We start from the raw sequence: 118,298 nt of genomic DNA, 5'->3' as shown, positions 1-118,298 counted from the left end.
GGTTATGAAACAAATTGCATAACAGTTGCACATGTATAAAAAATACAATGGTAAATGGGACCAGAAAAAAAGCACAAATGCTAATCTAGCTTGGCCAAACAAATATTACAAAATGCCTATTTAAGAAGAAAAAAAATAAATTGCAATATATTCCTTGTAAAGTGTTATCAACATTTTTTTAGTATCTTAGTTGTATTAATTATCTACTGGAGACTTACATGTTGGTGCTTTAAATTCATAAAAACAAATAACTTTTTAGAGAATTCCTAAAACTTTTTTCTTGATTTCTTCAATATTATTTCAACTAGTAAGTTACTCCAGAAATTACTACCTAGGAAATTATTATCCAATTGAGCAAATTCAATTCATTACCCAATTATTAGTTTTTATTACCCAATTTGGACATATTTTAAGCAATAGTGGATAGTTTGTGTGGACAGTATGTTGCCCAGGGTTGGTTAAAAGTTGGGCTTTTTTGTCCGACTAGTTTAAGAGAGTTGACTCTCTTTCTACATGTAGGTTAAAGGATATTCACGTGAATTATCTCAAGTGGCCATTATTTAAGGAAAATGTATTTCATAAAGACCCACAATTACCCCAAAGTTACTCGTTTTGAGTTGTGAGTACAGAAAAAAAAGCCTCACTTTAGTAGCCTATGTTTACCATCCCGCCCATCAATATTGCCAGCCACATCGTATAAAACTTGGCGCAAAGTCGCCTGGCCTCGGTGTTCTTCAGTATGGAGATAATGGGCGTTATTTAGGTGCTACTAATCATCAAGAATTAATCAAGAATTAGAAGATACATGTGATGGACGTCGAAGGAGTAGTAGATGACATGGAAAGTCCAGAGGAGACAAAAAGAAGCAGAGAGCACTATAAAAGTGAGGTATCCTTTCATCCGCCATGAAGACTGCTTTTTAATCAGGTGACCTTTCAGAGCTTGGTGGGTACGCACACGCCTTGCCTTTTCGTGTCTTTGTCCCGCATCAAAGTGAGCTGTGTTGTCTGCAAGGATGAAGGCGCAAAGTTGGACTAGACCAAAAGCTTCAGTCTCTGTATTTTGGTTGTTCCGCTGAACTACGTTGGCTCCACTCACCATGTCAGAAATTGTTGAATAAATCCCCAGAAACGACGGTTATTCCTGTCTACCTTGGACCGTCTAGAAGTTGGTAACGGCTTTGGTCTTTTGCCGCATGATGACCAGTAACCTGATGTTGATTGCTTACGTTAAGGCCTGGTCACACCGCCCGAGCGTTGTTGGAGCGGTAGGGAGAGAGGGTCGAATTTCGCTAACAAAATTTGGGAAAAAATCGGAAACAAAAATAGAAGAAAAAAAACAAACGAAATCGAAAATGGTAAACGGTAGCGAGCGGTGATGAATTTTTTCTCTCCAACAACGCTCGGGCGGTGTGACCATGCCTTTAAGGCGAATGTTACACAAATGGGAAAATCTGAAAGATTGTGTGCACCGTTGATGTCCAGTGTGGTTTCGCATTCATTTCCTTCATGATGCAACGCTGTATCAGAAGCTTCATGAATATGCTGTCAGGAATAGGCAAATATACACAACAGGGGCCTGTTGCATAAAACTTTTTGCCTGAGAAAACTCTGGTAAAAACTGAAAACTAAGGTTAGTCTGATTTCTGCCATTGACTTTAACACAGGGCAAAAACTCCGGTAAAAACAACCAGAGTTTTCTCAGGTAAAAAGTTATATGCAACGGGCCCCAGACTAATAGTTATGATTTTGTCTATTATTACGGTAAGGCGAAACCGTTTTCTGGTTACCAGTGTGTAATATCGTAACGGCCTCGTGACGAGAATGGAGACGTTTAATCTAATGCCACAGACCGATGCCATTGCAATGAGAAACGAGACTTAATAGACAAATGAAAAACCATGCTATAATCTTGCAGGAGTCTTTGCTATCTACTGAGAACCACAAAGTGCCACGCACTCAAGCTTGCGCCAATTCCGATGCGGCCATGATGTTGTATATGACCGGCATGTGCTCTTGAAGCTGTTTTGGCGCCACAGTACTACGAGGGCGACAGTATTCAAAATCAAGCAGAAAGTTAATGTAACAGTGTGCGCAATATTTGAATATCTGAAATGCATAATCCTAGCAATATCAAGACACTTGGGTAAATACTTGACTGTTAGAGGTAGTTTGAAGATCGTGGCGACAATTACGATTAATGATGCCCTTTGCCACGAGGCTCTCCAGGGATGATGTGATCTTCATTTCGAGGAAACGTTTGCAAAAAGAAACATTTTATTCCACAAATATGGATGTAAACTTACACGTATGAGGTGCAAATTAAACACTTAGGAGCAGGTTGCACGCATATTCTCCTGGTATAATGAGAAATTGATGGATGAGGTTATTTACTTTTAATATTGACAGTGGCAGTAAATTGATTTTTTCCACATGCCATTGTCGTCGTCAGTCATGGCCCTATGAAGAGGATGCTGTCATCGGTCATCAGAATTCATGTTAATATTTTGCAACGTATCTTTATCAAGCCGTAAGAAGTGTCTCGTTCCTACTCATCATGAATGTCGAAAGACTATGTCGAAATGTCAGATAAAATCTGCCTTTAGGCCTATCGACGAAGAAATTTAAAAATCATCCATGACAAACAATCTCAAAGGTTTCCCGAAGATTGAAAAAGAGGGGAGAAATTTATTTTTTATATTTTTGTTTGGCAGACTTCTCCAAATTGAATCGTAAGGTGTCTCGATATCATTTTGTTGATTCCCATGTTTATTTGGGAATTCAACCTTCCTCGATTTCAATGTTTTCTTGAACAGATGTAACTTATTAATTTTGTAAGAACGCGTGTTTTTCCCTTTAATTCAGTGCGATAAGCAGTGTCTTACACAGTAAAAAGATAAATTATACAACGCTGTTTACTATATGAACCTTACAGTAATTATTTAAACAATTTAAACAACTGTTTAAATCTCAAGCAACAAAGTTTAATTTTCAATATCTAATCGTCAATCAATTAAACATGATTGTTTAAAAGGTTAAACAAATACTGTAAGGTTCATATAGTAAACAGCGTTGTATAAAATCTTAAACAGCGTTTTTACTGTGTATGTTGCTCTCTTCAATCTAATGTGCAAATAGTTCCAAACAATTCTCTTATGTACGTACATCTCAGAAAAGCATTATAATAATGATAATAATAATTCGATTTTATACATGTATATCTATAAAAGAGTATAGAGCAGGCAGAAATGAAAAAGAAGATTATCAAAAAGACATAATTATCAGAGTTGTGTAATACAACTATTATTAAATTGGTAAAACCGTGTCACCTTTTGGTCATCTCACACCCCTCACCCACCCCTAGCGCCACCCCTGACGCAACGTGGTCTTTATCCCCACCATCTCTCCCCCCCCCCCTCTCTCTCTTTAAGTTGAAACATTAATTTTTTCAAAGTAATGAACGCCATTTGTATTTCGACAACACATGGTAATGACTTTTTTATTTTGCATTAGAGAAATAAAAATGTATGCCAAATCAAACTCTCTACATTAGGAAAATGTGTGTCGTACACTCAATTGATTCTGTTGGTGAGTGACACCTGTCGTTGGCCGGAATTGTGTGTTTGAGTTTGAGTATAATTCAAATAAGAACGTTTTTAGTGCAGTCAGACCGCAGGTCCCTAAAAATGAGCAAAAAGGCCAGATTCATCCAAATCATCTCGTGGCTGAATCCTCTTCCTTGCAAAATATCGTGATTCGTGAGATTTTCTTTCTCTAAGAATTTACCTGTTTTAACCTTAAGTTAAATGAAATATTATTGCACCATCAGATAGAGTAACAGTTACTCTATCATACTGGTTATTTATTTTGTATATAATATTTTGTTAAATAAGTAAAATTTCTGGCCTGAAAATGTGCCTCAAAACTAAATTTTCTTCTGTTTTCTTTTGCAAATTGTGCAAAACTTATTATTTTGAGCCTCAATGATATCTATATCACCATAAAGCTGAACTTCTATACTTTCTCACAATGCCAATCTTGGCATACGGCACCTTTTAATCGGGTCAAGATCACACTCTTCCAACCAAGGTACAAGACGAGATTTCTGACATTTTTTACTTGCATGAAATCAGGAGTTCTGATTGGCTGGATACGGTTCACAGACCAACAGGCGCGGGGTATTTGAGGAGATTACCACATGGGAAGTGTGACCTTCCCACGAACCCAGGCACTGGAACCGTTGGAATTTGCCATTGTGTGTTCTCTTTGACCAATCAGAGTGCAGTATTCCTGTTTTTAAACTGCTTTATGTACTTGGCAAATGAAGTGTGATCTTGACCCGATTAAACCAATTCTTATTTTGAAACCTATATCATTTCAAAGCATACATATTCAGCTTTATCATGATATAAAAATCATTTTTAATGGGCTCAAACAAAAGTAAGTTGTGAAAATGGCAGCTTTTGTCAGGTGAAAATATTTATTTTGTAGCATATTTTAGATCAAAATTTTACATTATCTTTGAATAAATCCAAACACATGACCTGAAAGAATGATTCTTCTTTATAATGGTACCAAATTCATGAAATTCGATGCACAATTAGAGCAGCAATGACTGAATGAAAAGAGGTGTTTTGGTCCGCATCAAGCTCATTAAATATGCAAAACATCTCAAGTCATGAATATCACTTGGATGAAAGAATTAAGCCACTTTCTTGGGACCTGCAGTCTGACTGAGTGATCCACAGCAAATTCCTAGATAATTTTAAACATTTTGAACCTCTAGTGTTCGAAACTGGTGTCACAATTTGTTATCCATAGTTTGAACACAACTTCAGACCATAGTTTAACTTAAACCAGAGTTTAGAATACAGGCAAATATGCAAATATCACCTAGATGTACATAAAAACATCTCGTCATGTCAACATCATGTAGAAATGACCAGGCAACCTTTGTAGAAAGAGTTGCGATCAAACGCAGCTCAAAAAATCTTGCGCAACTTGATTTTCAGCCAAAGAAGCACCCGTATTCGGGACTTTCGCTTGATATTTTGATTTGCGTTTAAACGCAACTCTTTCTGCAACCAGCCCCTCGATGACCCGATCACAGATCTTATGTTAACATCCTGTATAAGAGATGTGACGCAGAACGAATCCTAACACGCAGCAAATACATTGACAATACAAGTCAAATCACAACGAAGTCCTTGTCGAGGGTTGGGGAATCGGAACAGCAGATTCACCCGACGTTCCAGAGCTGACGAAAATCACAAATATGTCGTTTTTCTAGAGTCACGGACGAAAGTACTGTTTTGATTCACCAACCCTCGACAAAGACGTCATTGTCATGAAGGACATTTGACAATAGAATCTCTACGTTTCAGAAAGCGTTTGCGAAGGCTCCCTGGCCCGTATTCTGAAGTCGGGTTTAACTTAAACTCAGGTTTAAAGTTGTGGTTTAAGTATGGACAGCCAATTGCTACATAAATCACTAACAGTATAGAGACATCATACTTCAACTCAATCAGCTCTCAAATCATGTATAATTGTGTAGAAAGTATATATAAATGATTGTCTTCAATCGATGAATCAGGAAAGAGCAAAGTAAACATTAAGAAACATACAACTTAATTAAAATTTTGATACTTTGGGCTTTCCATACTTAAACCACAACTTTAAACCTGAGTTTAAGTTCAACCCGACCTCAGAATACGGGCCCCTATGTCTGTCTCAGTTTTTTTTTGATATATTAGTGTTTGGTGTCGCAAACTATTGAAAAGCTCTCGAAACTCAAATGATTTAGTTGTTTACACCGAATCTTACAGGCAGTCAAGACGGAAGTCACAGAAACAATATAGCACATCTTTTCTCTCATTTTAGTACTTTACTCAGGGGCGGATCCAGGATTTAAAAAAAGGGGGGGGGGCAAATTTTTCAGAGGAAAATTTTGACAAGCCCCCCCCCCAAAAAAAAAGGATTTCAACCACAAATCGTACCCGAAAAATTGACAAACCAAAAAAAAGTTGTTTTTCAACCACAAATTAAAGATATTTCGTAACTGAAAAAAAATTTCACAAGCAAAAAAGAAAGGTCCTCAGTCTCTACAATCTCTAAAGAGGGGACACACTCTATTTTAATGCCATTTTACAATACAATTTTTTTGTTTTTTTACTTACATTTTAAATAAAAACGTTGATACCATGCAGCCTATAGCAGAGGTTCTGCTTGATACTTCAAATAAATTGACAAACGGACTGTTTAAGGTGAGCTTTAAGCGTACAAAGTGAAAACATTGATTGCATTAAAAACTTAAGACTTTGGAAATTAAACACAGCTAATTGCCTCAGTGGTGAATGGGGGGGGGGGGCAAAATGATTTGCGAATTGAATTACTAAAGCAGAAAAGACGTTGCCCCTCCAGGGCTCCGTAACACAAATGATCTGACCAATCAACGTCAATGTTTGACGCGCATTTGGTTTAAAATACTGACCAGAAACTAATTAGTGCGGTTCCACATATTTGCAATCCATCGCAAACCTTTGTGTTACGGAGCCCTGATATCGATATAACCGACATTTTTTAACGCCTCTTCCAGCATGTTCAAGTTGATAAACTTTGTTTAACATGTCAGTTTTGGGCGATGTTGTATAATATCTTCCCAACAATTTGTCATTTTGTTTTAAAAATTGGAGCAATTTGCTGCTCTCCCGCATTGATAAAACCATATGGATTCACCACTTGTGCGAGACGCTGCATGCATGCATGCAGGAGTTTCCAAGAAACTTACAAAACGTACTCATTACAGGTGTAAACATGATTTCAACGTATTTATTCGTCGGGGAGAGAAATTTTGACTCTAAACAATGTCAACATAAAATGAAATACCTCAGTATTAAGAGCGTATACTCTTCCTTTTGGGGGGACTTGTTGATAAGACCAAAAGATGATCTCGAGAACTGACCATTCGTTATAGAGAACTTCTGTTTGGGAACAATCTGAAAAAGTAATTGGGGAAATCTGAAGAAAAAAATATCTCTATACAATCGCAGCATTTTGTTCTTCCAAATTCATTTGTCAGCTGCAATGAACCTCTTGAGCAGAATGAACAGAACCAAAGTGGGAAGGATGCTAAGGTTATGGTCAGTAAAATAAATGAGGTAGATAGTAACGTGATTGAAGAGCACAGGGTCGAAGAAGGATCCCTGGGGTAATCCACATTTGCTTAACAAGAAACACAGACAGTTCAGAACCTGGATGGCAACCTCCTCCACTGCGAGTCAGCAGGTCTTTCTCGAAAATGATGATATCGTTGGAAGGAACATTTTCCCTTGAAACAAATTATTCATATCATTCTCAATTTTTACAACAACGGGTGTGTTTTAAAAACCTCCAGCTCAATCGTCTAGCCTCCGAGTTTATTAGCAAATAAAGGACAGGCTGTACCCATGTATTGCTTGCGGAAAATTTGTCCAGAACTACAACGTAATAGTCATCAATATCCATGGCATAGTAGATAACATGAGGCGTCCATAAGACGCAAAAGGTTGCGGACATGATTATGACCGTGAGGTAACCTTTGAAACGTCTTCTAGAAATCCTTTTATCGATGACTGCTTTGAGTGTCCGAACGGGCTTATTCTTTGTCTTTACGGGTGGATCTTCAGAGAAATTAGAATTATTGTTAACTTCCGTGTCCTTGGGTAGGTTTAGTGTTGCCTCTACCGCTTTTGTTTTTTGACGAACAATGAGCAGTAATCTGATATTGATGATTGAGGTGAGTATCAGCGTCGCACAAGCTGGAAATATCTGGTAAAATGTATGTATCGCCGATGGCCAGTTGGATTTCGCGCTGAGATCTTTGTTGAAGCAACGATCTTCTAGAAGAGTCATGAACGGACTGCCGGGGATTGGAAAATAGATGCCGCACGAAAAGAAGATGGTGAAAACAGTCAGCGTCACCGCTAAGGAAAATCGTTTCCTGGTGACAATATTGTAATACCGCAATGGTTTTGTGACGAGTACATAGAGATTTAAACTGATCCCGCACCGTGACGCCATTGCCATCGAGTTTGAGACTTGGTAGGCGAAAGAGAACGTCAGACTTATGACCTCGCAGGCTTCTTTGCTCTCGACTGTAAACCAGAGAAGATGCCAAATACTCCAACTGATCCCAAAACTCATGTCTGAAGCAGCCATTATGTTGTGAAGAACCCTCATGTGGTCTTGGAGTTCGGTTTGGTGCCGAATTACAGTCAGAACCACTGTGTTCAAAATCACGCAAAGGACAATAGTAATGATGTATACAACACTTTCTGGTGCCAGTTGTCCCGTCGTTGTTGTAACGTTCCCTGTCGCTTCGGAGCCATCCATCTCCTTCCCCCTCGATATTTAAAATTACAGAGATGCAATCGGGCTCAGGAGTGAGCAAGTTACCACGAGTGGGGCGGGAGCGCTAATGAACCAAAGACCACAAGGGGACACTGTTTAATGAAACTGTTCCGCCTGCTCTCGCCAATTAGCGCGCTTTTAGGAAGATTGGTATGCTTTTAGCGAGCGATTGCATAAGGTTGGGGGTAAAATGTTTGGTTTGCTTCAATTGAGGCGAGCGTTATAGGTTGAATGTATTTCCGAAGTGTACATGGCAACTATTCATTCGTGCCGCTAATTAAGCGAAGTATTGATAGTAGGTTGGACTAATGGATACGCCAAAGCGACCGATGAGGTATTTGGTCGCTCGTATAGGATGTTAGTTCGGGTCTGATGATTAAATTGGGGGATGCGGGAGGGGTGCGTTTCCCCTATTATTGTCGGGGGGGGGGGGGTGATGCTGCGAAAAGGTATCGTCTTACATTTAATCCTGGTGCTCCTGTCAGATACCGCTAACTGCGCCTCTCTTACAATTTCCGTCAGAACTTGAAACTAACGGCCGCAAATTCAATTTTGATATGCCCAAGATTTTAAACAACTAGCGCCGTATTTTCGTCTAAATATACCTTAACACCAGCTGAAGAACGAATGGTAAATAAATGAAATAGTTATACACATTCATTCCTCGGAAAGGTATATATTTTACAGACGGTATAAGGGGGCAGGGCCGTGAATAAATCCATTCTTTGTTCTGTCTGTGCACATCGTTCCTGCATGTTTATTTACCAGTTATTGCGGAAACTCGTACCCTTTTAATGCCGATTCTAAAAAAAAATGTACCCGTTTTATTCTTGAAATCGATATACTAGATTTGAAATATATATTTGGTTTCCCATGGCACTAGCCCGAACAAGTCTGCTACCCGGTTTGACATTCTCATTTAATTAAACATTCTTGTCTGAACCTCTCTCAACTTTCTCTTCACGTCTATGTCTCTCTGGCTCTACCCCTCTCCTCTCGACTGTCCCGACCCCCCACCCCCATTCTCTCCCCTATCTCTTTTAATCTTAATCTGTCCTAATTTCAGCTCCATCCCCTTTACCCATTCTCCTCTCTATGCACCCCTTACCATAGGCGGCGGGGGGGGGGACGTGCCCCCCTCCCCAAATTTGAGGGTGGGGACAATCCCCCCTAAATTTTTTGTTGTTAACTTTTTTTTTTTGGGGGGGTCAATTTTGTTTCCTGCGTCCCCCTTAATTTTTATCAGTTAATTTTGGTGGTTCCCCCTAAAATGTTGACTTCCGCCGCCAATGCCCCTTACCCTTCTTCATCTTATCACATACCTTCCACTCCTTTCATACGTGCCACCTGAAACAAGTGTCGTGGCGATATAGTAATTGATATTATTCTTGTTATTGTCCGATTAATACGTTTTTCATCTCATTGGATCTAAATTTCATGAACAGCCATGCCTCGTGATTGTCCTCCCCAAAGTGCAATTAATTGATAGCAATTGATCATTATTTTCATTACACATGCGAACAAAACGAGCATGCAATTAATGACATGCAATACAATTTCATGTGCAAACTCTTCGCATTGTATACCGTATCAATCATTCGCACAAGACAATAACATTTACAACAATCACAAAAAAGTGTACAAATTGCGACAAGTGAAGATACAGAGATAAAAAAAATATTACATTTGATTGATCTGGTGCTTGACAACGGTTCTTATCAATATTGCACTGCATGTTATTGATTTTAGAATTATTGGATTGGCGCAAGGTAAAAAAAATGACACCTCACAAATCCCCGATAAATGTCTAATACATCTAAAACAAGCGCATGCATGTTTATCGATATACAAAGCTTGTTCTTTATTTAAAACGTGCTTAAAATTATGAAGTTTCAGATCAGAATCTAAACAAATTTCTGATTTTATTCATTCATTAAAGGATTTACAAAACATAAATAGAGCGCCCCGTTTATTGGTCTGAATCTTATTTGTTTATATACATGTCTATCCCGTTCATGATTACAAAAAGTGCTTAAAGAATGTCTACTTTGTAGGTCGGAATTTCAAAAATTATTTGATGATTGAAATATGTATCTTTTTTCATGGTTACCTGCCAACAGTCAATACATGTCCCTTTACGATCAGACCAGAACGTATATTACAAATTTCTGCTCACGCTTCGAACTCGCAGTAATAATTTAGGGTTATTTAGTTACATACGCATCTTGTTCACGATCACAAACATTGCCAAGAATGTTCAATTTTCGGGACAAAATACATGCACTGTAAAAACTGCGGTGTTAAAACTGACACCAATTGGTGTTAATAGAGGACCACGCCCTGAGGTGTTAATATTACACCCTAGAGATTAAACATAATACCAAAGAGTGTAATTGTAACAACAAAAGGTGTTGTATTAACACCTACATGTGTGAAATTAATACCACCAAGTTAACACCGGTGTAAAATAACTGGTGTGGTCCTCTATGTACACCGGTTAACACCACAGTTATTGTTGTTTTATAAGAATAAAGCTAAGAAATGACTGTTAGGACTACCCCTTCAAAGAAAAGAACAAAAATCAACTTTAAGCGGCCGATCGGGCATAATAAAGGTGAAGTTGGTATTTGAATATTCAGAGTAAAGTTAAATGATAGTGGTGCGGAGAGTAATATTCATCATGTAATGTTGCTGTTTGATAAACCTGTTCGTAAGTTATACAATGTTTTACACACGACTTAACGACCGACCTCAGCGTGGTCTTAGGTGCGAACATATAGGGTTATATAATTTATCCGAAGTTCAAAGAATAGGAGAGCGTTTCACGAAACAAAAGCTTTTTTCACAGTATTTGATATAAGACAATCTTTGCATCTGATTGATTCAGAACAAATATTTATCTAGAAATAATTGACAAGGTGCATCATAAACATAATAAAACGCCCCATTTTACTAGTCACAAGTTACGAAACACTTTTTCAAAACGGCTCCCTTGATTGAAAAAAAATATTATGGAATGTCAAAACTTTGAAAACATCTTCATTAGATAAGGTGTGTCTTAATCAATAAAAAATATGATTTTGATAATGATTATGATGACGAACTGCATTTGTAAAGTGCCATTTATCTGTAAAAAAAATATTCATATACGCCGGCTCCCCAATATGTCACATATTATTTACACTGATCTCCATTTATTCATATATTTACAAACACACCCACCTACACACATACTCCCCCTCACTCACAAACGCACACAATCACACACACACACACACACACATATATATATATATATATATATATATACATACATATTGATTAATAAAGACTATCTAATGAAGATATGAACATCTAATGAAGATATGAACATAGTTTTGACATTCCAATCCCATAATATTGTTTCCATCAAGAGAATCGTTTTGTCAAGCTGTACGTATATCTAAGCATTACATGATTTGCATATGCATACACACACACACTCACACCCTCGCCCTCACACACACAGCTTCTCTCACACTGCAATCTAATCTTGCAGTTTCATTTTCCGTTTAAGACCCTCTCGAAACAAAGCTGAGCCAAAGCCCTTTTTGTGGGGGGATACCCTTTTAAAAAAATGTCGACAAAAACGGTCTTCCATTAGGGTAAAATGGCTCGATAATTGTCTCCTCTGGAGGTTGACAAGCGAATCAAATTTTTCAAAGAATCTCAAGTCCAGACGCGGTTGACTTCTTGCTATTTCTTGGTTGCTACTTTTGCAGGAGGGCGAGCACATACTTTATTACGGCCCCGCACAAATTGATGTTTTTAAACGTTTATTTTTTTTAAATTATACCAATTTGTTGAAACCTCCTTTTAGAATGATTGTAATTGATTATGGTCGAGGAGGCGAAACCGAAATCACTTCTCCCAAGGTTGGTGTAATAGCTCAGTTGGCAATTAGCTGCTATGTGAACTGGAATTTTTCTCGGTGAAACGCATTTCCAAAGAGAGCATGGAAGGAAAATTTCAGCGTGTCCCACAAAAATGCCAGTGGTGTACAGATGTAGGGGCTTGTAGGGGCTCTTGCCCCCCCATAAAAACCACGACCAAGAGGAAAGAGAGAAGGGTGAAATGTATTATTTTCTGAACATATGTCAAAATCTATCACGCTTTTTGTGAATATATATATATATATACATGTATATATATATATATATATACATACATATATATATATGTATATATACCTATATATATATATATATATATATATACATGGCGAAGAGTGTGACATTACCTTTCGTGTTTCAAAGCTATGCTCCTTATAAAATCTATGATTTTATTTGTATGGCATTTTCTAAACTATTTGTGAGATATATATATATATATAATTTGCACCTATTGAGTAGACCTTAATAACAAATTGTGTTAGCTGAACCTGACTATACATTACGATTTAATACAAAACTTGGATTTAAAGGTCTTCAAATGAATACTGAAAGAAGGCTTGTATCTCTATGTTCAATGAACCATATCGCATGAAATGTAAGTCAGTTGTATAAAATATATAGGCTATATAATTTGATTTGTAATTTTCGAATTAATAGTGCATTTAGCATTTTATTGGACACGCTGTATTGATGGGTAACCATGAGAGCTCCCAGTAACACCTGCGATACCGACTCCAGACCGATTACAAAGCTATTTGTTTCAATGGCATACCATCAGTTGGAAGGGAGTATGTTTCTTTGATGCGACTGCCCTATTGTACTTGGGCGTATTTATTTTCAAGGAAAACTTTAATCCATTTCAATAACCTTGAGGAGTTTTATATTGTGCACTGCGTAAGGGCGTTTCTGCACTGATCATGGTCCCGTAACACAAAGGTTAGCAATAAATCGTACACTTGATTTTCACGATTGATTGTACATCGTAGTCAATGCAATCAGTCGTAGAAAAATGTTCTACGATCATTGCTAAGCTTTGTGTTACGGACCCCTGGTGTGTGAAAATGTTTTTCTATCATTCACAATTGCTCTTCGGCGGCCATACGGCGAGTCGAAAACAGCCGCTTTATTCATTTTATTCAAACCACCTGTATAAATATTATTATGTAGCTGGTACAAAAAATGGTATAAACGGCTGTTTTCGACTCGCCGTACGGTCGCCGTAGAGCAAATGTGACAGAGGTATTAGGCAGGGCCCTTGGAACGATTTTTTTTATTACGGGGATGGGGGTGCTGATGTAAATTTGAAAAGCAAAAAAAAAATCACTACAAAATGGAGAGAGGTCATTTTTGTTTCATTCTTCCATTTTTATACATCTTCCAGCAGAATACTTGGGGGTGCTGCCTTTGGAGAATAATACACGCAGCACCCCAATTATTTTTTTTTCTGGGGGGGGGGGTGCTTCAGCACATGGTATTAGGGCGCCGACACGACGATCTGTAATATTCAACATATTCAATGACTGCATGTGCTCTATCTCTTGAACCTGTGCAAGGAACACATTGACGAAGCTTGATCTCCCGATAACATAAATTGGCAATATCAGATGTTATTGAGTGGATAATTAGGAGTCAGCTACCGAAACCCTATTAATTTGGTCGCTATAATGCATCAAGTGTCAGTTAAAGAAAAAAAAGAATCAAGAGAATACTGTAACCCAAATTAAAATGGAGAGACTTGGTGTTGATAGTATCACAGATTTTTATCAAACTGATGAGCGGGGGAAGACACTTTGTAGACGTTTCTATCGGAAGTATTATTAAATTTGATTAGAGGCGACGTCAGATTTTTTGTGGGCGATCAAGACGGTTTATGTTGGCAGTCTGTATGTTGGTCAGAAAGCAGTTGCTCTGTCAACCTTCCTATCGGATAGTCTAATATCACATGGACTAAAACTTATTCTTGTCTACCATGTCTGCTAGCTAAGCTACTATCAAATTTGGTATACAATATACTAGTCTTGGTCTAGCTCTTATTTATGCTGATGCCTATTTTTTTTCTCCGCCTTTCTTTTTCTTTACTTTGTTAAACCAAAAATTGCTTTATTAATAGTTCATCTAACCACATTTGTATTAGACCAAGTGCATATTAGACGAAATAGGTAATGAAAGTTAGACAAAAATCAATGGGCTAAATGGCTATTAGACCAAATGCTAAGTAGACCAACTGATTGTAGACGAACTAGGAGTAGACCAAGTGGGAGAAGACGAAACGGAATGTAGACGAAGTGGGTGTAGACCAAACGGCATTTTTAAATTTTCATTTCATTTGTTTCTGCAACTTTTCATATACAAACTTAAGTAACAAAGAAAATACATAATACATAACAAACTAGTTTACAATATAAATGTGAACAAGGTTGTATTTTCTATAACATAAATATTTGAAAAGGTCCCCATTTTCATCAAGACGCCCTATTATGCGACGTCACATTATATTAACAAATACTCGCAGGCTATAGATTAAAAAACTAATAAACCTACTTTTTCATAATCTCCTTTATTTTCCGTTTTTTCCTGATTTACTAAAAAAAAACATGGGGACGGTTGCCCCCTCCCCATACCCCGTAATACGGCCCATGGGGTTTGACATCGACAAAGTTAATGATGAGGTGTGATGTACATATTTACCGCTCCCCTCCCCTCTCTTCCCCCTCTCTTTTTCTCTCTCCCTCAATTTATTTCAATTCCCTCTCCCTCTCCTACTCTGTCTTTCATACAAGTTGTATAGAACCATCATGCTTGGAGTACATGGACAAACCAATATAGGCTATAGGTTAGACGCCCCAACACTCCTCTTTCCAATCTCAAGTGCTTGCCAATAAAATGCTCCCATTCAATCCACAATTTTATTATCATCTACGCGAAAGTGTATTCTGTGAGCAATCACGGCATGGAATTATCATTTGCATCAGAGCTTTAATAGGCAGTAGCGTAATGAGCCAACATTTTGAGGGGATCGAAGCGACGAGCAAAATAAATTGATATTTTTTGTAACAAAAATCTAACTTTGTGAGAGATTTTGACGAAATATTTAGAAAATATCATATTTGACCATTCTCTCTTTTCTTTCCTTTTCTCCCCGGATCTGGTGCTGTGTGATTGTTCCAATCCTTCAAAAGTTTGTTGTTAACTGCCTGTAACTTCTTTGTGATTGAACCAGTCACTCACACGGCACTGATATCTCTTACGCAATATATATAACTTCGTTTATCATTTCTGCCTGTTCTTACTGTTTTTTCTTTTTTCTCTTCTCATTGTTTACAACTTTTGGTGCATCTTAAGAGTTGCATGTACATAAGGGAATCTTTTTGAACTATTTGCACTTAAGTAGGAAGCTTAAAAGTGCCACCGAGATGTTGAGATAATTATCTTGGGAAGTCGACATCTTGATAGAAAAGATCAGATGACGAGATCCCGGATCTCATCATGTCGAAATCTTTTAGAAGAGATGATCAGATGACAAGATCCTGGATCTCATCATGTCGACATCTTTTAGAAGAGATGATCAGATCACAAGGCCTGGATCTCGTCATGTCGACATCTTTTAGAATAGATGACCAGATGACAAGATCCTGGATCTTGTCATGTCGATATCTTTTAGAATAGATGACCAGATGACAAGATCCTGGATCTCGTCATGTCGACATCTTTTAGAATAGATAACCAGATGACAAGATCCTGGATCTCGTCATGTCGACGTCTTTTAGAAAAGATGATCAGATGACAAGATCCTGGATCTCGTCATGTCGACATCTTTTAGAATAGATGACCAGATGACAAGATCCTGGATCTCGTCATGTCGACATCTTTTAGAATAGATGACAAGATGGCAAGATCCTGGATCGCGTCATGTTGATATCAGATGACAAGATCTTCGATCCATGATCATGTCATCTGATTATCTCTTCTAAAAGATGTAGAAATGACGAGTTACGAGTTCATGACATCTGATCATCTCTTCTAAAAGATGTCGACATAATGAGATCCGGGATCTTGCCATCTGGTCATCTCTTCTGAAAGATGTGGACATGATGAGATCCTGGATCTCGTCATCTGGTCTTTCGCTTGCAAGATGTCGACTTCCCAAGATAATTATCTCAACATGTGGGTGGCACTTTTAAGCTTCCATACTTAAGTCTTCAGAGTGAAGAGAATGAATTTTTGTCACTCAGCTTGTTCCACTGAATTTAATGTTCCATTTGTATAGCGCAGCAACTATAATTGCATATTCTCTACTGCGCTTGATATTTGGCATCATGATATATTATTACCCCGGCTGTAGCTGATCCGCCGTATAGGCGCTTAAGTATTCAATGAATAAATCCTACCATTCACCTAACCAGGGTCGAGTGCAGCAGAATGTGGCTAAATTTCTTGCTGAAGGAAAACACGCCATGGCTCGAATTCGAATCCACGTCCCTCTCATTGAAAGACGAGAGTCGTAACTATACGAGACCACGACGCCCCCACATTTATGGAAATAAAAAATAAGTTGCATCGTTTCAAGAAAATATTCAAATAAAATCGAGGAAGATTGAAGTCACAAAAAAACATGGGCATCGTCAAACGGCTAGAGACACCTTTCCATTTGGAGAAGTCAGCCGAACGAAAATGTAAAAATCAATTTATTCCTAGCTCCTTTTAAGTCTTCAGGGCCCCGTCTTATACAAAGAGTTACGATTGATGCAATCAATCATAACTCTATGGAAATCCGTCAGTGTCATAATTTTTCTACAGGAAATTTGCAAAAGGTCCATTGTAAACAAAGGAGATCACACCAAAATGTCAAGAAATCAATAAATGTATTGATATACCTTGATTTGATTTTATTGTTTACTTCTGCAATTACATCATTCGTATATAATACATTTTCCATAACAAACATAGTATATTGAGAACTTTCATATCTAAAATTAAAACCTTCATATCTAGAATTAAAGAATTAGAATCTAATTATCTAGAGAACCTTCATATCTAGAATTAAAAAAAAAAACACACGCATACTAGATGTTGAGGTTGCTGGCTTTCCATAGTTGAGATTGATCAGATCAATTGCAACTCTTTGTAAGACGGGCCCCAGGTAACCTTTCAAGATATTTTTCTTTTGTCGTGAAATTTTCAGATTTTCCCCATCGATAAAGGCGGATAGCGGGCGATGAGCGGGAATGTTTGACACTTCTAACGGCTTGATAAACATAGGTTGTACAATGGTAACTTGAATTGTGATTACTGACTGCCTGACGCCAATGGATTGATCAGAATTCAATTTACAGTCTCTGTCAATATCATAATGTAAATACTATCATCCATCAATTTCTCATTAAAATTCGATTGGAGGATAGTCATGCTACCTACTCGTAATTTGTACCCCTTAGGCGTGATCTTGCATCCATATAAAGAATAAAGTGTTTCTTTTTGTAAATGTTTGCTCGAAATGAAGCAAGATTGCATCACCCGTGGAGAGCCTAGTGGCACAGGGCATCATCAATCGGGATCGTCACCACGATCTTTGAAACACCTCTGACGGGGGCAAGTCTTAATCCAAGCGTCTTGATGTTGCTAGGATTATTAGTTTAGTTTTAGTTTACTCCAACGATGTTGTAGGACTAAGTCTGTTCATCGATCAAAGGGGAAATGTCTATTGCTGCTCTCCTTCAGACAAAATCAGATGCGCTACTTATGTTGGCATGGAGGGGTGGCAGGGGTATCGTAGACAGTGAAAAACTCCATGGAAACACACAAGAAACGAAAATTACTCAAAGTCATAGGCAATCTTCTCCCAATCCTTATCCAGTCTATTCTTAAAAGCAATCATTGAACAAGTAGTAACTACATATTCTGGAGGACCGTTCCACACATCTATCACTCGGCTAGCAAAGAAAAACTTACGCACATCAAGACGCGAATATCTTTTTTCTAGTTTTAAGGAACGACCACGTGTTTTACCACCACGTCTAAGATGCATTTAAGCATGGACCCTTCAAATATTGCATACGTTGTTACAATGATCCTCTGCTTGATTTTAAATACTGTCATCCTCGCGGTCCTATGGCGCCAAAAACAACTTCAAGATCACATGCGGGTTCTGTACATCATCATGGCCACATCCGAAATGGCTCTCTGCGCAAGCTGGAGTACGTGGCACTTTCTGTGGTTTTCAGTACAAAGCATTGACTCCTGCAAAATTATAAGTATGGTATTTCCGTTTGTCTATCAAGTTTCGTTTCACATTGCAATGGCATCGGTCTGTGGCATAAGCTTGAACCTCTACATTCTCGTCACGAGGCCTTTACGGTATTACACACTGGTAACCAGAAAACGGTTTCGCCTAACCGTAATAGGCACGATCATAACGATTAGTCTAATCTGTTGCGTCTATTTGCCTATTCCCGACAGCATATTCATGAAGCTTCTCATACACCGGTGCACCATAAAAGAAATGAATGCGAAACCAAACTGGACATCAACGGTGCACACAATCTTTCAGATTTTCCCTGTTTGTGTTACATTCGCCTTAACGTCAGCAATCAATATCAGGTTACTGGTCATCGTGCGGCAAAAAACCAAAGCCGTTGCCAACTTCGAGACGGTCCAAGGCGCCTTCATCCTCGCAGACAACACAGCCAACTTTGACGCGGGACAAAGACACGAAAAGGCAAGGCATACGCGTACCCATCAAGCTCTGAAATGTCACCTGGTTAAAAAGCAGTCTTCATGGCGGATGAAAGGATACCTCACTTTTATAGTTCTCTCTGCTTCTTTCTGTCTCCTCTGGACTCCCCATGTCATCTACTACTCCTTCGACATCCATCACACGTATCTTCTAGTTCTTGATAAATTCGCGATTAGTAGTACTTGGATAGTGCCTATTCTGTATATATCAACGAACTCCGAAGCCAGACGACTTTGCGCCAAATTTTTACGATGCAGTTAGCATTAATGGGCGGGATAGTTAACATAGGCTACCAAAATTGACTGTTTTTTATTCGTTGATTGTACTCAAGACTCCGAACGAGTAACTTTGAGAATACGTAGAATACCTAGAATACGTAGAGGTGTTGTGGCTCAGTGGATAAGAGTAGTCTCCGGACTTTGAACCAAACGGTCTGAGGTTCAAATCCCATAGCAGCACTCACGTCCTTTAGCAAGGCGTCAATCTGTATTTGCCATGCACTCTCCACCCAGGTGTAGTAAATGGTACCTGGTTGGAAGGAATTCCTTGAATGCTCGTGCATTTGATCAGGGTACACACTCAAAAACTGTGGTGTTAACCAGTTATTTTACATCGGTGTTAAATTGGTGGTGTTAGTTTTACACCTATAGGTGTTATTACAACACCTTTTGTTGTTACATTTCCACTCTTTGGTGTTATGTTCAATCTCTAGGGTGTAATTTTAACACCTCAGGGTGTGGTCCTCTATTAACACCAATTGGTGTCAGTTTTAACACCGCAGTTTTTACAGTGTAGCCATGCTAAGCTGGTGTAATATTTTATGTAACACTAAGAAACATTGTATTTTGTGCTATATAAATGTTGCATATTATAATTATTATTAATAATAATATATTTTTTCTTTTAGATGATGGCCACTTGAATTGATTGACGTGAATCTCTTTTTTTCTCTTTCTTCTGACTAATGATTTTCATTACAGATCGAGCATGCGATCTTAAACACATAGGAATAATGCCGAAAATTTGTTTACAAACGTGAATCTCATTTATCTTAAGAAAGTATGATATTTGCACTTTATCGATAAAATTATGCCAATTACTTCACTCTGATCTTGACGCATATCGGATGAATGAAAAATAACTACTATTAATTATGTGATTATATATCTTTCTCCTTATGCAAGCATTCTGATTTAATTTTTTCATTATGTTTCATTTATTTTGAAAATTTATTTTTGAATATAGCCCTCTTGATTTATTTCCTGTACCTCTATATGTGTCTCCTTGAAATACGATATCACCATCACATCAAAATGAATATTTTGATGGAAATATGACCAATAACTAAACTTATGATTCCGAACGAATGAATTTAGGGTCAATTAAAATACATTTAAATACTTTTAAATTTAGCACTATAGACTTAATTCCTGTGTAAATGTGTCTCCATAACTTGGAAACATAATATGTATTGTCCATACATCGATGTGATTATTTCAATGAAAGTATAAGCAAAAGGCACCCATTTCTCCGAACGTCTTTAGGGTCAAGGAAAAGGCTCATTTAAAGGGTATTGTCTTTAAATTATACATATTGCTCTTTTGAATATTCATTTTATTATCTTGATCTTGATTTTGTTGAGTCCCCTTCAACCTTAACAAGTTTACGAAGTTGCACTTATATTGGCAAAATTATATCAATAAAAAAAATTGTACTAGAGACTTCAAACGACTTACTTTTTAGGGTATTAAAATTAAAAGATGTATGTCGCTAAAAGGGGAGGGGTTAGACACCCTCCCCCATTACTTTGGATATCGTCGGTATATCTGGCCATCCGTCAGGAAAAAATGAAGAAAGAGGGCGAGAGGGAAGAAGGAAGGGAACAAGGAAGAAAGAAACAAGGGAGAGGAGAGAAAAGGAAGAGAAAATGGGAAAGAGAGAAAGAAAAATGAAAAAGGCGAAGAAAGGAGAGCAAATAATATAGGATAAAAGGAAAGGAGAAGGAAAACAAAAGGAAGGATTAAGAACTCCAACAGAAAAAACTGCATTATTTCCAGAAATATGATTTCAAATTAATCACGTGACGCATGTGGTCGTAGCTGTGACAAATAAAAAAAAATGTATTCCAAGAACTTTTGTAGGTTGGCTGTTTGTGAAAATTCGTAAAATGCTGATTTCACAGATCCGATTTTGATGAAATTTTCGTCGTTTTGCTAATTAGATTTTTCGCTATCTATTCAAATTAACATTTTCTGGGATGAACTTGACCTTTAATGTAGGAAGATACCCACTTTCCCATCCTGATTTACAAAACATGAATAGAGTGTCCTGTTTTAGGTCTAAATCTCAATTTAATTTCCACTCGCGCTTCGAGCTCGCATCAATTGTTTACTTATTATATCCCTATCCTGTTCATGATTACAAAGAGTGTTAAGAATGTCCACTTCTTAGGTTAGAATGTCAAAGATTTTCAGATCGCGTTTCGCGCTCACACTATTTAATTTGGGTTTGTAAGATTATTATGTATTTATGTTGTTTTATAAGAATGAAGCTAAGAAGAGACTGTTCGGACTACCCCTTCAAAGAAATAAACAAACAAATATCAACTTTGAGCGGCCGATCGGGGAAAATATGTGTGAATATTTTTTTCAGTCCCCCACCCCCGTACTGACGAAAGCTATATAAATATATACACACACACACACACACATATATATATATATTGTGACGGAACCGCTGGGCGGCGGCGTGGGTTCGGTCCGCCGGCAGCTCGCTCTTGTCAGGATGCCTGCCGCCGGCGGGTGTGTCGCCACGTCGATTTCCAAACTCTTAGTCGTGGATCCGTTTGGCAGAGATATACTGCCGCAGTTGACACTTGCACACGCCTCGATCCTGTCAGTACCACCACCAGGCAACCTCCAGACGGCTACACTCTTTGTTGTCAGCTCCAACAGCTCACCCGACCATATGCATCTGATTCCTGTAGTTAAGCTCCTACGACCATATGGATCTGATTCCTGTAGTTAAGCTCTCTCGACCATAGGTATGGGTTTCTCTGTAGTTATACTCCTACGACCATACCCATGGACTCTGTTAATTTCACCCGTCGTCTGCTTACGACCAGCTACTACGTCTGTTCAGTACAGCAACCACGTCTGCTCCGTACTGCAACCACGTCTGAATTTCCGTACTGCAACCACGTCTGTTCAGTACACGACCACGTCTGATACCGTACTGCAACAACGTCTGTTCAGCACTGCAACCACGTCTGTTCAGTACCACGACCACGTCTGAGTCCGTACTGCAACCACTGACATCTGTTCAGTACTGCAACCACGTCTGTTCAGTACCACGACCACGTCTGAGTCCGTACTGCAACCACCGACATCTGTTCAGTACTGCAACCAAGCACGTCTGATTCCGTACTGCAACCACGTCTGTTCAGTACCGCAACCTCGTCTGTTACCGTACTGCAACCAGGGACATCTGTTCAGTACTGCAACCAAGCACGTCTGATTCCGTACTGCAACCACGTCTGTTCAGTACCGCAACCACGTCTGTTACCGTACTGCAACCAGGAACCTCTGTTCAGTACCGGAACGACGTCTGGTTCTTCGACCATATGTATGGGTCCTTCTGCAGTCAGGCTCCCACGACCATACCCATTGGCTCTGCTCTACTTGTAGTTTTCCCCGTTGTCTGCTCCGGACCTCCGACCGTCTGCTTCCAGACCAGCAACCATCCGCTTCAGACCAACCCGTCTGCTCCGGACCACCAGCCGTCTGCTCCGGACCACCAGCCGTCTGCTCCAGACTCCGAACCGTCCGCCTCCAGACCAACCAGACTACCAAAAGAGCAAGCCCTGGTATAGTCTCTTGCTGGCGTGCAAAAGACCCAACATACAAGGAAATCTAACCACAGTCGTCGCCTAGAATTCTAGGTTTCCCCGTGGAAAGACATACGAACGATCATATAAATCATTTCGATCGCATCCACCAACTTTACTTATTGGATAGCGAATCCAAATCGATCTGCATACTTTACGTGCAATGCACCCCGTGGGCGCCGTATTTCAACAGATCATCGGCAAAGCCTCACGATTACACCAACTTACTGTACTTATGCATTAATTATACAATATCTGTTATAGTTAACCTCTGTTACAATCTTAAAACAGCTATAACTTTGGTCTCCAAAACCGGATATGCATGAATGACATATCAAATTAAAGCTTTCATTTAGATCAAGCTAGTGATAACCATAATAATCAGTTAAACATCTCCAGGAAATTGTTATTCCACAAAAACGGTTCAAAACATGCATAACTTTCAATGTCTTGTCTACGTCATTATTAGTGTAGAAACATGCATGTAATCTCGCCAGCTACGACAAAATCATTATAAATCAACCAAAAATAATTTCCTAACACGAAATAAAACCCATTTCGTGACACAACTCCCTTATTTTTCAAAGCTCGGCCCCCGAGCGTCATTTAACAACATCAGACACTGTAGCACGTAAAGAAAACTCTTAAACAATGTGGCATGAAAAATAATGTCCAAGGTACATGGTGGCATGCCTTCTTATAATGTCCTTGTATTAACAACATAACTCCAAAGAACACAAGAGATACTGTTCAAGACGACGCCTTTTTGAGTTCCACTATCACTACTTTTAACAGTTCTCCTTCCATAGTGATGTAACGCTCCGAACAAAGCTAGGTGACGTCTGGTGGAATCTGGAATGTGTCAGTTGACTTGTTCAGGGTCACCTTGTCTTCTGATCCGCCGGTTCTCATTGCCTGGATTCTCTGGCGGGGGTTGTCAGTCTTCGTCTCAGCATTCCTACTGGTGCAATCTATCCAGTCACTGGTAGGCGGAATCTCCAACACTAGTTTCCTAAAAGCGTATCTCTCATCATAGTCCAGGTCCTCTGGTTTAGGGGTAGAATTCCGACCATGCCGTGGAGATACTTCTGATCTGTCAGGTTCAGGAGACTTTGGACAATCTGGAATGGATGGTTTAGGCATGTCCTTTTGTGGTGTCCTGGACCTCTGTCTTGGTGATCGGGAACGGGAGTGTCGAGCCGAACTACCACGTTCTGACCGACGGGGTGAGCGAGAGTCAGTGCGACATAGTGACCTATTAAGAGATCGACTCAGTCGCGGTTCCTTATCTTCCCGGTCCGGTGGCACAGGGTCTATTCGAACAAGACGGCATGTAGAATCTTCGTTCAGTTCTAAGGCATCCCAATGTTCTAGTAGATGTCTAGAAGCCATGGAACATGTGCATGCTTCATCTTGATTAGGCCTGTTGCCAAGTGTCTTGGCCGTGTAGATAGGACGTATGTCCTTGTCTTCTTCTTGCCAGTCAGCTTTCTCCCGTGAGCTCCGGTCAGTGATGGTTTCAACCATTTGAACAACCTGTTCCTGAAGGTCGTCCATCCTAGGCAGCTGGTAGGCATCTTTAATCGTCTCTGCATTGAGTTGACGGTAGTCAAAACACAATCTTTGTCTGCCATCTTTCTTTTTGACCGGTACAATGTTGGATGCCCATGGAATGGTCACTGGCTCTATCAGGCCTTGAGCTAGTAGATTCTTTACTTGCTCGTCTATTTCTTTCCTCTGCGTCAGGGGATGTCTCCTCTGGGCTTGACGTATTGGCTTCGCAGTACCAGTATCTATGCCATGTTGGACAAAACTGGTCTGTCCAAGATCCGAAGGTCCTGTAGAGAAAACATCTGCATTCTCAACCAGCAGTTCTTTTATCAAATCATGGCATTGGGCTGGCACTTCGTCAGTACTGCGAACAAAGAGGTCCTTCAAATGTTCTGGTATTTCTTTGTTGGCATTGGTCTCAGTTGGCTCGGCAAGGTTACACATTTCCATGCTCACTTCTTCCAGCCCTGACAATGAAGCAATGGCAGTGCCTGCCTTAATGATCCTTTGTTCCTTGGTTGGGTTGAAAACCCGAACAGGTAGTACATCTTCGTCTGCCTTCACAACAGATCTGGCGACGATGAGTCCTTTCTTGATTAGTTCTGTTGGATTTGCAGGTGGTTCTACTAATCCATCACCTAGTGACACTTTTCTGCCTGTAACTCTACCTGCTAATACCATCTCGTGTCCTGGAGGAATTGAATAATCTTCTCCAGCTACTATCCTCCTGCAGAATGATTCTCCGTTACTATCTAGGCATGGAATTATGCCATAGTTGGTCCTCAATTCCATCTTTTGGCAGTCTAACACAGCATTGATTTTGACTAGGAAATCTAGCCCTAGAATGCCCTCATTCTTTAGACTAGCCACTGTAGCCATTGTAGTGACGACTATATCTCCAATCTGCACTTCCAACATTGACTTTCCTCTGATTCTCAATTGAGATCCATCTGCTTGTAGTACAACACTTGTCACTGGTAGTAATTCTGGTCTTCTGATTTCCTCTATCTGGTCAAACACTTTCTCTCCAATGAGAGTGTTGGTAGCTCCAGTGTCGACCAGTAATTTTAATTCTTGTCCATTTACTTTGCCTTGAAGGTAAAGCCCTTTTCTCTTGGTATCTAGAGTCGCTCCGACTCTGGTTTGTTCCTCTTTCTTTTGTCCTCTTTTATTTTGTTCATCTAGAGTCACTCCGACTCTTGTTTGCTCCTCTTTTTCTTGTCCTTTTGTTCCTCTTTTCTCTTGTCCATCTAGAGTCGCTTCGACTCTGATTTGTTCATCTGTTTCTTGTTCTCTGGTTCCTTTCTTGTCTTGTCCGATTTGTTCCTCTTTTCCTTTTATTTTGTTCATCATTTCCCTTTCGGGTACTTGAAAAGCTGCTGTTCTTCCTTTTATTTTCTTTGGATATGGGCAGTTGTTCCTCCAATGCCCCAATCCATTGCAGTTGAAACATCTTTGTTCCTCTTGTTCATCAATCCTTGATTTATTTGGTTCCTCTCTTTTTCTTTGTGGCTCAAAGCCATCTTTTCTTGATTCCTGATATTTGGTCCTGATTTTTGTTTCCTTTTTCTTGTCTCTTTCATCCAAGGCGTCTATGACAGCCTTTACTATCTTGTCGATAGTTGGATTTCTTGGTTGCTTTTCCTCCACTGCTGCAACCTCACACTCCTGCTCTTCCAGAGCTCGGCTGTACCTTATGGCCCGCTTCACTTCATTCCTCTGACCCTCCATTCTCAGAAAGGCCTCTGTGTTTAAAGCAGCTTCCACAGCATCATCCAATGTGCGAGGTTGAGCACGGAACAATCCCTCTCTTATTTCTGGTGTTACTATGGCATCTAGGAAATGCCCTCGGGCAAGCCGATCTTGCCCCTTTTCGTCGAATTCGGGATACGCCAATCCACACAGTTCTCGTATTCTTTGTCCTAACTCCTGGAGACTTTCCTTTGGTTGGCGACGACGTTGCCTCAACTCCGCCAGGTATACCTCAGCTTTGCCTCCTAGGCCAAACCTGTTTCTGAGCCTGTATACCAACTCGTCGTATGTCAACACCACTCCAGGTTGTTGGGTCAACAACTTCACAGCAGGGCCCCTTAGACTTGCAGCAAGAAACTGAACTGCTTCCCTTTTTGTCCATCCGTTTACTCCAGCACAGGCCTCAAAGTGATGCAAATAATCTTCGACAGGTGTGCGTCCATCAAATCTGTCCGGTACCAGATGTGGTCGTCTGCCAATCATAGCATCAAAATTTGCCATCCCCGCATCCTGAATATGTGGGGAAAACTGTGGGGGTGTAAATTGAACACCGGGTCTTGCAGTAGATGATCGTCTCATCTGCTCTCTGGGCGTTGAGCTGAATCCAGCCTGCTGTGCCCCTTCCATCTGTGAGTCATTCCTTGGTCCTCTATCCGCTTGTCCACTCACAGTTGGGGGAATATCCTGTCCACTTGATTCTGCACCGGGTGCTTGTCTTATGGACAATCTTAACTGCTCCATCATTTGGTCAATCTCTGTCATACTTCTCTCTAAGTGCGCCATCATCTCTCCTGGCGTCGGTCGATACTGCATATTTCCTTGTTGTGCCATTGTCACTGGATCCCACTTCTGACACCACTTGTGACGGAATCCGCTGGGCGGCGGCGTGGGTTCGGTCCGCCGGCAGCTCGCTCTTGTCAGGATGCCTGCCGCCGGCGGGTGTGTCGCCACGTCGATTTCCAAACTCTTAGTCGTGGATCCGTTTGGCAGAGATATACTGCCGCAGTTGACACTTGCACACGCCTCGATCCTGTCAGTACCACCACCAGGCAACCTCCAGACGGCTACACTCTTTGTTGTCAGCTCCAACAGCTCACCCGACCATATGCATCTGATTCCTGTAGTTAAGCTCCTACGACCATATGGATCTGATTCCTGTAGTTAAGCTCTCTCGACCATAGGTATGGGTTTCTCTGTAGTTATACTCCTACGACCATACCCATGGACTCTGTTAATTTCACCCGTCGTCTGCTTACGACCAGCTACTACGTCTGTTCAGTACAGCAACCACGTCTGCTCCGTACTGCAACCACGTCTGAATTTCCGTACTGCAACCACGTCTGTTCAGTACACGACCACGTCTGATACCGTACTGCAACAACGTCTGTTCAGCACTGCAACCACGTCTGTTCAGTACCACGACCACGTCTGAGTCCGTACTGCAACCACTGACATCTGTTCAGTACTGCAACCACGTCTGTTCAGTACCACGACCACGTCTGAGTCCGTACTGCAACCACCGACATCTGTTCAGTACTGCAACCACGTCTGTTCAGTACCACGACCACGTCTGAGTCCGTACTGCAACCACCGACATCTGTTCAGTACTGCAACCAAGCACGTCTGATTCCGTACTGCAACCACGTCTGTTCAGTACCGCAACCTCGTCTGTTACCGTACTGCAACCAGGGACCTCTGTTCAGTACTGCAACCAAGCACGTCTGATTCCGTACTGCAACCACGTCTGTTCAGTACCGCAACCACGTCTGTTACCGTACTGCAACCAGTAACCTCTGTTCAGTACCGGAACGACGTCTGGTTCTTCGACCATATGTATGGGTCCTTCTGCAGTCAGGCTCCCACGACCGCACCCATTGGCTCTGCTCTACTTGTAGTTTTCCCCGTTGTCTGCTCCGGACCTCCGACCGTCTGCTTCCAGACCAGCAACCATCCGCTTCAGACCAACCCGTCTGCTCCGGACCACCAGCCGTCTGCTCCAGACTCCGAACCGTCCGCCTCCAGACCAACCAGACTACCAAAAGAGCAAGCCCTGGTATAGTCTCTTGCTGGCGTGCAAAAGACCCAACATACAAGGAAATCTAACCACAGTCGTCGCCTAGAATTCTAGGTTTCCCCGGGAAAGACATGCGAACGATCATATAAATCATTTCGATCGCATCCACCAACTTTATTTATTGGATAGCGAATCCAAATCGATCTGCATACTTTACGTGCAATGCACCCCGTGGGCGCCGTATTTCAACAGATCATCGGCAAAGCCTCACGAGTACACCAACTTACTGTACTTATGCATTAATTATACAATATCTGTTATAGTTAACCTCTGTTACAATCTTAAAACAGCTATAACTTTGGTCTCCAAAACCGGATATGCATGAATGACATATCAAATTAAAGCTTTCATTTAGATCAAGCTAGTGATAACCATAATAATCAGTTAAACATCTCCAGGAAATTGTTATTCCACAAAAACGGTTCAAAACATGCATAACTTTCAATGTCTTGTCTACGTCATTATTAGTGTAGAAACATGCATGTAATCTCGCCAGCTACGACAGAATCATTATAAATCAACCAAAAATAATTTCCTAACACGAAATAAAACCCATTTCGTGACAATATATATATATAAGTTGAAGCAAAAAGTTTACATACACCCATGGAGTTCAGTGAAATTTGTTCGCTTGCCAAAACATCGTAAAATCAACTATCTTCAAAAATATTAATACTAACAGGACGAATCTAGTATCAAATGAATGAGAATATTAAGTTTTTTCACATGACTGGAATGCCAATGGGATAAACGTATATTTCAGGTGCAGAATTTTCTTTGAAAAAGAAAAAATATTCATTCCAAATGTATTTGTTTGTTGTTATATTTTCAAACATCGTTTCATAGAAAATATATAAATGTAAAAACCTTTGTCATCACTTATAAAAAAAATGTAATCTGAAATGTTTGTATCGAGAAACAACTAGCACAAATATGAAATCTTTTTGTCTAGTTTTTCTTCTTAATTTGTTTAAAATATTAAGATTTTTGGGGGAAATGACACCTGAATATTCTTCAGGTCCCGATAAAAAAAACATTGTGATATTTAAAGAATATTCCAATTCCTGCTCTAAACACACAAAACGCAAAACATCCAAACAAACACAAAACGAAACAAAAATGAGCTTGCGTTTCGCATTCGCGTTATTAGACTTCATGAGACACTTTATCTTGTTTGTAAGAATGAAGAGAAGGGGCCCGTTTCATAAAGGACTTACAACTGTTGTAACATTGCCATTATGGCAACTACCATGGTAACAGGGCTCAGCAGCCAATCAGCATCAAGGTTTCCATGGTAGTTGCCATTATGGCAAAGTTACAACAGTTGCAAGTCCTTTATGAAACGGGCCCAAGATGTACTTAGGACTTCAGTATTTAGTTAGGGCTAACCCTTCAAAAAATAGAAAGAAAGAAAGAAAAGAAGAAAAAAAAAACGAAAGTAAGAATTTGGCGGCGGATCGGGAATTTGTGAATAAAATTATGTTTCCGTCCCTCCTATTGATGAAAGTTGGGTCTGTTCCATTATTATCATGATGATAGTGAGTAATACTGGTTATAGTGTTTACGCATAATGACCAATGATACATTTTTCCTCATATCTTTATAAATAAATATGTCTTTGATATTGAATGAAATAATTCCTTTCGGAAGTTGTTACAAACAGATTAAGAAAGACTTAAAACATCCAGGATATAATAACATATTCATGATTACTATTGATTAGATATATATATATACATGGGCAATTCCATAAAATGTGTACGTCCGACCGATATATTTGGGACCTGCATGAACTTTCCTGTCTCCGATTTCTTGTTCTTTTTACAGTCTGTAATGTCCTCAAAGGACCATTTCTTGGTCAGTTTATGAAGTGAAGTAAAACTTGAGAAAAAAGGGGGTCGGACGTACAAAAAGGTTGATTATTATATGGAACTGCCCATATATATATCCAAGGGTGTGCCCCGTTTATTTTACCTCTTCAATTTTGTGAGTATTCTTTATCCAAGTTTATTGATGTAAAATAAGTGGAGAACATACACAATGAGAATTGAAATTCAAAAGAACGTGTAGAAGGAAAATTATATGAAAACCAATTATTTATAGTTCTCATTATCATGATTATGGTAGATTTCTTTTTCTAAACTACAGCTAGCGCTTCGCATTATTTACATAGTCCTTACGAAATACCTAGTCTTGTAGTAATAACAACTAACATTATAATCAAAACTTGCGTACAGACGTGGGCTTGGGGCCATGGGCCCCCGAAAAAGTTTCAAACAACCAAGACAAAAGGAGAAAAGAAAGAATGGAAAATAATATGGTTAAATGTTATATAATTATATTTCTAAAATATCATGTCAAAATCCATCACAAAATTAGATTTTGTATTAAAAAGGTCGCTTGCTTCGCTCTCTCAAAGCTAGTTAATGAATTTCGCCCTACACGCCATGCCTGTCCCTGAAAATTTTAGACTCGTAAAGCGACTCAGCCCCTTCTTAAAATAGAAGACTAAAATCCTTCACAGAGAACAATTGCGTCAGTCACACCCCCCCCCCCCCCATGAACCCTGATCATCACCCATGCCTGGTTAGCCTATGGAGGACAATGATGGCGGCTGTGAATGATTAAAAAAAAAAAATAGGGTCCATCCATATGACTAATTAATTAGTTTGAGTGTCACGTCAGCAGCCTAGTAATCAATACGTCTACGGCAGAATAAACATATCTTCATTCTTTTCATCTTCCCGGTCATACTCATTTAAAGAATATCATTAAAAGAATCGGTAATTTCCTCCGACCCTTATTCATTGTCTGTATTATGTCTCATTATGTATAGCAAGATCTTGAGAGTATATATCACTAATCCTTAGCCAAGGCAAAAGGTAATTATAGAATATTGCCATTGTGATAATGAATTGACGCCTAACTCCAATGTAGTCATTTATGCAAACATTCAAAGCTAAGATAGAGGAAGTAATTTGTTGGATGGGTAGGAGTGGGGGTACTCCAACTGCAGCTGTCAGGGTCGATGCCATGATATTTTGTTGGCTGTGGGGGGGGGTGATTTAATGGACAAGTTCACCCCAATAAAAGGTTGATTTGAATAAAAAGAGAAAAATCCAACAAGCATAACACTTAAATTTACATCATAATTGGATGTAAAATAAAAAAAGTTATGTGTGTGTGCATCTGAGTTTTGTCAGACGTGTATCAATCAGATATGATTATTTACGTCTGGGACCGACCTTTAACGTCACCATCCGAAAGACGTGACTACGGTTCGAACCTCAGCATCCATTTGTAACTTCCCCACATAGCTTGGATTACAGGTGCACGCCACAACGCCCAGTAATGACAATTTAAATTGTCACTTACTTTCACACAAAAAAATATGGCACATCCTGGTCGATATGCAAATGAGGAGACTGATGACGTCATCCATTCATTATTTGTTTTGTATTTTATCACATGAAATACGAAATATTCTAATTTTCTCCTCATTGTCAGGTGAAACATTGATTAATTCCTCCCTGAACATGTGGAATTAGCATTGTTTAATTATGGTTCAGTCAAGTTGGTCCTAATTGCCAAATTTGTAAGAAAATGAGATAATGTATAATTCAAACAATAAAAACAAAAGAAAAAGTGAATGAGGAACATCATCCACTGTCTCATTTGCATATCACTGAGTTGTACATATAAATGTTTTGTGAATACAAGCGAAACTTTTAAGTGTCATAACTTTATTATTTTACATCCGCTTTGATGAAATGTTCAGCGTTATGCTAGTTTGACGTCACATTTTGTGGATGGTATTATAACATGGCGTTTTATGGTTTTCTTCTTTTTTTCCACCCTATCGCCCCCATTTTACTACTCGAACAATCATATAGGCGGTCACCCCGCCCCCCCCCCTCCGTGGCACTGCTCCTGGCAAATGTCATTTACACATTTTATTTATTTTGTTTCAAAGACACAGATTGCACGCTGGGTAAACGTGGTCAGTGTTGGCTTAACCCTAAAAGGGCTGGGCTATTTGAGATGTATAGAGGACGGGGGAGGGGGGCATGATGGCCCCCCTTCTGATCTCTGCCGCCGTTAGCGTGATCGCGCCGAAATTTGGCACGCACATTCTTTACCATATAAACTACAAGCTAGTATAAAAAAATCTTAAAATAATTATTTTTATTATGAATAAAATATGCAAATTTATTCATAATGAAAACATTTGCATATCTAACACCCAATATCACTTCAAATTTTCTCCTTTTTTGCAGATGTAACTTTGTACTCTAATTTAAAGGTTTCCACAAAGAAAAATTGCGAAGGCCAATTTTTTTCATTATGTATAACTTTGTTTTTAGAAATTCTTATGTATTTCCTTGATTTTTCATCTTTTGTTTTCTGTTTTTTTTTTCAATGGAAATAATTAGACCATTTAACAATTAAATTAAATCCTAAAATAATTAAGCAGACCAATTAGAACGAAAAATAATCACCCTTATTTCATCTAACATAGACTTTGTACACAAAGTATAAAATGAGCCATTTTTGGCATGACATTGCCTCGTAAAAAGTCACGAGACGTCCGATGCTATACCAGTATTGTTACGCATTCGGTCTCAAAAGTTGCGCGAGACTTTGTAAAAAAAAAAGTCATGAAATTTTATAGCCATATATTTTTTGGAAATATCGTGCAAAGTGCCCCCAGTCCTTTTAGGGTTAAGCATTAATGAATACACCTTAACCGATCTTAGCGATGGAGACAAATTTGTATAGGCCTACATAATGAAACTTGATAATGAAAACAATTGATAATTTCTGAAATTCGTCAAAGCAATTATGAATATGAGGGGGGGGGGGGGTTATAAATCAATCATGTTTTTTTTCTTTCTGTTATTTAGGCTATTTAAAATCGATACATACCAAAGATAAATATTTACCATGAATTATTGATGTTATGTTATGTTAATTCCTGATGTGTGTTCGATATCTAGATAAACATATTTAAATTGCATTGTGTTATAGTTTCGTCATGTTAACTTTCAATACGTTATTTTTCTTTATATATAGATGTATATAAATATTTTTCCTTCAATTAATTGGAATCTATCGAAATTGTAATATGCAATAAAATCAACTGCTGTATTATTACTGCTGTGTAAGATATACTATTACAATTACTTTTATGTTAGTGTATGTGTTGTAAAACAAAATGATTGAATAATAAAAATAATAATCCCTTACCAGTCTAGTTTATGATCCTTCCTTAAAAAGAATATTTGATAAAAGATTTAACGTCTATTACCTCTCGACTAATATCTTTCTTCTACTTCTCCCTACTTCTTCAAAATTCGACCCACCCCTAATCAAATGAGCAACTCTTCACGGGTGCACGGAATGTCCCTATTTATCCTCCGATAATTTCGCCTTTACATCGTGCATCTTTTCTTATGTGATTGATTTAGAGTGCAATTATAGCTTCTAGCAAGCTTTCCCGTTTCCCTTTTTTCCATAAAAGTAGTAAAGTGCAATTTCGAATGAATTCTTCTCAAAATTGATGAAAACGTGTGATTTATTAGATTTATTGTCGGTCTGTCATCGCGACGGTACGTGGCACCCACGTGTTTTTCACGTGCTTTATCAGAAAGCGATTTTATTGAAGTCTTTACGAAGAGACATTTTGCAGGTCTATAAGGAATACATTCAAAATAATGAAAAATACTTTTGCTGCATCATGTCGTATTATACGAGAAGACATTTTGCTTATACCTTCCTGGGCAAAGCAAATACAAAAACTACAACAAAAAACTGCATTATTTCCTGAAATATGATTTCAAATTACTCACGTGCCGCATGCGGTCGTAGCTGTGACACATTATAACATGAATAAATATATATTCCAAGAACTTTTGCAGTTTGGCAATTGGTGAAAATTTTTAAAATGATTTAATATTTGTCGAATTCTTAGGGTTTTAAGACCTTGAAACTTTGATAAAAAAATATCGCTCAATTTCAGGACACAATACGGCTTTGATATTCGTCACGTATTCATTAATGATACTTCGTGATTGCAAATGAAATAAGAAATATTCCCAATCATCTATTTTCAACACAAATTACTCTTCAGTTTTTCCCATGAAACTGGTGGCACTATACAGGGGGCCGTTTCATAAAGCTATTCGTAAGTGAAGAGCGGTTTTAGGAACGACATGGTGTACGCGCTAAATCATCGCCAATTCATTATACCATTTACCACAAGAATTAAGGGATCTCCAGTCGTTCTTTAAGTCGCTCTTAACTTACGAACAGCTTTATGAAAAACCCACCAGGTCGACACCAAAGCTATGGTGCACACGTGTCTTCATTTTTACTTCTTGATCAGGGGCCCGTTTCATAAAGGACTTGCAACTGTTGTAACTTTACCATTATGGCAACTACCATGGTAACAGGGCTCAGCAGCCAATCAGAATCAAGTTTGCCATGATAGTTGCCATAATGGCAAAGTTACAACAGTTGCAAGTCCTATGAAACGGGCCCCTGAAATGGGAACTGCATGAAGTAATTTACCGTGGGTTTTTTTGGGGTGACTCCATTCTTGAAAAATTCTTGGTCTATAGGGGACATGTTTCAACTACCCTATATATGCAAATAGTATCATCATATATACAAAAGTTTAATTCTTTTCTTTACAATGATCTGCTATGAATCTGCTAAAGTAATCAAGCAAACACCAAATATTTGTAGCAAATTAAAAGATAACCTTACCTTAAACCTTAGCTCGTTCCATCCACACGTGGAAATTGATCCGCAAGGTGCCGCCACTGGCGTCGACCCTGGGCGATGACGACTGCATGCATGCTTCGTTCCAAGATAACACATCACATTGAATAAAGTGGAGACTTTGGTCAGAAAACAAAGCATTTTTGAAAAATTCCATTCTGACTTTGCCCTCTATTTATATAGGGTAATTGCTCACGATCAGACAATCACAGCAAAGCCCCCTTTCGTAAAAATAAGATGGAAACTTCTTCTTGAATGTTAACTTTTATTAATAGATCGGACCCGTTGCAGAAAGAGTTGCGTTTAAACGCCAGCCAAAAAATCAATCGCAAGTCCCAAATGCGCACTGTTGATTGGTTGAAATCCAAGTTGCGCATGAATTTTAGAGTTGCGATTGATTGCAACTCTTTCTGCAACGGGCCCCAGTTCGTGGTTACTTATGGACAATTGTGGTCAAATAACCTTTCATTCTTTCATTACGATAGGCAGATTTAAAAGCAAGATATTACGTATGCACGCCTGACATAGCAGGATGAAGTAATTGGATAGACCAGGTGACTAGAATAGCACACCAATGAACAGTGAATGGACCAATGAATGACCAGTAGTTGGAGTTACTTCATGGACAATTGTGGTCGTCAAATAACCTTTCATTTCTTTCATTACGATAGGCAGATTTTAAAGGAAGATAACATGGGGAATGCCTTACAAAGCAGGATGGATTAATTGAATAGACCAGGTGACTAGAATAGCACACCAATGAACGGACTAATGAATAGATCAGTCGTAGTTCATGGACAATAATGGTCAAATGAATAACCTTTCATTTCTTTCATTACGGTAGGCAGATTTCAAAGCAAGATTATATGTAGAATGCCTTACATAGCAGGATGAAGTGTTTGAATAGACAAGGTGACAATTGAATAGCACACCAATGAACACTTCATGTAGGAATTTGAAATGTGAAATACCAGTCGTTCGTGGAGGCAATTGTTGAATTTTGCGGATTTAAATGAAAAACACAATTCAAAAGAATATATGAATACTTAATAAATCAAAGTTGGCGCTTATCTCATTAAATTTTAAACCACCATTTTACTTCATTATCAATGACCTTCTTCTGATCATGCGCAGAATGGAACTACGAATTGAATTATTGGAAGAGGCGATTTCACTATTTTCATGGTAGTTGACATTCCAGCAAGACTTGTTATTATACCATTGTTTTTTGTGAAATGGGGTCTATATGGATGTTGAACAAAGCTGTTCGTAAGTTAAGAGCGACTTTAATAACAACTGATCATCCTTCCTTTCATGCCAAAAAAATTCACCAATGAACATTTAATGGTGAATATCGTTTACCGCAAGAAAGTCGTTCCTTAAAGTCACTCTTAACCGCTCTTAGCTTACGAACAGGAAACGGCCCCAAGATGGCGCAACATAGTAAAGAAAAATCATGGACACAAACCTTTCCAAAAACAACATCCTTTTTATATTGTCGAAGTTCAAAAACAACTAATACATCCTCACTCAAACTTGAGTTGCAGACCCTTTTTGAGGGGTTTACTGGGGGGGGGGGGGGGAGGCAGTGAAATATATTGCATGACCCCCCCCAAAAAAAAAAAAAAAAAAACCCGCATAAAAAGGGGTGTTTTTCAGTTTTGGAAGCGGGTCGCGTGTGCACTCGTTAAGGGTGTAAAAAAACAACGATTAATAAAGGTGGTTTGAAAGACTTGCCTATGGTCAATCGTGGGGTCAAACGTATTTAGGGTATATTTTCCACAGCTTTTTTTTGTAAAGACTAGCCAAACGTGTTCAGGATATATTTTTCCCTAAGCCATTCATTCTGGCGACAACTTGTTTAGGGGCCAAAATGTGTAAACATGGTCAATAAAGCCAGCGAAAAACTTGTTTAGGGGGTTATATTTTTGCACAAAGAGAAAACTCGTTTGGAGGGTGTTTGGAAATAACTTGGTCACGTATGTGTACAGCAATTCATTCGACATGTAACCCCCCCCCCCCCCCGATGACATGCATATCTCATCTACATGTATCCACCCCCCGGGGGTGGATACATGTAGATGAGATATGTATGTCCGGGGGTGGATACATGTAGATGAGATATGCATGTCATCTTTAAAGGGTTCCACGACATTTGTTCCGGTGACAATTGCTTCTGCGACAACTGCTTCTATGAAAAAATCTGCGCGTTAAACCAAACATAACACCTACCCTTCAAAACTAAATAAATCCTAATCTTTATCCTTACATTTTTATTTATTCTCAACAACAAAAAAATCGTAATAATCCTAACCAGGATTGGGCTCAATCACTTTCTTCAGTTACAATTATGTAATTGAAGAAAGGTTCAATTACAATTACTTTTCAATTAAATTACTTTTTTTTTCAATTATAATTTCCAATTGATTACAATCACTTTATGGAAAAGTACATGAAACAAATTCTTATTCTGTACATAGTAACACCTATTTCAACATATTAATTTTAAGTTACAGAGAAACGGACAAGATGAAGGTTTAGGTTAAAGAGCACAGATTCTGCCTGTTACTTTCTTTGATGCTGAAGCAGTTGACATGAAAAAGTTATGACATTTTAAAGTTTTGCTTAATTTCACAAAACAGTTATACGCACATCCTGGTGGGTATGCAAATGGGGAGACTGATGACATCATCCACTCACTATTTTTGAATATGATTTTATGAAATAGAAAATATTCTATTTTTTCCTCATTGTAAAGTGAAACGATTAATTTCTCCCTGAATATGTGAAATTAGCATTGTTTTATACGATATGATTCAGTCAAATTGGTCCTTATTGTCAAATATGTAAACAAATGGAATGCCTCTCTCTGGCGTTCTCACCTGCATCACGTGATTCAATATAGCAGCCGACTTTGAAAACTACTATAACTCGTAAAAGATGTTCAGTGATACTTGATTACTCTTATTTTCACGTTTTATGAACTAGACCAATATACTTACATCACAGAGATATGATGGTAATTCAACAAATACCCCCCAACGTGGCCAAAGTTCATTGACCTCACATGACCTTTGACCTTGATAATGTGACCTGAAACTCGCACAGGATGTTTAGTGATACTTGATTAACCTTATGTCCAAGTTTCATCAACTAGGTCCATATACTTTCTAAGTTGTGCTGTCATTTCAAAAACTTAACCTTTGGTTAAGATTTGGTGTTGACGCCGCCGCCGTCGGAAAAGCGGCGCCTATAGTCTCGCTCTGCAATGCAGGTGAGACAAAATGAAATATTGTATAATTTAAACAATAAAAAACAAAAGAAATAGTGAGTGAAGGGCATCATCGACTGTCTCATTTGTATTTTGCATATCACTGTTTTGTGAAAAGTAAGCAATACTTTAAAATGTCATAACTTTCTTATTTTACATCTGATTCTAAGGAAATTTTCAGCGTTTTGTTAGTTTGACTTTTCTCTATTTATTCAAATCAACATTTTCTGGGGTGGACTTGACCTTTAATTCATTGAATGTAATTAAAAGTAATTGACGGTAATTGAAGTCAATTACATTTTGAAATTACAGTTACAATTACTTTCCCTTTGAAATTTTCAGTGTTTTGCTCGTTTGATATTTATTTATTCAAATCAACGTTTTTCTGGGGTGGACTTGACCTTTAAGTCATTGAACGTAAATAAAGTAATTGACAGAAATTGGAGTCAATTACATTTTTTTAATTACAGTTACAATTACTTTCCCTTTAAAATTTCAGTTACAAGTTCAATTACTCCAAATAATTACTGACATAATTGATCAATTACCTTGTAATTGAGCCCAACCCTCATCCACACCCTATAACCCTATGCCCTCTGAGATATTAAGACCTGAGCACATGTCGCAGGAGGATATGTCACAGGAGCAAATGTCACAAGAGCAAATGTTGCAGGAGCATATGTCATGTCACCATCTAAAGCCCCCATCACACTTAATCGGGATCAGTGGGAATCGAGCAGAAGCTGGAACAGAAAAAATATTTTAAAAATCTAGAAATTTTTGGGAGGAACTTATGAATTCACCAAAATGGAGTTGAAATTCAGTAAATTGACCAGGTGAATCATCATATACTAGTCAAAATGAACCGCAATGGAGTCAGATTGATGGTTTGTGCTACATTCTTGGACATTCTAAATATTCTGGCTGCATTCAAAATATTTTTGTCATTTCTTTTGGCCCTCCCGAAGGTTTTGATCATGTTCAAAACATTCGAGGGGTATTTTCGAACGGTGGTCGAAGTAGATTTAAATGACCAACTGGTGGTTGAACAATAGGCCTCTCATTCTGGCCAATTCTGCTTGATTCAGAATAAGTGTGACGGAGATTGATTCCCAACTCAGAATGCTACAAATAACAACACAAGCAATCTAAATTCCCATTACAATTTACAGTTGTAAGCATTTATTTGTCTTACATAGGCCTACATAAATATAAATAATAAGGGATAAATCAACATCCTGTCATGTTATTACACAAAACATAAAATAACCTGTTATTGTTAATATAACAAAAACAAAATACACCATTGTACATACATAATGTATATACATGTATGTATGTAAAGTATATATAATATGCATACAATATATGAATACATTACAGAAATAAAAATGGAAACATTATATCAAGGATTATTTGTAAAAGGTTGGCAACAAAATAAGTAACATTTGAGTGCAGATTTATGATGAATTTAATTCATATCATAATACATATTTTTCCGCAATAAAAAAAAGTTATAAAGGGCTTGAAATTACTTATACAGGTAGGTACACAGCAATACTATCAATCCCCATTATGCATTGGAAAAAAATCTTTAAAGACAGTGCTTTATGTTTGAAATATAAAACTGGTACAACATGAAAGAGTCTCTTTAGGAACTTTGATTTCAATTCAATCAAATAAAAACTTTCAGGTTTTTTTTTCCTACTGCATGATGACAAATTGATAATCATCCAGACATTTTACACTACTCTATAGTATATTGAAATTAAAATTTGGTTTTTATTCATAATTTCTTTGTATAATTGATACCTGAAGATATATATATATATCATATATGCAAACAGAGTAGGCTTTTGTATTATAATGTATACTGGAAAATAAAAAGGTTTTTCAAATGCAGCAAGTAAAAATTATGATATAAACATATATAATGAAACAAAGTGGAGAACAGGAAAAAAGGAAATAAGAGAGGATAAGATGAGTAAAAAAATGACATGTCTAGCCATTTTACCTATGATACTCCCATATGGTAAGATTTGCTTTCTAAATATAACTGATATTATCTATGAATTGAATTACAGTAAATTTTCATTAAATACAGAGTAGCTGGAAATTAAGGTCGAGAATCCAAACACGCAGTTACATGTAAAGGCACCGGAAAGCTGTTACAACTGATAAATATTGAGACTTGTAAATCTTACATTCGTATTCTGGGAACAAGTAGTGAAAGCCTAAAGTAAGGATCAGATTGAATTACCCATGATGCAAATCGTGGCAAAATGATATCATTCACTCTGAAAATGGTTGTATTTCGTCAATTTACATGAAACATGGAGTAGCTGGAAATCAAGTTCGAGATCTAAACATGCAGTTAAAGGCACCAGGAAGCTGTTAGAACGGATAAAAATGGAGACTTGTAAATCTTACAACTCATATTCTGAAAACAAGGAGTCAAGCAAAAGTTGGGATCTTATTAATTTACCCAAGATGCAAATTGAGGCAAAATGACGACATTTACTATGAAAATGGTTGTATCTGTCCATTTTGGATGAAGTCAGGCATTGTAAATGTGCATTCAATAATGTAATACTGGTAAATTAGATGCATTCTATGGATTCCCATTATCAGGGTATGTACCATTTAAAGTTGTGACTATGGTAACATTGTTACAATGGTAACCTACCACGGTAACAGGCAGGGGCGGATCCAGGATTTTCCAAGGGGGGGGGCACATTTTCCCCAAGGAAATATATGACAACAAAAAAAGGGTTTTTAACCAAAAACTAAGGATATTTTGTCCACGAAAAAGTTTGACAAGCAAAAAAAAAAGGCTCTTCGCTTTCACAAGGAGGGGGGGGCACACTTCTGTTTTAAGGGCATTTTTACAATGTTAAAGGGCTCAGCAGACAATAAAAATCTACAGGTAGGTTTCCACGGTAGCTAACATAATGGCAAAGTTACAACAGTTGTACGTCTTCATGAAGCGGGCCGCAAGGTCCCGTTTCATTGAGACTTGTTATAATAACAAATGCATAATATCTACAAGAAGTTCTCTATCAGCCAATCAAATCAAACGATTTCAGTAGCTTAAAACTATTCATGCAAACTTCTTATTATGAAATGTTTTATGAAATGGGTCCTAGATCTCTACAAAATGTTATGTTAATACTGTTATACATTATGAAAACATGCAGTATCTGTATACAAAACTGAAGTATATTTCATATTTTTTCTCCTTCAAGATGATTTTTTTTCTTCAAATCTTTTTTTAACATATTGTTCACATTTCATTATAAAATACAAAAAAGGGGGTTCTAAATGTTTACAAAAATTACAGTACATCTTGTGTTTCTCTATTTTTCACTCCTGCAAAAATTCAGATATTTATTTCCGCAATTTGCGATTTTTGAATGAAAGACAGATGTATAGCAGCAAAAGATGGAATTTCATTTTTTTTTAATAGGAAAGCTAGAACAAAGCACACTTAAACTGGTGATAAAGAAATGTATATGCCTCTTAACATAACTGCATGCAATTGCAGGGGAACTTGTTTATTCTTATGAAAATTATGGCCCGTATTCTGAAGTCGGGTTTAACTTAAACTCAGGTTTAAAGTTGTGGTTTAAGTATGGAGAGCCAATTGTTACATAATTCACTTACAGTAGAGATATCATACTTCAGCTCATTTGGCTATCAAATCATTCATATTTGTCTAGGAAGTATGAATAGATGATTGTCTTCACCATTGATGAATCAGGAAAGAGCATAGTAAACTTAAGAAACATGCAACTTAATAAAAATTTTGATACTTTTGGCTTCCCATACTTAGACCACAACTTTAAACCTGAGTTTAAGTTAAACCTGACTTCAGAATACGGGCCTATGAGCTTGGAATCTCTTGCTGGAATGCTCCCAAGGGAGTGGAGAAAGTGCTTTTATTATAAACTGGCAAGTTAGAATTTGATGACAGTAATAAGAATAACTGTGAAAAGAAACATCTAATGGATAAATAAAAAAAGGAGAATAACATATTATCATCATTACACATGGACGTCTGGAAATACATGTATACAAAAACAGAAACACATTAATAATATAAGTACATACACATCTAGGCCTATATTCAGTACCCTTGAAATAAATTTCATATTCAAAATATTGATTTTAATCAAGGATTGTAGAATGTGATATACACTATACTCCATTTTTCAAATTCGAAATAAATCTAGGGTTCGTAACATGGAAGTTAGTGATTAATTGTTCGCTTGATTTTCACGATTGATTGTACATTGTAGTCAATGCAATCAGTCGCTATTTTTTTTCTATGATCATTGCTAAGCTTTGTGTTACAGTAACAGACCTCAGATCAGCTAAGAGTGGTGACAAGCCAAACCTTAGACACATTATTTTATTCGACAAATAACTATTTTTTTAGTTTTGGATTTAGTTTAAATCCTTGATCTGAAAGAGATTAGACCAGTCCTGAATACTTTGAAAAATCAAGCAACGTCTACTGGACTATGATTTGGTCGTGTGGAAAGGAAAACAATTCAAATCAAATATGAAACATGACTTAAAATTACATCCTTCCCCAATAGGTACTTAATAATAATAATATAAAGCCAAATAACATATAATATTTAGCCATGCACATTCATCATAAAATATAGATTCTATAGGAAAATTCCCTCTGATTTTGATCCCCGCTTATATCCAATGCCACCTTTAATACCTTTCACCTCATTTTCTTACACATTTTATCGAGCCCCTGTGAGGAACAATGTATCGTGACAATTAGTTGGGATTAATATGGATCGTTGCGGCGCAGCAGATAAGTCTCCGAACTTTGAAACTGATCCAAATTGTGCTGCACTCAACCCAGGGGAGGTGAATGGATACCCGGTATAAGTTATTCCTTGAACGCTTTTAAAAGTGCCTATATGGTAGCTCAGCTACAGCCAGGTAAATAATGTGATACCAAGTATCAAGCGCAGTTGAGTATATAGTAATAGCGCTATATAAAGGACATATCATTATTATATCATTTTAAGTAATATATCTTAATAAAATCAAAAAGCACATTGTATCTCTGAGCTTTAAAGACCAATTCCTCTCCAAAATCAAGCTGACATGCAGAAAATACTGAAAACATGAAAGCTGAACTGAGAATAATACGAATCGCATGCATCATATTGATAATAACTATATTCTGCAACTTTATCAAACTTCTATTAGACTTCTTTCAGAGTTTTATTTTCTCTTATTCATTAAATGAATAAATTCTGTGCTGGATTTGGCCTTCAATGTGTTTTGGTAAGGCTTCAGGCATACTGAGCAATGCTAGTACATTATATCCAATGACATACCAATGATCAGATTGGAATCATTTTCACAAGTGTGACTGGTGCTTTATGGATGTCTGAAGAAAGCTTAGCATCTTGCCTGACATGTCATCCGAGTATGAACATATAGTATGTTGTAACATCATAAAAAGTTATTGGCATACACTTTGTCTTGTCTTGGAATCTCACATGGCAGATTGATAAGTGAAACTCAACGGCCCAAAGTCACCAAAGTGGTTTGAAAATCATTGTTTTTGAACAAGAGTTCACACATGCAGATTTGGTGAATTAAATTGCGGTCTTACATGTAAGGAACAGTCATCTAAGAAGTGTGTATTTCGGTAAGACTGCTAAAACTCGTGACTTTTGCCATGGTGTATGTCTACACGGACTATCAAGTCTTTCAACAGGTACCAAAGTAGTAGCAGAGGTAGACGAGGAATAAGGAGGAGAAAAGGAGGAGAAGAAAAAGAAGAAGTTAAGATGAAAAAGAATTGTCCGTTATGCTGCAGTCACATTTCCCTTGCAGTGTTCGCAGTGTGAAAAAGAAGTTTAACAGTCTTCATTTTTACCCAAACCACCTACAGGAAGCTGGTACAGAAATGATAAAAAATGGCTGTTTTCGACTCGCCATACGGCCATTGTAAGCGAAATGTGACAGCGCCATTAAACATTGTAATTAATTTGAATTAACTTCTCAATAGAAGCACCAGGTATGTATTCCAACGACTTTGAAGGAAAGCTGCACTCAGAGGAGCATGTCACTGATAATGGTTATAAGCTACTGAAATCCTTGCATCTGATTGGCTAAGAGAAAAACTAACGGTGAAAATCACTGACAACTGTTTCATGTAAAACTCCCCAGTTCTATCACAAAGAAATAAATTTTGATCAAGTGCATTCAACAATAAAATCTGCATGTGTATCAATATATTGAAACCATCTTTGTCACTTTGGGCCAATCATTTCCATTTTATAAATGTGCATAATACCAATATCGTCAGCCTTAACCTACATACATACATGTATAAATAGTCTTCATAGTTCATGCCTTTTCATTGTTGACAGGAAAAAAAAACACATTAAATTTCTCTTTCAAAGAGATTTGCACAAGAAATAAGCTATTATCAAGGACGATTCCCCTGTGACTCACAAGGAACTCCCGACCAAAAAGTTATTGCTCGGTCTTCTCCACACTTCGGAGATATTATGCCACTGGAGAGCCCTCCTCCACAAGCCCGACCAGGGCCCTGTGACAAAAAGGTGAGTGATCAATTGCTAAAATTTCAAACAAGTTCTGTCCATGACAAACACATCACACTCTGTGGTGTGGTATGATAACTTTTAATTCAATGTCAATGTGGAGGTGTCACGGTGTAGTAGTCATGATGCTCGTCACCTAATCGGAGAGTCGTGGGATCAAATCCTACCCAAAACTAGTACATCAATTTCCTTCAGCAAGAAATTCATCCATATTGTGCTGCACTCAACCCCGGTGCGATAATCGGGGACCTCACAGGAACATACGTGTTAACAGTAGCTCTGCTAAAGCCAGGGTAAAAAGGCTGCACTCTTGAAGAGCACTTCGTCAGCCCCGTAAAATAAAGGTAAAGGCCAGGTCCCACTGCACCTCCAGATGCAGAGAGGATGTAAAATGGAAATGAATCTTTCCATCCCTTGGAAAACATTATGTATCCGTTGTGTACTCTTTGCATACGTGTTTCATACGCTCTATATCCATCAAGTATCCGTCCACTCCGATTTCTTGATTTGCCCATTCTGTCCATTGTCTGGGGCGGATGCAAACGGACAGAACCACCCCGAAATATTGCTTGTCGCTGTATCCGTTATGAGTATGTTTTGTGTCCGTCGGCCAGTGGGGACCAGGCATAATTAACTGCTAAATGAAATGGCCTATCAAAATCATTGTTGCATGGGCATTTTGCTCAATAGACCGACTAGGAACCAATCAGAATTGTTCTCTCAAATTAGCGATTAATGCTAACCTTTCTGTTAAGGGGGCCTGATGAAGTACATTAAATTGCAATTATGATTTCTTTATCATTACTAAATGTATGTGGGAGACATTTCTGGAAGAGCTTTCCTTTACGAAAAGTTGTCCTGTTTCTATTAATTAATCAACTGTGATGGTGTATTAATATAATAACAAAGGTCATTCACAATGATTCTTGTATTATGTTTAAAAAATATTAAGTAGGGACATTTATTATGACCATCTACATGTCAGTTTCCGTGCACCACATAATATCCAAATAAAAGTTTTGAATTTATTTTTATTTTCATACAAATAAATAGGATTAGTTAAAGGAGAATCCAACAGTATAAGAATAATGTGTGAGAGAGAAACAAAAATAATGGTGAAAGTTTGAAATTGCGCAGGGAACAAGAATTTTGTGGTAGATTTGGGCAATAAGATATCTAAATATAGGTACCGGGGTAAATCTAAAGTTGGCAGTTTATAGAATAGATTCTGAATGTAGAGTCCCACACATGGTAGGCACAACTGTGTTTTTTCCATTTTTTTTAATACCGGGTACTAAAACGTAATTAATAAATACAAAATTTTCTGAAGGGCATTTCGTTTGTAGTAGTAATAGAAAGTGTGTTGTTGTGGGTTTGTAAAAAAATACATATTCTGAGTAGAATTTTATTTCAGGTGACATTTACCCATTTTTTTTTAGAGTAAACAATGAGTAAATGCAATTTTTTTTATTTAATTCATAAGATTCTCATTGTTTGACAAATTTTATTCAAACTTTCACCAATCTGCTTTGCTGGTTAAGTTTCTCTCCTTTCCTCTTCATAGACATTGCTCTTCATGTTGGATTTCCCTTTAACACACACAAGAAAAATAAAATAAATTAACATGCATTTTTAGTGAGCTATATGATACTCAACAGCAACTTTAGTGACCCTTCATATATATATTTATATTTCATTCTATTCAATAATACATCTAAGCACATACTTGCACAAACACCGTCCATTCACTTTTGAGTTCTGTGAAAAACTTTCATGAAATACAAAAAACTTTACATTCTAATGATAATAATCTATCGTATAAATGTTCATTTCATTATTAAAATCTTGTGTAGAATGGAATTCAGACCTCTCTGCCGGGTCCGAGAATACGCTACGCAAGCCGGGATCAAAGGTTACCGATCAGAAGATTATCTTGCGAATTGGGAAGGAAGAAAGAATCCTTGGACTCGGATTTCAGTAACGTATCTCGGTCCTTGTTCGTTCCGGAGAAGTGCACGATCACGTCTGCATCAAACGGCGATCGCTTGACGTTGATGTCCAGAAGACCAGGGTTCGATCGACTTTCAGCCAATCTGTTTTAAATAGTGAAAACACAAAAAAACATAGAATTCATTGTTTAACCCAATTTGTGACGAATGTCTTTTCACGTTCTGTCAAGCATGATGAAATATGAACCTAAAAAGTGGATGCATATGCCACATCCTTACTTTTGCTTCACATAAGGTTGGGAATTCGTTTTCAATCAATGGCTACAATGGATAATGATAATAATTACCTATACGGTGCTTTTCCCATAAGGCTCAAAGCGCTTACAATTATGTTAAAACTATAAAACTACAACCTACGAATGAGTAGGGTTTTTAATGCTTTTCCAAAAATTGCTTTTGATGGAGACTGGAAACTATTAGCGACAAATCATTCCAGTATGTTGAAGCTGACAAAGTTCTATCACCAGCTAATACATGTTTATGAGTTAATGAATATGTGAGATAAAGAGGGGCACCGGCCGACCTAAGTGCTCGGTTGGTGTATACCACATCCTTACTTTTGCTTCTCATAAGGTTGGGAATTCGTTTTCAATCAATGGCTACAATGGATAATGATAATAATTACCTATACGGTGCTTTTCCCATAAGGCTCAAAGCGCTTACAATTATGTTAAAACTATAAAACTACAACCTACGAATGAGTAGGGTTTTTAATGCTTTTCCAAAAATTGCTTTTGATGGAGACTGGAAACTATTAGCGACAAATCAATTCAGTATGTTGAAGCTGACAAAGTTCTATCACCAGCTAATATATGAGTTAATGAATATGTGAGATAAAGAGGGTCACCGGCCGACCTAAGTGCTCGGTTGGTGTATACAGCATTAAAGGGATAATCAAACAATCTGCAGCATGTTTATTCAGTGTTTTGTAGACAATCAAGAGTCATTTGAAGTGAACATAATATTAGCACTCTGTTTAAAAAGAAGCCAGTGAAGTGAATTAAAAGAGTGGGTGGGAAAGATGATCTCGAGAAACCTGTAAAATTGGCTAACAAATATAATTAGCAATGTAAAGACTTTTCTGGTTTACAATCAGTATAAAAGTTTTCATTACAGTAATTCATATGAAAATAAGCAATAAAAAAAGTCTAGCTCATCAGGACTGTGCTATACTCACTTTGAAAAACAGTCATCCAAATCTCCATCATCGTCTTCTAGGCCCTAATTGGGGATAACAAATAGTAAAAAAAATAATTATGTCTATTATTCATCACACATATTTCAAATCTTTGAGTTGCAGTAGTAGAAGTAGTAGTAGTGGTAGTAGTAGTAGTAGTCGTAGTAGTTGTAGTAGAAATAGTAGTCGTAGTAGTAGAAGTAGTAGAAGTAGTAGAAGTAGTAGTAGTAGTCGTAGTAGTAGAAGTAGTAGTAGTAGTAGTAGTAGCAGTAGTAGTAAGTAGTAGTAGTAGTAGCAGCAGCAGCAGTATTAGCAGTAGCAACAGCATTAGTAGTAGTAGAAGTGGTGTATACTTACTAAATTTGATAATGAGTTTGTAACTTGGTGCATTTGTTTGTTGCTATCATCAAGGTGAACATGGCCGTTGAAAACTAAAGGTGGCGGCCGATGCTTTTCAAAGTTGAGCGTCGTGGGTGGGGCGGAGGATGAGATGACAGGCGTATCACATTGAACAGATAATACTACAAGGAGAATAAGAAAAACAGTCAAATATAAAAACCATTATTTACACATTTCTTTGAATTTAGGAATAACTGATTGAAAAATAAAAATGAGACTTAAAGGGATGGTCCAAGCTAAAATTATATCTAAATAAAAAGAGTAAAATTCACAAAGGAAAGTGCTGAAAATTTCATGAAAATCTGACAACAAATAACAAACATATTGAATTTTAAACCTCATCAATATTTTGTGAAAACAGGTATATGCACATCATCATGAATATTCATTAGGTGGGCTGATGATGTCTTATCCCCACTTTCCTCACATGAAAGCATAATTGTTTCATTTTTTCATACATGTGTAAATTATGTGTCTCCATTATGATGTTATTATTATTTGAAATAAAACTTATTCCAAGCATGGATTGGGTTGAAAATGTAAGGAATTTATCTTTGTATCTTCTCAATATCGAATTCCTAAATTTGTGAGATAAAATGCTCAAAAAAGCCTTTTTAAACTAAAATAAAATTGTTGCCTAGAGAGGGCGCTAGATATGTTTGATTTGAATCTGTAAATGTCCACAGAAAATTGGCGCTTGAAAAGAGATCGAATAGCTACTACAAGTTTTTAAGATCGAAATGTTACATGGAGATTAATTCACATCATTGATCCTCAATACCAAAGCTTAAAGGTATGATCCAGGCTGGAGATATAGTTATCTCAATAAAAAGAATAAAATTCACAGAGCAAAATGCTGAAAATTTCATTAAGAAAAAGAAAGAAAAAAAATAACATTATTGAATTTTAAAGATTTGCATTATTCTGGTGAAACAGTTCCAGACATGTTTTCATGAATATTCATTAGACGGGCTGATGTCATATCCCAACTTTCTCTTGTATTTTTATTACATGAAATTAGGTTTATTCAACATTTTTCTATCAAGAACTAAAACTATTGGATTGATGAATGAGTAAGTGCATTAGTTATTTATTGCCGCAACATATTTCATCATAATGGAGACACATCATTTACACATGAAAAAATGAAACAATTATGATTTCATGTAATAACATAAGAAAAAGAAAAGTGGGGATGTGACATCATCAGCCCACCTAATGAATATTCATGACGATGTGCATATAATTGTTTTCACAAAATATTGATCAACTTTAAAATCTAATATCTTCATTATCTGTTGTCTGAATTTGATGAAATTTCCAGCATTTTGCTCTATGAATTTGACTCATCTATATATAAATATTTTCAGCTGGGACCATTCCTTCTTAAGACAGCCTTTTAATATAATCCACAATTATATGATATTCTGAAATAAAACATTTGCCCAAACTCTATTCAGATCAGCCCCTCCCAATTTTGTCCGGCAATCATTAAAACCACTTTCATATCTGGGTGAGCTCCCCCTTTAAGACCGAGTGAGAGTGAAATGTTGAAGACAGGAAGTTGCAACAGACAAGAGTCATAAGACTATTTCAAAATGGGAAGTAATTAATTAATGAACCCAATTCACCCTATGAGTGATCAAGGGAAAGGGAGCTTAAAAGATGGGATGAGTAACACCGAGGAATTGACATTTCTGACTGGAAAATATCAATCACGATATTACAAGATACAAACTGATTCTTCAGGTGAAACATGTATGCAGCAGTGCCAACTTATTATTTTGGTTTGCAGAAGGGCTGAAAAGGGACAGGAAATGCCATCTGGGATAGAGAGACTACTGTACCATCTTAAAGATAATGGTGATGATGGTGATGATGATGGTGATGATGTTGATGATGATGGTGATGATGATGGTGATGATAATGATGATGATAATGATGATGGTGATGATGATGGTGGTGATGATGGTGATGATGATGGTGGTGATGATGATGATGATGATGATGGTGATGATGGTGATGATGATGGTGATGATGATGATGATGGTGATGATGATGGTGGTGATGATGATGGTGATGATGATGATGATATGGTGATGATGATGGTGATGATGATGGTGGTGATGATGATGGTGATGATGGTGATGATGATGATTTTTTAGGACAATGATTGTAGTGACGATAATGATAATGAAGGTGATGATGATGGTGATTTTTTAGGACGATGATTGTAGTGACGATAATGATAATGAAGGTGATGATGATGATGGTGATAACGCTCTTGATCATGGTGTTGACAATGATAAATCCAATTTGTAGCTAATGTCAAATCCTCTTTATCACCAATACAACCCGCGAAAAAATTGCAGATCTTTGTATAGCACAGCTTTTATATGGATATATTCAGCTGTGCTTGTTCAGAGCTCTTTTTACTTATGTCTGCACAGCAAATTTTCCTACCTAAAGAGATATGTTTTTAAATTTGATTCGAAGAGAGTCAAGGATGGAGAGCTTCTTATCTCAATTGGCAGGATATTCCATAGTTTTTTTTAACTTACTTTTGGTGGAAAGTGGAGGAGGTTGTAATGAGGGTGATGTGATGTCGGGAGACCAATGGTTTGGGGATCTTGATTCCGTAGAATTGCATCCTGGGATGGACTGAGGGGCCGACTTCCTAACCGGTGAACCTACAATGATACAAAAATATTTAGTATAGTAACACCTCATCTTCATTCTATAGTAACACCTCATCTTCAGTGTATAGTAACACCTCATATTCAGTGTATAGTAACACTTTATCTTCAGTGTATGGTAAAAATTCATCTTCAGTGTTTTATAACACTTCATCTTCAATACATACACGTAGTAACACCTCATCTTCAGTGAATAGTAACACCTCATCTTCAGTGTATAGTAAAACTTCACCTTCAATGTTTAGTAAAACTTCATCTTCAGTGTAAAGTAACACTTCATCTTCAGTGTATAGTAACACTCCATCTTCAGTGTATAGTATACTTCATCTTCAGTAAATATTAACACCTCATCTTCAGTGTATAGTGACACCTCATCTTCAGTGTATAGTTACACTTCATCTTCAGTGTATCGTAACACTTCATCTTCAATGTATAGTAACACTTTATCTTCAGTGTACATGATATCCAAGATCACCAGGGCCATGACATAGCCATGGATGCCCATTGATTTAGGGAGATTATACATAACCCTCATATGTTTATTTCAATATCATATATAATAAGAATATACATACATGTATAACATTTTGCAAAAAAAAAATGAATTTTCCTAATTTGGGACCCAAGAAATCTGTTTGACTACATCTTTTTGCATAATCTGGTTTAAAACAAGCTTTGACTTAAGTGAATATTCGAACTACAGAATAGAAGGCTGCAAGTTAACCTTTATTTGCTCATAAGCATCAATGTTGTAAGACATTAAAAGTAATTCATATGGTAATACATGGTAAAAGAAAGGTGTCCCAAATAGGCTTACTCTCACTGGCCTTGGAATATTTGTTTTGAGCACTCAACTTTATTTTTTTCCCCATTTTTTCCCCTCTCCAATGTGAACAATGTTTTAGAAAAGGGCCATATTGAAATGTGGCCCTGCCCCCAAATATATTGAAATTGAAGGCCTGGTTCAATTGTAGGGACGAGTATTATCATCTCATGTATTCTTTTTAATATAGTAAAACACATTGGGCTGATAATACATGTATGTCTAAAATCCTTGGATGAAATGAGGAATTATAATGTATAAACATGAATTTCACCGATGCCTTTCTGTAAGACATATTCAGAGCTGCCAACCTGAACAAGAACATTTCAGTATTTTCAAGGGTGAAAATCAGTATTTTGGCGAGGAAATCAGTATTTTCACAGGAATACCATCGGCCAACACGTAAACTGAAAGTTAAGAAATCAGTATTTTGCATGAAACCATCAGCATTCTTCTCTATTTTTAGTACTAAATACGGAAAATCAGTATTACTTGGCAGCTCTGCTGATATTGCTTTATGAAAATGGGTCAAAATTACCATGGTTTGTACTAGTATCTGACGATTCCGCGTAGTCATCTGATATGCTTTCGTCTTTCCCTTCCGAGTCGGTGCTTGCCTTTTCAGCTCTGCTCTTCTTCCACACATCATAAGCGATATTGAATGCCTGTGCTACCGTCAGAGCTAAGGCCTCCGCCTGATTTGATATTAAAATTAAAAATAGAAATACATTTGTCATAAGTGTAATGTTGTGATTCGAAGACACCATAGTCTATGCTATGTGATTATGCTGAGAGTGATCAGCTAGACTGACTGTACGTTTTAGACACGAATAAAGGAACAACGTGACTCGGTAAACATGGACTATAGTATCATTTAAGATGTCTTGCATCTTTACAATAAGGGTTGCTATTCATAAGGGTCAATGTTCATAAAGGTCGCTAGTCATTATCGACAATGAGAGTCACAAGTGATCATAAAAATGGTCGCTAATCATAAGGTGAGTCGCTAGTTATAATAAAAGAAGGTCACTGGTCAGAAAAGTAGAAGAGGGTTGCTAGTCATTTTATTCAATTCAATTTTATTCTTAATAATCATTAAAAAAATCATTGAATTGTACATTCATAGAGGAGGGTAACAAAAAATAAACACCTGATAAGAAGCCTCCGAACAATACAGTAATTAAAACATACCAAACATATATGTACATATCTGATGAAGAATAGAATAAGAAATTTGCTCACTAACACATACAAACACCCACCTCGAAAATTATTTGTCATTATCACACAGGTTGTAAGCACATCCAAACATTCAGTGTCTTAGTTATAATTATTAACAAAACATATGGTTTTGAGTTCAAATGATATATTTAAGTATTCATAACGATTTTTTTTAGTTTGCATTCTAACAAATAAACAGTTGAGCATGAAAAAAAAAGGGTTCGTCGGTCATAATAGGAGAAATTACATGTACATGTAGCTGCTATTCAGAATGAGAAAAAAGGGTCGCCAGTCATAATAGAAGATGATGATATCAAATCATTATAAAAATAGGAGGGTTGTAGTCATAATAATTACTGTTAGTCATAATAGTCCTGAGGAAGTGGTCGCAAGTCATATACCAAACAGAGGCCTGTAAAAGGACTACCGGTACTTAAAGGGCTGTATGAATTCATAAACAGGATACGTACAACACCAGGGTTCCCAACTTCCCACAGAAATTTGAAAACAGAATTCCATGACTAAACTGAGCATGCTTTCCATGACTTCCCATGACGGCCCAGTAGTTGGGATGTCACAAAGCTGGGAAATCATGAACACCAATTATAATAGCAGAGTATGAAAGTCGCAAGAAACGACAAACTGGAAAGCTGCCATAGCCAAGAGGTATTTAGCACTTCCATGACTTTTCACAAATTTTCCAAAGTCCCCAACTTTTCCCCGACTTTCCATGACCACAAATTTTTCCAAGATTTTCCAGGATTTTCCATGACTGTGAGAACCCTGATACCCTGTATCAAACTGAACTATTAAATCTGAGCGCAATGCACAAGCTGATTTTTTTTTGTATTAAAGGTAAATGCTTGTTTTGGTAACGAAATCAAAATGAGTTCGTACAGAATCCAATGAAATGAGCACCAAAGTGTCTGTTTGTAAATAAAACGCATGTGCCAAAGGATTCTGGAAGAAATGGTGTAATTGCTGAGAAATCAGCAAATACTGTAAGCACAGGATTCGAGTAGAGCGTTGGGCCCGACGCTCTAAGCAATAATCATACATTGTCCCACGTGCGCTTATCTGTGTTGGGGATCTTCGGTGTCAACATTTTTCAGCGTAGATTTCAAGATTTCACAAAGTTCAGTTAATGTAACTGTACTACATGTAGATCTAGATCCTCGATGATATACTGATAATTAGAACTTGTTTTACAGACTTTCTCATGAAATCAGGGTTTACTGCAACTACTGGAATTTCTCTTTAAGGAGTCAGGACTCAGGGTCATTACTTGACATTTTAACCACATTTTTGATAATCAAATCTGGTTACATGCCAACAACCTACACAGATATTGTGTGCATCAAACAAGGATGTGATCAAATGACAAAGGGAATTGATAGCATCTGAAATTAATGTTGGTAAACCGCTGATTTTTAGCATTGTCATACTAATAAACGTAATATTTAATGATTAACGTATGATCCCTGTACTCATCAAAACATGTATAAACAGTACACAGTAAAATATTAAAGATTTTATTGGAAATGTACATCCACCTAAATTTGTAAAGCAGCCAAAGTTTGTGTTTTCATTTTCTCTCCTTTTTATTGTACACTTTTGGCTCCTTTTTAGCACTGCTTCTGGTGATATGCCCAGCTTAATAACAAAGTAACAACATATTTAACTCCATAGATCAGCCTCAGGACAGGGTATCATGCTCAAAAGAGCTTTAATTCATTTCTAATAAATTCACAAAAAGGAAACCAAAACCCAAGGAGAGAAGCAATTTTATTGAAAGAGTAAAATGAGAGAAACAATTTAAAACAAGTTTCATCAAAATCGGTTATAGAATAAGCGAGTTATGGAAGTTTGAAAAGTCTTGTTGTACTTTCTACGGGGATCCTCAAATTGACAAACATGCTTCAAAATGGCCGGTTTAACTCTCCATTAGTTTTGTACACAAATTTTCAGATTTTCCCCTTTATTTTACATATTTCACATCATCTCCTCCTGACCTTGACATACATGTATGTGGTGTGAATTACATTTTCCCATGACATATATATTAAGCTCAGAATGAGGCAATGGGCAATTCTAAAGATGAAAGGGAAAATCTAAAAAGTTGTGTACAAAAAAATGAAGAGTTGTCCACAAAATCAGCCATCTTGAAGCATGTTTGCCAATTTGAGGATCCCTAAAGAAAGTACAAGACCTTTTAAACGTCCATAAAACTTGCTAACATGTATTTCACAACCGATTTTGATGTACATGTAACTTGTTTCAAATTGTTCCTCTTATTTTACTCTTTTCAATAAGATTGCTTCTCATCTTAGCTTTTGGTTTCCTTGCTACAAGTAGTTCATACAACGGGTCCTCCATTTTAGGAGAATCGATCAAAGAGCACAAGAGTTATGAATTTGTGATGCCATTTGCAAGCAGCCATCCCATATAGCATGAAATAGACTTCATAATGGCTATTATATATATGTTAAATGAATCATTCTCGACTTACTGAGAAAAACTGTACATGATCTCAATACATGCACGACACAAAACACCAAACTTTGAAATCCAAAACTACATGCATGTTGTCAAACTTTGGATTTTTGCCAAATCTTCACCAAAATGATTCTTTCCCTTTTCTGAAATTCTCAATGGGAAGTGCGATTATCTTTTTGATGATCCATTCCTTAAATTCTTGGATTGAATTCAAACTTTATTCTTTGTAAGGCACCCACACTGATGACTTCATTTTAAGGTGGAATTCAAAATGCTCCTAAAGTACTTATTATTTTATTTTCTTTAGTAGAAAGGGTCTAGACAGTGCTTAAATTTGTCCTTGTTCAATGTTTAAAGACAGGAATTAAATGTGGCCTTCATGTCTTCTTGCTAAAAACACTCAGTCTGGTCTTAGAGCATACAATCCATGTTACTTTATAGACTACATGAACATTTGTTCCTCTACACATGCATAAAATGGCAATTTCTTTTTATCATTATTTCTGGGGGCTATTTTTCCCAACCAAAGGGCTATAAAATCTGCAACATTTGAGAAGCTTTAATGTTGCAGTGAATGGGAATTTTTCAGGGCTCTTTTAAGCATTTCCGCCCTGGAGACCCCAAATACATTTACCCCCCCCAACCGATGCATATGCTATACTGTGCAATGACGGAAAAACTCTGAACAAAGTGTGTTCTTCAAAATATAAAGACATAATACATGTAGGTATTAGAATTGCTAGGTTTTTATTTATAAATTGCTACAAGTATCTGGTTTTCCTCTATACATGTAGAATATAGTGAAGTATAAAGGGTATATCTAAGCAGAAAAAAAATCATGACACAAGTCCTGAATGACACTTTGTTTTGTTTGTAACATTATTTGTTTATTTTTACTGAGCTATTTCCCATTTCTTTGATAGTGAATACAACTACATGTATCTTATTTATCCTTCCCAGACAGTTAAGAATGATTTGAGAGTCAAATGAGCTGATTCATTGACCTCTACCATTAGGGATTTATGTCACAACTGGCTATCCATAGTTAAACGGAATAGTTTACTAGATAGACAGCGCATAATAAATGATTGTTTATTATTATCAAGCCACAACGTTAAACCAGAGTTTAAAGTTAAAACCAACTTCAGAATACGGGCTATCCCGTTTACATGTAGGTACCATAAAATTATCACCTTTCGCAGTCCCTTAAGCCGTTCAGGGTGTGTTTTGTTAATAGTATGGAGAGGAATTAGCTTTGTCAACTTTAACCATGATTCATAATTGCATGACCTTGAGTCAGGCAGGATAAGAAGGTCAAATATCAGTCAGAACAGAGAAGAAAGACTTCTCTATACTACTGCAGTTTCCTCTATGCCAGTAAGCAAGCGAATAGCGATTTTAAGTTGCAAACAAATACATACATGTATGCAAATTTGTGAACTCCACTCAAAATCCATTATACAGTGTAAGTTGCCCTAGGATATACTTGTGATTTCTATCGAGTTCGAAAAACCAGATTCTATGCTTTGAAACAGTATGAGAAAGCAAGGTTTGAACTTGAAGTTTTGAGCTCACTCAAGCATGAGATGAGACATGCATAGTTGTACAATCTCTATGAAACTCCCATAAATGGTGTCAGAGAAACTCTTGCAGAGAAAAAAATTAATTCATAAATTGCGGAGTTTGGATGATTTTTAAATGGCAAGCGGAGCTCGAGCATATGGCGCTAGGGGGCCACTGAGTTGTTTTTGCTCAGCAATAATTTCGGCTTTATATGTCATCCCCGAAGGCATAATTTGGGGTGATTTAGAGGCGACTTTGGCATTTCCAGGCGAATTCGCCCGCCGCCCCGTGCATTTTTTTCCCTGAACTCTTGTACATTCTTTTCAATTCAACTTTAAAACTTTAATTTTTGACTGTATGATATGAAGAAGCTTCAATCATTCTTTCAAAGAGCTAATTTTTCTAAATTTTAATTTTTAAAGATCACTTTACTACCATATTTTTGTTATGTACAGTGAACATTGCCTTGTGACTTATTGCTGGTTTGGGGATGGAGGTTCCTACATGTATATGCATTGCATGTCATCAGTAATGGTATTATGATACATTATGAATGAAATGTTTTTGTGGTTGTTGAATGTTTTATTCATTTTAAAAGGTTCATAATCATCGAATAAGATAACACAAGAAGAATAAGCAGCAAAACTGATTACTAACAATAATTATAAAAACATATAGAAATACAGAAAACATGAATACTGCAGCATAAGGATAAAATGTGTGTTGATGTGATACCTACCACTTTGCGTTTCTGACATAGATAAGCATGACATTCTAAGACTTCTGTTCTGAAGTGACACGAGATGAATCCAAAGATCTTGTCATTGTTCTTGTCTGCTGTACAGTATGATATCCTAAAAGATGAAACAGAAAAGAAAATAATTCTTTCATTACAATTTCATTTATTCATTTTCCGCACTTGGGAAGGATTTCTTTGCTACGTGTATCTTGCCTGCTTCACAATACATGTATATCCCAAAGGACAGAGAATGCTGGTATAATCATAATAGTTTACAACAATCATAAAATGAATGTTTATATACAGAAAATATTTATAACTTTAATAAGGTGGGATAGAAGTATTGAATGTAAAACTTTGGGGCCCTAAAAAATTGAGTGATAACAGAGAGACTTTGTACTGAAGAGAAGAATTATGTGCATTAAGTGCAAATGTTAAGCAGGGCCTGCTGGTAGAACAGTTTTCAGAACTGAAGTGGCTTCCCTGGGTAAAATATGACATTGTTATTATGTCTATTGTCTAATATGGATGTCAAAAATTATAGGATGGGTTGTCGGGTGTCCGGACACTTTATATTTTTGAAGCCTTCTTTTTTGTCTTTGGATTACATTAAAAATATGAATTCAATGAGTTGTAATTGTCTTCTATCTTGTTCTCTATGTTTCCTAACATTTTGTACTAAAAATTGATGAAACTTCGCTTGAATTTTTTTCCAATGACTTTCTAAAATTGATCGTCCGGACACACAACCACTGGGTATACTACATGTACTTCTAATTTCCAAGTTGTAAAAGAATAAAAGTTTTGTCAGTATCACTGATCTTTTTAATTCCAAGGTACAGAGATTTTTTAATGTCTAATCAAGAGCATCCACAATTACTTTTCATGTACATTCAGAAACTGTCTCTCTCTCTCTCTTTTTTCAAGTTATTGCATTATCATCTACTATCCTCCAGCTCTGTAATTACATACATGTACTGCCGTACTTTGGCATAAGTATCATTTGTTGTAAATGAGCAATGTGTGTTCGTCATTTACATAGGCCTCAATGCAATTGAACAGAATATTTTTTCTTCAATATCTTTCCATAGAACAATAATATGTTCCCAAAATTTCACCTGAACGTGCAACACACAAAGGTGTTTCAGAAACAACAATAACTCAAATTTGATTGATAAGTCACTTGCTTCCATTTGCCAAAGTTGGGCAGAAATAATAGTAAAAAGCTGTAAATTACTATAAAAATTCAAGAGATATATTACATCTTTGAAAACCTACCTATGAATAACTATTTCTTCTAATTCTTCATTTGTTTCCAAGTCTGTGGGTTTTAATGATGTTGGCGTCACTGTCAGTGCCACTTTCCGCACCTTACCAGATCCATACTTTGCCTGCAAAATAATAAAGAAATGGACTGGTAAAATATGACATAGACTCAGGGTGCTACATAACTTTTTTGAAGCACCTTCCCTGTTGGGTAAGTAAATTTTTAAATAGTTGGAATAGACTTGCCCGAAAATCTATTTCACTTGCCAGAAAAAATCCATGAATAAAAAGTTTTACCTCTTCAGAAGAAAATATTGCGGTTTTATGAACCACTGGCCCTTTTTCTCTCTTTTGACATAAACTGATCTACATATGTACCTTGTTCTTGCATTTCTTTTTCCATTTGTGATTTTATCTTGTCCGCCATGACCAAATTTAGGGTCGATATCATATCATATCGACCTGAATTTGGGTCATTCTACTGTGAGAACTTGCCCAATTCGGGCAAGTATTTTTGGTCTTTACTTCAAAACACTTGCCCGACTGTAACCTTTACTTGCCCTGGGCAATTGGCCAAGTGCTTATGTAGCACCCTGCATACACTGTACCAGTAATAAAACATCATACAGTACATGCACATATAAATGGGTTGGTAATGCTTTTCATGGATGGAAGGATAGACATTTTTTAATTAAAAGGGAAAAAAATCCATCAGAACTCTAAAATTTGAAAATTTTTACATTGTGACACCCTGCACAATATATGGCAGGTGAAACAAAGTAGAAAATGTTTTGACATGTTCATAAAGTTTATCATAATCTAATTCATGTGATTATATATTTTCAGACATCATAGAACATTAATTTTACAGAATGGGAATGAAAGAAATTTACAATACTACCTATATTTATGGGGCAGCTCCTGGCAGGTGGTACCAAGAAATCTACAATTTTGTTATTCAGTGACAGATTTTTGCTAACATAACATTCCTTTTTTTTTAATTCTAAACACATTATATACCAGGGTATGACTGGGTGAGCATCCCCTTTAAATGCTTCATTCTGATAGATATCACAAGTAACACGACATCTGCTCCTGCGACATTTGCTCTGGTCCTAATATCTGAGAGGGCACTTGGTTAGAGATACAATGTAGGACTGTAATAGAGCTTTTGGTTCAGAATGATGTATTGAGATAAGGATTAGCGATTATATTTAGTTTTGCAGGATAGTTTTATGTTTAGCTTAACATGCAGATTTATTCTTGAGCAATTGTCGCAAGAGCAAATGTCAAGGAACCGTATGAAGTGCAATCACTGAAAAGAAAAATTCTTTACATATACTAACCCGATGGACAATCTTTTTAATTGCATCCGCGGTATGCGTTTCGTCGTTGGGTAGATTGACTATCTCAACTCCAAGGTATTTAACAAAGAATGTAACACCTTCAACGACTGGCTCATGAGACTTTTCCCAGTCATCCTGAAACTCTGTCAAACAAAAATGTTTATTTGGAAAAAATTCACCATTTCACCAAACAACAAAGACAAGTTTACATACCAGGGGGGTGTTTCACAAAGATTTAAGTATGACTTAGAGTCGCACTTTAATGTCTAGTTGCGCGCAGTATAAAAGGCATGACAGCATTGGTCAGATTATGCCAGGAGGACGCGCACTACTGCGTATTGATCAATAAGATTGCGCGTTGCATATCATGTACGCGTCGACATTTAAGTGCGACCTAAGTCATACTTAAATCTTTGTGAAACACCCCCCTGGTCCTCATTACATAAAAGTTACCATTATGGTAACTGTGCCATTCAGGGGTTACTTGCATGGAATCCTTGAATCTGATTGGCTGTTGATCAGCGTTACCATGGTAGTTACATGTACCATTGGATGGCAAAATTACCATAATACTGTCTTTTATGCAACAGGCCCCAGGACGAATATTTTTTTTTATTACCGGTACCAGAAACTTTATTTTTCAAATATCTCTAACATCTTACCAATTTCTGTTAAATCTAATCCATCATTAAATGTTTTTAATAGATGTAAAATTTAACTAGTCAGTAAATATTCTAACAATTATTTCATCAAGTTTATTTTTCTTTTGTTATTGTTAATATTTGTATTTGTTTTGTTGTTCCATTTAATGTAGGTTAACTTTGAATGTACATGTATGTTGTATTGTTCTGGGGTTTTTTTTAATTATGAATGGAAAAATTATACCATCAATCTAGAATTGACAACATTTTTTCCTTTTTGATCTAAAATGTACATTTTACCTTACAAGTTCATGTTTAGACAAAGAAAACAAGATATCAATCAAAATGTATCATTTACTATTACAATGACATCAAAATTACAATCACCAAACACTGAACCTAAACAAGCTTAAATTCAAATTATTCAAAATCAGCAGTCTTTGACAAACATGTATCAATTATTTCATAAAGGATGGTATTGTGGCATGTGGGATGATTTTAAGAAGAATTTGAAAATAAAAATGCACACATAATTATTTTATGTACATGTATGTCAGTCAATAGTTCCATTAACTAAGTCTAAAGGAAAGAGGTTTAATTTATATCATAACAAAATAAAATGGCTATCTTTATTCCTGTTGCTGATCAAGAAGAATCCCATGGTCCATAGTGAGCAAGACAATGGGAGTTAGTTATTTGTTCTTAATTTTATTGCATTTAATTCAATTTAGACTATCAAAATAAAGGAAGGACTTGCGTTCTTAGCCTTAAGTTAGGCAAAAATGTTATATTCATGTATGTAGCCTACATGATGACATATATGAAAGGGTTTGAAAACTAACATTAAAAGATTACAGATAATTCAGCCAAGGAGTCTTAAGTTAAAGTTCTATCAAACATTAACGAAAATAGACAATAAACATTACAAGGAGATCAAAAGGCAAAACTAAAAAAAAAGCAAACATACACTGTAGCAACAAGTTAGAAATACATGATGTGGTGCCTAGACTTAAATCATTTTCAGAGGAAACATACCCTACAAAAGCATGTAACGTTTATTGGGCTATTATGAAAATAGAAATGCATAGATCTACATTCATTGGCACAAAAGTGATAGAATTATTGTACATTAACAATGTTGAGTAGGCCTAGAGTAGTCGTGAGGGCGGGGAGTGGTCGCGTGTACGTGTTTCACTGCACTGTCACTGTGATACTTCTGTCAAAATCCTTCAGGGCCGGCTTGGATTTGAAACCTTCCGGTACTTAGTACAGTCACAGTTAATTTCATGAACATGAAGAAGAAAAAGCTAGATCTAGTCTGGTCTGGTTACATTTCGATCTAGTTACACTTCTGATATACTTCATGGTCAATTTTCAATCATCAATTTGCAACAATATTGCTTGATTGCGAGTCTTCTTGAGTCAGCTCAGACTCGGAGAATTCCTGCTCCATTCACAACAATTACAAAAGTGGCATGTCTGATCACTGATCGTTTTCTGCCGGGACGGGTCGGCTGTTACCTTGAGTTTGTTTATTGTAATATCTATCACATGAACATGGTACAAAATGACATAACTTACTTCTGTGTTTTCCTTTCCTGAATCGATTCTTGATCATTTTCTTTTTTCTCCTCTGAAATTGTTAACTTCGGGAATGAAAATACCACGTCTTTTTCCCTGACGATATGGCCGGTTCGTGTGTACATAGATCTACATGTATTTTGTACACGTTTATTATGTTTACATACCGTATACCGGCACGGTTTGGTACATACGCGGGCGGCGCGGCGCGCCTCGCCGTTACACACACAAAACTTGCAATACAATACACGCAAAACGAAAGTGCATGTGATTCGATCGTGTGTGTCAGAACGTAGTATTCTATGACGTCGAATAAGTCATTGATGGGGTTGCCCAAATATGGTACAAAGAAATAGAACCGTGTGCAAAAACAGTCGCGCCATCCTGTGAATCTAGTCTCTGTTTTAGCCAAGATCTAAATTTCATTCAATTATAATTTAGATTAAAATATCCTTAATAAGAGAAAATGTTCCATGTTCCATCGCAGATAAACGCTGGCTAACACAAGAGTACAACAAATATAATTAATTTGAAAATACTTGAAGTTGCGATTAATAAAGCATCGACTATCTCAGGAAGACAAATGATATGTGGATGGAGATCATTTAAAAGAGGTCACATGTTAAAACTAGGGCGAAACCATTGATAATCACAACATATCCAAAAACAAAACAAAATCATCGATTTAGGCATTTCCATTGATGTAAAACTGTCAAATGTTCACATATTCAAGTAAAGCTGGCGAAAATATGATGTACCCAAGCCATATCTGGGAATCAAGTTTCAGTGAGCCGAGAAGAGGGGGGGGGGGGGGTGCATGCATGCATGCACGTTTTCCGAGAGTCTTATACCTCCGTTACGTTTGCTCCTCTGGCGGTGGTACGGTGGGTCGAAAACAGCCGTTTTAACATTTTTTTTGTACCAGCTATCAAAATATAGGTGGTTTGAATAAAAATTAATAAAACGGCTGTTTTCGACTCGCCGTACGGCCGCCTTAGAGCAAATGTGAGGTATAACAATTTTGCGCATATAGTCTTGGCAGAACAAAATGTTTGAACAGGTAGAGTAAAATAAGTAGACAAGCAAAGCACAGAAAATTTCATCAAAATCGGTCAATGAATACCAATTAAAGTTAATAGTGTGAAAGTTAACTTTCTTGATGAATATGCCATGAGTGGTGATGTATTCTTTTCTACATAAGAAATTCAGATGGAATTACATTTACTCATTTTTTTCCCTCCTAGAATAAACAAACGATTGAAAAATGATTTAACGTGACATCGTATACACACAATGAATGAAAATATGAAAGAATTATTTCATGTTTTAATGTAACAAAAATGAAAGTGGGAAAATGACCCACCTTATAGTCTTTTGAATATTCATGGGGGCATCGGTTTTCAAAAAAATAGTGATAAACTTCAAAATCGCATAAGCTTCTTATACAGGCCTAGATTTTGATGAAATGTTAGCTTCTTGCTCTGTGATTATTGCTTTATTTATTGATATATGATTTCTGCGTGGGAGTACTCCTTTAATGATTTTGTATTTTCATTGCATAATTATCCTCACACCTCTTTCCTCCTTTCGTAACTATTCCGCCCAGCCTTTATGACTAACAGATTTGCCCTGGCTCTGAATAATATATAATTGCGCATGTATACATTAAGCCATTTTCCTTCTAACAAAAAAATAGGAAGGTAAAGAGAGAGAGAAAAAAATAAATTAAAGAGAGGAACAAGGAAAGTATAAGACGACGGATAGAAAGAAAGAAAGAATGAAGGAAGGAAGGAAGGGAGGTAGGAAAAAGAAGGAAGGGAGGAAGGAAAAAAGAAAGAAAATAGAAACAAAGAAAGAAAAAGTGAAGTATACAAAAAGGAATGAAGAAGAATATATAAATATAATGGAAGAAAAAAAGAAAAGAAAGAAATAAAGGAATGGAAGATGGAAGGAAGGAAATGGAAGAAAAGAATGAAGGTAGCAAGCAAGTAAGAAAGAAAAAAAGGAAAGAAAGAATATACTGAGTATTACTGAACATTCTTCACTTTACAGTGTAATCTAACTTTTATCTTATTTTTTTTATTTAACTTTTAACTTATTTTTGTAAAGACCTGTTGACATTATTGTGTGGCTTTACTTTTACTCATTAACAAAAGAAACAGGATGGCATAAGAGTTATCCTTTGGCAAAACAGTTTATTTCACCACATCAAAATATATGATGTCACAGGCAACTATATGAAAAACAATCAAAAATATACAAAGAGATCACTAAAGTTGTACAGAAATGAAAATAGCTAATAATATGACAATTGAGATGAGAAAAATATTATACTAGTAAAAAAATCATTTAAATTCAACAATAAAATTAAAGAAACAAGAATATGAAAAGAAATATTTTCTAAACGAAAAATGTGCTTAATAACCATCATGATTATCAACAAAACTATACATCAGATACACTGTAAAAGGTTCTTTAAAATCTAAGCATGTTGCTTAAGCCCATCACGTTAACAACTATTGTTTAAACTTTTGAAACAACCGTTTAAACTTTTTAAATAAGTTGTTTAAAAAGTTTAAACAACTTGTTCTTAGAGTGACAGGCTTAAACAATGTGCTATTATTTTTTACTGTGTATAAAGAGTTTGCATACAAATACAGATCAAAATTACAAATCTCTCCTTATTGGGACATTACTATTAGCTATTTCAAAAAAGGTGAATGAATGAATTATTTATCATTAATAATTGTTAGTTACACAGTAAAAACGCTGTTTGAAATTTTTATACAACGCTGTTTATTATATGAACCTTACAGTAATTGTTTAAACAGTTTAAACAAGTGTTTAAATCTTAAACAACAATGTTTAATTTTAAATATCTAATCTTCAATAAATTAAACATGATTGTTTAAACTGTTAAACAACTACTGTTAGGTTCATATAGTAAACAGCGTTGTATAAAATCTTAAACAGCGTTTTTACTGTGTAATAGCAATGTTTGAAATAAGGAGAGAAATGAGGTTCAAATCAATCTTTGTATGAACATTAATACTTATTTAAATGTAACTGCCAAAAACACGGTTCTTATTCAGGAAACAAACCATGTTTAGTCTCAGTATAAATTACTGTATGCACACTTCATACTGTAACAATTTCAGGAAACAAAAAGAGGGCAATGTGAATGAACAGATATTAGGTACACACATAATTATGCATATTGGTGGGCATGTTCAGTCTAAAAAAAACATTATGTGACTAGACATCCCAAATGCAAAAAATAAGTTGCCCAGGAAGGTTATCTGTAAATGGCCAAAGTAGTAATTAGGTGTTTTTTTTCTTAATAAATAAAAAATCTAATCTTATATAAAAAAGTAATTCCTCTTCTTTATACTGTCAAAGTTTGAAGATGTAAATTTGAAGAAAAGACAAGATCCAAAAGTTTTTTGACACCCTTTTTTTGTTGACTATATACTTGGAAGTTTCACCGAGATTGCACAATAGCACCTCTCGTGCTTTAGTGAGCCCCAGAACCTTGTTTTCTCCCCATTTCTTTAAGCTTTCACTGAATTTACTCTGCATTCAGTCAAGTACTTGACTGGGTTATTGTTGATAAAATCTGACAAGTTTACTGTATCATTGTAAAGCTACGGATGTGCTTATTCAAGCTCAATCAAAAAGTCAAAATCCCAAAATTACCTTAGGGTGACTTATTGTTGTTTTGGGGTGGTAGGTTACATATGAAGCACTAAGGTCCGAAATTCACAAAGGTGGATTTTAAATCCATTGGTTGAACTCATGATTTGTGTAGATTTCCTGTAGACATTACGCCTATTTACCGCGTATACTGAAAAGTGTCAAATACTGATGCATGCTTTTGTCACATTGCTCAAAATTGACGCCTGTTGCCATGGCTACGTATGCTTTTTCATTCATGAGTCCACTATTTTCAATTAAATAGTCCACTCTTGAAAAAGTGGACTCATGAATAAAATGGCGTACTTAACCATGGCAACAGACATCAATTAGGCGCAATGTAAAGAGGTCGCCCATCAGTAATTGACAGTTTTCAATATACACGGTAAATTACATGTAAGCGTTATTGATACAAGAATTCTGCATAAACCATGGGTTCAACCGATGGTTGTAAAAACCACCTTTGCAAAATCAGGCCTAAATGCTTCAAGACGTTTCAAGTGTTTACACCATACTCAATCCATTTCACCCTGGCAAGCACGGAAGCGCTCTTTAAATACCTTTCAGGAGAATACTTTCAAGACTTTTAAAGGCCAAGTCCATCCAAACAATAAGTTGATTAGAATAAAAGAGAGTGAAGAGACCTGATAATACCGCAAGAAATTTGATAAAATTCAGACTATTCCTTTTATGGTATATTGGGTTTTGTACTGTTGTATTGCGCTACAACGGTTTGGATGACCTCTGACAATTTGTGTAACCATCGGCATCGGTACAAATGATTATCCTTTGTTCGTGGAGGGCGGACATCTCTTGTTGCACCCCCCCCCCATACAAAAGATCATCCTCTGTTCTGATGCCATGTGTAGCAATTTAGGAAATGAAGTACTACAAATACAAATTGAGAAGACATAAAGGGCATTCCTCAGAAGAAAATGAGCACCAAGTATATCTATAATTTTTACAATATACAAATACAAAAGAATACACCGACCAGGGGGCCCCGTCTTACAAAGAGTTGCGATTGATTCGATCGACCCCAACTATATGGAAATCCATCATTGTCATACTTTTTCCTAACCAGTACCGGAAATTTGCCCGAAGTGCAATGTCATAAACAAATATGAAGCACACTGAATTCTCAAGACAATTGTGAATGTATTATATCTAGAAAGCATTTTGAACAAAACCAAAAAACAAAACAAAACATGCACTTTAGATGTGGCCATTGCTGGCTTTCCATAGTTGTGATTGATTGGATCAATCACAACTCTTTGTATGAAGGGGCCCTAAACTCCAGCTCATAAAAGATATATAAGATGAAACCCCTCTTGAAAAAAGTTGTGATTAATTATTTTTTCCATCTGTAAATGGAAAGGAAAATGTTGATAGTTACCTGTATCTCAAATAAATGTACATGTAACTATATGATTCAATTTTTAACTTTTATAGAATTGGATCATGAAAGATCGACTAATATCATACATTTCTAATCCTAGGTCTTTAAACTCTATTTATGAAACCCAATATCAAAATTACCATTACCATGTAACTTTGAAAGTTTCAAAGTCATTTTAAATACATTTTCACTGTACACAATATGCAACATTTTAGCTTATTTAATCAAATATTTGCATTATCATACATTCACTTTAAGAATTCAGTTTTTTTGGTTGCTTAAAATGACAGAAGTTCATTACTTCAATTATTGAAGAGTACTGGAAGTCTGGAAATATCTTTTATTAACATGGTCAGAAAAACCCCAAATAACTGATATAGTTTGAAATGCAACATACCTTTTGTTTTAGTACTATTTACACATAAATATAAAGCAGGAAAGGCCAAAAAGACAGGTAATAAGAACAAAAATATTCAGAATTATGAGTTGATTGTGTAAATTTGGCCACTTTCAAACGGAAAACGATTGTCTTGTACAACACAATACATCGTAGTACCCAAATGCTATGACACGGGCAGCTTAGATATGGCATAAATCAAAGGATTTCACAAAAAATATGATATAATTTGAATTCTGTGGAAATTTCAAACAAACATAAACTCAACCTAATGATACTATTATTCAAAATACCTAGTAAATGGAATAAATAATTGTAAACCCGACAATTGTTAATTAAATTGCTTATAGTAAAGCTGATAAACTAAAATTCAAGCAACATGTTGCCCAGGACCTGGTTGCACTTATTCACATCAAATATGAAATATCATACTTGCTAGCATTGTTGGGATGGTCCGGGCTGAAAGTATTCATAGCTTAATAAATAGAGTAGAAATCACTGAGCAAAATGCTGAAAATTTCATCAAATTCGGATATCAAATAACAAAGTTATTGAATTTTAAAGTTTAGCAATATTTTGTGAAAACAGTCATGAATATTTATTTGGTGGGCTGATGATGTCACATCTCCACTTGTTTTTTTTTTATTTTTATCTTATTATATGATATTAGATTTGTTCAAATTCTTTCCTCCAAGAACTAGAAAAATTGGATTGACAACTGATTTAGTGCATTAGATATTTATTGCTGCAACTTATTTCATTATAAGGGAGACATATTATTCACACAAGTATGAAATAATGATGATTTTATGTAATAACATAGGAAAACAGAAAGTGGAGATGTGACATCATCAGCCCTACTAATAAATATTCATGACGACTCTTTTCACAAAAAATATTGCTAAACTTTAAATTTCAATAACTCTATTATTTGTTATCCAATTTTGATTAAATATTGGCATTTTGCTCAGTGAATTCTACTCTATGTATTAAGATATAAATATTTTCAGCCCGGACCATCCCTTTAATACTCTAAAAGTCTAAAAGTCTCAGAATGACCACATATATTCAGGGGTCACGCCTGGTTATTTTGATACGGGGGGGAGGTGACACAATGTCTACTCTGGCGACAATTGCTTCAGGCTCTATTTCATCTAAGATACAGGGTTAGCGTTACTGTTAAGCAAGGTTGAAATAGGGTTTTATGTTAGGTGTAAGGTTAGGTTTAGGATAGGTGTAGTGTTAAATCCAGGGTTGAAGTTGGTCATTCCATTAATGTGTGGAATTCGCAGCGGAGAAATTGTCGCCAGAGCAAATGTCTTGGAACCGGGAGACAACCCTAAAAATACAGTCTCATTTTTTCTCAATTATAAAGTATCATGGCCAAGACGTCCCCTTTTTTTATACTTGCTTCTCCCTTCCCTTTTTCATTTTTCTCCTATTTTTCTCATTTTTCAATACTTAAGAATCAGTCTGCCTGCCAACCCCCCCCACCCCTGCATATATTGTGATAAACTACTTCCGTTCTGAGGGCTCTTTCATAAAGCTGTTCGTAAGTTAATAGTGACTTTAAGAACGACTGGTAATCCTTTTCTTGTGGTAAATGATATTCACCATTAAATGTTCACTGGCGATCATTTAGTGTGTAAGAAAGGATCACCAATCCTTCTTAAAGTCACTCTTAACTTACGTACAACTTTATGAAATACCCACCTGATTAATAAAAGAATGCTGGCATGAGCAGGATTATTGGTTTGATTGGTGGGTTGGTAATGTCATTAAATTTGAATTAGAACGCTTCCCTTGCTCCGGTTTCACACACCCGCAATGGCACTACAACCGCCATTATGCTTAGCACTACACAATGGCGATATCAGACATGGACACAATGTCTTTGATTGCTACAAAGTTAATTTCGGCAAGGAGTTTATATACATTTGCCACTCTCCAACCAGGGGGGTGTGTCACATAGATTTCAGTATGACTCACAGTCGCACTTCAAGGCAGATGCACACATGATATGAAATGCTCAATCTTATTGATCAATACTTAGTAGTGCGCGTCCGATTGGCATGGTCTGATCAATGCGGTCATGCTTTTTAAACCGCGAAACTAGGCATTTAAGTGCGACTCCTATTCATACTTAAATCTTTGTAAAAAAAAAACCCTGATGCAGTAAAGGGGTACCTGGGGTCTGTTTCATAAAGCGGTTCGTAAGTTACAAATGACTTTATGCTCGACTGGTGACCATTTCTTGTGCCCTTAATGATATCCCTACGTAACTGATTTAGCGCCTAAGAACAGGTTCCAGTTGTGCGTAAAGTTGTGCGTAACTTTACAAACGGCTTTATGAAAACCAATCCTGGTCGGAAAGAATTCTTAGATTTCCCAGGCATATGATCAGGGCAGCCAAGCTTAAGTGACGGTAACAATATCCAGTATTTAGAAACGTTTGTAGTAAGCACTATATAAATGTTGCATATTATTATTATTGTCATTATCATAAATACAAGCTTACAAACAAGCTTGGAAAAAAAAAATTATAATTATGGAGAAAAAAATCAATCAAGAATCCTGACTTTCAGTAATCTCCAAGGATATCTTTCAGAGTTGTGAATTTGCACTGACGATCATCATCAACTTGCTAGCTAGTTAAATAAGAAAAAAAACCAATTATATCTACATTTATAGGGGTGACAATTATCCAATCAAAAGGAAATGTCATCATTTCTAACATTGCAGGAAAGCATTGGTTTAAGATCTTCAGAAAATAAACAAAAATTTGTGTTTTACCAAATTCTTTCTGCAAATGCGAGTTGAAAAATTGAATTGACATGTGTGTTAGCTAGAATGAAGACTGAAATAATTGGGTCGACCATAGGTTCTTTTTCAACAGCCTGAAAATATAACAGGATTTTTGAAATGATTTGGGTTTACTTCTTTTAAGAAAATGTCATTTTTTTTTATTACAAAGGACTTTGTTAAAATGGCAATTTGTTCCATTTCCGTTCCTATTTTACTTTTCTTGAAAAATTGTCGCCCCTACTTGTCATGTACATAAAATAAAGAAAATCAGTATACGGAGAACTTGTATAACTAGATGATAGTCCCCATACTAGCTCATAAATGGCAAGCCAAAACCGAACATTCAAATGAACCAGGTGACTTGAATAGAAAAGAAAAAATTCAGACAAGCATAACACTATAGGGGCTTTCATATCTGAACGTTTTCGCCAGCATATTACCCATTCCCATTTCTTTATTCTAAGGTCAAGTCCACACCAGAAAAATGTTGATTTGAATAAATAGAGAAAAATCAAACTAGCTTCAAACTTCCCTTTTAATGCGGAAATTTTCATTAAAATCTGACGTAAACCAAGAAATTTATGACATGTTAAAAATTATCTTATTTTGCACAAAACAGTGATATGCACAACTCAGTGACCTGTAAGTAAGACGACAATGTCCCTCACTCACTATCGCTTATGTTTTTTAATATTTGAAATATACAATATTTCAAAATATTTTTTTTACAGATTTAACAATAAGGACCAACTTGACCCAACCAAAAAATGTTTAAACATTGAAAGGTAGTTCTACATGTTCAAGAAGAAATTTAACTTTGTTTCACATGACGATGAGAAAATTAGAATATGTCATATAATGAAATACAAATGAAATAGTGAATGAATGATGTCATCAGTCTCTTCATTTGTATACCAACAAGGGTGTACACATAACTGTTTTGAGAAAATAAAAAAAAATGTCAAAACTTTTTCATTTTACACCCGATTTTGATGAAATTTCCCGTGTTATGTTTGTTGGAGTTTTCTCTTTTTATTCAAATCAACTTGGCATTAGGGTGGACTTATCCTTCAAAGAACTGCCTTTCGTTAACAACATAAATAATTTCAATTCTTGATATACACGTATATCATGTTTGATAATTTGTGCTTGATATTAATGAAATGGGATAAAAAGGCAAACACCGCTGGCAACTCGTACAGTACACCAGCACAATCTGACTAAATAGTCCATTTGTGACAGCCCCCCCCCCGGGAAGCAAGGTGGTATGGGTGATTCAGCCCCCCCCCATGTTGACACTGCTGCCGTCGCCATCGGAAAAGCAGCGCGTATAGTCTACTATGCAGGCAAGACAAAGATTGTTCCCAGGGCCCCGTCATTCTTTTTCCCAAACTACATCTGATTTTAATGAAATTCTCTTTGTAAATCATGATATGCTTGTTTGATTTGACATTATTCATTCAAATCAAGTTGTTGAGGCGGACTTGTCATTCAGGATAATTAACCCATTGGAGACCGGCAAATAATGCAATAATGCATATTTTTCATATACACCCAATCTCCAACAGGTCAAGGACCTCCGTATACTGACTTTCCATGGTAATTAGAGATCATTAGAACACATCAAAGAAGGGAAATTCTGCATTGTGTGGCTGAAGAAGATCAGTGAGAAAGCAAACTGCACCAGCCCAGCCCTCGAACAAACTTAACGGAGCGTCCGGACACCTCGCCCCCTTCACAAACTCCTCCGTCTGCATGAACTCAGAGAACTGCAGGGCTCTGTGGATGAACTTGCAATCCCCGGTCAGGCGGTAGGTGAGTAGGAAGACGTAGCCGTTGCCGGTGATGCCGTGGCAGATACCGGGGCCTTTCCTGAGGAGCCCCTTCTGCCAGGTCAGGTCGGCGCATTTTCTGCTCGCGATGAGGTGCATGGGGTCCTTCCAGAGGAGGAAAGCCTTGGCAAACAGATAGATAATACCTGAAACAAACAACAATATTTGCTATTTTATACCATGGGCACTGGAAGCTGGGAGTAGTCCCCACCCCCCATTAAAACAATGGTGGAGAGGAAAAATAAATGTTCACCCCTCCCATACAAAAGGGAGAGGAGCAAAATAAAAAAGGGAATAAAAAAAAACAGCATCTATTTTTTCTAATCATTATTACGTCAATACCTCGTAAAATACCCTACTCATTACAAATATGTATGACATCTAGGGCAACAAATCTAGGGTATAATCCTTTATCATTAGTCATACATTAAAAATGTTTATTTGGTCTGTTGCCTGTGCAGTATCAGAGCGTATCCCTAGAATGACCGAAATCAGATGATCCCATAGGCTCCCGGATAAAAATTTGCCATTGAAGATGAGAGCATATTCAACAGTACAGTGCGCATGCGCCAATGCGTGAAATATACAACGCATACAATGTGATGCGCAGCATAAGAGCACAACGAAACTCAACGTCATAATGAACTACATGCAAGTCGCATGTCAACGACCAAATTTGATCTTATTAAGTGATGATGCCATTATGTGATAAGCAGATATGACTTGTTCAATTAAACTTTTCTCTCTTTTTTATTGCTAGGGTTGGGATAGATGATGATATTGGATGGCTTTCTTTCATGGAATACCAGAAATATTTCACCGATTGGGCCAGTACTCGACCTATCTGCAATTCATGGAATATTTGCCCAAACTCTTGGAATATTTCTGGTATTCCATAGTAAATCCAATGTAATATAATTGACCATTAAGAGCTAAGATGTCTGATGCAGGTAATAATAACAACAGATATTTACCCGGTGCACCATGACACCAATGTACGAGTTGATGCTCGGCAGGACGTTGCTGGACACACTCGGCTACAGTAGGTGGGATGTTGTAATCCGGTGATCTACAGGAGATTAGATAATCCACTGTGTTCCTGACGTCGGCCTCGATAGACGGGTCGGACTTGACGAAGGTTGGATAGTTGAGCAGCATCTGGACGATTCCAGAAAGGCCATGTGCAGCACCTAATTTGAATCAACGTGTCATCGTGGATTAGCACACAAATAATACACATCAATGAGCGCAAGATTAGGAATTAGACCCTTTTCACATTGCACTTTCTAAAACTAGTTTACTGGAAACTGGTTCAAGATACCAGATTGGAAGATCATATTGCTAGCGTGACATGTTTTGCACTAGTTTCCAGTAGGAAGGAAGTGAGAATGGTGTCTTATACCTTAATAGAACAATTCTAATTACTATGCCCAAGGCATAGCCAAGGGCATTTGAAAGGTAACAAGTATATATATATGTGTAAGTCTGTAATTGTACTGCACTGGAAAAGAGGGTACCGCTTTATATGTAAATAATTTTTCTAATGATTGGCAAAGTTTTTTCACTCTCATACATGTACAGGGAGGATTTGGAGATTTTTTTTCAGATATAAAATGTACAAAAGAGAAAAGGCTTCCATGGGTGAAATATGACCTCATTTTTTTCCTCCTTTTTTCCCTCCCTTTTTCCTCCTCCTCTTTTTCTTCCTCTTCCTCTTCTTCTTCTTCTTCCTTCTTCTTCTTCTTTTTCCTCCTCCTTCTCCCCTCCTCCTTCTCTTTCTCCCCCTCATCCTTCTTTTTCTTCTTCTCCTCCTCTTCTTCTTCTAGAATGCATGATTGTTCTATACCAATGTAATCATTTCACGAACCTACCTAAATATTCTGTCTGGTAGTATGCATACATTAGCGGTGATTGTGATTTATGCCTTTGTGAATAGTTCCGACCAGAATCTACTATGGCTCGACAGATCATGAAAGTCACTTCATCACTCAGAACCTAAGGGCACAAGAAAAGTAAGATTAATTACAAGCAGTTCTTTATCTCTCAACAGACAAGTGAAAGCCACCTCGTCATTCAAAACCTAAACAAGAAAACAACAAGAGTAATCATGAACAGTTCATTTCATTAAAACCCCCAAAGTAACACCAAAATATAAGATTAATCACAAGCAACTGGTTTAGTATGGCTTAGTATGGCTCATCAGATTGTGAATCACTTAAGTCACTGTTATGCTAACCTAACAGCAGAAGAAAATGAGATTGATCATGAGCAGTCCATTTCACTTAAAACTCAAAAGAAACCCCCAAAAAATTTAGATTGATCACAAATGATCCAATATGACTTGATACAGATTTTGAAAGTGACCTCGCCACTCTAAAGCTAATGATAAATGAGATGTAATTTACTATGAGCAGTCCATTTCATTTAAAACTCAAAAGTAAAACAAGAAAATAAGGTTGCCAGACTGATAATCATCAATTTACATGTAATGTAGAATGATAACAAAGCTGCTACATTTATTCACATCAAATGATTAATTTTATATTTAATGATATGTACTTGTTGAGCATCAAGTACATTGTACATGTATATTATTAAAGCATAGTCAATTCCTACACATGTACTACAGTTCATGACACACACATGTACACGAATTTAGACTTGGGTATTGCGAATGTATATAAACCTTTAAATACCCAAGGCTAAATTCATTACTTCAAACAGGGTTCCTGCACCTTCCGTTAAAAAAAAATCCATGACTTTTCCATGCATTTTTGTCAATTTTCCATGACAATATTAACCTCGCATGGCTCGCAATTTACCTGTTTCAAGCACCTCTGAGACAAACATCTTTAACTGTCATGACATAAAAAGAAACAAAGTAATCAATCTTAGCCACCTAATCTACAAGCTAATTTCACTTGACAGATAAAAAAATAAACAGCCAAAACAAGCGTTCACAATTGATTTTCACATAAATCCATCTGTCGAGTGTTGACCTACATCATTTCACGAGTTCAAATTATTCTGCAACTGGTACATGTACATATGAAAATGAAATACTCCAAAAATTTGCTTTGCCCAATTGATTGTGGGCCCGGCAGCCGCTGTGCAGCGCCAGATCGACGAGGCTCTACCCGTTTAATCGTTGAACGCCCAACAGGGTAGCAGCAACTCCCATCTCTTGGCCTGACACGGTCGGGTTTGAACCCTTGACCTCCCGGATGTGAGACAGACGCTCTACCAACTGAGCCAACACACCCGTACCCAGATCATAATGAAATAATTCTTGCTTGCAAAGTGTTTAGTACTAATTTCATCAGAAGTCTCCCTCAAAGTGCTCTATGGTAATGCAGCATAATTACCATAGCTTTAGCAGAGCAGCAACTACGCGCACTGCGTTTTAAGGAATAAATCCTACCAGACCTGTATCCATTTACCTCACCTGGAAAGATGCATCATTCATGAATGTGATTATATGGTGGTTTGGGTTTTTTTCTAGGGGGGGGGGGCTGGTGGTTACAATATGTTTTAAAGATTTTTTTATATTTTATGTTAAAAAAAGTAACAGGTAAGGTGGTTGCAGACTGCAAATGCTTAAGAAATATAGACAGAAGTTTAATTGAAGTTTATAACTGAATCCTAGCCATGGCGTGTTTTCCTTTAGCAAGAAATTTATCCACACTGTGCTGCACTCGACCCAGGTGAGGTGAATGGCTACTCGGCAGAATTAATTCCTTGAATGCACCAAGCGCCTTTAGCAGCTGGAGCTACAGGACGGGTATGAATAGGCAAGTAGATAAATGCAATATATTATTATTATCATTAATTCAGATTCCAAGTTGTGAATATAATCATACTTTCTTATACCTCTGTCACATTTGCTCTACAGCAGCCGTAAACATTTTTTTGTACCAGCAACATGTAAATGTTGGTGGTTTGGATGCAAATTAAAATGCGCACTGCGTTTCAAGGAATAAATTCCTATTTGTATGTAAAACGATGTAAAAGGTACCCAATCACCTCACCTGGATTGAGTGTAGCAGTGTGGATAAATATCTTGCTGAAGGAAAACATGTCATAGCTTGGAATCAAACCCACACCCTTAAGTTAGACAGAAAGATGAGTCATAACTACTAGACCATAACGACCCTATTGAATACTGGCCCGAGAGTTTTATGAAGTCTCGGCAATTATTCCATAGAATATGTACGTCCGACCCCATGTTTGTGGGACCTTCATTAAATTTCCTGTCTCTGATGTCTGGTTCCTTTGACAGTCTGTAATGCTCTTAAATGATCATGACTTGGGGCCGTTGCAGGATGAGTTGCGTTTAAACGCAAGCCAAAAAATCAATCGCAAGTCCAAAATGCGCGCTGTTGATTGGTTGAAAATCAAGTTGTGCAAGATTTTTAGAGTTGCAATTGATTGCAACTCTTTCTGCAACAGGCCCTAGGTCAGTTAATGAAGTGAAGTAAAAGTTGAGAAAAATGGGGGTCGGATGTACAAAAAGGTTGATTATTTTACGGAATTGTCCGACAGTTGTTACTTATGATTCAGCAAAGAAATGGGGTGGACTGGATTGCCCTTTCAAATGAATTCAGTATACTGACCTGTTGACCGAGTTTCTTGGTGAGCATTTCCGCTCCACATAAATACCCCGCTCTTCCTACCAGTACTTCGTCTGATCCACAGCCAAGATAATCACCGGGCTGACAACATATCCCTGCTAGACCTGCATATCTGCAAAACAATATCAATGTGACATTTAGCTCAACTTTTAACGTTTGACATGACTTTTAATGTACCAGTGTTGTAGTCAAGGCCAAGACTTAAATACCCAAAGCCAAGGCCTGGGCCATGGCTTAGAAACCCAAGGCCAAGGTTTATGAAAACCTCAAGACCGAGGCCAAGGCATTTAAATTTTACGATGTACAATTAAAATAAGGTATTCAAAAAACAGAAGGCACATACAAAATATGGAGAAAAAAGTTTAATGATTTAATGATCCCAGAGTGATATTCACCATAATTTACATGTATTTAAATAGAAATCTGTGAGTGAAACAAGAGAGCCAATTTTGACCTTTTAATACAAAAGTCAAATTTTGTGGTAGATTTTGAAAAAAAAAGATGTTTCACCCTTTCCCCTTTGGTTTTCTTTATATTTCTTTCCTTTTCTAGACCTTCATGAAACTTTTTCAGGGGGGGGGGGGGGAAGGAGGATGGTGTAGTCCCTAAGACTGGAGTTTAAGTCCATGTTGGCTTTATTTGTTACACAACTTTTCAAGGACAAAATCCACAATGCAAGAACTGAAATGTTTTATTAGTCCCTGAAAATTTGCCATTTTAAGTTGTCACGGTTCTATACCCTCTTTTAAATTTCAGTTCTCACTTCTCTTTAAACATTTTATCATGTCATCATGGGATTTTTTTTCAGTCTCCTTCCATCTGTTTCAGTTTCTGAAAGGAATGGTTATATTCAATAACAATAAAAAGAAAATTGCGAGAACAATAAAATCAATGGCCATGCGCACACATGTATACAATAATCATCGCTACCATCATCATGTCATCTTCTACTCTCTTTGTCATGATAATAACATTATACCAGTGATTATCAGTGGGATGATAATACAGCCCCCCCCCCCCCCCCGGAAAGGGGATTATTCTCCCATGATCAACACCTAGAGGGTGATGCATGTGATCATGAAATTACAAAGAAAACTGTTTGAAAACATTTACTAGAAGTGTCTTTTCTTCAAATCTGTCATTGTTCTTCCTTGAAAACATAGTACATATATAAGTTCACTGTCAAACCATATTCACAAAAACAAGCAAATATTGTTTTTGTCTTGTTAACCTGAGAAATTACCCTCAATCCCTCTTTCAATAATAATATTCCACTTTTATACACTGTAGCGCTACATCGGAACGACGGGTCTAAGCGCTTTACAGATATACCCGGTCATTGGATTCGATCAGTCATTCCCGCACACAATGTGTGCACGTCCTCCACTCCCTGGGGAGTATTCCAGTCAGTCGCCAGTGAGGCGCACACAGTATTGGACAAGCCATTGTGCGTGTATCTTTCTAATTCTTTTCTCACTTATTAATGCCATGTATAAAAAAAATTCAAACACCAAGATAATATTGAGAGAAAAAGAAAAGGAAAGGAGTGAATTGTCTCCATCTATTCCAGAATTTATACAGGGTCAATTTTTTTGCTCGATCTCTTCACTCCTCTTTTGACCTTTTTTTTCTTTTTACAAATTTTGATCAATGCACAATGTTTGGTCCTATCAAAGTTTTGGGTTCATCACATCCGGGGGGGGGGGGGGGGGGAGGGGGGGGGGGGGCACTCGACCAAAAAAGTGGTGGGGGTGTGCGGGCGAGACAAAAAACGGGGGCCTTGGAGCGGGCTTGTTGTAAAAAGGAGGGTCCTCGGAACGGGCTTCGGAACGACAAATGTTTGTGAAAACGGGGGTCCTTGGAACGGATCGCCAGCGTGTAAGTGCGTATGCATCCCTATGGAACGGTCATGCGTGCATGATGCAGCTAGCGCGGCCACCGCCGGTTGAGCTCTGCGGCCGCTTTTCACCAAAATTGCAGCTCATTGTAGCAGATCGATGCGATCGGAGCGGCGTAACGAAAAATATATGAAGCTTTGGAGCGGATTTCTCTCTTCTTTCTTCTGGATAAGAAGAAAATGCTATGCCTTGGAGCGGCTTTCTTTGTTCTTTTTCTTTACAAGACAAAAATGCTATGCCTCGGAACGGAAATTTGAGTGTAAAAATGGGGGTCCCCTCCGCGGCACATACCCACTATGCATTATATACTGAGTGCCCCCCCCCCCCCGATCACATCATTGACACAAGGCTTTTTAATTTGTACATGCAGCGCATTGAACGGTGTATGTCCATATACATGGCATACACCACACAGAATACGCTGCATACATCTCTATGCAATAAACATGTACACACACAATGCTCGCAGCCAGTAAACATCGTGTCGCTCAGACAACTGAACTTGACCTCGAGAGAACATGTAGATCAAGGGAAGGACACAGAGTCAGAGCAAATTATTGTCACTTTTTGGTCAGAGAATACATAAACAAATACATATTAAAATTTTATAAATAGAAGCTGCTCCGTTTATAGTGACACCACAGTCAATTTCATAAACAAATTACAGTGATTTATTTTTACCAGTCACAATTCTTGGAATCACTATTACCTGTTAAAAACCAGAGAACAATAGATTCAGTTGACCGAATCTATTGTGGACTAAATCAATTGTTCTCTGGTTTTAACAAGTAACAGTGAGTCAAAGAATTGTCTGGTACTGTACGTCACAATGAACTTAATACAGGGCAATCCATGCACCCCAAAGAAGTAGTGTTTATGACCTGGCCTATCTCCACACACAGACTTCGCAGAGTTTGGTCAAGGGGGTACGCGCATCATTAAATTGCCAAATACATGTAGGCTACATAATACGGAACTGGCCAATCAATATACCAAGGGCGCATGCGCAAATTTGCCCGAGTCTACATATTTTGCTTGAAAATCGGTTTTCTTTGCGTATGCGCCATCCCATACTACTTCTTCTGTTGAGTACAGTCCTCGTTAGAGACTACAGAGTATAGTTGTACTTAGACAGCTGGCAGCCGTCTGTTTCGAGGAGTTTTTTAACATTTTTTTTAAATTTCTCCTCGTACACAGACGGCTCGCTATCCTGCAGCCACCATTAGGGGACTTGCAATGCAAAATAACCCCGTCGGGGCTCTTCAATTTTTGTCTTTAATGAATAAAAATTTTGAAAATTAACGCGACCAAAATGCAAATTTATATTCCCTCTTGGCATTAATTGCCCCAAAACGGAGAAAAATGAAGTTAAAAGGAACAAAAACAGTGACTTACCTCGGCTGTCGCGCAAATTCACTTCCCCGTTTTATCCGATCTTAAGTACATAAACATATGGCCATTGAGCCCCCTGTACAGATCGCGCTAGAACTTCGGTCTCTGTATTTGGTGAGTGAAGCCAACGGAGTTCAGCTGAACAACCAACAAAACAGAGACCGAAGCTTTTGGTCTAAGTTGTACTTGGCTGAGGCCGTAATCACAAAACCACATGACGATTGGTGCAGTTGAACAAAACTAAACTATAGTGCAAAAGTAAAAAGACTGCATCTCAACAAGAGAGCCAACAGAGGGTGAGTGGTTTCAGGTGGCTCCTGAAAGACTCAGTTGAAGGAGACAAAACCACTGTTGTAGGCAGGACATTCCACAAGCAGATGGTACTTGGGGAAAAAGCCATATCTATAGGCCATTTTTTTTTGCAATTTTGAAAGTGAGTGAACGAACATGGCCTTTTCCCCCTCTTTGAGGGTATGGCTCCTGCCTCGATATAAGGATTCTGCTGTCTTCTTCATCCATTAGAATTGAGGTGGGTGCATGATTTCTTTTTTTTTCTTTAATCTTGGGTGTTTTTGGTAACCACCTCGTAGGTGCTTATGTTACCTGTATGAGGCTATGGTTACCTTCTGGGTTAACATTTAAGAAGTCAAGACACAAGAAAAGAAGAAATACCATTTCTTTTCTTTAGGACCCCATCCAATTCTGGCAGCACATCAAGAGGCGTTCAGAAAACACAGCTCAGGATTTTGTTTCATATGTAAATCTGGACGTACTAGTTTTTTTTACATTTTCTTCTTTTTTGGGTGCTTTTTTGTGAATGACCCTTTCCTTAGAAATATTTACCAAAAATTGATTAAGTTAATCTGTTCAAATATAAAACTTGTGAGAATTGTTTGGATTTATGCTTGTTAACCAAAGTGTGTAGCTTTAGGAGAAGTCCCCCCCCCCCCCCCCCCCCCCCATCATAATGATTCATACTTACTTCCCGATGTATTCTTGCACCTTTTCTTCCTTTCCCAGCGCTCTGTACAAGAGAGATGCCACTGCATAAACTCCTGCTGATCCGAGAAGAAATGCTGATCGAGTTTCTGGCGATCGTTTTTTCTCTTCATAGTCCAATGCTTGAGCTATATACTGCTCAGCGAGTTCTAAATATTCACTCTCTTTCTCTGGGATCTGTTTTGATTGAGCCACGTACAGCAGCGCATAGGCGATTCCAGCGATTCCAACATACACGCCACCCTCGCAGGCCTGCTGGTTCGCCACCACGTTCTGCCGAAGAGCCTCGATTACCGCTACGATTCGAGCACGGATCTGGTCGACTGGAATTTGGACCTCCTGATCGTAGCCACAGTCCGGCATTTTGTTCTCAAAATACCTCATCCTTGCCATGCCACTGGCCGCCATGTTGGAGTTGACTGTGTACTTCAGGCCGCAAATATAATTGCCATTTAAAAGGCGCAAATTCGTGGCTCACTTTGTTCGCGTTTGTTTACATTGCGCCGGGCTGTGAATAGATATGGCACGCCTTTTGTTACTGTATCGTTTTAGACTTCCCACAGGAGTTACACTATTTTTTTTGGTTAGAGCTGGGTGAAAGACGCTCCTCTAAATGAATATAACTGGCATAATTGTCACAATCTTGGCTTGATCATCTTAAATTTTCAAATAAACGCATGGGAAACGGAAAATAAGCAAGAATTTGGGAGGCCCATAGACGAAGTGGCAACATTTTTTGTTCAAAACAAAAATTTTGAGAAAAGACAGAGTCTGATAGAGATGTATTCTGATTCAACACTCTGAGAACCGATTCTAATAACATGGACCTAACTATTACACACTTATTCTTGGATAAAAAATCCCAAATAAAAACATATCATGTCCAACAGTCTACGTACGTACTAGATTCTGGGGCCCGTGCTGGGGGCTATATGATTTTTTATTATTTATTTATTTTTTTTTGGGGGGGGGATATGTGAAGAGTGTACATGGATTATCCCCAAGATTATCAGAGAACCATGTTTCGGTTTTACAAAGAACATTTTGGAAACTGGTTATGCATGTCTGTCGAAATTCTGCCGGGAATATGTAGAGTTCGATCCTTTTACAATTTTTGTAATCATGCCACAAATACCTGTTTGAGTAATCAGGTATGATACAAGCATTTTTGCAGATGATACACAAATCTTTAGAGAAGTGATTCTGTGCAGCTAAATAGCAGCCAAACCGACCCGTAACCCGTTGTACAATATAAGTGGCCGACAGATTAAATTTATGCTGGAAAATGTAAGGCAGCTAGGAAACGAAAGAAAAGCCCGGAGTCGGACAGGCCAAAGACCTTCGGGGTAACAAGGAATTAGATTTCCACCAGAATGAAGCGATCGAGAAAGCAAATCAAATCAATTAACCCTGCCCGTTTGACCCCTTTTAGGGGAGTTGGGCAGTATCCTGGAAGCAAGTAAGTAAGTAAGTCAAAATTCCGAGAATATCAATGCTTCCCATTTTGTTCAACACACGACCTCATCTTGCATATATGGCATTCATAAATTGGACTATTATTATTAAGATGATCGTAGAAAAGCTGCAGCAGTATGAAGAGCAACAAAGCTTGTACGTTGTAGAGCTATACGAGAGCCAAATTACGTTCGAAAGCACTCAATCTACAAAGAGGTGATATGATACAGCAGTCTTCAACATTCTGACGGGTTGACTTGGAATTCTGCCGGAAATATATACATATATATTATGTTTTTTTTTTTTACACCGGCAGTACAGAGTCAGAGGACACAGTCTAAAACTTCTCATGAAAAATAAACTCAGATTTTATTGTATTTCTGACTCCACGAGTAAGAAATTGGAACAATCTACATAAAAAAATGTAGAGGCAAAGTGATTTGAAAGTGTTTAAAATAGGATTGACGAATTGATGGAATGAGATATTTAAATACCGCTAATTCCAGATGCACATTTAAGTTTAGATGGATAATAGCAATCAACCCAAGAACTGATATCTACAGGAGAAATCCAGAGCCCTGGGAACGATTTTTAGTGGGTGCGCTGAAGCCGCTGATGTAAATTTGACAAACAAAAAGGGGGTCACTACTACAAATTGAAGGCCATTTTTGGTCCCGAAAAGTTTGACAAGAAAAAAAAGGTTCCACTACAAAATATAAGTAATTTTTTTTTGCATTTTTCAATTTTTTAACACCTACCAGAATTCCGGGGGATGTTGACTATGCAAAAAAATACACGCAGCACCCCCAAGGAAAATCACGGGCCGGGTGCAGCTGAAACCAGCAACCCCGCTTCCCAGGGCCATGGAGAAATCATATTCATCCGTATCCTATGGAAGCTTAAAAGTGCCACCGAGATGTTGAGATAATTATCTCGGGAAGTCGACATCTTGATAGTAAAAGATAAGATGACGAGATCCCAGATCTCATCATGTCGACATCTTTTAGAAGAGATGATGAGATGACAAGATCCCGAATCTCATCATGTCAACATCTTTTAGAAGAGATGATGAGATGACAAGATCCCGAATCTCATCATGTCAACATCTTTTAGAAGAGATGATGAGATGACAAGATCCCAGATCTCATCATGTCAACATCTTGTGGAAGAGATGATGAGATGACAAGATCCCGGATCTCATCATGTCGTCATCTTTTAGAAGAGATGATGAGATGACAAGATCTCGGAGCTCGTCATGTCGACATCTTTTAGAAGAAATGGTCAGATGACAAGATCTTCGATCCATGATCATGTCATCTCATCATCTCTTCTACAAGATGTTGACATGATGAGATCCGGGATCTTGCATCTCAACATCTCTTCTTAAAGATGTTGACATGATGAGATCCGGGATCTTGTCATCTCATCATCTCTTCTTAAAGATGTCGACATGATGAGATCTGGGATCTCGTCATCTTATCTTTTGCTATCAAGATGTCGACTTCCCGAGATAATTATCTCAACATCTCGGTGGCACTTTTAAGCTTCCATAGTATCCTGATGTGAAGTGATTGTATTTCTTTTTTCGATCGAAATAATGTATTGAAGCCTCTGCGCTGCATGTCACATACACGTAGGCAGTCATGAGAATGAAACATCCGCATGGATGTAAAAGTTAGACAAACAGGTGCGTCTCCACCATCCGTTTGTTACCGCGCGCCCTGAGTGGATGAAAGTTTTTACTCCTCGATCGTGGGGGCCATTGTGACGTCACAATCTAAAAGTTCGTATAAGCGTGACAGCACAATGGCACCTGCGCGGAATAAAACTTTTATCCAATCAGGGCACAGAGCGCGGTAGCCAACTGAAGAAGGCGCACCTGTATAATGGTGAAAGTGGGTCACACCGGTCGACTATGTATGATGCAATTTTGTTTTGATAGCATTTTATGCAATCAGTGTAAAATAAGCGAAACTTTAAAATGTCATACCTTCCTTATTTCACATCCGATTTTGATTAAATTTTCAGCATTATGCTAGATTGATAAATCAACATCTTTCTGGGGTGGAATTGACCTTTAATACAATTTACAACATGGGAATATCATTTGGAAAAAAAGTAGTCCTTATGCATAATTTTATGAAAGCGTGAGGAGGCAAGTACAAGGCAATTATTGGTGCTGCCACATTCACAAAAACTGGAAACTGAGTGATACTGAATACCAGATTGAGTATAAAAGGGGAGAAAATACAAATTTGAACATAATGACACAAAGATGATTACTCTAATAACGAAAGGGGAAAGAGAAAAGAAACTGGTCAAACATTATTGGAATATTTACAGATAAGTTTGGTTTTATATCTCCTTTTAAAAACATTAAATGATAGATTTAACATAACGTGGTATTTTGATCCAGATAACATTGGTCCTTTGTAAGACATAAAATCCTTTGCTAAAGAGGTGCATATTTTGGGTAGGTGGACGTTTGAAGATCCCCTAGATCGTCTGAAGTTATATAATACAGACATTACAAAAACAAGGGATGCATTCGAAAGAACAACTTGTTTAATATGTGAATTTCATGCAATAAATAACTCGACAACAAGACATGATTTTAATCAGTGTTGCAAATTGATAAGTTTCAATCATACGACTCGGGTCCAACTCTTTATTTATGCCTATATACACCATTGAAATTTTAAACAATCGTTTTGTCTATTGGCGTAGTCCCGCCACAAGCCTCAGCTTTTAGGGTATACACCTTCTTCCTTAAACCCAGCATGTACATAGGTCCTATTTATATTTTTCATATACAAATTGATTTATTATGAACATATGTTTACAAGAAAAATATGTGATGAAATGGAAGAAAATAAATGTTTTATTTGAATTGAATTGAAAGTGCAATAAAAAAAGAAAAAAAAGAAAAAAAACAACAAAACAAATCATGTACATAACCGGGGCAAGACCCCTGACAAAAAATAAATAAAAAATGAACCAAAAAATAAATAGATAAATGAATACATACATACATACATACATACATACATACATACATACACACATACATACATACATACATACATACATACATACATACATACATACATACATACATACATACATACATACATACATACATACATACATACATACATACATACATACATACATACATACATACATAAATAGGTAAATAAATAAATAAATAGATAAATAAATAAATAAATAAATAAATAAATTCAGATCAAAACAGAGTAGGAAGCCCAAAACAAACCCAAAATCATGGAAAGCGCAGAAGAGAAGAGGAAAAGAAAGAGGAGTGGGAGAGGGGCCGAGGGGGGGGGGGCTGGATAGAGGAGGAGGAGCCGATTCGAGGTTAAGGTTGTATGGATAAGATTTCTCTACTGAAAGTACTGAAACTATTTATCATTATTATTATTATTATTACGCACTATTCAAAGAGAGAGAGCTATATCCGTATTTTGCACCGAAAATAATTTGACAGATTGCATTTTATTGTCTAGTTATTTGTTTATTTTGTGTTTTGTTCCACTTAAGCCCGAGAAGATTGGTCTTTTTGTCTTGCGTTTATCTACGAGAATATTTAGTGTTTGTTTGGACTTTGGAGGAAGGGGCGCGGGGCTGGGGTCTGAAGGAAAAAATCAAACAAATTTGTATTTCGGAATTAAAAGAAATCAATAGAATATAGTTTTTGTGATGCAGTTTCAATTCATTTTTTATGGGGGGGGGCTCAAAGGAAGGTAAAATATTGAAAATATTTGTGGCTCTATGTATTTTAGATCAAACTGTGCTCCGTATCATTCTTGTAAATCATTGTCATTGCATGGTTGTCGATTGTTCGCCAGTCAGCGCCCTTCAAATGGGGAATTCCCTTTTCGTGAATTATCTCGGTGCGGCGAAACAGATGTCGTATCGGGATGAAACCTTCTTTTATTTCTCCAGTATAAAGTAGCATTTAACAAAAATGGCGCGCCTGGAATCCCAGATGAGCTTCAAGGAGGAAGTTGATTTCAACGATTTAGAATTTGAGAGGGTAAGACCTATGCATTAATTGATTATTTGTGTTGGGTGGGGACACCAGACAGACTGCGTTGCAGTGACGTGAGTGCATTGTAAAGTTTAGATGTAGTCCGGTACGCTTTTATTTGTGCTGTGTTGTGTATTTGTGCGGTGTACGTAACCACGGTACATGATGTATGATGCAGAAACTGGGAATTGATGTTGCCTGTTAGTACTCACCGTTAAAAGTATTTTAATGGTGAGCTCCTGGCGAAGTTAAATAAGGGGTTCTAGATGGGTTAAAAAAATTGGGGGGTAACAAGTCCGCCCCAACATAGGTCTAGATAATTTTATAAATTATTAATGATTAAAATTAAAAGAGAATAAAATCAAACATTCAATTACAAATTACAACTTAAAAAAGTTAAAATTTAATAATGAACAAGTGCAAGCATGATTAGACACATTCATTCTATGAACAAGGTTATGATATTAGACATAACGCTAAAAATTTCATCAAAATTGGATGTAAAAATAAGAAAGCTATGTCATGAGTATGACATTTTTCATTTTCGCTTAATAATTTCACAAAACAGTTATTATGCACATCCTGGACGGTATGCAAATGAGGAGACTGATGACATCACTCACTATTTCTTTTGTAGACTATTTTATTATATAAACACAATATATTCCAATTTTCTCATTGTCCTTTGAAAGAAAGTTTTATTCATCCTTCAACATGTGAAATTACCATTCTCTTTAGGTATTATGTGTTAGTGAAGTTGGTAATTGAATAATTCAGACAATTAAAAACAAAAGAAGTACTAGTAGTGAGTGGGGGACATCATCGACTTTCTCATTTGCATGTCACTGACATGTGCTTATAGAACAGGCCTGTTTTGTTTTTAAATAAGTGAAACTTCAAAATGTCCTATATTTCTTATTTTACATCCAATTTTGATGAAATGTTCTACTTATGTTCTACTTATTTGATTTTTCTCTAATATTGATTCAATTTCAAATCAACATTTTTCTGGGGTAGACTTGGCCTTTAAATACAGTTCCATTTTTTTCTTTGAAAATGGTTGATGTAAATGACCCTAGAGTCTGCTACAGACCCTTGACCAAAAAATCTGTTGAATTCGGTCAGGATGAGTAAAATTGAAAAAGAAAGTACTTAGTCTACTTCTGACTTTCAAATAAATAATAAAGTATTAAGTGCTGATAAAGAGAAAGCACTGCTTCTTAATCTTAATTAATTTAAAAAATTGATTTGTAAGGTATTACATGACTCTAGGCCCTAGATTCACTAGAGTGAAAAATCTGTTGTTTTTTACAATTTCTGATTTTTCTCAGGTCTCCCTCCTACATAGGTGGAAGTCTCTGATAGGACTTGTAATGGTTGGTGGCTTGCGCAATGCTTATTTAAAGCGATTATGGGGAAAAGGGTGAGCTGCCTCACCCCGTTCAATTGTATATAGCTAAAATCCTACTTTAAAGGAAACCAAAACCCAAGAGGAGAAGCAATCTTATTGGAAAGAGTAAAATGAGAGGAACAATTTAAAAAAAGTTTCATCAAAATCTGTAATGAAATAAGTAAGTTATGGACGATTAAAAAGTCTTGTTTTACGAAGCCAGACGAAGTCTCAGCGGAGCATATTGTGACAAAAATAGACTTTTACCCCACTTGATGTAATCGTGTCACTGTCAGTATCGACGTTTTCGCTACTTTAGAATAAAGATGGGTGCATTATGAATAAAATTTGTTAGGTCTAGCATTCATTATGTATAATTTGACTTTGTTTTGTACATGCAGGTCGTAGGCAAAGGAGCGTTTGGAGTAGTGAGTAAAGCAAAATGGCGATCTATGAATGTGGCTGTCAAGATGATCGAATCAGAAGAGGAGATCAAAGCCTTCAGAGTCGAGGTAAGTCGTATATCTTACATTTTGAAGGCCCCCAAAACAGTTCCATGACCAATCTCCATGGAGATGATGGTGATGATGATGATGATGGTGATGATGATGGTAAGGATGATGGTGATGATGATGATGGTAAGGATGATGGTGAGGATGATGATGATGATGGAGATGATGGTGATGATGATGATGGTGATGATGATGATGATGGTGATGATGATGATGATGGTGATGATGATGATGATGATGATGGTGATGGTGATGGTGATGGTGATGATGATGATGATGGTGATGATGATGGTGATGGTGATGATAATGATGATGGTGATAATGATGATGATGGTGATGATGATGGTGATGATAATGATGATGGTGATGATGATGATGATGATGATGATGGAGATGATGGTGATGATGATGATGGTGATGATGATGATGGTGATGATGATGGAGATGATGGTGATGATGATGGAGATGATGGTGATGATGATGATGATGATGATGGTGATGATGATGGTGATGATGATGATGATGATGGAGATGATGGTGACGACGATGATGATGATGGTGATGATGATGATGATGATGGAGATTGTGATGGTGATGATGATTATGATAATGATGATGATGCTGATGGTGGTGGTGGTGGTGATAATGGTGGTGATGATGATGATGAAGATTAAGATAATGTTGCTGATGATGCAAAAAAAATAAACACGTAAGATTTTAGGATGGAGAAGACAATATTCATGATGTCAATGCCGAATAATGGCAACAATGATGATGCAAATCTCACTGGAAAAAAAATCACACTTTCAGGTCAGGCAGCTTTCCCGAGTGGACCATCCAAACATCGTCAAGCTCTACGGGGCTTGCACGACCCGCCCCGTTTGCCTGGTGATGGAGTATGCCGAGGGCGGGTCGCTTTACAACGTCCTCCACAGCAGCCAGCCGCAGCCCATCTACAAGGCCGCCCACGCCATGAGCTGGGCCTTGCAGTGTGCCAAGGGGGTCGACTACCTTCACTGTATGACGCCAAAGAAGTTAATACACAGGGATCTAAAACCAGCAAAGTAAGTAAAGTGTCAATGATAATAATAACAATTTACCCAGGGTAGCCACTCTCAGCTGTAAGCTGTTCTTCCAGCGGGCCCTGCATAACATAATTATTGTTAGATCCTTCTCCATTCTCATATATCGAGCACCTGACAAGAAGGCGGAAGGTCCCTTTTTAAAGAAGTCTTTGTTCTGCCTACATGTAGGCCTGGGCAAACTGCTATCAAATATTGGACATACCTGTATAATTTTTTATGCCATTTTATGTAATTATTGATATTTGTAATCTTGAATATGTTTGAAGTGCCAAATAAATAATAAATAAGTAAAGGAATCGAACCCATGACCTCCTGTTCATGAGGTGGGCGCTCAACCAGTCACCAACTAGACATCCTGGCCCAGATTCTCTTGTTTCATTTACACCATGGTATAATTCTGGTTTTAGATTATGAGAAGCTATGGGTGTCAAAAATTTGTTGGAACTTTAAAAATTGTAATGCTTTTATACTTTTACCAGAATGCTTCCCATGTATCGATGGTGACGAAAACTAGCGTAATTATAATTTCAAGACTTTTTTTAATGATTTGAAAGCCAAATGTGATAATAAATTGATCATCTAATTATAGAAATAAATGTCCCATTTGGCCTCCCATAGTCAAACCACAAATTTAGGTTGTGGTTTAAGTTAAACCAGAGTTTAGAATACAGGCCATTGAGCGATCAGATTTCAGATTTTAAAAACCTCTTATTCAGAATTCAGATACCTGAAATGGCAAGGACATGCAACTTGTAGTTTGTAAATGATAATCTGTAATAACTTCAATAATACTGTAATATTTATTGGAAGTATTATAAAATACAGTAAATGTAGTTCTAAACAAAACCTGAGCTGTTATTTAAAATGATCATCTCCATGTCAACTTTTGTTTCAAATCTTGCAATGCCTGTTAGATTGGGGAAAAATATGTTGCTATTTCTAAGTAGTGTAAATATTTGATTTGTAGTTTGATCAAACACGTAATGTAATGTAGATCATATTAGTCTAACTATGGAAACTGGAGGAAAAAATAGTCATATAGACACTTTTGAATTTTCTTTAATTAAAAAAAACATGTTTAAAAAAACAACATGTTTTAATTTTAATGCAAGGGATTAATTGTAACACAAATTGTATATGAAATAAAATTAGGATTGTGTTTTTGATCACTTTCACTTGAATTTTTTCACTTATTCAAAGCAAGAAATAATGATTGTTTTTCAGATTCAGTTATTCAGGGCTTATCACAGAAACAGGTAACTGTTTAGACCTTACAGCTACATGTAATATGTTTTGAATTCATATCAACGTTAATCATTACCAATAATTCTTTATATCCTCTCTATCTAGTTTGCTGTTGATGTCTGGTGGGACGGTGCTGAAGATCTGTGATTTTGGGACAGCATGCGATTTCCATACCTACATGACAAATAACAAAGGCAGTGCAGCATGGATGGCACCTGAAGTATTTGAAGGTCAGGTCAAAGTTCAAAGGGCAAATCTTTCTCTTTGTTCATCGTTGAAGGCAGAACTGAAGCATGTTTTCTGCACGGTTTCAGTAGCATCTCATATTTATTTCAAATAAATTAATGAAATCGAAATTTTGACCATGTAAAATATTATGTACCATATTTTTTGTACTGTAGTTTATGGAGAAGGCCAGTGTTGGAGTTTGTCTGCTGGACCAAGTATTATGGTCAATTTTGGTGAATTGCCGATTGGTCTACACCTGGGCCCGTTTCATAAAACTTGTTGTGATAACAAATTTGCAATAACAGTGAAAAGCTACTGAAATCCTTATATCTGATTAGCTGATAGTAAAATTGTTAATTTGTTATCGCATGGACCTACTACAAATGGATATTCAACAAGAACATTTTGTGGCCACCACCTGTTTCCAGCTGTCAAAATTGTGGCCATACACTTAGCTTTCTCTTTATGATGTTTTTACAATGACCACCCGGGGCGATTGTTTACGCAAGCTCCATTTTCTGTTTCTGCTATCATTTTCATAGTGCTAACATTCGCTGCTGTGTGTTGCTTTTGATAAAGTGAACAAACAACATCCCAAAGTGTACGAGCAGCGCACAATTGATTTCCGCTGTCCATCAATGACAGCGTGCTTTACGACCGGCTTGATGGGCGTCAGCTGCCACACTCTGTTTATGAAAGGATTAGCGGTGACAGTCTTAGGCCCAAAGGAGGGGATTCGTTGAATTTCCCGTTGTTGTAGGTCCATGGTTACTGTCATTGGCGGCGGAAGCCAAAAATTTTAGGAGGGGACAACCCCCCAAAAAAGTTGACAAGCAAAAAAAAAAAAAAAGGTTCTCAACCTAAAAATTTTAGGGGGGATGCGTAGGAAAATAAATTGACAAGCAAAAAAAAAAAAGATCAACTACAAATTTAGGGGGGGACCGTCCCTCCCTCCTCAAATTTAGGGGGGACACGTCCCCCCGCTTTCGCCGCCTATGGTTACTGTTAAAAGTCTTCATTAACGGGCCTCTGCTTCGTCCATTTTCTGTTTGGTCTCATCCCACGTGATCTATTCCTACTATTGTCTACAACCAATTCAAGTACAAACCATTTAGTCTAATTGCTGTTTAGCCCTTGCATCATTTGGTCCAATTCACGCCAAGCTATATCTGCCTGTTTCGTCTCATATCAACATGGTCTCAGACCATTCAGTCAATATGGTCAGATGGGCTGTTCATGAATCAAATTTCATGCTTGGAAATATTTATAGAATATTTAGTATGTAGGCAAAGTGGAAATTTAGACCAAATGGCAATTTAGACCAAATGGCAATTTAGACCAAATGGTAATAAGACCAAACTCATAGTAGACCAAGTGAGTTAAGCCCATGTGGTATTAGACTATCTGAGAATTGGACCAACTGCTTATAGACTAGGGGAATGTTTCACAAAGAGTTATGCTGCGTATGGTGTCCCCGCTTTACGGATTTCTATACGAACCACATACACATACAGAAACTGGTACAAAAATTATCAAATTGCCCGAGTTCGACTTATTGTACGGCCATCGGAGGCAAAATTTGACTGTGCCATTGCGTGTGACTTGCGCGGTATAAAAGACATCATGGCAATGGTCAAATCATGCTAAAGGGATGCATGCTCCTGCAGATTAATGATTAAAATTAGATGTTACATACTGTGCGCATTGGAATTTAGGCATGACTCTTAACTCACACTCGATTCTTTGTGATTCCCCCCCCCACCCAGGGAATATTAACAATTTTACCAAAAAATTTTAACAAAATATTCCTAATTTCCCTCCTTTACTGACGACTCCAACACCATAACGACATGTACTGTCCTGGTCCCCATAACACATTAGGATTGAGCACGGGACGTAAATCTGTAAATCAAGTGGAAGGGATGGAACACTAGGTGGTTTCAGACCGCCTCGAAGTTCGCCAGTTCCAGGTATTCTCTGATCGGGAAATTTACCCCGATCAGAAAATACCAGGTATTTTGGTAATGTGAAAGCAAACTACGCGTAATTTCCCCGAAAGAAAATACCCGCTAAATAGTAGGTACTTGGCGAAATTACGAGAACTTTCGTGGGGATTTTTCCAAGGTCGCAGGTATTTTGGCGATGTGAAAGCAAATTACGGGAACTTTTATCCCAGCGTGTCGTGGGCGCGGCGGCGTGGGTGGCTGCTGGGCAAGTGATTTTGAATCTCCCGCCTTGCCTGCTTATCAGACCACACTGCGCATGCTCGTAACTTCGGGAACTTATCCCGAAGGATGTGTTTCGGGGCGGTGTGAATGCAGGAATAATTAACGGGTATTTTTTAGCCTTAAAAAGTTCTCGTAATTTAACGGGGATTCTTGTGATCGAGGCGGTTTGAAACCGCCTACTGATGTGTGACGCAAGGATTGACGCCACTTGGATTGAGAATTTAAAAAAAAATATTAAACTGAACTTTTAGTCTGAAAACACAGGGATGAATTGGGATTAAAGAGAAATGCCAGTAGTTGCAGTAAACGCTGATTTCATGAGAACGTCTGTAAAACCAGGCTTAATTGTCAGAATATCATCGAGGATCTAGATCTGGTACAGTTACATAAACTGAACCTTGTGAAATCTTGAAATCTATGCTGAAAAACGTTCACACTGAAGATCACCAACACAGATAGGCACACGTGGGACAGTGTATTATTATTGCGGGAATAAAGACCCGACGGAAGTGACCGAATCCGCGCTTATTTCTCAGCAATTACGCAATTTCTCCCAGAATCCTTTGGCATATATTTTGTATTCATACAAACAGACACTTGGGTGGTCATTATATAAGATTCTGTAAAAAGTCATTTTGAGATCGTTACCAAAACTGGAATTTATCTTTAATCAGTAGGGCTAGCAGTAAAATCGCAGGAAAATTGTACTGCTTACATGGGGTTGTAATCACTTGGAATCAAAGAAAAACACAGCGGTCAATGCATGTTGATCAGTACACTGTAGTCAACCAGGGAGCAATTTGCTGTTATAAGCTACTGAAATTCTCACCTGTGATTAAATTATTCAGTGAAAATCAAGGTGAAACACTCTCCGCATCAGGAATAATATGAAGGAGTAACGTCATAATAAGGGCAAAACTAGCGCACAAGGGGTTGTGAAATGTGCAAAATTTTTACTAAGCTATACATGACCCCGGTAGTATATTTTTTATTGTTATTTTCAGGAAGCGCTTACAGTGAGAAGTGTGATATCTTCAGCTGGGGCGTGATTTTATGGGAGGTTATATCGAGACGTAAACCATTCGATGATATAGGAGGGCCGGCATTCCGTATCATGTGGGCCGTACATAATGGTAAGTACGGAAGCTTTATGTCGACCACATATCTCACCATTTTACATACAACTTGTTATTGTGTGGGCATGTTGTCGTCATGTGGTTCTGACTCACGCCTTTCAAACAGGGTCGTGGGTTCGAATCCTAGCCATGGTGTGTTTTCCTTTAGCAAGAAATTTATCCATACTGTGCTGCACATTTCCTTGCATGCACTGAGCACCGGTAATGGTAGCTCGAGCTAAAGCCGGGGTAATAATAGCAGCGCTTTGTACCTCAGGCAAAAATTGCTTTATTAATCCAGCTATTATTATTATAAGTCGACTTGGCAAGATGACTTATCTCACCATGATGACACAAATACTGAGTCATGTTATTTGGAAGATGATGTTGAAGTTTGGTCCCCAGAGAGAAAGAATGTGATTGATGCATCTGTTAATCCAATCATACATAATTGTGAAATATGATCAGGGTGTAGAAGTTTTATGCAAATTTTTTCATAGAATTTACCAAGATTATAGTTATTATTTCTCTGTCCAAACTGTGGTCAAGATCTTCAAATATATAAATTCGAATGAATGTCCAATATCGGATGCAAATAAGTAAATATGCATTTACTGTAATATCCTCAACCTAAGTAAACTTACATGATTTTTTAAATGAACTTTTCTCTTTCTTCCCTGTTTTCAGGTCGTAGACCACCATTAATAAGAAATATACCGAAACCTTTAGAAAAATTAATGACCAGGTGAGTATATGCTTTCAATGATTACAGTTTTTAACTCGCTGCGTAGCAAAAGAAAGGCATACATGTAGGTGCCACTTACCCGATGGTGGCTGCAGCACTGGCACAACCGATGCTGTCATCAAAAGTTTAACCTAAGGGGCAATTCACAAAAATGATCAACGCTTTTTGTACATCCAACTCCCATTTTTCTTGAGTCTTACTTCACTTCATAAAGTGAATAAGTCATGGTCCTTTTGGAATGTTACAGACTGCCAAGAGAAGAAGAAATCAGAGACAGAAAAATTTAACTAGAATTTTAATTCGTCATGAGGACGAATTAGGTGATCTGTCTCAGATTTTCATGATCACGAAGACAATCACCATGTTTATTGAGATCAACACATGCTCATATTGAAAACTAAACTTTTATTATGAAAAAAACATGTTGAATACTCCTGAAAAGAGGGAAATGAGAATATGTGAAATACATGTAGGTGTAGGCGATACACATTGTACATGTTATAGGCCTATTAAAAACGGTTTTAACCTACTTTATTGTGCGATATTTGAACTAATAAACCTTGTAATGGTGCGAAATGTTGAAAAGAAAAGAAAAAGAAAAAAAATTTATGTTCACTTTTGGGTTCAAACTCTCGACCTTAAGGATGCAAGTCTGGTGCCTTACCAATTGAGCTGCACTGTATCCATAGACTTTCTACACAAGCAAATTAAGAGGATTTCAAATCCAATTTTGCAAGTGAAATACGGGCATGATCCCGGCATCTGATCGGAAAACAAAGACCACATTTGTGATAGCTTACAATCTCAGCTACAACTACAATACTCCAAGCTCAAAGAAAACTGACAAATAAAAATGGAGATATGGCTCGCGAAATAGAGGGATGTAAAATCCAGTTTTGAGAAAAAGTCATTTGCCATAGAGATTGCACACAAAATGAGCGAAAATGACATGCCTCTATAACTTGCGATTTTTCAGGATGATCCCGTCCTTAAAATGTAAATATACCCATCACAATTGAAAGAACATGTCCTCAGCTCCAACGTAGAAAAAAACTGAGCGAAAATTGACCAATATTTACAGGGTTAAAGTCAAATTTGCATAATTATGATGACGTCATAAGTAGCAAAATGGGAATTTTGAGTTCCGACGCCATTTTGATGACGTCATGATAAAATTTCGGGTCAAATGTGACATGAAATCATATCTCCCATCCATACTCTATTCGAATATGAAAAAAAATTGGGGGTCAACGGACTACCTGAAGAGCTATAATGAATTTTGTATAGGCATGTTTTTGCACATATATTGTCTATGGTTAGTGCGCGCGTGCTGTAAACTTTGATGAAGGCTAATTCCGTTATTGCTTGTCGTAGAAGGTTGATCAAGGTATCAAATTGTTCAGAATTTTATTATCGGTGCATTGATATGAAAAACATGGCGATCCTATGTTGTATAGTGTCGTTACGCGCGAGAACGCGCGCGTCAAAAAGCGATTTTGAGCATTTTAAATTTTGACGCGCGCGTACGCGCACGTCGTGACCTTTACATGACCTTTGATGACATGGACAGTTGACCCTTGACCTGAAGTTAATGTGATGTAAATATGATTAATTTTTGATAATTGATAATGAAGATATGATTGATAATGTGAATTTACAAAATGGCGTCTAGATGACGTCATGATGACCTTTTGACCTTGAACTTGTTTCGTTCACATGACATGATAAGTCCCCATATCTGATGATATTTTGAAGATAATTGATGATGCAGATTTAGAGATTTTTATGTAACAAGAAAAGGGTGGAAAAATAAAAATTAAGAAATAAATAATGAATAAAAAATAATTCTTACGAAATTAATAGTTGATCTGTCGATTGACAGATCACCTAATTAAGGTCCCACATGTGGGGGTCAGAAGTATATAATTCATGGAATTGCCCTAAAGTTGATTTTGTCTCACCTGCATAGCAGAAGGGAGACATAGATGCTGTTTTTTCCGGCGGCGGGGGCTGCATCGTTGACGCCAAATTTTAACCAAGAAGTAGTTTTAAGAATGTCATCATAACTTTGAAATTATTAGTTCGTATTTTATGACATGAGGGTTATCAAGTATCACTGATCATTTGTCATGAGTTTGTGGTCACATAATCAGTGTCGCAGGTCAGTTGAGGTAAATGAACTTTGACCATGTTCCAGTTAAGTGGGTCAAGCTCAAAGGTTATTTTTTGTGGGTATTTCATAAAGCTGTTTGTAAGTTAAGAACGACTGACGAACCTTTCTTGCATGCTAAATAATCAATGAACATTTAATGGTGAATATCATTTACCACAAGAATGGATCTCCAGTCGCTCTGAAATTCAGTCTTGAAAATACGAACAGCTTAATGAAACAGCCCCCTGGTGGGTGTTTCATTAAGCTGTTGTAAGTTAAGAGCGACTTTCAGAACGACTGGTAATCTTTTCTTATGGTAAACAGCATATTCATTGGGGATGATTTAGCGCGTAAGAAAGGTTCCCCAGTCGTTCTTAAAGTCACTCGTAACTTACCAACAGCTTTATGAAACGGCCCCCTGGTCATGTAAATGGACATGTTAAGGGAGATGGCCACAACACACTCATACATATAAATGTGTATTATTTGTGTACTATTGCATGCCAAGTACTTATCTAACCAAGTGAGGTACCGTATCATGGTTTATTCTAGGACAGGTTCTCATCGAAACTATTGCATGTCACATGATGCCAATCTGACCAATCACAGTGCATTATCGTATACTATTTGTTGGTTAGTGAAGTAGGTTTCACAAGACACCGTGTAGCTTTCTTGGGCAAATGTTGATCCTGAAAAGGACCACTCAATCTTGACGTTTCGACAGCTGTTCTTGCTTGTCATCTTCAGATGAATGAGCAAAGTTTGAAAAACAGGCCTTATATATTGTATTTTGTTGGTTATTTCAGGTGTTGGTCTTCCGAAGCTAAAATGAGGCCTTCTATGCATGAGGTAGTAAGCATCATGTCAAACCTTATGGTGGTAAGTTAACCCACTAAGTTCCTCTTTAAGCCGTTCAGGTTTTAAGATTAATTGAATTTATATGACACCTAGATAGATCCTTGTCATTTGATTGGCTCTTTGACGTTGATCATTCAGCTCATTTTACAATGATGTCATCAACCGTGCAATTTCGGATCCATTCAATGTGCAATTTTGGATCCATATGATTTTGTCCATTGCACACTCGTGCCAAGACCACAAGCAGCACACTCAAAACACACTTGAGTATACAGTGTGCATTTTGTATCTATGCAACAATCAACAGACTGCGTTCGCACTGAATGCACTTTGGCATTCAAATGTGTAAATGCCACATGACAAGGACCTATTTTTAGGTGTCATATAAAACGAAGAATGGCACTCGATTCATTCAATGGACAGAATACTTTATTCAATGAAATGAGTGATCAAATCAACTTGGCTATGCCTCGTTTAATGGATCATTTAATCTTTCACCTAATGGAATGTTCTCTAAATTGCTCTCATAAACATTAATTAATTGTATATCATTGAAAGCACATTACAACTCATTTCTTTTGTAGTATGCAGGTTTAAGAGATCATATACTTGCACACAAATTAATTGAATTCATTGCAAGTGTTTTGTGCCTAATAGGAAAAGCACAGTATAAGATAATAATCAATAATGTTGAGTGTAAGTCTTTCAGCAAGAAATTGATCCACAGTGTGCTGAACTCAACCCAGGTGAGGTAAATGAGTACCGGTAGGAAGTTTTTCCATTAAAAGCTGTGAGCACCAAAATCGTTAGACTAGCTTAGCCGGGGCATGCATTCGGTCATAATGAGTTTTCAAAAGAAATCATTTCTATAACATCCCTAACATTTAGATTGGAGCATTGGGATTCTACAATGCACAAGAAAAGTATAGTTTTTACCACAAATCCAAGAGCGGGAGAAAATTGAATATGAGAATGTTAGATAAATTTGTTTGATTTTATTTTTCTTCAGTTTTTTAAAGGGGCAGACCAACCATTGGTGTATCCACAGGTGTCAGAAGAAGGTAAGAATCATGTATCAAGAATTCAGTAAAAAACATAGAATTCCAGGGAAAACAGCAATTTTTCATGCAAAACAATGAATTTCAACAACTACAGGGAAAAATCATGAGAATAAAAGCAAAATAAGTTGTGTGTAATTCAGGAAGAATATGGACTTCCACTGAAAATATAATTTTTCAGACAATTTGAAATGCGAAAAATGCAATGAAAATCATGAGAATCAAATAAAGATAAATCATATAATTCTGGAAGAACATGGATTTCCAGGGAAAACATGAGTTTTTCAGGCAAAACAATTTGAATTTTGAAAAATACAGTGAAAATCATGAGGATCAAAGCAAATGCCAATAAGGATGTAATATATAATAAAGATATAATAATGTCAATAATATGAAGTATATTCCCAATTAAGCATGTAAGACTTGTTTAGAGTTTATATATTCTTGTGTATGTACCAGGGAAAAAATTGATTTATTTTCCGGGGCTATCTTTGAGCTCACTAGCCCAAATATCCTAATTTGTGTTAAAGTTTACATTGGACCCTATATGAATTTCAGGGGCTCCATTTTAGTTTTCCAGGGCTCTTTAGGGCATTTTGGGGGCAAAATTGCCCCGAGCCCCCGTGTATTTTTTTCCCTGGTATGTACTGCCAATGGAGGGCAAATTTCTATGTTTTGAATATGGAATAATAGAATCTGAATGTGAATCAGAGTTGATCCTGAGTGAGAAATCAGGCCATCATACCTGTTTACATTGTTTGCCTAGCTCTATCTGCATGGAAACATGGTTTTCAATATTTACAGTGTCTGTATCGTCATATAATAATGGCTTTATCATAATATGTCACCCAAGAACATGAAATGTGTTTATTAGACACCCCAAGAAAAACATAGTATTTCTTTTTAGAAGATCCAAATAATAGCATCTGGGTTTGAAGAATAATAGTTATGAAAATTTGCTTAATCTACATTGGTACATGTAATTGAAGTTCAATGAAATGTATGTTACAAGAATTTCTTGAAGACCATTTTTTCTCCAGACTACTGTGATTTTTAACAGGTCTTGAAGCATGTGCACATCTAATGCTAGAGATTTATTATTAATTTTTTTGTTTTTACTTAAACGCAGAGAGAAACGCTGGTGATGGAATGGCAGATCGACTGGCGGAGCAGACCGCGGATATGAGTCTCGCAAGTAATCGCTCCATGGACTCGAGAGGGAGCACTATAAGCGACACGGTCATACATTCGACCAGTAGCCATAGCAATGGACCACAAGACCCGCAGAAGGTAGGAGAGATATATGATTCATTGCTATGGAATTTTGTATGCAGCCAGAAAAATGAACATAAATCTAAATAATGACATCTATGGTTTGCATATAATGTATATTGATTGAATCGTGCAGTATAATCTATGTAAATAATGTTTTGTAATGCCAACAGAGTGAATTTCCATTGAGGACAATAAATCAATGATCTGAATCTGAAATTCATAAGTGTACATAAGTCACCCTTTCACAAGTGGAACAATCAATTCAAAGCAAACTTTCTGAGTAGATAATTAAAACAATCTGTTGTTAAAGTAAAACCTTCCTAATAATAAATGCACAATCTCATTGATTATACATAGTATAGTGCGCATCCCCTTGGCATGATCTAGTCTGCGGGCACAGACCCTGATTGAAATTTTGATCTACAAGTGTGTCTTCACAGAAAACTATCACATCAACAACAGATTTAAAGAAGAGAGCATTTCTGTGCACAAGTCACAGCCAGGGGCTTTGAGCTGCATATCCAAGGGTTTACCCGGCAAACTGTGCACGATCTGGGGCCCGTTTCATACAGAGTTACAACTGTCTTAATCTTGACATAATGGTAACTACCATGGCAACAGGGCTCAGCAGCCAATCAAAATCAAGGTTACCATGGTATTTGCCATAATGGCAGAGTTACGACAGTTTTAACTCTTTATGAAACGACCCGCTGATTATTGTCTTGATCTATCTTATATATATATATATATATCCCATGCAACTGGGCCCATAAAGCATGTCTTTCAGTCACAGTCAGATCTTTGTGAAACTCCCTCTGTTGGTCTGTTTTGTTAGATTGACCCCCACGCTCCATTCAGTGACCTTCCTCCCGTCCATCCGAGCTCTAAGGATCAGAAGAAACGCCATTCCATGGACCTCCTAGACCTGAGAGTAGATGAAGACAACAGTGCAAGTAAGTCCAGATTATCTCTTCATTGCTTGGTGATAGTCTGACAAACATCCCTTAAATTATGCTAAAAATCACAATTAACAGTGCAAAAAAATGTGAGGTGTGCCAAAAATCTTCCAAGTACAGAAGAATGTTATTGAAGCGAGTCTAGAGTCTTATATTTTATATACCTTCATTTCTTGGTGATAAGAAATGTGTAAATCTCATTTTTCAGGCCTCATGGTTTTGTAGTCCAGAATATTTAAAGAGTCTAAAAATTGTTTTAAAAAAGAGTGTAAAATTGATAATGATTGCAAGCTGTATCCAAATCTTTTATAAAAATGCAATAATGTTTTTCAAGCAAGTCTAGATTCTTGTATTTTATATAATTTTGTGATAGGCTGTAACAATCCTTTCAAGTGAAATTTAAAATCCTAAAAAAGTGGAAAAAATATGAGATGTGTCTACATTTCCTATTAGTGTGCAAGAGTGTATTAAATTCAAGTGAGTCTGGATTCATGTTATATGCCTTAATTTCTTGGTGGTATAGGCTGTTCAACTCTTTAAAATGATGCTTAAATTCCTGAAACACTGAAAAAGTGTCAAAGCTTTGTCTAAAATCTCTTTGAGCGTGCAATAAATGTGGGAAAGAAGGTTCAACTAATACCTTGATGGTAGGAAGACTCTTAATAAATAAATTTAAAGGAGAAGGAGACCCTGGGAACTAGTTGTGTAAAAACGGACAAATAAAAGAAACAAATCATTGAAAGTTTTGAAAAGAATCGAACAAATATTAAGAAAGCTATGGCATTTGAATGTTGAGATTTTGAAATATTGATTACTTCTTCAGGCTTACATGTATGTTTAAAGTACTCTTCAGTTTTCAAGCCTAAAGTGCACCAAATTTAAAATGAAAATATAAAACTCTCTGTGGTGAATGGGAAATTTGTTGGAGAGTAAAATATGCAATTTTGCATGAACTCTTATAAATATATTTTCTTTAAAACAAGGATATATGCCCTCTTTGCTTACGAAAATATTCACAAATAGTTTGAAATGATTGTCTCTCTGACTAACGTATAAGGATATGAAATAAGTTGACATATTAAGAATATTAGATGCAATTTGAGGGAATTCACATCACATTAGATGATTAAATATTCTGTAGCTGCAAGTTACTTTATATCTTGTAAAATCCTTTTCTGATGGCTATTATCTGTGGACAAATTCATTCGTTCATGAATTGATCGATAATTGGCCATCACTGAACTCAAGATTCAAGATATTTATATTTTTATTTAATTGAAAAGTGAGTAAAAAAACTTGTTCTTGGGAAGAATAGGAAACATTTAATATTGTCTATGATAGATTATTAAGAGAATGCATATCTACAAATTATTTTTTTAAAAAACCTGACTTTTAAAAATGTATGTTTTCTGAAATCTTCAGAATGTTATATGGAAAATCTTTGGTTATTTGTTATGTATTGTTTTATTTTTTACTAAGATTTGATCCAATATCATTCACATCTTTGTTATTCCAGATAACTCATACTCTCTTCATTGCATGGAACTAATATAATAAAAATAATTTTTGAAATTAAAAAGCATGATTGAAAAAGAAATGTAATCTACAATATGAAATCATTTTAATAAGTAGGAGAACATGTTGGATTTAGGTTTACATGTACTGCTAAAGTTTTTCTGTTCATGCTGAAATACAATGAAGTTAGTTCATCTTTTAAATTGAAGTGATATGATTGACTTTTTATTATTATTTTCCTGATTAAAGCGATAGCATAGGGATGAAAAATTTCTTGTAGGAGTATGTCAAAATAGATTTTGTAATGGTTGATATTCCCAGATTAAAAACATTCTTGTTTTGTATGTTAGCATAAAGATGAAAGTTTGCTTATATGCAGGGTATGCAGATTATTTGTCATGTTTGTGAATATTCCCAGATCTAAAAAGGTTTAGAAGAAGTATTTTTCTTGTTTTTGATGAAACTACAATTTTCTCCCACAATGTTGAAGTTTATCACTTGAAAAAAAGTAACTTGTTATCTTTCTCCCACGATGCGTCCAAGGACTTATTCTTCTTCGAAGGTTCCCAAGAATTATGAAGTGTAAGAGTGCAGTTATGGATTTGTCAGGGTGATGAGGAAATTAAAGATAAATACAATAATGAAGATAATAGAAGACATGTTCCATTATATTACCCATAGATTATGTTTCTTGAATAAGTTTGAGATTTGCAAATTAGGGAAAAAATGAGAAGAATAGAAGTAGGGGCAAAGGAAAAAAATCTATAGTATTAGTAGTAAGAGAAGAAGAAAAAGAACAACAAGAAGAACAAGTAGTAGTAGAAGAAGTAGTAGAAGTAGAAGAAGAAGAAGAAAGGGGTCTTCTTTCAAGCATTGAGAAACTTGTCTAAGTTTATTTACAATATCATATTAATTGTTTATTTAATATTGATAAGAATTGATTGAATCATAGTACTTAGAGTTTAACTTTTGATAAAGGCTACACCTGCAATACATGCTTCAGTACATTGTGCATGGTATGTTCCCCAAACCTATAAAAACATACACACACACACACACATTATATGTAATGCAGATATGTATTGTTTAAAAAAATAAACAGATTATGTGTATGGTAATAACCTGATATATCATTAATGTACTAGCTTACCCACGTTACATTGTGCTTGACTTTACAACAAGTCAACATATCCTTTTGTTTGATGCATGGTTACCATCATCAAGTTTTACGATTATCCTAGAGCATGGCATATTTCCTTTTTTGGTCGTTTAGTTAAAGTCCACCCCAAAGAAAATTTGAACAACATCAAAAAAGATCAAACAGCATGAACAACTCAAAAAATCAAAGTCACTATTAAAATAGAATTATGAACATTTAAAGTTATCGCTTATATTCACAAAACAGTTATATGCACATCCTGGCTGGTATGCAAATGAGGAGACTATGACATCGTCCACTCAATATTTCTTTTGTATTTAATTATATGAAATATTCTAATTTTCTCCTCATTTTCAAGTGATACAACGATTAATTCCTCCCTGAACATGTGGAATTAGCATTGTTTAATGCTATAAGGGTCAGTCAAGTTGGTCCTTATTGTCAAATCTATAAAAAAATGAAATAATGTATAATTCAAACATTCAAAAACAAAAGAAATAGTTGTGAAAAATACGCAAAACTTTAAAATGTCATAACTTTCTTATTTTACATCCAATTTTGATGAAATTTTCAGCACTATGCTAGTTTGATTTTTCTCTATATATTCAAATCAACATTTTTGTTGGGGTTGATTTGTCCTTTAAATATCCTGCTTTCACATCACGTTTTATTTCCCTAACAGAATATATTCCTCAGACAGTATTCAATTATCCATAATTTTTGGTTAGATTGCTTGCTTTTGATGTTATTGATAAGATTGAAAGGGATGATAACAGTTTTTGTCAGATTTTGCTGAAAATTATAAGTTGCTTCTCTTGTCATTGATGAGGTCACAAGAATAATTTTTTATGATCTTTTGTTATCCTTTTTATTTTTAATGTTACTTATTTTCATAATAATTATCATTATTATTGTTATTATAATTTTAACGAATATCATTATTATAAATTGGTATCGTTATTGGAGTGAATTTAATTTTTCTGCAAGTTTGACTGCATTTGATAAGTGTTTCACTTTTGATAAATTTTGCATGATAGATGATTGGCAAAAAAATGATCACGTAATTTGTGTAAAAGATGGCATGACAATATGCCGTTAGATTGAGGTGCTGTTCGAAATCAGTTACCAATTGATGATTTTTTTATGAGTGAGTAGTTATGTGCACAATGGCATACTGTGTAGAATGGCTAATGTTCATTTGCTGTGCTGCATGCTAAGACAATGTATTTTTGTTTCTTTTGTTTCTTCCCTTCATGTTTGTTTGTTTGTTTGTTGTGTTTGTGGTTGTGCATAAACTCGTACAGAGTCCTCTGTTCAGACCCATCGTCGTAGTAACTCTCATGGGCGAATCCTTGACCAAGACATCCCCAAATACTTTTCCCCCCTCCCAACCAGCCCCCTGTCTCGGCCCCACCGCCACCTGTCACCCCCAAACCCCTGTTCAAATCCCCACCTCCCCCGTCACTCTCTCCCCTGCCTTGTCCCCCACTCCCACCCCACCCCAAACCACCATACCTACCCCACCCCATAGCACCACACCCACCCCGCCCCATACCACCACGCCCATGCACCCCCAGCAAACTTACCCCAACGTGCCCCCCATGCCGCCCCCTCACCACTCCATCTCCGTCCCCAGTGACCTGTCCGAGCTGGACCACCCCAGACAGAGACCCAAATCCTACCACAGCTCCCCTTACAATGCCCCGACGTCCCTCGCCCAACCCCACCGCCATAGCTCCATCGAGCTACGGCAGGACATTACGCCCCTCCCCCAATATCCTTCTCATCCACCTACTACAGTGTTGGAGAGTCGCATGGGGACCAGGGAGTCCACTGGTTCCAGCATCGGGGGTACGACTGGACAGGGGCGCTTCGACCGGAGTCAGTCACTAGAACAGAGAGTATCGTCGAGCCGAATGAAAAGTACGCTTCTCCTAAACCCACCTAATTTTGTTAAAGTTATGATTATATTATTGGTACATCCACCTGTGCATTGAGAAGATGGTGGAGGTTTCTCTAATTCTCTAATTCCCATTGACCTTGAATAAGGATCTCTCGGTTTCCATATGCAATGGATTAACCTGTTGACTAACTGAATTCTGGAATTCCCATAGGCTTTGAACATGTCCCACCTGGTTCCAGTAGGCAAGGGCTTATTAACATATTTGCTACCGAATTCTGTAACTCTCATAGATTTTGTATTATTTTTACTCGGTTCCGGTAAGCAATGGGTTAACAGGTTGGCCACTGAATTCTGTAAACTCATAGGCCCGTATTCTGATAGCAGGTTTAACTTAAACTCAGGTTTAAAGTTGTGGTTTAAGTATGGATAGCCGATTGTTATATAAATCACTAACTGCAGAGAAACCATATTTCAGCTCATTTCGCTCTCAAATCATTCATAACTGTCTATGAAGTGTAAATAGATGATTGTCTTCACCATCGATGAATCAGGAAAGAGCACAGTAAACATAAGAAACATACAACTTAATAACAAATTTGATACGTTTGGCTTCCCATACTTAAACCACAACTTTAAACCTGAGTTTAAGTTAAACCGACTTCAGAATATGGGCCATAGACTTTGTACCTTGTTTACCTGGTTCCAGGAGGCAAGGGGTTAACCTTTTGACTACTGAATTCTGTAATTCCCAAAGACAATTTACAGGGTCCACCTAGTTGCAGTATGCAATGGGTTTAAGCCTCTCGATCTTGAGCTTTCACAGGGAATGATTATAATTGGCTGACACCAGACATTGTGAAAAGCATTTGGAATGCCTACAGTAATGTACCAAATGCGGAGGGCACGGCCAGGGCCCTGTCTTACAAAGAGTTGTGATTGATCCAATCAATCACAACTATGGACGGCCGGCAACATCAACATCTATTATGCATGTTTGTTCAAAATATTTTGTAACTGATGAATATTCATGCATTCAATGATTTCTGAAAATTTGCTGTGCTTCTCTGTGTTTACAAAAGACATTGTGCAAATTTCCTGTGGAAAAAATTATGACACTGATGGATTTCCATGGAGTTACGACTGATTGGCTCAATCGTAACTTTTTGTAAGATGAGGTCCATGTCTACTGGCTTCCTAAAAAAATACACAACTATTTTGGTCATGTCAAAAGTATTGCGTAGGGGTAGAGCAGACACATGATTATACAGTGATTGTGTATTGATCAAATGGATGTCAAGCTGATCGGGAATCGATTGACAGAGGCCTATACTTTGATTCTTAATCAGTTTGATCCCAATAGTTTCGAATCCCCCTTGAAAGCTGACGCTTGAAAAGCCCCAAATAAGGACGTGGTTTCTAGAGGGCATTTATACTGTCTTTCTTTCTGGGGTCAGTCTTTACAAAGAGTTATGATTGATCCAATCAGTCATAACTCTATGGAAATCCATCAGTGTCATAATTTTTTCTACAGGAAATTTACAAAATGTCCTTTGTAAACAAAGGAGAACACACCAAATTGTCAAGAAATCAATGAATTTATGGATATACATTCATATCTAGAAAATATTTTGAACAAACATGCATTTAAATGTTGATGTTGCTGGCTTTCCATAGTTGCGATTGATCGGATCAATCACAACTCTTTGTAAGACGAGCCCCAGGTCCAACAAAGTGAGCACACAGTAGATTCTGCAAAAGTCTGTTTTCCATAAATCAAACTGTCTCCAAAGTTGTAGAATTTCTTTGGACACGAATATGCAAAACAATACATCCTATGACTCGTATTCTGATCTTGTGTTTTTAATTCAAACTCTGGTACAAAGTTGTTGTTTAAAGGTCAAGTCCACCTCAGAAAAATGTTGATTTAAATCAATAGAGAAAAATCAGACAAGCACAATGCTGAAAATTTCATCAAAATCGGATGTAAAATAAGAAAGTTATGACATTTCAAAGTTTCGCTTATTTTCAACAAAATAGTTATATGAACGAGCCAGTTACATCCAAATAAGAGAGTGGATGATGTCACTCACTCACTATTTCTTTTGTTTTTTATTGTTTGAATTATACAATATTTCAATTTTTACGAATTTGACAATTAGGACCTCCTTGCCTGAAGCACAAAATGTTAAAATAATGGAATTCCACTTGTTTAGGGAGGAATGAAACTTCATTTTACATGACAATGACGAGAAAATCAAAATATTTCATATTTCATATAATAAAATACAAAAGAAATAGTGAGTGATGTCATCAACTCTCTCATTAGGATGTAAGTGGCTCGTTCATATAACTATTTTGTTGAAAATAAGCGAAACTTTAAAATACCATAACTTTCTTATTTTACATCCGATTTTGATGAAATTTTCAGTGTTGTGCTTGTTGAATTTTTCTCTTTTTATTCAAATCAAATTTTTGTTGGGGTGGACTTGTCCTTTAACTATGGTCCAAATGGAAAGCCAATTATGAAACATATCTCTATAAAAAGTAGAGTTGCAATTCATCAGCTCATCTATTATTCTGGGGCGCGTTGCAGAAAGAGTTGCAATCAATCGCAACTCTAAAAATCATGCGCAACTTGATTTTCAACCAATCAACAGCGCGCATTTCGGACTTGCGATTGATTTTTTGGCTTGCGTTTGAACGCAATTCTTTCTGCAACGGGCCCCTGATCATTCATTACTGTCTGGGAATAACAATTTATTTTTCTTCACCATTATAGCATAACGAAAGAGCACTGTAAACAGTAGTAACATGCATGTACAATATAAACACATGTTTGGCTTCTCATAATTTCAGCACAGAGTTAGACCGTGGCCTGAATTAAACCCGACTTCAAAATATGGGCCTCTAAGTTGAATTTTACCCGAGTCAAATGGATTTCTGTGGCCTGTATTCGGAAGTCGGGTTTGACTTAAACTCGGGTTTGAAGTTGTGGTTTAAGTATGGACAGCCAATTGTTACATTATCACTAACAGTAGAGATATCATACTTCAGTTTATTCAGCTCTCAAATCATTCACATAATTGTCTAGGAAGTATAAATAGATGATTGTCTTCACCATCAGGAAAGAGCACAGTAAACATAAGAAACATACAACTTAATAAGAATTTTGACACCTTTGGCTTCCCATACTTAAACCACAACTTTAAACCTAGGTTTAAGTTAAACCCGACTTCAGAATACGGGCCTGTGACTCCAAGGCCCGTATTCTGATAGCAGGTTTAACTTAAACTCAGGTTTAAAGTTGTGGTTTAAGTATGGAAAGCCAAAAGTATCAAAATTTTTATTAAGTTGTATGTTTCTTATGTTTACTGTGCTCTTTCCTGATTCATCGATGGTGAAGACAGTCATCTATTTACACTTTATAGACAGTTATGAATGATTTGAGAGCGAAATGAGCTGAAATATGGTTTCTCTACAGTTAGTGATTTATATAACAATCGGCTATCCATACTTAAACCACAACTTTAAACCTGAGTTTAAGTTAAACCTGCTATCAGAATACGGGCCAAAGAGTTTTGACTCGAGCAGATTCTATTGTGCATTGAAATAAGATTGCCATTTTTTTATTAAATACTGAACTAGATAGTAAAACATGCTGCAACTTGGCATTCAAATTAGTTAAATGCTTGTTTTCCATTATCACTAACTTGCATAGTGCATACACTCTATAAACACATTTAAGTTTATGTTGGATAATACCTCGGTCACATTTGCTCTACGGGGGCCGTACGGTGAGTTGAAAACAGCCATTTTATTCAATTCTTTGTACCAGCTACACATAGGCTATTTGAATAAAAATGATAATAAAATGGCTGTTTTCGACTCGCCATACGGCTGCTGTAGAGCAAATGTGACAGAGGTTTAAGGCAACCTAATTGATTAATGGAGCTGGCAAGTGGCTGTAGCCTATGAATATGTTGATTGCTATGGCAGCTACTAATTTTGAGTAACGTATATCCACTTCATGTATGCCTGTCGTTATTTTTGTTAACACATTAATTAATTATTCACTTTCACTTCAAAATTTTTTTTTTTAGATATTTGTGAAGATATTTAAACAATCATATCGATTATTTTTCAAGTTAACCTTCGACAAATATTCTTTTGTTTACTCGCTAAAGTGGGTAATATGTATTCACATATTGGCCCATATACCCTGACTACTTGTTTTAAAGTTCAAATAATGGTTTGAAGAGTTTATTTACTGTTAATACAATTTATAGTGAGTTTGTCTATGTAAATAATGTCTTTTTGAAATATTTTTTTTGTGTTTAGGTGATGATTCTGATGTTTCAATGGCTTATAGTACTCTAGAACCTCATCTACAGGTAATTATTATAATGATTATAATAATAGTTACATCTATAAAGCACTTAATACTCATATTTCCAAGCACTTTACATGTAATTATTATTACCCTGGTCATAGGATCCAGCACTGTCCCACACACAGATTGTGTTGTGTTGGGGTTGGATCGATTGCACTTTTATTTTCAACCAGACTTAATAAGAGGCAAATCAATGCAAGATGCAGAGTTCATATATATTTATTGAAGATGATAACTTGATGATGATAAATACAAATAATACAGGAACATGAGCAAGTCTGATGGTGACTGTACTCTCTAAACTCCTATCTCTAATCTATTTGTATGCTGGAACTGCAATCTGTAATAATCTCTAACCAATCTGCATTCTCTAACAATCTGATTTGGGTTCAGAAGTGAACCCCTTATATATTGGTCTGGTCAAGACAACCTTGGACGCTTGACCAAAACAATCTGTACGTCATAACTTTACTCTGAATTGGGGAGTTGACCTTTCAGGGAGAACATGAAATGTAGTGAATAAGAAACCCATAAAATGTGTGTGCGTCAGAAGTTTAGCTGGAAGAAGAATGAGTAATACTTTCTAATGAAAGTTGGAGCTGGTATACTTCCTGTAGAAGTATTGATTATGTAGGGGAAGGCGGGGTAAGTTGTGACAGTTTTTGCTTTTTGCATGTTAGAATTGATATGATTAATAATCTTGTCGAAATAAGTACCTTGCCTTGAAATTTAATTCTTCTGAAATATTTTCCACCTATATACATGTATAACTTTCTATCCCCACACTGAAAGTCATCGTGACCTTTGAAAAAAACGATGTCAAGTGGCTCAACTTGCCCCATATATGGGGTAAGTTTGAGCCACCTTCTGGGGTAAGTTGAGCCACAAAAACTATGTACAAAATGTATGAGGGGAGAACCAGCATGTCAATTTTTTTGTTTAAAGTCTTTTCACTTGCTAATTCTCTATAAATACTAACATCCTGTAAAAGGAAAAGAGCAGTCATGTAAATTTGCTCCTTTCAGCCTGCATTTCAATCGATTTTTATGGTTTGTTTTTTAAGATACATTACCATAGGAATTACCATGGCTCAACTTGCCCCATGCTGTTTGGCTCAACTTACCCAGTCCGAACTTAGTGCGATAATTTTGTATCCACACATTTATTATGCATCCATCATATAAAAGACTATGACAAGAATGAAGATCCATACCTGGACTAATAATGTTGTTATCATGTCTTTATTATATTCAAAGATGTGTGTGTGTTTATAAAGCACTTATCTATTTCACACTCTTTTTTACTTTTTTGGCTGAAATTCATGTTTTTCCCTCTAAAAAACTACTTTTTGTTTCAAAGTTGAAAACAATGTGGTGGGGTTAGGGGTTATGCTATGGGTCATCAATACATGACACCACCACAATGTCTGACTCATTCATTATTGGCCTGGGGCTGGTGGCTCAACTTGCCCCTATGCTCAACTTACCCCGCCTTCCCCTATAGATATAATATTGAATATGTGAGATATGTCTTATCATCACATACATGTAACAATTGCACCATCTCCACTCCCTGGGGAGCAACTTTATGGGGCAACCAATTTTACCATTGCTCACAGAGCGATTTAATCACACTGACATTTGCATCCCACCATTTACCCATTTAACACCTGGGTGGGGAGAGGCAAACATGAATAAAGCTGTATAGGCATCACAATTTATTTTTTTTAACTCCATTCTAAAATTTTGTTACCAATTGAAGAATATATTGTAAGTTTTTATGAGTTAAGTCTTGATATAAAATTTGCCTGTTATAGCAGTTGTGTAGTTAATCATTTAATTAATCAGCTCATTAATTTTTTTTGCTTAATAAAAGTAGACTGTGTATATATATTTTTTCCTTTATACATATTTTTAATGTAATATGATTTGAATTTATTTTCAATTTTGAATGCAGCCTCTTCCTCCAAACCCCAACTCCAGAGAATCACAGGAAATATTTGATGAACACATGAGGGTAAGAATCGTATCCTGTTACACCAAACATTACAATTGACTTTAAATTTCAAGGAGGAACTTTTGGAGTTCTTCTTTATCCTTAATGCTAGCCATCACATATGGAATATGATATGAAAACAAAAATCAAAGTGTACTGAATATTGGGACCTATTTTCAGTGCATAATATCAGTCAAATTTATAACTATAACTTTTCAGTAAATGTTCACTTCAATGAAGATAATAGAGAGACAAATTGTTAGAGGTTATTCCACACTCATGGTTTGACAGCCATAAGATGGGAGTCTTCGACTTTGCTATTAGTTTTTGATCAAATTCAGATTGATAGTTCTGTAATACAAGAATGATTTGTCGACTTGTTACATGTATATTCGTATTATATTTTCATTGTCTTTGTTGCGTCAATCTAGATGGCCCAGGAATTCCTTCGGGTTCAAACCGAGTTGGCTCTGCTTCATACAAGAAAGTAAGTCACAAATTCATTGTATATCTGCATTTACCAACAGTTTTGTGAAATACAACCCTGAGGGCCCATGTCACAAAGAAGCTTCAATAGATTCTGATCGAACTCAAATTGCGGAAGATCTAAATTTGTGTAATTATTATCAAGAGATAAGACTTTAAGATCAATTGCAGTACGATCGCAACTCTCTGTAAGACGTACCCCTGGTATTGCCAGTCTGGAACCCACAGGTTAGGAGGGGCTGTGGGTTGGTGCATCGAAGATAGAGTAAATATACAAAGTAGAAATAGAAACTCCACAATTGGGGTAAAATTATTCATTGAAATAAACCATTGAAGTTTTATCTAGCTTCGGGATATCTATGGTCTACACCTAACATTACATAATGCACGTTACCACGTACTGGGGAGCGTTTCATCAACATTTGTGTCCGACAAGTTGTCAGATCTGACAAGTTTCCTTGATTTTGATTGGCTGAGAAGCACTGTTGCCATGGTAACTGTTGGATAAAACAGGACTTACATCACTCCTTTATCTCCCCACCCCATTTTCCATCTTCTCCACTCTCTTTTTACTACTCTCCTCTTTTCCTTCCCATGTACTCCCTTCTCTGTCTCATTCCCTCTTTACTCCTTTTCTCTTTTCTCTCCCCCTTTCTCTTTTCCTCTCCCCCTTTCTCTTTCCCTCTCCTCCTTTCCCCATCTCTTGTTCCATTCTTCATCTTCTTCCTCTCTTCTCTTCCCTTGCAACCTATCTCCTTCTTTCTGCTTTGAAAAAATTTTGTATTCCACCCTTCTCTACCCACCTTCTCTTCCTTATCTTCTCCCTTATTTCCCTCTTTCCCCTTCTTTCTTTCTCCCCCCCCCCCCTCTCTCTCCCTCTCTCTGTCACACAGGAAAGAGTTGGCCGACGCCCTTGACCAGGACTGGAAGGACAAGCAAGCCAGTTTCAAGTTAATAGAGGAATACAACACTCTACAAGGAGAAAAGGTAATACCAGGGGCCCGTTTCATAAACCTTGTTACAATAACAACTTAGCATCAGTAACAGTTAAAAGCTACTGAAATCATTTGATTTGATTGGCTGATGGTAAACTTATGGAAATCATGCATTTGTTTTGATAACTAGTCATTATGAAACATTTTACATAAACTTAATTGTGAAATAATATTTGAAATATGATCACACTGAAGATCACAAACACAAATAAGCATATGTGGGACAGTGTATTATTATTATTATTGCTTAAAAAGAAGGCTAGGAAACCTTGTTGGAATTCCATGATTATTTGTTCATTTCTCAGCAATTATGCATTTTCCATCAGAATCATCTACAAAAAGCAAGGGTGGTATTTTATTAGATTCTGTTCACACTCATTTTTGAATTATTACTCACTGGCATTTATGTTTGAATTTGTCATTTTTTTTCCATCGTTGTGATACAGGAGAGCCTTATTGAGCTTCACAAACGTCGACGGTCTCAGTTGGACATGTTCAGACTTCAGATGCAGAGGCAGCAACACGTCGGTAGGAGAATGTGAACACACCAGGCTTCTCTAAATCGCCTGAAGACTGAATATGGTGCGGATGTTCATACTTCATTTGCAGAGGCAGCAATATATATTGATGGATTTGAATTCAGCAGGCTTCTTTCAATCCCCTGAAACTGGAAATGGTGGGGATGTTCATACTTCAGTTGCAGAGGCAGCAAGGTATATTGATAGCAAAATGTGAACACACCAAGCTTCTCGAAATACCCCGAGAAATGGGAATGGTCGGCATGTTCCACTGGCGTAAATCTCTGATGTTATGCTATTCAAGGGGGGGTGGAACAATAGATCACCCCCCCCCCCACTGAATAGTAGGTTTACCACACAGTGGAGGTTAGGAGGAATAGTCTGTTTAGAGAGATGACAAGCATTACTGCATTCTGACAGACCTGTGTTTGCATATGCCTCGGTATATGATAATGGTAATATTAATAATACATGAGATTTATATAGCGCACTTTCCATCTTGATTAGATGCTCAAGGCACTTCAGAGCAGAACAACAAAAACTGTTTACATATAATACATGTCTGAACAATAAGTCAATGTCTATTAAAACACACTCTTATGCAGGTATGTTTTCAGGTTGCCCTTCGAAGGTAGTCACTGAAGTCTGGGTTTTCAAACTGTGTGGGAGAGAATTCCTCAGGCCCGCTCCCCGCATGATTTCTTGGCAACTGGAATTTGTAAGAGATTAGATGATGAGGATCGTAAATTTCCTGAGGGTTGGTAATTATGCATCAAAGACCTATTGCAACTGGGGGAAGATCCATTGACTATATGAAAAATCAAAAGGATTGAGGATAATGCAGCATTGATGCAACTCAAATATATAAATAATGATATATATATATATAATTTTCCCCAAAAGAAGTTACATTTTGTACAGTTGCCCATTAGAGATGGTCGATCTTGCACCCCCACCCCCTCAAGTCCATATGTTTGGTTACAATTTACACTATTTATGATTAGTATGATAAGATATATATGTAGACCATTCATTAGGTCTATCGTGGCTTTAAACCTTGCCAATTTTTATTTTTAATACATATATTGTTCTGTAGAATATATGTGACCATTCACCTGAAAACCTAATAAAGATAGAGTAAAAATGAATGTTGAAATATTTGACATAACATAGGAAAGCAGAACCTAAACCTTGACATAATGTATAACTCTAATTGGTAAGATATATACTCCATATTGACTAATCATATACATGTATACATGATTATATATATTCTTTGAAGCACAAACAATTTATATAAGCTAATTGTATGGGCTCTGATTTCATTTCAGAGCACCATATTTGTTGAAGGATTTGAGGTGAATGGGCACGTCTACACTTAAAGGGGAATGAAACCTTTGGAACAAGTAGGCTTGTGTCGAAACAGCAAAATCAAAGAATAAGAACAAAGAAAGTTTGAGAAAAATCGGACAAATAGTGAGAAAGTTATGAGCATTTGAATATTGCAATCTCTAATGCTATGGAGATCCTCCCATTGGCAACGCGACAAGGATGTGTGATGTCACACATGAACAACTTTCCCTTTGATGGACTATGAAATACCATGAAAATGTGTCTTTTTGCTTTTTCTTATGGTGATACAAACTCTTTATCCATGATGTATTCTTAAAATTCTGTATTACATGCCCTCCTATAGAAAGAATACATGTTCTACTGATAGATGTAATAAAAGTGGCAATTTAAGTGAAATATATACTAAAGTAATGGGGAGAGTTGTTCAAGAGTGACATCACACATCTTTGTCGCATTGCCAATGAGAGGATCTCCATAGCATTAGTGATTGCAATATTCAAAAGCTCATAACTTTCTCGTTACTTGTCCGATTTTTCTTAAACTTTGGTTGATCTGTTTCTTTGATTTTTCTGTTTTCACACAAGCTATCTTGGTCCAAAGGTTCCATTCTCCTTTAACCATGTTGGTAGAGTAATATGCTTTACATGTTTTCATGATATGAAGAGGACATGATTATCAATTCTTGATAAAATATATAGAATTAATATAGGCCTATGCTCTAAACTCATTGATCCGTCTTCTAAATTCAAGTTTAATCCAGACTCTGGTCTAAAGTTGTGGTTTCACTAGTGGAATGCCAGTTATGACATAAAATTGTAATAGTACAGTTTCAAACGATGATACTCATTCGACACTCAAGTCAATAGTTTTCTTCATCATTAACCCTATCTAGGCCAGGGGGGAGGGGGGGGGGCCTCGGAGGCCCCCCTCAACGAGTTGCGCGAAATTTTCGCCGCACAAAATTTGTTGACTGCGCTGCTCGCTGACTTTTTACATTCAAGTCTTTCAGCAACTTTTGAAACCAATTTTGCGTCACCGTGTACGCGGTTCGGAAGTTGTGCAACGTTATGTAAGTGCATGTCAGGCTAAAAAATTGCTCAAAAACGTGATATTTCATGTACAAAGTCAACGTAAATTGTGTTTTCAACCAAAAATCATAAATGTATGATTATTTTTAGTTTTGCTGGCCTAAATATATGTATTTTATGCTGTTTATGATCTTAGAAGAGTCCCCAATGAATTTCATTGAAAAAACAATGAAAAACAAAAGGTCCAAAAAACACAGAAATACATAATTGCAAAAAAACAATATAATACATAAGAAATTGATCTGATATCACAATTTTTTCATGTACGCTTGCTAAGAACATCACAAAGAGTTTCTTTTTCAAAAATTAGAACATTTGGAGCTTTATTTATGGAGGTAGAGGAAAAAGTATGATTTCACATACTAATTACGCATAATTATGTAATAACGATTCGCATGAAATAGATTACTCTACAATTTTATAGATTATATCCCAGACAACCTGCATGCCAATTTTCGGCGCGATCGCGTGGTCGACGGCAGAGATCTCAAGGGGGGGGGCCTGGGAGACCCCCCCCCCCCCGGCCAAATGAACTCCCAAAATACCCTGGCCTAGATAGGGTT

At 36.9% G+C, this 118,298-nt stretch overlaps 3 protein-coding genes across 3 annotated transcripts; 1 reads left to right on the top strand and 2 right to left on the bottom strand.

Moving 5' to 3' along the window:
• Positions 1 to 46,462: 46,462 nt before the first annotated feature.
• LOC121414479 (low density lipoprotein receptor adapter protein 1-B-like) lies at positions 46,463 to 63,139 on the bottom strand. The gene is made up of 9 exons (XM_041607668.1): positions 62,935 to 63,139; positions 60,713 to 60,855; positions 59,379 to 59,491; positions 58,101 to 58,215; positions 52,620 to 52,776; positions 51,124 to 51,252; positions 48,521 to 48,684; positions 48,164 to 48,207; positions 46,463 to 47,070 (listed from the first exon to the last, which is right to left on the bottom strand). Exons 1-9 carry the CDS (start codon positions 62,969 to 62,971, stop codon positions 46,884 to 46,886), a joined length of 1,089 nt encoding a protein of 362 aa, XP_041463602.1. The 5' UTR covers positions 62,972 to 63,139; the 3' UTR covers positions 46,463 to 46,883.
• An 8,790-nt stretch (positions 63,140 to 71,929) lies between these two features.
• Positions 71,930 to 82,515, bottom strand: LOC121414478 (lanC-like protein 3). Its single transcript, XM_041607666.1, has 5 exons — positions 81,964 to 82,515; positions 77,674 to 77,803; positions 74,932 to 75,055; positions 74,035 to 74,250; positions 71,930 to 73,206 (listed from the first exon to the last, which is right to left on the bottom strand). The coding sequence occupies exons 1-5, from the start codon at positions 82,386 to 82,388 to the stop codon at positions 72,842 to 72,844; spliced, it is 1,260 nt and encodes a 419-aa protein (XP_041463600.1). The 5' UTR covers positions 82,389 to 82,515; the 3' UTR covers positions 71,930 to 72,841.
• Positions 82,516 to 87,302: 4,787 nt separating this feature from the next.
• Positions 87,303 to 115,835, top strand: LOC121414477 (mitogen-activated protein kinase kinase kinase 7-like). Its single transcript, XM_041607665.1, is given in 18 exon segments — positions 87,303 to 87,492; positions 89,278 to 89,388; positions 90,199 to 90,452; positions 91,824 to 91,948; positions 95,179 to 95,307; positions 95,977 to 96,034; positions 98,993 to 99,065; positions 100,054 to 100,105; positions 101,232 to 101,392; positions 102,213 to 102,330; positions 106,312 to 106,401; positions 106,404 to 106,459; positions 106,462 to 106,930; positions 111,249 to 111,301; positions 113,257 to 113,316; positions 113,727 to 113,782; positions 114,675 to 114,768; positions 115,223 to 115,835. Coding segments are annotated over 18 exon segments (2,124 nt in total). The 5' UTR covers positions 87,303 to 87,423; the 3' UTR covers positions 115,319 to 115,835.
• The last annotated feature ends 2,463 nt before the right edge of the window (positions 115,836 to 118,298 follow it).

Source organism: Lytechinus variegatus, chromosome 4 (assembly GCF_018143015.1).
Source record: "Lytechinus variegatus isolate NC3 chromosome 4, Lvar_3.0, whole genome shotgun sequence".
In the NCBI taxonomy this organism is placed as follows: domain Eukaryota; kingdom Metazoa; phylum Echinodermata; class Echinoidea; order Temnopleuroida; family Toxopneustidae; genus Lytechinus; species Lytechinus variegatus.
The sequence above is the reverse complement of the archived record's forward strand: the minus strand, read 5'-3'. Positions and strand labels throughout refer to the sequence as shown.

What these genes read in the sequence shown, in the direction of transcription:
- LOC121414479 (XM_041607668.1), bottom strand. Translation starts at nt 62,971, where the DNA reads ATGATCAAGAATCGATTCAGGAAAGGAAAACACAGAA. An exon ending in TCCTCCACTTTCCACCAAAA is followed by an intron (nt 48,685 to 51,123) that starts GTAAGTTAAAAA and finishes TTCTCCTTGTAG; the next exon opens with TATTATCTGTTCAATGTGAT. An exon ending in CAAACTCATTATCAAATTTA is followed by an intron (nt 48,208 to 48,520) that starts GTAAGTATACAC and finishes ATCCCCAATTAG; the next exon opens with GGCCTAGAAGACGATGATGG.
- LOC121414478 (XM_041607666.1), bottom strand. Translation starts at nt 82,388, where the DNA reads ATGGCGGCCAGTGGCATGGCAAGGATGAGGTATTTTGAGAACAAAATG. An exon ending in CTACCAGACAGAATATTTAG is followed by an intron (nt 74,251 to 74,931) that starts GTAGGTTCGTGA and finishes GATTCAAATTAG; the next exon opens with GTGCTGCACATGGCCTTTCT. An exon ending in TTGGTGTCATGGTGCACCGG is followed by an intron (nt 73,207 to 74,034) that starts GTAAATATCTGT and finishes TGTTTGTTTCAG; the next exon opens with GTATTATCTATCTGTTTGCC.